Source organism: Poromitra crassiceps, assembly GCF_964638095.1.
Source record: "Poromitra crassiceps genome assembly, chromosome: 9".
NCBI classification, from domain to species: domain Eukaryota; kingdom Metazoa; phylum Chordata; class Actinopteri; order Beryciformes; family Melamphaidae; genus Poromitra; species Poromitra crassiceps.
Window position 1 is genome coordinate 51122021 of NC_139630.1, and position 110497 is coordinate 51232517.

Sequence of the window (110497 nt, forward strand, 5' to 3'; positions counted from 1 at the left end):
AGCATAAGATGGACATGTCTATGAATGTTTGTGTAATCACTTTGTAATGCTTCTAAAGCCCTGCAGAGGGTGTAAAGCCGATCTGGCATCCCACAGATGTGAGGGAACAATGGCTCGTTAAGACGCTAATTCTGCAGTTTGGCTTCCAGGTTTGAACTGTGACCTTGTCTATCAGCATCACCATTAAGTCAACTCCACGCCAGCACTGCCCCTAACCTCCTGCCAGCTGTTTCTAGTCTCTAGATTATAGTGGGATAGGGAACAACTCTTTCTGAAGGGGGTGACAGGCAGCAGAAAGTGTAATTGACTTCCCCCCCCCCCCCCCCCACACACACACACAGAAATTTCCTTTTGAATAATCAAATATCAATTAAAAACACTCAATATGTTCTTTTCTCACAGCCAAATCATCATTATTCCCTCTGCTTCATAGACAGGAGGACAGCTGGTTCGAGGAGCAAATTAAACTCAGCAGGAGAAAAAAAAAAAGAGGAAAAAACTTTCGATATAACTTTTCAGTCTCCCATTTAACCATGTCTTTCAACACTCACATTGGCCTTGCACCCCCCACCCCCCACCCCGCCAAAAAAAGAAAAAGCCTGTGGCTATAATTATCCATCTAATATGCCATGAAAGGGGAGCGGCCTTAGGTTTCTAGATTAATTACCTGTGTATGGACTTCACCGCTGGCGTTATGGCATGAATAAAGCTGTTGGGACAGGGACACACTACACCTGATGGCTGGGAGAGGGGAGGCTCACAAAGAGGAGTCGGACTCGTATCTCTGAAGGTTGGACAAGCCTCATGCGAAGTTAAGGGTGCTAAACGACAAAGAACAGTCGAGTCTGATGATATAAACGTCTTCTTCATAAGCTACAACTTTGCTTCAGAAAAACAGCTAGTTGGTTTGATAATGTGATATGTGTGTGTAAACATGATTGTAAACGATCAATATGAGCTATGCAAAATGTCGATTTTAAAGGACCATAAGGAAAAGACACTGTCAAGCGCATTATTTGTAATCAGCAAATGATTGTTAGCTGTTTCCTGATGGTGGTCAATCTCTAATTCATAAACAAAACAGACTTTAGCAGACTTTATTAGATACATGCTCTAACAGCAACATCACATTGAAAACAATGTCATCCACAATGTCATCCACAAGCTGTCACAGTAAACATTGCATTGCACACTGTTCATTCTGTGACACTAGTCAAGTCAAGTCAAGTCAAGTCAAGTTTATTTGTATAGCACATTTCATACACACAGGCAATTCAAAGTGCTTCACATAAAATGGTTGACAGGAAAATAAAAGAAGAGAATAAAACATTTAAAAGCATCACAACAAAACTTTAAAAAGGAGTATAAAAAGTGCATTAAGCAACAGGCACAGCAGTTGCAAAAAGAGCTAAAAACTTATAGAGGACTCATTGGGTTTGCATAATAGGCATCCCTCCTAACGCATCACCTCACCATCTTGTGAGTATATCCGTATTACGGAACCATCCCCCCGACCTGCAGTTTTGAGCAGTAATTACAATAGAAAGTTGTCGGCAATTAAAAGCGATGGTAAACATAAAAGTCTTTAGTCTATTTTTAAAAGTAAGTAAAGTTGGGGCAGATCTGAGGTCTTCAGGCAATTTGTTCCAGCTAGCAGAAGCATAGTGGGTAAATGCGGCCTTCCCATGATTTGATTTGATCCTAGGGACAGTTAATAAGCTGGACCCTGCTGACTTGAGAGGTCTAGACGGTTCGTAGCGTGGGAGCAATTCAGTGATGTATTTTGGGCCTAGGCCATTAAGTGATTTATAGACTAATAACTATTTTTAAATCTATTCTATGACACACTGGCAACCAGTGTAAGGACTTAAGGACTGGAGTGATATGATCAGCTTTCTTAGTCTTCGTTAGAACTCTAGCAGCAGCATTCTGAATGAGCTGAAGTTGCCTAAGTTCTTTTTTGGAGAGACCAGAGAAAAGGCTATTGCAGTAGTCTAACCTACTATAGATGAAGTAGGTTACTACCTACTACTACTACCTACTAGTACCTACACTACTACTACCACTACTACTACTACTATTACTACTACTACTATTACTACTACTATGCAATTCTCTAATCTTGTTACAAGGGTTATAGAGCTTTTGAAACACATCCCCTATTGATTCAATTTACCATAAGGTCCCCTTATGCCTTTATCCTAGTCTTGTGGTCTGAAAGAAGTACCCCCCCCCCCCCCCCACACACACACACACACACACACACACATGCACACACACATGCACACACACACACACACCAGGCGCTGTCCCAGCCTCTTTTGCTTATCGATTAGGAGGGACTTCATTCCTTCATTAGCTTGTCACCTGTCATCCTAGCATAGGAATGGTGGCCATGCACTGATACTCCTGATTAGGCCAAATATAGATAACAAGCAGGTTGGGGTTAAAAGCCCATCATTGTGTTAACTATGCCATTATCTAGAAAATTACTTCACTATGTTTCTTTCACTCAGGTTTCTTTTTTAGTTAGGCTAATGTGTCATTGTGCGAGTAGTGTGTGCCATCATTTGCATGCTCAGACGCCAACGTGTATCTGTGCATGCGCGTGTGCGTGTCATGACCGTTATCCTGTTGCTGATGTGAGTTCGATGTACCGTGTGAGAATCCCCCAGGCTGCCCCACAGGGGGCCAACCAAGAGGTCACAGCTCGCTTTAATGGCATGACGCATTAGCAGGTAATTACAGAGCCAGCTGCATGTACACCACAGTGGTATGAAACATGCACGCGCGTGTGTGTGTGTGTGTGTGTGTGTGTGTGTGTGTGTGTGTGTACACACACACACACGCACGCACGCACGCACGCACGCACGCACGCACGCACGCACACACACACACACACACACACACACACAAAGTGTCACACACTCACACACTCACACTCACACACACACACACACACACACACACACACACACACACACACACAGAAGCACACAGCAACACACACAAACACACAAAGGCATATCGGTTGCGTAGTACCAGTCATGGATGAGCTGATGAGGTGCATTGTATCTAACAGGAGCAACAGAAAGGAGCACTGTTAGGCTATGTGTCAGACGTGTACACAGACACTGTCTGGAAACAGCCATTTCTCTAGTTTAAATAAAAGACACATACTCCTCACTGGCACATACAGCATGATGTAGGCTATCTGCCATTCAGGTTCCTGCCATGTTTGGCTGTCTGCCAGATCAAAGTGTGGGGTAACTCATCACAACATATGGCTGTGTTTTGTGCACTGTGTTGGTTTTCTTTGCTGTTGTCTTCAACTATTTTTCTACAGCATCGGATGTGAAGTAAACAAACCATTGAAGAATATCAGGGCACAATGGTTCATCTCTCCATTTGCATCGCACAGCTGCCCCAAGAGCAGCAGTCAACCATTCTTTTTGAATTGCACTTGGACGCAAATGATGAGTGAATTGTAATAATTGCACAGTGAGTGGAAAAGGGTTTTGTGCTCACTAGCTCGTGCCGTCAAAGCACGAGAACGAGGAGGGTTAAGTTTGTTCTCCTCACTCACTGTATCCACTAACTGCGCTGTCACTTGTTGTGAGACACATCAACAAAGAGTCGATCCGCAGACAAAAAGTGAGTCAGGGGAGTCATAGGAAGTCATAACCTCAATCTGGACCTAGTCTGGAAACAACAGAATGAGAGGAGTCATTGTATCAGTCCTTTCCTGGGGAGGAAATTACTGTCGGTAGGTTTTCAATGGATTAACCTCGTCTATCACCACCATGCCGCGGGGCAATAACAAAGGGGGATAGGATGATGACTAACAATGGTGTTAAGATCTGCACTGCTTCCGACCTGAACTTCAGCTGCAGTAAGAGGATTCTGAATGTGCTGAGGTGACTGACATTGATTCCTGAGAGCGATGAGTCCATTATACTCTAAGACAGTAAAAGGTTCTCAATGTGGAGTCAGGAGACCCCCCAGGGGCCCTCGAGGGGGTTCCAGGGGGGTCCCCAGCAAAAAAGAGGGAATCATTTATTTTCACTGTAACACAATGACAGAATATATGAATATTTTGGCCATGGGTTTAATACACTTTCAGTAATAAAATATCTAAAAGCAAAAATCTGATCAGATGGGGGACCCTGGGACAAAATCTTAAAACACAGGGGGTCTAAATTGTGTCAGTTTAGGGGTCCTGGACATGAAAAAGTTTGAGAGCCACTGGCCTAAGAGGTGGATTTAAACTGCATGCTCAAATATGACTTTTACACTCATTCAAATATCCCTAGTCGTGAATAATCAATAAGTGAACCAATCCTTAGTCAGTGCCACTGAACAATATATGAACCTTGATGATGAAGTGCTTTTTCTATGTGGTCCAATAATGTGTCACATGGGGGGGGGGGGGGTGCAGCTTTGAGGCAGCAGTGTAAATCCAGCCTGACAGGACTGCTGAGATAGCGCTGCTGCGTCCACACGGCCATGCTCACAGAACTGCCTGCCTCGCCGTCCACACGGCAACAAAGCGCACACAGTGGGCCTCGGCCAATCAGGAGGCTCCAAAGGTGACAGGCCCGGGCCAGGTCTTCCTTTTTTGCTCTCTGTCGCTATGGCTGCTGCGGTTTTTGTTTTTCCTGAGAGAAAAACCTGGAGAGAGAGAGAGAGACATAGAGGGAGAGAGAGAGAGAGAGTGACTGAGAGACGGGGTGGGAGAGAGAGAGAGAGAGAGAGAACATTTCCCCCCATTCAGAAAAGTCCAGTAAAGCTCCCATAGGGTAACGGTTCAATCTAATGCACTCCCAGTGTTTGTGCTGCAGTTGATCGTATATGTCGATGATGTCAACATTTAAAATATACTCCCCAGTTGAGATCTGCTGATTGTGGCGAGAGTTATAGTGGTGTTTCGTGTTGGCTGAGGTGAATGTGAAAGTGGCTGGTGACTGACTTGAGGATGGCTTGTGGATAAACGTGTGATTTCCCGTGGGTGGGACATCTCGATCGAGTTACTTTCGAATTGTGCGGTTTTGCACATGCACACTTGCTCTGCGTGTTTGTTTGCTTGTCTCTGTCTGTTGCTTTATCTCCCTGTCTGTCTGCACTTGTCTAGACAGTAGTGCCACATGTTATATTGTGGATTACTGTGTTGACATATTCATTTCATGGCAGTAGACCTGGGTAAACAGCAACCTGTTAGAGTTTGCACACTGGATACACACTGGACACATGGGCCATCTGAGCCGGGAGAGCTAACACTTTACACAGACGTCACCAGCCTCTCTTTACGCAAGCATTATAACTTAATTTGGAGACAATACGTTTTGGAAACAGTCAAATCTGTAAATGTCAGCATGGCAAAGCTCTCATGCCAGGCTGCTAAGAATACAAAATAGAGGTGTTATGATACACCCTGACTAAAGATTATGTTCATGATGTCAGTATGAGATAATTTCCTTAATATTTAGAATATCATAACTTCTCACGTATTAAGCTCCATCGATAGTATTTGTTGTAGTAGTACTGCAGGTAATCTCACCGATCTGTATGCACTAAAGACATTAAATATTCTTGAGACATTTATTTTTTATAACAATTAGTACGCCACGCTTCGGCCTTTTTTGTAACAAGAGATTTTGAGATGTTGCTAAATGATGCCCTGCATCTGTGTCTGTGTATCTGCACAGAGTAGCTAAGTGTCAAAGCGTCAGTTTCATCTGCATTGCATACCAACACAAAGGCTCCCTCAAGTTCATACTTCACTGAAATGTCCTGTTAGCATAATGAATTCCAGCAGGAGGCACTGCAGTAGAGCTTGCAGTAGAGCTAAATATTGATTGAATCTCACAGTTCTTTGACATGGTGTGGTTTTTCATTGCATAAAGTCGATAAAACACATCAGTGAATTTTTATATTCAAGGTCAAAGTGTGTTTCTTCAAATATTCTCCCATGACGACTCTTCACCTAAAGGTAATCATACCAATGATCCGACGTGCTGAAAAGGTGGTCGGATGCAGCCTGCCATCCCCTCAGGACCTACACGCTGCCAGGACGCTGAAGCGGTGTCGTAAAATCATGGCCGACCCCTCCCAACCAGGTCATAAACTCTTTAAGGCTCTCCACTTTGGCAGAAGACCGATATCTGACAGTATCAGAACCTCTCGTGACAGTGAAAGTTTCTACCCAACTGCCATCCACCTCTTCAACGAGACCCAAAATCCCCCCCAATGGACATTATCCCACGGACATTATCCTGCCCCCAACCCTCTCTTCCCCATCATATGCCACATTGTTTTTCTGTATTGCTTCGTCTTCTTTGATGTGACCGCTGCGCTGCACATTTGCACTGAGTCAAATTCCTTGTTTGTAATCTGATTACTTTCTGTGGCTATTAAAGTGAATCTTGAAGCCAAAGCCCTGCATTTTGATGCCATTTAGCTGACTACTTAAAAGTCTCCAGTTGTGCTGTTTTGACTGAGGGCCTGGTCTGTGTTTAGATTTGAGGCTAATTGTTCACTCTTAAAGTTGTTCCCCCTCAGTGTTGCCGAGGAAGATAAGGTCTCCAAGCAGGGAAATATCTTTGAAAAGAGACAGCCAGTCACAAAGGATTTATTGTGTGTGTATCCTGAGGTGACCTCTATTCTCTCTCCGTCTGTGTATTATTGCTGGAGCCTGTTGGAGTCCATCTGGGTGCTTGGATTTGGTTGCTTCAATCCATGCCAAGAACAATACTCCTTCCTCTTGTGGCCTGGCTATTTTGCTGGCATCACTTCACAACTTCACTCTCATATAGAGACTTGGCACCACAACCTGACCAATTAAGAGACACTGTCAAAAAACTCAGAAGGCACTTCAGAGGGATAACCTTAATTTGGTTCAGATTTTTTTTTTTTTTTTTTGGTTTTTGTTTTTGGTTCTGATTTTCTTTTGGTTTGGTTCAGCCAGATCCACTCACACACACACACACACACACACACACACACACACACACACACACACACACACACACACACACACACACACACACACACACACACACACACACACACACACACACACACACACACACAAAGTGTTATTTAAGCCATTTAGATTGTTAGTTGTGAAGCATGGAATGAAAAACTCAAACTTTCCTGAGTGCTCAAATTGCTCAAATCTTCACTTCCCCCCCTGACCAAATTGATTTGTTGGCTCACCATGATCTGTGAAAGGACCTCTGAGTGGCCTTTGTTGGTTACTGCACAAAATATCCAATATCTATATTGAGCCTGGTCTCCTGGAATTTTATGAAACAAAGCATCACATCTTAAAATGCAATTACATGCTCCATGCACAAAAAGTGAGACAAATATGTTTCCCCACTATGAAAGGATTAGAGGAGACACGACTACAAACAGGTAGTACATTGACATTGGAAAGACGATGTAGAAAGAACACTGTGGTCATACAGTACTGTCGCATATAGATCTGCCTTAACGTCCGCCACCCAGGTTAAATCTTCAACTAATGCCAAGATGTTTTTTTGTGGTGAATTTGATTGATCCCTGAACAGAACGTAACCCTAGGGTTAAGGTTAGGGTTAGGGTTTTTCCAAATTGTTTGACCAAAGTTTTAGTTGTCTAAATCTAACCGAACCAAACCGTAAACCAAAGCTGTTTTGAAAATGGCATCTCCACTTACAGTAGTGCTCTTGTCATGTTATCCATTTGTGGTAGAGAAACATAATCTTCACTATAATTTTGTCATCATCTCCCTCAGAGTTTGCGCTCCTTTCACATGTTGAGACTGTATTAGATTCTCCACCATACATATCCACTTTCACCAGTATTATTGCATTGAAATAATTCATTATCACATGACCATAATACGCTGCATGGCTGTACAAAGCTGGCCACACAGAACCTGATTGAAATTCCCCTTAAAGATAATATGATTTCATGTGACTGATGAACAGTAGACTCTGTGTGCTATCTCACTACACACACCATTTCTTCCAACACTTTCAAGCTGATGAGAAATAATGCACACCATTGTGTCTCTAACGGCTGGTAATCAAGGACTCTCTCTCAAAGTTCTTCTGAAATTGCTCACCCCCCACATGCCGCTGCTAATATGTCAACAACAACCTCTGAAGATTGTGTCCGATGATGACTGGAGTCCGCGGGTCGTGTGTGGCCAGGCTGCTCCTCCTCAGCCCCCTGTTCACGTTCAGACGGCGTGGGTGAAGTGTGAGACGCGGTTTGCCAAACAATTTCTTTCAGCTGTCCTCCCATGAACCACAGAGGAAAAGTTTATCATGAGAAAAGGGGGGTTGCACATTTGGCTATTATAGATTTGGCATTGCGCCATTTTAAACCACTAATATCTTCACTTCTACAAATATAATAGCAATAATAAAAAATATATATAATATAAAAGTATAATGATGGAAAGAAAGCCATGTCCTTGAAAGTTTTCTGAAATGAATTAATTGGTCTCAACAAGCCACTGACAGCTAACTATTATCCAGTATGTTGATATCTTAATGCCTTTTGTTCCTTCTGTTCTTTCCTGGCTTAAAAACGTAACAAACATGTCCTTCATTCAGCCCAGATGTTTGTGCAGCGGCCTATGGGACAGATAATGTGATTCTGACAGCTTTTGGAAACTAACACACTTCTAAAACAGGCGTCCGGGTAGTGTAGCGTTAGATTCCTCGCCTACCAACACGAGGGTCGCAGGTTCGTATCCACGTGCTACCTCCGGCTTGGTCGGGCGTCCATACAGACACGATTGGCTGTGCCTGAGGTGGGAAGCCGGATTGGGGGTATGTGTCCTGGTCGCTGCACTAGCGCCCCCTCTGGTCGGTCGGGGCGCCTGGTCGGGGTGGAAGGGAACTGGTGGGAATAGCGTGATCCTCCCACATGCTACGTCCTACCGGTCAAGCTCCCCACCCGTCAGGCGAAAAGAAGCGGCCGGCAACTGCGCACGTGTCGGAGGAAGCCAGGCACTAGTCTCGGCTCTCGCCAGATCGGCAGAGGGTGGAGCAGCGATCGGGGCAGCCAATGGGGCAGCATTGGGGAGAAAATGGAGAAAAAAAAACAGAAAAAGAACTTCTAACAATATTATTTAAAGGCAATGGATTGCCTGGGTCCAGAGCTTCGAATCTGAAGCTTTGGCTGCTTCAATGGAGTGACAATTCACTCTGATATCAGACTCGGCAATGTAAACCTGACTTGATGTTTTCTCTCTTTTGTTAACTAGTCTCTCTTAAAATAGACTCTGTTGGGTTGGTTAAAAATCTTGCACATCGTTGTCACATAATAAGCTAGAGCACATGTGTCAAGGCGAGTGCTTCACAGCCAAATCCATTGGCCTGTAAATTTAGCTGCTATTCCATAGCTGACAAATCATGTGTTGACTAAGCTGAGGGAGACTCACAAACCATCACAGCAGCACAGTGCAGGAGGATTTTTCCCACGGCTATCTGTCCACGACAGTTGGCCCTGACTGGTCAGCGGGACAGGTGGATGCCTTTCACTATGCAATGCATTCCGGCGTCGATGCTATTTAACCATAACGACCTTGACTCTCCTCAGTGAACTGGGAGGACCTGGCGGTTTGCCTTACAAGCGCTTAACATTAAAACGCCTCATGTTTACATTGCCGAGTTAACGGTGACTCGTGAGCCTTAGTTACACTCGTCTATTTGAACACATCTGAAAGCGTTCACTCACTGTGTCAATGTGTATTTTGTCTATAGCTGATTTTCAGTAATGCTCTGCAGGCTCTGCAGTCGGCTACTAAGATTACAATGCCAGGAGAAAATACTGTACCATCATTCCACAGATGGATTGAGTTAGTGTAGGTGTTTGAGGGATTGGCATTTGTACAACGGAAACAATACAGATTTTGCATAAGTAGTCCTAATTAATTAAGATTAGCTATAAATAGAAAGCTGAAATGAAAGAAACCAGCATCACCCAAACAGAAGATGTTTTACGGGTAGAAATACAACTTTTCACTAAAAGGTGTTCCATAGTGACAAATAGAAAATGTTTCTGCCTTTGTCGGCAGACCTACTGTACAATTCCTGTGTCTAGGTCAGTGGTTCTCAAAGTGACATCCAGGGACCCCTCCTTGAGGGGGTTCCAGAGGGTCCCCAGCAAAAAAAAAAAAGGGGGATTATTTATTTTCACTATAATTCCATCAATAGCACAATGACAGAATGTAGGACTATTTTGCTCGTGGGTTTCATGCACTTTCTGTAATAAAACACTCAACAGCAAAAATCTTATATGAGGGATCTTGGGACAAAATCTTATCAAATGGGGGTCAGTCTAGGGGTCCTTGACATGAAAAAGTTTGAGAACCACTGGTCCAGGCCCTAGACCAGACCTAGACATATTCCTTTTTTTGCAAATGTGCTGGTTTCTTTCATGTTTGAGATGTTGTTTAATCCAGGACACCTTGTCTTCATCTCTATAAGAACATAGTAGAGAGCGCAGAGAACTGTGTGTTCTTTTGTAAATACAAAAAAACATACCACCATGTGCCAAATGGACTAAACACCAGAACCTATTGTCCCACCATACAAATCAGTTCACTCCCCCCACATGCACATGCACAACCCCCCTTCCTCACACACGCACGCACGCACACACACACACACACACACACACACACACACACACACACACACACACACACACACACACACACACACACACACACGCAGCCCCATCCGATCTCAAACCTTCTGGCCAGGCTTGCACATCCAGCTGAAAGTTTTGACCTCGCTGTTCACATAGCTGACCTTTTGACCTCCGCTGAAATTTGCCTTGACCCCTGCGCAAGTGCACCATGCCCCTGGCGTGGGACAGATCGCATGCCGCAAATACCTGGAGCGTGGGTTTACTTATGGGCTAAGGCGTGCCCGCGGTACCGCACATGACCACAACAACAGCTGCTGATGTGTAGAGCTGGCTGTTATGTGTCTGTGATACTTTCACATACCTAACTATCACTGAGTGGATATGAGAAGTGACGTGCTCGAGGGAGAGACAGATATGGGTGTGAATGTGTCTATATGTACGTACTGTGTGTTTGTGTGTGTGTGTGTGTGTGTGTGTGTGTGTGTGTGTGTGTGTGTGTGTGTGTGTTTGCGTGTTTATGATCCATACCCAGCGTAAGCAATGCCCTGTGTGTATACACATTGCACATGCATAGGATGCTTACTGAGATATGCACTGTATGTGCACAAGCGAGGGGCATGTTAGCTGGTGTGTCACTATGTCACTTACTTTTAGCCTCTGAGACATTGCTGACACACCTCAATTACAAGAATTAGCCTGTGCAACCTTACATTGTTGTATACATACCACCATATACCATAATAAAAGACTACACAAATGTGTTGTGTCCTTACAATGAATACACCCTCATCCACATGCCCCCACAGCCTAAGCGAGGCGGTGGAGGTGGTGGTGGTGGTGGTGGGGGGGGTGGTCTATGTAACATTAGCCGAAGATGCTGATGGAGATATGGCCTCTTAATGAGGTGGGAGGGGCAGGAGGGAGAATGACAGCGATACCAGGCGTAGCCCATGTGGGGCCCCTCTCGGGCCGCTCGGGCCGCTCGTCTGAAAGGAAGCCTGGCAGAAAACAATGAGGGATGTTTCCTTCGCCGCACAGAGCATTACAACGTGGGCCGCGATAAGAGCGATAACAACCCTCCCTCGCCATCCACGCTACGCTATTCTGGGAGGAGTGGGCCCTGCAAAAACAGGATATCCCACTTTGTTTTGGTTGTTGGTATCGGTTGTGCACGTATGTGTACGTGCGTGGAAGAGAGAGAGGGAGAGAGAGAGAGAGAGAGAGAGGGGGGGGGGGGAGGGGCATCGCAGGAATAGCCAAATGGAACAAATTTGTCCCAATCTTTTTCACCAACAAATATGTTGTTTTTATTAGCTTACTTCGAGATATAGTGGTAGATTGTGCAAAACTGCGGCGACTGTGCCTATTGTTTTACCTTGCCTTGTGTGCAGGTTCGGGATGTAGCTCGAAAAAGGTCACAGGGGTCAAGCTCGGGGTCACAGCTGGTGCTCCTGATATCGACACAATGGCTGAGACCGAGTGAGGAGGACCTCTTTTTTTCAACACTGAAATGGCTGAAAACATCGATTCATTAACAATCTCAGAATAAGCATGCTAGCACAATCTCATAACAGTCATAATACCTACACATTGTCCCTCGATATGATCAGACGTCACATCGTCTGTTTAATTTCAACCATCTTTTTTCATTCCTTTTAAACCTTTTCGTAAAGTGTTTTTATCTTCCTGGCATATTTCTCTTGTTCCACATTTTCTGCTACTTTTTGCTCCTCTTCCTCTGTCACGGCTCCCTCCTCTCCCCCCTCCCCCGAGTGTGGAGTTATCTATCAAGGAGGGGGGAGGCCTATGCCCCCCCCCCCCCCACCCACCACCACCACCACCGCACACTAATCCATCCCACTCTCTTTAACGCACACAAGCAGCAATGGTTGGGTTTGTTTTTCTGCGCTCCCTGCATCTCACTCCCTCCTCCCCAACTCTCATCTCAGGTTACAGTGTGTCTCTGCGTTTTACTGTCAGCTTTGTATTAAAAATGAACAAATTCCCTACTGAGACCCAAGCCTGGCCAGGGACACACAGCTGGTGCCCCACCCCCCTCCCCCCCTTCCTCCCCAAAAGCGTTCTCCCTGGTGCTCTCAGCTGACACTGAAAATTATAACCTGCCACAGCCTTTAATTGTATCAAAGTTTTGACACGCACAATCATGAACTGCCTACACAAATAATGTAAAGACACTCTGGTGGCCGGCGCTAGCTGCTGCTAAGCTGTTGATTCGTTTTGGAGCAGCTTTGCAAAAATAATCAAGTTAATCTTTGCCGGTTCATTTGACACAGGAACAGTTCCACAGGGTAAAGACATCATGAAACCTTCAGCTACATTTCAGCTTTCACTTGCAACGCATTGTGAAACTTGCAAGCTTGCAAAAGTGTAATCTTACAGCAAGGATGTAAGAGCAACTTCTACATTATGATTCACACAGACATCCCACACTGGCCCTATTATGTCCCATACTTTCTCAGTATATCTGCAGAGGGGATCATAGTACTACAACAACAAAACAACAACAACAGCAGCAGCAACAACAACAACAACAATAACAATAACAATAACAATAACAATAACAATAACAACAACTACATTTCCACTGGCTAATGCATGCTAATGTTTGGTGTAATTTTATATGGAAATCATTTAGGGATTGTTCTAATTGAAACAGAAAAATGGCTTTCACCTAGTAGCTGGCACCAAGTGCAGAAAATGCTGTTGCGTGGTAAACTTTACACCCAAAATACACCCTGAGTTGCCCTATAACAGTTAGTAGCAAATACATTCATTGCAAACTTCCCAATTTAGTTTACTCATTAAATTGGTTGACTCTTTGTAAATGTATACTTATGTGTTTACCATCAGCTCTTTGAATTAAAAAGTTAAGTTGCTGTTTATGCTTTTGGTTATGTTAGTTACTGGTTGTGGGGTTCTCAAAGACTTATTCCTCCTTATTTTGTGAAAATCTCTGAGGTATCCATTTTCATATTCACATTGTGACTATAAGTCAGTATCAAAGAACTTTTATGGAAAGAACTGAAAGCTCCATATTGCCCCATTGCAACATCAGCGCCCAGCAGCCTCCGCCATTTTTTATTTTTGGAAGCGTGACAGCGCCAAAAGAACCTCGCACAGGCTCGCAGTGGTCAGCTGCGGTAGCGCGGGCCCCTATAATCAGCCTCTCTAAACAGTAACTCAACGGGAGAACACTCTAAATTTCGTGGATTCACATCTTTTCTGGGCGTACTGCAAATCTTGACTGAAGTGGTGTAGTGCAGGGATGTAAAACAACAACCATATTGTGGAAACTAAGCAAAATGTTTCGTTTTCTTTGTTTAGTTTTTTCAAGATAAATAGCTAATGCGGCTGTCGTCCACTCCGTCAGAAGTGTGTTGCCGTGGTTTTAACCTCGGGTCCTTTGCATTTACTATTTATCTTGAAAAAACTAAAAGAAAAAAAAGAAAAATTTTGCTTAGTTTCCACAATATGGTTGTTGTTTTACATCCCTGCACTACACCACTTCAATCAAGATTTACAGTACGCCCAGAAAAGATGTGAATCCACGAAATTTAGAGTGTTCTCCCGTTGAGTTACTGTTTAGAGAGGCTGATTATAGGGGCCCGCGCTACCGCAGCTGACCACTGCGAGGCGCATTCTGTTTCCAAAAATGGCCGGAGTTTCGTCTCTTTCCTTCCATGCTCTTTGTCAGTATTAGGCCTTCGCACCCAGGGATTACGAAAAAGTGGTTCCTGATAATTCCGCTCACACTCCATCGCCATCTGTTGGATGGAGTTAGTATTGACAAACAGTTAGTAGCAAATACATTCATTGCAAACTTCCTAATTCAGTTTACTCATTAAATTTGTTGACTCTTTGTAAATGTACTTATGTGTTTGCCATCAGCTCTTTGAATTAAAAAGTTAAGTTGCTGTTTATGCTTTTGGTTATGTTAGTTACTGGTTGTGGGGTTCTCAAAGACTTATTCCTCCTTATTTTGTGAAAATCTCTGAGGTATCCATTTTCATATTCACATTGTGACTATAACTATTATTATTATTATTATTCATTTTTTACTGTCTAGAACACAAAGAGCAAGTACTATCGTATCAAGGGCTGTAATGCTAAGATATCATCTGTCATATAAGCCTCCCTGACTGTGTTAAGACAAGCTACTCCGCGGACGGTGATGTCACCGCTCCAAGTGTGAGATAAGGAGCTTGGTCAATCCGGTCAATCCCCTGCGTGCGTGTGTGTGTGTGTGTGTGTGTGTGTGTACGTGTGTGTGTGTGTGTGTGTGTGTGTGTGTGTGTGTGTGTGTGTGTGTGTGTGTGTGTGTGTGTGTGTGTGTGTGTGTGTGTGTGTGTGTGTGCAAAGTCCATGCGCTCCCGTTTGAGGTCATCTTTTAGTGTAAACAAACTGTGGTACATGCACCAATACACAATAACACACACACACACACACACACACACACACACACACACACCATACTCCCCCATTTGCCCGTATGCCTCAGGGCAACACAAGTAGCCTGAGTACAATTTGCTTATATAACTTTTCAATGCCCTACCCTTTTCTGCCCTACTCTGTTTAAACAGCCCTGGGTCAAAATCTGCATAATGTTTTCACTGCAGAGATGAATGTGATAATAAGTAACCATACACAGGCCAAAACACAGACATTACTGTTCTCCACAGAAACCTCATGCACCACAACATTTAACTTTCGGCCTAGGTTGGTTTGAGGCATTTGCAAAAGATTGCTTTCTGTGGTGTGTGTGTGTGTGTGTGTGTGTGTGTGTGTGTGTGTGTGTGTGTGTGTGTGTGTGTGTGTGTGTGTGTGTGTGTGTGTGTGTGTGTGTGTGTGTGTGTGCGCGTGCGTGCGTGCGTGTGCGCGTGTGTGTGTGTGTGCGTGCGTATCTGCTGGTTTCTTTCGTGTGGATAGGATTGGCAGAAACAACATTAAGTATGACCAGTACAAAAGTAAATAGATAGGTGTGCGCTGTCAAAGTCAAGTCAAGTTTATTTGCATAGCCCTAATTCACAGGCACGTCTCAGATGCTTACAGAGAATGTGTCTAGCTAGGTCTAGCTATTAAAGTACTATCAATAAACAGGATTGAACAATATTATAAATTATTAGAGAGCGAGAGAGAGAGAGAGAGAGAGAGAGGGAGAGAGAGAGAGGAGGGAGAGAGAGAGGGGAAGGGGAGAGAATGGGGGAGAAGGGAGAGAGAGAAGGTTGAGAACATAGGGAGGGAGGGAGAATGTTGTCTACTAAATTCAACGTGTTGAACTCTTATGGGCTACTGAATTGCATTACCTCCCATAGTGTGTGTTTGTGACTGAGTGACTGAGTGTGAGTGTGTGTGTGTGTGTGTGTGTGTGTGTGTGTGTGTGTGTGTGTTAAGTGTGCGTGTGTGTGCGCGTGCGTGCGTACGTGTGTGTGTGTGTGTGCGTGCGTGCGTGTGTGTGTGTTTATGTGCAGTGTGAGTGTGTGCACTTGCAGCTGGACATCATTATTCATGTTTGTGTGCACTCTGCTCAGCTCCCCTTGGCCTTTTGTAAGTGTCTCTGGAGCCAAGGGCTGCTTCGTGGACTGCTGAGCAACCAGAAGTTTAATGTTCTCCACACAAAATTAAGTCTCTGCCAAAATGGGTGAGCTCACATCACTCAGTGTCATGAGGGGAAGAGTTGGTTATCCAAAACCAAGAGTTGCAACTGTCAAATACGGTCACATATTATAGTATGATATAAGTGTGAGTCATTTCTGATACCACAAACTATGACTCTGGGGAAGTCTAAATGTCTTGTGATTATTTCCCTTTTGACTCAGGTGACCCAGGTCCAGGGCCTGATCAACTTTTGTGTTTACATTCACATGCCAGGCACAACAAGAAAGCCAGTCAAAACAGGTGCAGTTACAATGACACTTGACACTTGATAATCTAGGGAGAAAAGCAAGAAAAAATAATATAAACTACCATGTTGTATGAGACCTGATTATTATTATTTCTGGGGGGAATTTCGCCTTTATTTGATTTAGATAGGACAGTAGGCAGACTGGAAAGGTGGGGAGAGAGAGAGGGGATGAGATGCGGCAAAGGACCGCTGGTCGGGTTCGAACCCGGGTCGGCCACGCGAAGGACCGAGCCTTCGTGATACGCGTGCTACCAGGTGAGCCACCAGGACACACAGACCTGATTATTTTTGAATTGCTTTGTGTAACTGTCAAGTTGCATGGAATTGATGTTTCATGCAATTTGCACCCTTCAGCAAGTTGCGTGAAGGTTTTCACCCAGACACACCAAGCCGAAAGTCGGCCCTCGGCCATGTCTGGGCGTCTGTGGCTCGTATTTGCGGCTATCGTCTGCTTTGACTGCGGCTTGTCGGCGGCTTTTCCGGCCGATTCAACATGTCGAATCGGCGTCGTTTTTTTAATCAGACATATTCTCGATTAGAAGTAGCTATTTGCGAAGCCGTTTAAGTGAGCGAAATGGTAGGCAAACGCTATACTTTCTTTTTAATGTTTCATGAATCAGGTCTCCCGCAGGGGCAGAACGTCACGTGGTAGTTGCACATCTGCTGTTGTGTTTGCGGTGTGCAACTAGTTGCCGCCAGTCCTTTCAAGTGTTTTCGGTGTGTCTGTCAGGCCCTGTTGGAGAAAAATATAAGTTCCATGCCATTTCCTAATCAATATTTTCTAATCAATAAGCTATAAGCTATAATTGCATACACATAATTAATCATGTGTGCTCAAATAGAGAAGCTGTGTGCTCAAATAGGTAGCTGTGTGCTCCTAAACCAGGTAGCTGTGTGCTCCTAAACCAGGTAGCTGTGTGCTCCTTTTCTTAGATCTCCCCATAACATACCACTCACTCGGCGGGGTGTAGCCCCATGGCGCGCTGGCTAAGCAGGAGGCTGAGTTGTCTAGGTGGAGTGGGCGAGGCCAGCTCACCTCAGTCGATCCAGTGGAAAGGGGTCTAGCCTGGGACTGCGCCCTGGGAGAGGGAGGTCTAAAGGACTCAAGCGTCATGCTGAGTTTCTGAAGGCCAGAGCAAAGGGGAGAAATCTCCTGCTTGATAAGCTAGTTATGTGTCTCTGCATAGTGCAAATATGCATATTGCAGAGAATGTAAGCTATTAAATATACTTTTATGGTAAATCTTCCTGGACTCATTGGTTTCAATTTGAGATGTTTTTGAAATACCTACAATGTGTAACAAGCATGTAACAAACAAACAAACAAAAATAAGCAGCTGTTTCACTGTAAAACAAAACAATTTCTTAAGAAGCCTATTTTAAAGGAGTTGAACAGGAAGTTTGCAAAAAGTGTATTTTAGCCAATCCCAAAATACATTTTAGTCGCAGAGTTTTTTAGTTCACCTGAGAGGTCAGTTTACCTAATCAGTGCTTTGCCTTCTACTAGAGAGAGAGAGAGAGAGAAAGAGAGACACGCAACAAATAGATAAGACATTAGGCCTGCTCAATTGTCTTTTTCATACTGTAAATAAACAAGCCCCCAATCTTCCTGGACTCATTGGTTTCAATTTATTTGGTATTAGATAAGCTGTGATATACATTTACATATACATTTAAGCGGATGTATAGAATTCTATTCTCTATCAATTTACATTTACATATACATTTAAGCGGATGTATAGAATTCTATTCTCTATCAGGCCCCAACAGCAACAGCCAGCCTAAACAAAAGTGTTACAAGGAGCCACAGTCAAAAATGCCACAAATATAATGCAGACCGTCATGACTTCCTGTAAGAAGCAAGACAAGAAGCAAGAAAGGTGGAATACAGGCGGTGTCTCATCATAGACACGGGGTCAATGGGTCAGCGTGGGGGAAATCCTCCCGTTTTTCCCCCACGGCCACACACACACACACACACACACACACACACACACGTTACAGGAAGTAACGTGACCAACTGTATCTATGGGGACCACAAGATAACATGGTGACACATCTGTCTCCCTAATGATCTCAGTCTAGTTTTATGCAGATTTTCCACTAAGTTGAAATGATACATGCAAAACAAGATATCTCAAACGTATTTAGGTTTTATGTTAACAGTTCCCGCTGTTTTCATCCACTCTCTACCATAATCCTGAACACTTTGGAGCTAAAAAAGCAAAATACATCATCGTCGTCTTCATGTCAGGCAGCCGAATTAACATTATTAGTTTGCTTTTAAGCAACGACCTTCCAGCAGGTCCCTTGTCCTCCCACTGGATTTGATGATGTGGTGATACATTACCAATTAGGCTACATGTGCACAACATTAGCCTGCACCTCCACAACAACAAAGGCCTCAGTGTAGGCAGAGGGCAAGCCTGGGAGTGAAACTAATGCCTGTGTGAGTACATTTGTTATCTGTGTGTGTGTGTGTGTGTGTGTGTGTGTGTGTGTGTGTGTGTGTGTGTGTGTGTGTGTGTGTGTGAGATTGTGCAGCAACGTGTGCCCTAGCATGTGCAGTGCATGCAAGTTCATTTCCACACTTCATATGGTGCATCCTTCTATACTGAAGGCCGACACCACAACACTGACGGCATGTCTAGCACGTGGTCTCTATGTCTGAGCATCGAGCTGTGGGAAAGTGTCTAGTTGGGAACAGCTAGTCTAATACTCACACACCCCCATTAAAAAGTGTGAGACAATCAGTATAGCTATCTATGACAGTGGTTCTCAAACTTTTTCACGACAAGGACCCCTAAACGGACACAAATTAGACAACAGACCCCCCCCCCCCCCCCCCCCCCCCTTCATTTGATACGATTTTGTCCCAGGGTCCCCCATATTTGGTCAGATTTTAGCTTTTGTGATGACCGTCCTACTCTTCTGGCCCAGGATAATTTGAGAATTTATTGACACGATAACCCCTTGAGATGTCACATCTCATTTTCAAGGGGCTCCTATAAAGACAAATACAGAAAACATACATACAAACAGATGCAAAACAGCAACATCACCATACACTACATAACACAGATACAGGCAGAACGCTCAACCTCTCCCTCCCACCCACACCCACAAACCTCAGCTATTGTACAGGAAAGATTTGGGTAACGCTTTAGACTACAGCCCGCAACTTACAGGGTAGTACAGGGTAACAACATCTGAACTTACAGGGTAACTACAGGGCAACAAAATCTGAATGTATGGAATAAGGGGGTAATAAAGGGGGACCTATAAAGAACTTATACTGTACCTATTTTTGTAACTACTTGGTACCTATTCTGTTATTATACCGTATCTATGTTTCTAACTACTGGGTACCCATTCTGTTGTTACAGGGTACATATGACTGTATGAGAAATAATGATTCAAATTTAATAAAAATTTGCTTAGAGAACTTATACTGTAGTTATTCCTTAACTATCGCGTACCTATTATACAGGGTAACTACAGGGGCGTGGGCTGTATTCTAAAGCAACGTTAATTTCCTCCTAGTTACATGTAATTACAGGGTAACTGTCTACAGGGGCGCGGGCTGTATTCTAAAGCAACACTACACGACATCGTAAACTCTGTGCTTTCAGAGAATTTCTACTTGACCAAGTGGTGGATACCATGGACCAGGGGCGGTTCTAGGCCGTTTTTGGGTGGGCTTTAGCCCACCCAAAAATAGTCTCAGCCCACCCAAAAAAATAGAGGCAATTTTTTTTTTTTTTTTTTTTTTTTTTTTTCCTTCCCTCTCCAAATCCATGGTGGTCATTAGTAGCAGTTTCTGACTACACTCAATGCGCTGTGTGCGTGTTTCCCCCCCTCTATGTTCTTAGGGTGGGCTGAGACAAAAATTTAGGGGGGTTCAGCCCACCCGAAAAGTTTCTAGAACCGCGGCTGCGCAGGCGCTCCCTCCTCCATCTATCTGCCTAATCCCACATCACTTCACACAGGTCACACACAGTACAGCAGCGAAGTGGTCCTCCACAGTCCACACAATCGTTCTCCCCACTCATGATCAATGAAACTGTGAGGTGAGCATTGAGCAGTCAGAGTCGTTAGTAGTTACTTAATTCGCGCATATTGATATGCAAATTAGCGCATAACGTTGTTTCGTAGGCTAAACAAAAGAACTTGTCGCTGTGCCTGCCAGACAAACAGGTGGACTGGAGGAAGGTAGGTAGGCTTCCATGGCACCAGCCAGCCATGTCATGCTAGCTCGCAGTAAAGTGGGTGTAAATGGATGCGATGTTTTTTGAGAAACATATGGGCATAAGTGACAAACATATTTTCAAACGGGTCCCTTGTTATCTGAATGAAATTAAGCCCTTCAGAATTGCAAGTGGCTGCTTTACACAGCCTGTCTGATGTGATGATGATGATAGCTTAACATGCGTGCATGGCATGCTATTCCCTTTTCTTTCTTTCTTTCTTTCTTTGCCTATTTTTGCACGCTGTGGTGGTGGTAGCCTACCAACTTCCAACCAGTCAGATCTTGTTTTTTCCCACAATAATTTCATAATACCATTTGTAATGCCACCGTTGTAGTGCTGTTGTTCAAAATTAAAGTACATTTTCTCCGATTTATTGGTGTCTTTCTAGTCACACAATTTAATAGTCAGTGTTTCCCATACACCGATCTATTTGTGGTGGGACACCCTACATAAATTTTGACCCCCACAAATACTGCCACATATTAATTTCAACTAGTTGACTGCAAACTCCTGCTTTAGTGCTTACAGTATATTATTATCTTGTCGGAATATTATTCCAGCCAATAAGTTAGGAAGTTCCCTTTTGATTTATTTATTATTTATTTATGCAAGCATAATTCTACCATATAGAACCTGTATGCAGAATATATATAGTATATATAGGGAAACAATTATTTTTTCATCGCTGTAAAACCACAGAACGGTAAAGAAGATATTGATGTGTGTAGTTCTTCATAGATCTAGTCTCTTCATTTTGATCTCAAAGTGCGCCAGTTTGATCCATTTTTACTTGAAACTGTACAAAATTTTCTTCAGGGGGGGCATGCCCCCGGACCCCCCTAGGGGTTCAGTGGTCCATGACCTTTGGGTGGGCTGAGCCCACCCAAAGCTCTGATGCTAAAACCGCCCCGGCCATGGACTCATGTCGTAAACACCGTAAACACCACCCCATTTGAAGGCAGCATGAAACTAATCTGCACAAGATTCATTGTAGCGAGCAGAACCAAAATAAACACTTCTCCATTTCCCACAGAATATGGGCATGGCAACTTCTCTGCAGCAAAGCATATTCTTAAAAGATCAGATTGCGTCCCACAGAAATTAAATGCAATGAAGTGGTGCCCAGTGATGGAGAAACATCATGGCGCCATTGACTTCTTTAACTATACGTTGAAGAAGGAAAGTTACCATTATTGTGTATCACTTGGTTTTCTGCCCATTCCCTCCCAGCCACCTCTGGGTTGTCTGTCTGCCATTGTTTGCCTGATATGATGGATTTCTGCTCAGCTTGGTTTTAGTGCATTAAACCATAAGGACCAGTCTAAAACAACAAAGCCGTGTGAATAATGAGAGACATGAGTTTCCAATGGTGACCTATTAAACTCTTGAAAGCCACTTAGAAGCTATCCGATTCCTAGAAATTACCCAAGAATTTATTTCAGAGAAATCTTATTTACAGGATGGAGGGCATTTTCTAATGACATAACCATGTAGAAATGATCAGAAAATGCAATAACAATTTGTAAATACAGTAGCCCCTTTCACGTCTGTGTTGTCACTGACGACTGTGTTGTCGTGAAATGGGCTATAAATACAGTAGGCATACACAGTTTTAAAATGAAATATTTAAATAAGCTGACAGTATACACTCAATCACTCAATTTAAATTCAATCTAATTCCAAAATGTACTTAGAAATTTTACATTGCTTTCAAAACATAATGCTGCAATTGTTTTTATACCTAATAAAAAAAAAAAAGTGTAACGCTACACTGCCATCATCCTTGTTGACATCATCGCACTTGACTGAGATTTAGGATTTCAGGGAGACGCAGTCCATCACACTCAGTCCCTTTGCCATTTAGCGAAACCCATTAAGAGCAAAACTCCAGATGTTGTTTCCTCTGGAGGCGGGCCAGACTACTGTGTCTCCTCTGAAACAAACCAGAGCCCATGACATGCTATAGACTGTCAACATCAGGGCCAGTGGTCGGACCATTCACATTTACATAAGGTGGTTCACAGAGGGGGTTTATGACTGTCAACATCAGGGCCAGTGATCAGACTATTCACATTTACATAAGGGGCTTCACAGAGGGGGTTTATGACTGTCAACATCAGGGCCAGTGATCAGACTATTCACATTTACTTAAGGGGCTTCACAGAGGGGGTTTATGACTGTCAACATCAGGGCCAGTGATCAGACTATTCACATTTACATAAGGGGCTACACAGAGGGGGTTTATGACTGTCAACATCAGGGCCAGTGGTCGGACCATTCACATTTACTTAAGGGGCTTCACAGAGGGGGTTTATCACTGTCAACATCAGGGCCAGTGGTCGGACCATTCACATTTACTTAAGGGGGTTCACAGAGGGGGTTTATCACTGTCAACATCAGGGCCAGTGATCAGACTATTCACATTTACATAAGGGGCTACACAGAGGGGGTTTATGACTGTCAACATCAGGGCCAGTGGTCGGACCATTCACATTTACTTAAGGGGGTTCACAGAGGGGGTTTATCACTGTTAACATCAGGGCCAGTGATCAGACTATTCACATTTACATAAGGGGCTACACAGAGGGGGTTTATGACTGTCAACATCAGGGCCAGTGGTCGGACCATTCACATTTACTTAAGGGGGTTCACAGAGGGGGTTTATGCCTGTAAACATCAGGGCCAGTGATCAGACTATTCACATTTACATAAGGGGGTTCACAGAGGGGGTTTATCACTGTTAACATCAGGGCCAGTGATCAGACTATTCACATTTACATAAGGGGGTTCACAGAGGGGGTTTATGACCGTCAACATCAGGGCCAGTGATCAGACTATTCACATTTACATAAGGGGGTTCACAGAGGGGGTTTATCACTGTTAACATCAGGGCCAGTGATCAGACTATTCACATTTACATAAGGGGCTTCACAGAGGGGGTTTATGACTGTCAACATCAGGGCCAGTGATCAGACTATTCACATTTACATAAGGGGCTTCACAGAGGGGGTTTATGACTGTCAACATCAGGGCCAGTGATCAGACTATTCACATTTACATAAGGGGCTTCACAGAGGGGGTTTATGACTGTCAACATCAGGGCCAGTGATCAGACTATTCACATTTACATAAGGGGCTTCACAGAGGGGGTTTATGACTGTCAACATCAGGGCCAGTGATCAGACTATTCACATTTACATAAGGGGGTTCACAGAGGGGGTTTATGACTGTCAACATCAGGGCCAGTGATCAGACTATTCACATTTACATAAGGGGCTTCACAAAGGGGGTTTATGACTGTCAACATCAGGGCCAGTGATCAGACTATTCACATTTACATAAGGGGGTTCACAGAGGGGGTTATAGGTCATTGCCCCGCACTAATCACTGAGCGCGGCTGAGCACCATATTCTGTTTTGGGACTGACTGACCAGTACAGATCATTACAGATGGCATACTGGCATCATAACTATCCATTTTAAATGATTTGTTCTGTCCAAAGTCCAATATTTCCATGACTTTCCACTCGAGAATTGTTGGTGGATGGTTACTGATAACCTCTTCCTGAATACATAATACTGAGCATACTGATACTAGGAGGAAAAAGATGCTGACTAATGAAACATCTGTGAGAATCAGGTGGAAACAGAGGCATGTGCAGAGTGTGATGGTTATCTCCACTGACAGCTACAGGTGTTCAGCCACATAGTGAGCCTGTCTGTACGGCATGCAAAGGCTGTAAAGCACAGCACAGCACAGCAGGTAGGCTACATGTGTCTGACTTCCCTTCAGGCTGTTGACAGCAGGGGGTGGTTGGTCGGTGTCATCATCCTGTAGCTTACAGTAGATGCCTCTGACTTCTGATGATCATAACAAGGACATTTTCGCAACCTGTGGTCTTTGGCAAGCAGAAAAGTGTCACACAGAGGGTGATCTGTTGCTGCGGCCAAAGTGACAAAATTGTTTTAATATATTCACTGGAGGGGGGCACTATGAATAGGCTAAACCTCTAAATCGCTGCCACTGTTATTCACTTGCTTTATCATTGACAACATAAAGCAAGTAGCCTACACTTGAATTGCATGGTGCATGTTGAAGATACTAGAATCATAATTTGTAAAAGTATTAAAGTATTAAAAGTATAGCACTTTAGGGAATAGGATTCTTTTATATATCTTCCTCTATTATACTGCCACTATCAATGTTATACTGCCACTATAACATTACTGGACATTGCTCTGTGGCAGCACAAAATGTATCTGTCTACATTACAGTATGTACTACTTACTAATGTAAATACACAAATATCTCCAATGTTACTGCTCACAGCATGTCATGTCACAGCACCCCCCCCCCCCCCCCCCCCTATTTTATATCTGGAGAGTTTCAACAGTCTGAATTAAGACTTGCCATATCCATCTCTATTTAGACATCTTGCGCTCAGCCTCCTCTATCTAAGGAAGTCTAACCCATGACCGTTCTCTGAGCGTTTCCTTCCTCACCTTCACTCACTGGCAGCCAAGTGGCCTCTTCCTCAGACAGAGAAAGGAGCTCTCAGCTGTAGCTCACGTGCCGCAGCATGATAAAGAGCACAAGGCAGAAAGCAGCAAGAGAGGCAGCGTGAACAATAAGCCCCACGTGACGGCCATGACTCCTGCTGCCTCGCTTCGTTTCTCCATCGTGACACCAGGAACCAGCTGTGGAGCAAGACAGTGTGTTAGGCCTCACCCTTATAGAAAAACCACATGAAGTTCACATGTGCAAAAAAAATCACGTGTGTTCACATGTGATCACATGTGTCCACATATGGACACATGTGCAACTCATGTGGTGTTTCTGTAAGGGGCATGTCTCCCTTTTTAATTGTCTTTTATGCTGCCCAATCAAATTGAACTATAATGAAGTGAACGCTACTTTTCTGGGGTTGTTACACATTGTTACGTTTGTTAACACTGTTGCTCAACAAGATCAGTGTGAAACTGTTTTTTACAGTCTGTGGTGTGAACAGGGATTTACCTGGGCCGAGGTAGGTCAGCCAAAATTTCACAACATCACAAATGCCCTCATTGAGTTCTGGTTTAACTGGTTAGCACTGCTGATGGTTGAGAAACAAACTTAGTATCCTCCTGAACATTGTTTATGTCACACAGTTAGCCTATGTAACAGCTGGCTCAATGATCAGGTGTGAAGTCAGGTGTTCTTATCTGTATGTCCATAAAGACTCCAGATCACCCACACAGATTTTGATTTGTAGGTCATTCTCATTATCAAGAACAGTCTGTTGTGTGTTGTATGAATTACTGAATTTGTAGATTCAGAGTGACTGTTTAGCTCGCAAGAATTAAGGTTTGTTATTCTTCAGTTCAATTAGACAGAAGATAGAGATCTCATATCACCATGGGATTTGGATCTCATTTAGAGATGAAAGTGGAGACAGGAAAGACTGGGGGAGAGAGATGGGGGGTGTCATGCGACAACAGTCCTGGGGCGCAGGTTCGAACCCAGGACGCCGCGGTTAAGCAGCATGCGCCTCAAACCGCTGATCCACCAGGACGCCCGTGCCATTTATGTTTGATTATAGACTGATGGAGTGGTTAACCAAAAAGACATAGAAGCGGACAGACAAAAGAAAGGCGAAACCATACCATGTTTAAAGTAATACAAGGTGCCCATTTCTTTGAGCAAGGGCAGGCAGCCAACACAAAGCCATCCCCATGTTAAAACCATATTAGACGTTATACTGTACGCTTTCAATGGCCCCTCAAGACCTATAGTAGTCCCTGTAGTCGAAGCGTTTGGCACTGGCATTGGAGACATTATAAGCTTACCAGAATGAAGACGGATCGCGTAGCACACTCGTGTCTCTGAGCCTGTCGATTTGAATGGCTGCCATGTCAGAGTGCCAGGTCCAGGTCACAGTGTGTTAGTCTGGTTGGAAAGGGCGAGTAAAAAAAGTGATGTGAGGGCCATTGTCTGGTGGTCTCTGGAGGCGGTTTTGGTTTCCCTCTCACCGATACTGCTGATTGAGATGGAAAATCAGCATCGCCGCTCTTACGGGTGTTGAAGTGTCTGCTTAAGCCATGAGTAGATGTGACAATTGGTGGAGAGGGTGGTAAAAAAAAAGAAAGAAGTAGCGATATCTGTGGCTGCATCGCTTGGATCCATGTTCAGTTTCACTGGATTTTCTGGTTTCATGTAGAACTGAGAGGATTTTACTCGTACGACACTGAAATTCAATTAAATTCAAATGTACTTGCTCGGAAGCTGTGTCACAGATGTGTAGCTTTGCATGTTGTAATAAGCATAGTTGTTGAAAAGACGCTTATTGGTGGCACATTATGTTACACAAATTACAGGGTAATACATAAACTGTGTAACTAATTACATACAAATCTTTAGAAAGACATCCATAATGTGTATGTTTTTAGTTAGTACTTGTAGTAAGTTCTGCAATCATTTATAAATAATTACCATACTTTGGAAACATTTGTTTACAACCTCTGATGTCTTCTTGGTTAGAATATGGAAGTTCCAATTCGTTGGAAGTTGGAAGTTCCACGTTAGCCTGGGTAAACCCAGCCCCCAGTGACCTGCTCTCAGACTGACCCTGCTCACGAGTCACAACAGAGAGAACAGGTCTGAGAGCAGGTCACGTGGGGGCTGGGTTTACCCAGGCTAGTTCCACGTGTCCACATGAGTTCCACATAGCCCAGTAAACCAGCTGGTCACGTGACTTCATGTGACCAGCCAGTTTACCAGGCTAAGTTTCACATGGGATTTTTGCACATGTGAAGTTCATGTGGTTTTTCTGGGGAACTCACCTACATTAATGTAGCACTGTTATAATGCTATAAGGATATTTCCATTATAGAGAGCTGCCGTGCTTACTGGCATTTAACTGAGAAATTACACTTTAGAATTGTAAATAGTTACTCATTTTTTATGTAATTCTGTTATTTCTTTTATTTGTTGAAACCAACAATATTAGACAATCATTTTCCATCGTAGGTGTCTTTTAGATTAGCATAGCTGAAATTTTACCAGGATTTCACTAATCTATCTGGTGATTGGTTGGTTGGTAAATCAGGAAAACACTTTTGTCTGGGTCATCACACTCCTCCTGAGAGCTGGAAACTGACCTCTTGAGCAACATCCAAGAATCACCTCCAACTTGGTCAAACACCAGTCTGGAGTATCCAGTGGGGACTGGCACACTGCATTACACAGAGAGAACTGGTTCAGTCTTCAAAAGCAGGAAGATATATGGAAATCACACATAATAGCAATATAACCTCATACTATTTCAATAAAACAATGCAGACATCTAATCTCAGTTCATCAAGAAGGGGGATTTCATCTCACCTGTGTGGTGAAGCAGTCAGGCCAGGGCAACCCAACACCTAGCTGGCAAAGCTCACTCTGCAAGCTCTGATGAACAAGCCTGGCACTGTTCTCCTCTTGGCTGACGAGGTTGGCGATACAAACGCTGAATAATTCCAGATTTATTGGCTTAATTACTCAAACTGATTGATACTCTGCTTATTGCTTTGCACCAGCAGAGCCCACTGCTAAGACCACTTACTTAGCGAGTCCAAGAGCTGCAGCGGACTGCATGTATAAACTGAAATGATAGATTAAGTGAATGAACCAAATGAGCTATAAATCAGCTCACATAGTTTGTGAAGACATTCATCAGTATGCTTTATGCTTTTAGGTGGATAGCTTTGTCTTTGCCAAAACCTTGTGTCATCCGCAATAGTGGTCAAGTTGTCTTGGACAAACGTTTAAGGCAGGGGTGTTTCTAGGGTGTGGCCAGGGGTGGCACTGGCCACCCCTGAAATCTGATTGGTCACCCCAGGTGCCACCCCAAAATCCTGAGGGTGCTGGCGTCGGTGGCCGACATTTACTGTCTTTCAGAGGCTGCAGCGGGTTCATTTTTAAAGCTAGAGAGTGAAGATACTGGCATCATATTAAAGTAGAAGACGTAAGGCATCCATTGCTACCAACCATGTCATGCTAGCTAGGGGGCTAAGTAACTGCAAATTGAGTGTACATTTTGTCAAAATGGCCTGGACACACTACTGCTTTAAGGTACTTTCCATATAAAATTGATTTACTTGTCAGATTCTCACAAAGTTGGTGAGTCCAGTAAGTTAAGTTAAGTTAAGTTAAGTTATCCTTTATTTATCCCCTTGGGGAAATTCATCCTCTGCATTTGACCCATCCTCTACTAGGAACCTTCCTAGAACTAGGAGCAGTGGGCAGCCACTGTGCAGTGCCCGGGGACCAACTCCAGTTCTTTTGCCAGTACCTTGGTCAGGGGCACTGACAAGAGTATTAACCCTAACATACATGTTTTTCTTGATGGTGGGAGGAAACCGGAGCACCCGGAGAAAACCCACCCTTGTACCTTGGCTTAAACATTATTCTCCCATGTAATTTGTGGACAGAAGTCTTTAAATTGAGGTAGAGACACATCATTATAAATCCAAATGGAACAGGACAATGGTTTCTTGGCAACAAAGAAATGGAAGCAATCAGACTTATCTGTGTCTGAAATCATTAGAAAGCCAATTGCCAAAGCAAGACTGAGAGAAAGAGAGAGATAGAGAGAGAGAGAGAGAGATTTTTCTCTTCTTTTTCAGTTCTCAAAAGTGTATGTTCCCTGACCAAAGCCAGAAATCAGTAGGTGAACTCAATGAACCTGGCCCCCACTTAATTTTAAGAGGCAGGTTCCTCATCATCTATAAATCTAAGCCTCCCATTGAGTGTCTCAAGGTGAGATGCAAGCAGGCACTTATGTTCTTGCCTGCAGGGCTATAAGAACATACACACATTTCAAGTGTCCTCATAAAGCACATTGTTTCCAGCTTATGCGAGTCGGGCAATGCCAAAAGTTCCCTTCGCAGGCCTGTCCTACTGGGCTTGTTTGGGGACATCTGCTGCCATGTCCAAATATTGTTTTTGGCTGAGCCTTCGCTGGCTCCGCTGTAAGAGAATAGAACTGGGGACTATTTTTACCTCGGCGGGATAGACTGTGTTAACATACAAAACAATGCCTCGATCCCTCGCTTTTCCAGCTGGGTAGGGCAGCAACTGCTCTGGACTAAGCGCACACAAAACGTGCAACTAGCTTTGTGTGTTCAGGGGTTATAACAGTATCCATTAACTGTTAGACTCTCCGGTACTCCCTCTGGTTTTGGCCCAATGCTTAATTACTTCAGCAGATGTCGGAGAAACTTCTTTCTGAAACTACATGAAAGACTAACTTGTGACAGTTTAATATACCAGAGCGCTGAAATAACAAAGTAATAGTAAATGAATGATTCAGCCAATGATTCATTGTCAATCAACAAATATGTAATGCCATGAATAAAAAGTGGTGAGATGCATAATTTCCCAAAATCTTAATCAAGTGGGGGGGGGGTCTACTTCCGGCCCCCTTGCTCGGACAGCACCCATCTTCGAACTCGGCCTTCATTTTACTGTGAACTACACACCTGTAAAGTTTTGTGAATGCATCTTGCACGGTTGTGACGCTATAAAAATGTTCATAAACAACTTAAATTTGGGAAAATGGAAAAATCCGCTTTGCCAGTCCCTGCCTATGATAATGCTCAATGCCCTTGTGCAGTTTCAGATTGATTGGCCAACCCGTTGGGGAGATAAATGGATGCAGGCAGACAGACAGACAGACAGACAGACAGACAGACAGACAGACAGACAGACAGACAGACAGACAGACAGACAGACAGACAGGCAGGCAGGCAGGCAGACAGACAGACAGACAGACAGACAGACAGACAGACAGACAGACAGACAGACAGACAGACAGACAGACAGGCAGACAGACAGACAGACAGACAGGCAGACATTAGGATAGTAGGATGTGGGTCAGGGGTGTAAAGTGGCAGGGGCCAATGGGGGCTTGGATCACACCCATTTTTGAACTCAGCCTTCATTTTTAAGTGGACTACACACCTGTAAGGTTTTGTCACTGCATCTTGCACGGTTTTGACGCTATCGCAATCGCAAAATCCAGTAGCCTACTCAAAACACCTTCTGTGCTATTTCCCGGTACAATAATAGTTGTCTCTCCAGGATCACATTTTGCCATGATGAGACACACACAGCCTCACAAGATGAATACCAGCCAACGCTGTTGCTGCTGGTAATTATGGACTCTGAGGAAGAAGTTCTGCCATCCGTATCTCTTCCGGAGGCACAGGGACGCTTATTCCATCTTCTTCCTTATTCTTTGTCATCATCGTTAACATCTTACATATGTGGATGTTTTGCTTTCCAAATTGATTGACTACCTCATTGTTATTTCTTACTGTATAGGTCTTCACCACTGCCATCTGGAACAGAAGCACTGAATTAATACTGTAATATGATGTGATGGACAAACAAAGTGTGCAGCCGTTAAGTCTTGCCTCAGAACACAATCACTTTGCCTTCCAATGTTTTCCTTTCACTTACTCAGCCCAAGTATCATTTCCTCTGAGTGCCATGAAAAACTAAGGTCCCTGCATTAGCTGTGGCCTTAAGAAGTCTGCTCCACACTGAAAACTAAATGAACTGCACGCTCTCCCTGGTTAACCCAATAAACAGATAGGAAATATGACTTCAAGCCGCATGGGAACGTGTAGGACAGAGAGCGAAGGAGTCTGGGAAGAAGACCTCGAGTGCATCTCTGTGTGACTGTGACCCATTTACTATTAAGATCAGTGTTAAGGGAAATCTAATGTAGTAACGTATCGCAAAGTTCAATGAAAGGTTACATGACAGTAACAGCAAAATCGTTTTAGTTAATTTATCAACAAAAACTCGCCCAATTGGGATGAAGGATATCTGGGAGAATAATGTCTCTTACACCTTTCAAACATTTCAAAATTTAAAATCCATTTAAGAAATATGGGACTTTACGGAACTGTTTGCCTGTCATCACTGTCTTTCCGACTGAGAGCACACAAATGGATTATCAGGAGAAACCCTGTCATGTGTAACAGAGGGAACCATTAGATGTGTGTTTATAGTAATACGTCAACTAGTCAGTCGCGTTGTTGCTATCCCATACTCCATCATTTCCATGAGGCTTATGCTTTCCATAAATATCGTGTCTGTCTACACGCACAGCTAAAAAGCATTGGGGTGTTTTCACTACCTAGATATGATTCATCTGAACAGTGAACACACACACACACACACACACACACACACACACACACACACACTTACTGTTGTCTTTCCTTCACAAAGCGCGTTCATCATCTCCACGGCTCAAACAACAACTACAGGATGGATGTTGCTACTGCACTGTTGTTTCATATTAGCTACGCATCAGGACATCTTGTCACAAGCCTGCATGTCACCGAGTCATTATATCATTATGTAAACTGATACTGCCACCGACAGAAGTCTCTGGAAGTATTCACGGCTGTTTGCGGTGTCAACAAACAGGACCTCATCCAGCAGATAGAGTAGAGTCATAAACAAGAACCTGCCAGGAAGGAACACACCGACCATAAACATGGGCTCTTTCGAAACGTCAGAGACCGCAGACGCAAATATCAGACAAATGGAGAACTGTGGGCTATTTGAGAAGTGCAGCAGCATAGTATTGGTGCAGTGATCACAGAAACTCAGTGGTACTTGAACGCTCCGATAGGATGTTTTAGTATCATCGTGTAGTTTGGCCTTACAATGAGATCCTATAGGTCCTTCTGCCCTGCAGGCCGTCAGCCAAGTCTGCAACAGGTGTAATTGAGTTGATTTGGAATGCAGACACATGATCTGATGATTGACCTTGCAGTGCATTGCAAGGTCATCACTTATGCAATGCAATGCATAATAATATCATATAAAATGAGCTATCATTGTAATAGCCTACCTGCTATCATCCCTTCATCTGGGAAACAGGGAGAGAGATTGTGTTTGGTTGGTTGAGTCTCCAGAGGCTGTTTGCTCTATCTGCTGCAGCACTTTCCTCATCTGTCTTGAATTAGACAGCAGCCACCAGCATATAAATACTCACTTATCATCTCAGCGGTTTCTCCTCCCCTTGATACAGGGGCCCGAGATGACGATGAGACAATAGCAGACGTCCCGTGCACACAGTCTCCCCGGGGGCATGTCTCCACTCGGGGGCCGCATTTAACTTTTATTACCCTAGGAGATGGATTGACTGCTCCCCGCCCTCATTTGGGGCGTGCGTGAGGGGCAGCGCGGCCCAGTCAGAGCGGAGCCAGGTAACTGTGGAATGCTGCCACCAATTTGCATGAGGTTGTCTCCGAGGAATGATGACTCATGGCTCATTTTGCCTTTTTTTTTGTTTTTTTGTTTGTCACATAGAGTCCAGATTTGACTTGTCTGGTGGGCAAAAGTTGGAGAATCCATCTCCAGGGCAAAAGAAATGCCCAGTGGTTAGAAGGACCCGTGTTCAAGCCCCAGTTTGCCCTGCCACGAACAAAGTATTTTCCAAAGGGGATAGGTAAAAAAATGTCTAATGTCTATTTATAATAAACCTTTGCTTCAATAATTAGCGGCCATATTGGTGCTATGGGGGCACGGTGGTGCAGTGGGAGCATTCTTGCCTCACGCTCTTGCCTCACAGCAAGAAGGTCCTAAGTTCGATTCCCGCCTGGGGCGCTGTTGGCACCGGGGGTATGTCTCCCCATGCCTGGTGCCCAGGTGAGCTGTCTTGTCGAAAAGGACCTTTCTGTGTGGAGTTTGCATGTTCTCTCTGTGCCCCCCTGGGGTTTCCTCCATATAACATCAATATGGACACCCACTAAAAACATGCAGAAGATCGTCATCTGACGATGACGGTGGTTGGAAGAAGTTGGTCCCCAGGCTGCTTCACTGCAGCTGCCCACCGCTCCTGGCCTGAACCATGGAGGAGGACGAGCCAGGATGGGTCAAACGTGGAGGTCAAATTTCACGGCGCCTCCAATTGCATGTGTGTGTGTGTACTGGCAGAGGATTTTTCCAGGTGCCATGAAGTCGTCCCCGCTACAACACAGGTAGGTGTTTGGACAGGAGTCATCTGTTGTGATACGGTCCACTGGGCAGCGACTGATCTAAGGAAGTCACGCTATCCCCCGGAGCCGCTCCTCGCCTGCAGCTGCTCCACTGTGTTTTGACCCGACGGCCCACGTCAGCGCTACACCTGACACGTGTGCCAATTCAGGCCAGTATGGCAGCTATTCTCTACGGACCGGACGTTCATTTCCTCAGAGGATGGAACCGTCCGCACCCATTGAATTCTATGATGCCATATCATTCTTTTACCCCCTCCAGTTCACCTCTGTTATTCATGCTTTTCTTCGTTGTTTTGAGAAAGATGTCATGAGATCAAATATCTGTCACGCACCAGTCTCAGACAATTGATCTTCCTTTTGGGAAACTATTTATATAAATACTGTGTCCTCTTGCCAGAAAGATTTGTACTCACCATGATAACAGTTTTATTAGTATTTCAGTTGGATGTTCAAAAAACCTTCAGGTGTACTTCCATCAAGTAAGTAGGCCTACAGTGGGGTAGGTGGTGACAGTGACAGAGTTCATCAGGTCTGTCTGTCAACTGTTTCTTAGAGATTTGTTTAAACGCAATGCACTCGGCAATCAGCACTACCAGAAGATGCACCTACCTTGACCCTTTTCCCTGACAGCAACTGAAGCAGAAAGGTGATAATTGAAACGTCGACACTCTCCACTACATCTCCTCCTGACGTCATTCTGTGGATTTATGCAGGGCGATGAGGACATTTAATTCCTGTCCTCCTCACTGTCTTCGTTTCCGGCAGCAGCACAGAGCAAACTGTGAACAGTGAAACAATGGTACAAACTGAGAGGTTGTTTTGATGCCTACACACGGGTTTCGATGATATTCAGTTATCGTGACTCTGCAAACTTGTGGGACACGGTGATACCAATGAGAAGGCCGCATTTCCTCTTTCAGTATTTGATGTGGAAATATAAACCCTCTTATCTGATGGCAATGTTGATGCTATTAATACAGAGCCAACATTAAGAGTCATACCCTGCCTGCATTACAAAAGTAACATCATGTAATAAATTACTTTTAGCAGTAACTCAGTCATATAACTTATTACCAATAAGATTTTAGTAATATTATACATGTACCAGTTACAAGTAACACAAGTTACAAATTGAGTTAAAAAAAAAATCAATCAAAGCACCAGATAAGATACAATCATTTCCTAATCAAATTGTGTGTTTTTGTGCAAATAACCACTATAGATGACAATAGCAAAGGAAAAGGATAACATTTAGAATTTCGGACGGTTTACACTGGCTTCAAATTATTTTTCGGGATGGTTCCGGGGCGGCGATGTCATTCTGCTACTGCAGTTATTTTGGTGAAAGTAATGCAAAAGTAGTGTAATAAGTAACAAGTTACTCTCCACAGACAGTAATATTGCAAAGTAACTTATTACTTTCAAAGGAAAGTAACTACGGTAGTAATATGTAGTATATTACATTTTCAAAGTCCAACCCTGGCCTAGCTGCACCACCATGTCGTTCAACTCTGTAGAACTGCCCGGCAAGGCAAACGGTAAACAACAAGTCAAGGGACTGGAGCTTCTCTGGCCAAGCTGAGGCGTGACCCAGTGATAGGCACCACCGGGCTATCGTGAGGGCGTCGCCCTCACTGACTGGCCTGGGGAACAGGGAGGCCTTTGTCTGGCTTCACTGCAAAAGTGCTGAGCCAAGCAAGCCCTCTCAACCCCTCCCCTTCCTTGTGTGTTCTCCCCAAAGAACTCACAGTCACACACACACACACACACACACACACACACACACACACACACACACACACACACACACACACACACACACACACACACACACACACACACAGACATGCACACGCACACACACACACACACACACATGCACACACACACACACACACACATGCACATACACGCACACATGCATGCACACACACACACACACACACACACACACGCACACATGCACACGCACACACACATGCACGCACACAGACACATGCACACACATGCACACACACACTCATCTGTTTTTACCACAGCTCCCCAGGGACTAGGCTTTCACAGGAGGTCGAGGGGAATCACAGTGGGGGTTTAGCGGTCAAAAAAACCCTGGGTAGCTACTAGCAGCTAGCTAGTAGGGACTCTGTGATGCAGCTCACATTTGTAATCTAGATTGTAGAGTTTCTATGGCAGCCTGGCCTTTATCAACTGACACTCTGGGGTCAGCATGCTTCCACAAACTTCTGTTCTGCATCGCTAAACTATAACGAGGATTAAACGAACAGCAAACTCTGTGTCCATGATGTGCATAGCTGGCCTGCTTGTAATTTCCATTTGGGCCAAGAGTGTGAGTGAGCAGTGTGAAAAGATGTGACAAAATGAGCAGCGGGTAATTTACGGCTCGAGAGAGAGAAGGAAAGGAAAATATAATAAGACATAAATCAGAAGTCAGCCGTTTGTGTCGCATTGTTCTTCATCTTCTTCTATAGGCAAATTTAAGGGCCTGAACAACAGACTTCATAAACCGCCAGCAAAAGACAGAAGCGGGCACACACTGGATAAACAACCCAAAGGTGACAGTTGTAACTCATTTTGAAACAACTACAACATTATGATAATATCTAACTGTGTAGTAAAAACTAGACTATAGCATACATACATTTGAACATGCAAAACCGGAGTGTGGTCGTATCTTTACGAGGCAGACAGGCCGTCTGTGGAAACGTCAGTTCTCTATTCTCCCAAGGCCATGTGTCTCTATGCTCTCTCCTTCCCTGCTAGCCCTGTTTGCACAAAGCGTCTGCCTGAGGGAGATCACCTCAGAAGCCAGGAATCACAGTTTATATAAGGTGGAACCTTCTCCCTGAAGGAAGAGCAGGCGCAAAGCAATGCTGAACCCCCGCCTCACTGCCCCGTGGGCTTATGGAACGCTTCCGTTGTTCGTGCTAAATTACTTTTTAGGGACTTTCAATGGAGCGACAAAACCGGTGTTTGTTCATAAAAGTCGTTTTCCTTCAAGGACTGTGTGTCTGTTGGGATTGTAGCTAGGAGGCGTGTGATGTCATGTTTGAACACCCTGATGCACGAATGACGGGTTGGAACCGTTCCTCTTTTATATTAGGATGTTTACTGGGTGCCTATAGCCTACTGAAAAGTCAACTGAGAAGAGACTATAATTCAATAATGAGAGACTAGTAGAAAGTATAACAAGCTTTAATGAGACAACATATTAATTTTGGCGTATGACTCCATGATATGATGACGCTCTCCTGAGATGATGAGAGGGCGTCGTCAGTGAAGAATAGGATAGGAAATCCCCCATAGGGAATTCTTCTATCAGGAGTCATGACCGATGGTGGTGTCAGGGGAGGAGGTGGGGCAAAACAACTGCTTCAGCGATGATGATCAGCAACTGAGAATGACACATACACAGCACATAGCAAACAGAGTAAACATGGACCCTGATATACTACGCTGATTAGGTGATTGGGATCAGCTGGAGAGGAATACCTTGGGCTGATTGGTTATTGCCACATGTGTGGTAAACTGTGAATGGGTGAGGGGACAGCATCAGAGAAAGGGGGCGAGCCTAACAATGAATAGGTTATACGACCTCAAAGAAAGGGGGCGTGCACTGTGATATGACGAGATTGGGCGTTGCTGTTAAGTAGTCTTCATTATTGAAAATAGTCTAAGACTTCATTAACTATAATCATATACATTTACACTTCCACTGTTAGTCCACTGCTACCTCACTGGGACAAGCAATTTATTGCTCCTCACTTGCTAGTAGGGTTCCATTATGTTTTCCCATACAGTATTTAGTGAGTGTGTGTGTGTGTGTGTGTGTGTGTGTGTGTGTGTGTGTGTGTGTGTGTGTGTGTGTGTGTGTGTGTGTGTGTGTGCGTGTGCGTGTGCGTGTGCGCGCGTGACTGACTGGTCATTCTGGGTGGTGCTGGAGGATGCATTGCATAGGGATTTCACTTGTTTTACTTGATTTTATTGTTTTATAATTGCAACTATTATATCATCATTGTGTTATATAGCCTATTGTTTTATAGTAATTTTTATATATTATATATATATATACTGTATGTACGGTATGTATATATATATATATATATATATATATATATATATATATTTGTGTTGTGTTCAGGGTGTCCTTGAAAAAGAGAGCGCGCTCTCAATAGGTTAAAGGTTAAAATAAAATATTAAACTAGGACAAAATTGTTTGTGTGAGCTTGAATGGTATAAAAGAGGAGCTTCAAGATGATTTGTGCTGCTATTCTAAGACATCTTGATCATTGCTTGTCTGGTGCACATGAACAAAGGTTTTACCTCTTGTGGACAGAAATGAAGAAGCACGAGCCATGATGAATTGTTCATAAAATTTTAATGGAGAAAAAAAACAGTAATGTACCCATTTAACAACAAAAGAAAAAAATTAAGAGAAATCGTAAGATTTTTTGAGAGTCAAGCTCTTATGTACAGCATATTGCACTGGAAAAAAACAAACACCCCTCCCCCCCCTCCCCCCCCCTCCATGTCCTGCGCTGTGTGGAAACGGTGCAGTACACACAGAGCAGTCCCAAAGGTAACACAGACGATGCTTTGACAAAACTGCTACATTTGGACTGGGTCTCACTTCATAGGACACATGAATGTGAAATCCTTGAGACCACTCTGAACGTAACGAAAGCAATGTGTGAGTTGTGAAGACAAGAAGAAGAAACTCCCCGTGCGCTGAGCAGAGGAGTCTGGGAAAAAAAAGCTCTACTGTTCAGTTCATGTATTAAAAAGCGATATTGTGGTTTTCACTCCAAATTACATTCAAACCCTTAAGATACAGATTTTTCTGGAATGTTGGACATGCATTTTTACTCCATATACATATATCGAAAAAGCCCTTGAACTGAGAGTGACACAGCAGACTCGGTAAAAAAAAAAAAAAAAGCCACAACACTGAATGAAAAAGCAATCGTAGAAAAGCAAGAAGCTGTGTTGTTGCTCTCTCTTTTTTTTTTTACAAAAGGTATGGAAAAAATTTCGCTAAAATCTTTTTATAAAGATAGTAATAATAGCTGTGGCAAATCCATGTTTAATGTATAAAAACACCAATCACAGCACTTAGACAGTAAAGATGCACTCTTTCTTGGATATTCAAAAAACCGATCGAAGAAATTTGATATTCAAGACACTGAAGGTTGAACATAATTATAACAAAACGTTTCACTTGAGTCAGGGTTGCAGCAACGGTTGGTACTGTAACTAATAGGCTGAGTGCAACATCGTGCCTATTGAGTGACTGTGCAACCCCAGCTCACATACAAATAATACTGGGCACCACGGTGGCTCGTTCCTCCTTCAAATGTAAACCCACAGCCCTACTAGATTGTAGATAATAAAGCACAGAAACCCAGACGAGCTAGGCCAATCCAGCATATTACAGATCTTAAAGAGATTTAAGAATCTAGAGGGGAAGTTCAGCACAGGAGTAAAAAGAGAGAGGCGCAAAATATACAGGTAGAAAACTTTTTTTACAGTGCACATTGATTGCAAACAGTCGTTTCTGGTATTGAGAAGGTTTCGCGTGGTGACCTCGCCATGTGTGCTAAGAGACGTCAGAGGTGGAGCCTGTGCCTCGTGAGCGGAGATGAGGGACCAAACTGATGGGCTATTTTGTATCTTGTCATAATGGCTATTGTATCTGTCCACCATTGTATCATAGCATCTTGATCTCAGAGAGACCAAGCGAAGTGAGAAAGAGCTGTGACCGCTGTCCTTAGGAAATCATGCCAAGTGTCGATGGATACGCGGCAGGTCTGTGGCTCACAAGGCACATTTTGTACATTTGATTGTCTGTTGTTCATGTGATTTGTAAAGACTCATGTGAGAACGCACGAGGCACATGGCGCTAGTCCAACCTCCCCACCACACACAGGCAGTGAACACACAACTGAATGTACATCAACAACGAGGAGAAACCGACTGTACACATTGAGATCGCGTCTATACAGTAGCACTGAGCAAATATACACAAAATAAATTAGAATAAATTATTTCAAAGAAAACCAGACAAAATGAAAAGCTAACAGGCTTGTTCTTAATAAAGACAGGGAGTAGTTGAACGTGAAGTTGAATGAAGAGAGAACGAGAGTGAGGCGTTGGACTGAAGACCGGGGAGTGTGTCACAGCTATACTTCAATTGGCTCAGCGTTCAGTGTTTGCAGGAAACAAACGTTTGGTTCAACTAATTATGTACAAAAAAAAACTTCCTGACAATCTGTGACACACTTAATTTTTTCCCCTAGTAACTGTTACGTTGAGTGAAAATGCTTTGGAAAATGTAAATTGTCTGATCTCTCTCTGCTTGTACAGTGTCGTCTACTACAATCACACAATCATAAAGACTAACACCATTATATGAAGTCCTGCATCGACTCCTCACTCAGCAGCTCAGAATGAGTGTCAGGTATTTAAAATGGGTAGTAACTACTCCCTGAAGAAAATATAATAAAAGAAAAAAATGATCAAGAAAACCCATCAGTGTCTTCAAACATGTTCATTCATATTATCAGTCTACAATAGACCGAAGTAATACATCTACTGAGGAATTGATAACGTCATATTAAATTTCCGTAAAGACTTTTTTTACTCGTTAAATCTTACATTGAAAAACAGTGGCTGTGTCGTTGCAAAATGCTGCACTATCTTGGCAGTCGTCACAAGGATGTATGAACTTTCTGAAATATCCAGACAGTCTGTTGTGATTTAAAAAAGAAAACGGATAGGGAGCTGGATAAAAGCGGTAATTACTAAGCTCTCAGTCAAGTTGAATGGTGCCGCTGGCAGTTTGGTGAGAGAAAGCACTTTGAAATAAGATCATTTCAGAAGCTTGAATTTTAACTTGAGATAATTTTAACACATCACTTTTCAAATCAGTGCTTTAGAGTCTAAAGCACTGATTACTAACCGTCTAAAGTTTAGACGGTTAGTTTGCCCTGGTGTAAAGGAATTAGAACTGAACACGAAATGCATCTATTTCGCTGTAATCTGTAGCTTGAAGTCAAAATGTTTCTGCAACAAAATTGTTTTGGGATAATAGTAAAGAGATATTTGTATTTCATTGAGAACACACTGTTGCAAGATGGCCAGGTTACAATGTTACAATGTTACCATGTGGCTATATGCTGAGAAATGTCCTGTGGATGTCAATTTGATTGTAAAATGCAAATAATCCCTAAGATTTTAATGCGTCCACTGGCTTGAATATTGCTAACCCCAAAAATGCTAATAACAACTTCTCTCTTTCACAGGTGACCCGTAATGCATATATTTAGATCAAGCCATCAATTGCGATTGTCAATCCAGCCAGAGAAAGAAATCCCGGAAAGCTTAAAGACGATGAAACGGATCAAACGCTTTCCAGCTGCTGTGATTGTTTGCAGTTCCCTGATCGTAATCCCACGAGTGAGACTTGTTCCACTTTGACACGTTTGTGCTCGTTATTTGGTTTAACAATTACGCTAAATTTTCAGATACAGTAAGCACGCAACTACAAACACCAAATTCTAATCACGATAACGATGTCAGGTCTTGAAGTTGCTCGACTGAAAGCAGACCTATCTTAGTCTCTTCAGTACACCTAAGTTCAAGTAGACATGCATTTGTCCGTTAAATCAACAGGATCTGAGGCAATACAATTGGTCATTGAGCCACTTCAAACAACATGAGTGGTTTTGAAAATTGCTGATAGATGACAGCAGTGAATCACACAGGTTGATAAAATGTCCCTACGTCTTGTCGAGGCTGGTGGAACACACACCTTAACTGACCAACAGCAACGCCGGTTTAATAACACCGCAAAAATTGAATGACAACCATTTTCAAACTAACCAGTGTGGAATAGTAACGGTTTGGTACAGGGTTTTCTGTTATTCTGAGAATAAGTATGAGAATAAGTTAGAAATGTGCCTTGTGTCGTCAAGGTTTGGAGTAACTTCAGCACAGAAGCGTCCGTGTCCACAGTTTTGTCGCCAAAAAGTGGCCTCATCCTAAATTCATCCCTTTCTGATGCTTTCCTTGATGCAAAAAAAAAAAAGTATGTACTGTGGCAGGAGAGAATAAGGCATTCCCTGGACTGATGGAGGTCCTTCAAGATTTGAAAACCCAAATAAAAAGAGCAATTTACTGTACAAAATAGTTAATCTTACAAATATTTCGAAAATATCTCTTCAAACACAATGGCTTCTTCTCGGAGAGGCGGGGAAAAAAAAAAAAAAAAAAGTGATTGAGTCTCCGTCCAGCGGTGACCAATGTTGTCTTCATCTCGACTTCATATTCATTTACAAAATAAAAGAAATAAATCCAAACCCGTGTTCCATCTTACAGTGCCATCTCAAATAGTCTGGTCCCTTGTCTTCTCTGCGGGGACAAAACAAGGGCCAAGGCAAGGGCCTGCGAGCGAGTCCTTTCATCTCTGCTCCCCTCTCGGGCGGGGCAGGAGACCCTCTCTGGCCCGCGAGCGAGTCCCTTCATCTCTGCTCCCCTCGCAGGCGGGGCAGCTGACCCTGTCTGGGAAACAGGAAACCAAACAGGGCCATCGTAAGGCGCATCCAGACAGGCAGGTTTTGTCTCTGGTCATGCCTCAGGAACTGCAAGAGAAACAGAGAGAGAACACATGAAGGTGACTCGGAAGTCCTCAGAAGGTATTGGCATCAATGAGTGCTACACTCAGTTCACACCAACGAGGCGGAAATCAATGTTGATTAATCACAACTTTCAACTTCCTTCACAGCTGAGTGGAGTCACATTTGCACTTTAATCACCTACTCTCATCATCAGTATTTCATCAGACACTTATGACATCAATTCACACCCTCATATTTTCATTGTCTGGTTTTGTCATGGGACTTCCTTCTTTTTTTTAGGTAAAGCCTTGTGAACTGTGGTAAACCCTCTCTGCTAAACCATATGACCAGGGAGCTTAGATGTTTCCACAACAGTAGCTTGTGTTTTCTAGCAAACATGGCTGTCACACAACATACAGTAATTGTGCTGAATACTTCAGGTCCATTGGATGACACGGTCTTACTTAGGGACAGAATACAGAGGTAACCCCATCCCTCAGACAATAGGCAATTGTAATACTTGTACATTTACTTGTTATCCTAAATCAAAAATGTTGCCATCAAGCTCAAAGGATCAGATGCTTTGCCTCCAGAGATCAAATGTAAAAGTACAAATTGCACTTAAAGGAACACTGCCGATTTTCAATGCTGACTGAGTTATTTTACACATAATCTCGCACATATCCAAAAACTGTAAACAGTTTTGCAGGCATTCGTTTAGTCTGACAGTTATTAAGAGTTGATTTGAATTAAGTTGTGGACCAGTAATGTCATTTGTGCATGAATGACATCACTGGTCCACAACTTAACTCAAATCAACTCTCAATAACTGTCAAACTAAATGAATGCCTGCAAAACTGTTGACAGTTTTCTGATATACTACTGATTTTATAATGATACACAGTTGGTTGAAAAGAACAAATGAACTGTCGACACTGAAATAGTGTTGCCATTCAGAGTGCAACGAGCACAATTTAGTGCAAGGAGGATAGCGTTATGAAGAATCACGGGGGAAATCAACGATTACACTCGTGTTTTTAATGAATAGCAGAAGTCGGTGTTTGACAAGTGCTTGAAGTGATCATATTTTTGATCTATACAGGCTGCCATTTCCCAGGCCTACATCAATGCATGCACCAGTGACACTGCAGGTGAATAGAGGGAACGGGAGAGAGACATCTACAGTAATGAGGTGGGAGGAGAGAGAGGGGAGGCGAGCATCACTTGATAAGAGTTCAAAGTCAGGTTTGAGATGGTCCCCTCTCATCCAGTCTTAGTGCACATCGACTTATAAACAACAAACCTCAAAGAGAGAGGCTTTCAGAGAAGGCGCCCCCTATTTCATCACGGCTCTCTCCTTAATGGCCAAGTCAGCGGAATAATTATCGAAACAAAAGCAAAGGAAACCGACTCCCTCCTCCTACTGGAGATGCCTTCTTCTTCTTCTTCTTCGTCTTCTTCTTCTCCCAGTTCTGTCACTTGCTGTTGGGGCGTGCAGCCCTCATGGACTAACGGGCAGATGAAGGGGCTCCCTGCTTACAGCCTACAATCTCCTCTCTCGCCTCTCATCTCTCTTCCAGCACAGCTCCCCCGCTGGCTCTCTGAAGAGCGGCGTTCAGATATTGCAGGCCGTTGCATAAGCATTCAGCTTGTTACGATATCTCTCTCTCTCTCTCTCTCTCTCTCTCCGCCAGCTCTCTCCAACGAGCAAAGCGAAGGCCTCTCTACCAGCCTAGCAATCAGAGTCCGCGCCACAGGCTATGTGATGCAGTGCTAGCAGACGGAACTGAACTGAACCGGCACCACTAAACGTAACCCTAATTGTCCCTAATTGCCTTAATTCTACAGTGCCGTGCTTGTTTAAACAGTACCCTGGCTTGTGTTCCACTTGGGACTCATCTTTCTGCACTCCTTTGGGTGGGCAGTGGAGAGTGCTTTGTATTTTGTTTGGCCCTTTTTTTTTTTTTTTACAGTGTAATGCGCCTCATACAGGGAAAACTGACGAGCCCCGAGCTGATAATGTGCACGTTTGCCCCTCGCCTTATGTTTGGATGGATTTACTCTGTTTTCCCCAAGAGGGAACAATTATGATTTTATGGCCACACTTGGCAGCCGAATACAGGAAAGAGCAGTCTAACACGCTTCCCTGAAACCTGACAGATAAGACTCAAACTACAAGAACAGCCTGCTTCTGTCCCTCGCTGTCTTAGTTCTCCTCAGTTGCTTTGTCGTGATCGACAGACGCAAAAGGAAACACACTCACTCACTCACGCTGGCACCTTCTGCGCGGGGAAGCGAGCGAAGAAGACTTAACACTAGCACAAATCCAATAGGGAAACGTCCGGATATCATAAGCGAGAATATTGTCTCCTATTGTATGTTCGCCATTTGAAAACTCCCGCAGCAGTGATATCAGATCATGCAGGATAAAGCGACAAACTCCAGTGCCTCACAGACAAAAAGAAATCGCTCTGTTATCTCTGTGTCACACACTCACACACACACACACACACACACACACACACACACACACACACACACACACAGGCAGTCAGCGGGACAAGTGTGGTATTGTGGGTAGCTGTCATGTTACTGGCTGCGTCTATAAGTGTGTGAGTCAGACTCTATTTTTAGATGGCATATAAACAGCCGGCCAAGTCTACCCAGACACAGATATGCTGCTAACTGCTGTCCATGATGGTCACATTGATCTCACCTGCTCTACCTCCAACTCCAGGGTTATTCATTCGTTCGTTCTTTCTTTCTTTCTTTCTTCCTTCCTTCTCTCTCCTCTCCCTCTAACCACGTCATACAGCTTATCAACCACACCTTGTTGTCACACAGACCCCGTGGCAAAACACAGCCACAGATAAGGCTCTCGATACCCCTCCCTGTCTATCTGTACTCATTAACAAAGTTCATGGCGTGACTATGTCAACTGTTTTTGTCAGTCAGTCAGCCAGCCAGGCCTGGACTTGGTTTTCAAACACTGCTACATGCATGTAACCCCTGCCTGCCCTGTTGTTGAACGCACACTGATAGCAGCAGTTGGAGAATGGAAAAGCCGACTGTGTGCGTGCGTTGTCATGGAGGTGGAACATGCTGTCATCACCTGTAAACACCTTTGTCACGTTCAAGGTGCAACTCGGTTGTGACTGAGCAAACTGTTTCCAGAAACCCGGCACATCACATGTCTAAAATAGTTATACAATCCATGACGTCTTTCCATGTGTGATCCCCCCCTTCCTTAGCATGCACAGCTAGCTACTAATTATGAACTGCACGGGGAGTGTTTGCTTACTTTAACTATGCCCTTAGGGGCTTTGGCAAATAGTCGTGAGTCTCCAAACTCAGTGCCTCCATCACCCCGAGAGCCGTGGCATGTCCCTATTTTAGTGCCGAATGTGGAATATGTTCAGCAACGCCTAAGACGCCTGATATGTAGGTGAAAAAAACACGTCAAGAAAGATACCGTAAGTCTGGCTATATTAACCAAATGGTTAAATTACTGGAAAGAGAGGAGACAATAGGATAAAGGGAATAGGATGGAGATGGGAGAGAGAGAGAGATAGAGAGAGAGAGACATTTAATCTGCTCCTCCCAAAAAGCACCTGGAGCATTCTCCCCAAACAGCTGAGCAGATGGATTTCACTCGTCATTTTGCTCTTTTCTTCTGTCTCTGCAGAGCGTGAAACCTGAGCTGAATATTCCTATGGACTGTGTGATGGAAGGTATCAGTGCTACTGTGACACAGTGCTGGTCTAGTCTGCACCCTTCTGCTCAGATGGAGGTGTATTATTTCAGGGGCTCGTAAAACAAAGCAGACCTTGACAGCAGTGCCAAACTAAGACTCAATATCAAAAAAGTATATGCATTTGTTTCTATGATGGTCTCAACTGTCAAAATGGATTCCAAACAACCAGCCACATTAGTTCTATCTATCTATCTATCTATCTATCTATCTATCTATCTATCTATCTATCTATCTATCTATCTATCTATCTATCTATCTAAATTTGGCACTGTTCTCTGTTTCCATTTTTATCCCACTGATGTCATCAGGGATGTCATAAATTACTGATGATGTCATAAGTAATGTCATCAGTGATGTCACTTGAGCAATTGTGCATTGTGACATCACTAATGATGTCATCAGTGATGTCATAAGTCACTGATGATGTCATCAGTGATGTCAAAAGACACTGATGATATCACCAGTGATGACTGATGGATGTAAACATAAGGGGCACACACACACACACACACACACACACACGCGTGAATGTAAACTTAAGGGCAATAACATTTTGTGAGCAACACACACACACGCCAATAGAGCAGGCGAGGCCACGCAGCAGCCGAGCTGTGGGGTGAGGCCGCGCAGTGGCCGAGCTGCGTATGCGAGCTGCAGGGTGAGCGAGGCCGCGCAGCGGGCGAGCCTAGGAATCGAGCGTGCGTAGTGCGCGAGATGCCTAGTATACAAAATGTGCATCTTATTTTTAGTACCCTGTATTACGTTACACTCAATCGTCCCTTATTAGTGATTTAGGCTTTTTCTCTCAATGCACCCAGATCCAAGAAAGTGGTTGAATCACTGCCGAGGCTATTTTTATCTGGTGTGGGTTGAGGCCGCTCCAGCTGGCAAAATGTATAGTCCCTTTCTTCCCAAGAGTGAACCACAACTTGGCAGTAAGTGGCTTTGAACCTGCTCTCTCTCTCACACACATTTTGTCAAGTAAAAGCTGACAAGAACAAATAGTTCACACATGCACACGCACACTTTTCTTCTGAAGTTTGCACTGAACTAGATTGTACAAAAAACATCTGTGACTTCCTTGTAGCCCCCGAGCAGCCCACCCTCCCCCAGGCTATCTTCTCTACTGTGGCTGTTGGGGTTCAAACAAGCACTTTTTTTTAGGGGATATCCCTTTCCTTCTGTAAGGCAATATGTGTTCATATTGTGCACATTTTGACCAGTAGTGCTTGAGAGTGCCTGTGAGAGGTCATGGTAAAGCAGGATGCTAAAGTATATGTCAGATAGTAGAATGGCTAGATGTTTGGAATATAAGGTCATGTGAGGATGCACCACACACTTACCAGTTCAACGTGATCCTGGTGCAACTTATCTCCGATCTCCCGAAGTCTGCGGCCAATTTGCGCCTCGACGCTCACTCCCGCCTGCCCCTCGGGCCTCTCTGGCACGCGGCCGTCGACCTCCCCTCTGCCCTCCTCCTCCTCCTCCTCCTCCTCCTCCTCGCTCGGCCTCTCTCCCCGGTCCTCCATCGGCTCAAACTGAGCGGGGAAATGTGAGCGGAATCCAGCGTTGCCTAAAGGCAAAGCAATAAATATTGCAGCTTTTTAACACGTTTTATTATTCATGGATCTGTCAAAAACAAAGAGAGTTTATTTTTATTATTACCTCCGCCGTGGGGGTTATACTTTCGCTGCCGTTTGTCTGTCTGTATGTATGTATGTCAGCAGGATTAGGCAAAAACTACTGGCCCAGTTTTCATGAAACTTCGTGGAAGGGTGTGTAGCATGGGCCATGGAATAAGTGCATTTTTTTTACGCACAAGCCTCACAAACAAGCAATTGCCCTTGGCGGAGGTCTGAATGGCCTTCTAGTTGTTAGCGAGAAGATGAAAGCGTAAACAACATCAGTCCTATCATAACGTTAACTAATGAGAAGCAGTGAGAACGATCTTTCGGTTCAAAGAAACTTACACGTTTCAATGTTTTCCTTTTTCTGATCTCGGACTAGTAGACGCACAGTGTTAGCGAAGCTTCAGAAGACATGCCCTCCGGTCTTGTGATCAGCCAAACTTTCTTGATTTGCCAGTAGCATGCGTGACTTCACAGTTCACACACACAGCTGTTCTTTTGTCTGTCTCGGAGGAGAGTGAAACAGATCTACTTTAAGTGCTATCAGAAAGACAAACCGGTTCTATCCGATCGGGTCGTTCATGGGTAAATTATATGGTAGGTATACAGTAAGTAGCACTCTAAAGTCCACAGACAAGCGAGAGCGAGAGTGTCGGCGGGCGGGAAAAAAGTCAAACACCTTATTAAATCAACAGCGGCCTCAGTGAACCGCCGCCCCCTTCTCCGGGGCCCCATGTGTGTCACTGAGTTTAGCCGACGCCCCTCTGGCACGCGCTTCTGCCGTCATGCCATTTGGAGGGAAAAACAATTATTTTGATGTAATCCCAGGAAGAAGAATGAACCCGCTGTTCTACCTCCTCGCCGGGCCCGTTTCAGGACCATAATATCTCCAAGTGTGGTGGACCAGGCTTGGGAAGAAGACAAGAGAGATGGTGAGAGGAGAAGAAGTGGCACCGAGCCGAGTGCATGACATTCGTTACTGGTTAGATGATAACGAACGGGAGGGTAATAATAGTCAATGGTGTTTGTTTATTTATCGATGACTTTTAAACAGGGAACAATGTGCGCCTCTCACTGACCGACACTGAGTCAACAAACAAACAACGTACTACCCAACCAACGGTCCAATTCGATTAGAGTGATGTCACACTGATTTGATTAGATGCGGGCAAGCAATATTGAATTAAAAAAATTGGTGGCCATATTAGTGTGGATATGTGCCTTTGTGTGTGTGTGTGTGTGTGTGTGTGTGTGTGTGTGTGTGTGTTGTGTTGTGTTGTGTTGTGTTGTGTTGTGTTGTGTTGTGTTGTGTTGTGGGTCTGCTTTTATTCTTCACAATGAAAGCAATTTGAATTATGCAAAAGAGAAAGAACTTACATTTAACATTCCAACAATGTAAACATATTAGAATATCTGATAGATAGTATGGTAATGGTGGGTACACAGCCATTATCAATAGATAGATCAGATTTTGAATAGCACAACAGCTATCTTTGCTATCTTTGGTACACGCATTAAGAGGAATGTAAATCTACGTTTTGTTTTGTTTTTGTTTTGTTTTTTAGAATGGCATGTGTGTCACAGGCCCTCACTATGGATGTTGCTGAAAGGGGATCTCCCAGCTACAAGGAAAATGCATTTGCAGGCCTGTCACTTCGGGGAGGAATAATTCAAATTCAATTTTCTCATCGACCAAGAAAAGAGCACACAGTTCTCCAGTCCCGTTCCCATCCAAATTGCTGACCTACATGGAAGTGATCAAATCACAGCGCGAGATGAAATTAGTCACGTCTGTGAGAATTGCCGCAGTTCCGTCAAGAAGGGCCCCGCAAACAGAGGGAATTGTGACTAAAAGTGAGAGGATAAAGTGCCGTCACAACCCTCTCACTTTCAGATGCTGCAGGGCCACCATCAGTCACAGGTGTAGGGCCATATCATTTCCGCAATCCAGAAAGAACGGACGGAATCATGGAATGTGGTAATAAAAATGGAATCAACTGTAAAACATGGAATTTTGCAGAATTTTCCATAATTTGACTGAAATTGATAAAAAGCATCGAAAGTCGGTCTAATTATTCTAGTAACCTAAATGAATGAATAATTGTAAAACAGCTCGAGAGAAATAATTCTGTTTTCGATTGGGGTGTTTTGAGAGGGGGCTCGGTCTTGCGTGGGACCCTTACAACGTCACCTCACAACTTGGTTTTCACTTTGAGAAACATGTCGAAGAGGCTGTCTGGTTGAGCCAAGTCATAAAAAAAAGAAAAAGAAATCCTAAACCCTTAATTAAAATTAAAATTAACACATTTTGGAAAAATATCAAACGGAATTTGGAGCGGATTTCATAATGGCCCTACAGGTGGCTCACCATATCATCATGCTGCCCACTTACTGTGAAAGAGTATGTGAGGCTGCGGGAGCGACGCGCAGGGCAGCGCGTTGTTGTTGTGGCCGTGCGAGGCGGCGGCGGCAGCGGCGAGGGCCTGTCCGGCCGCCGTCTGCGTGCCGCGGTCTGCGTACTTGACGTCCCTGAACGGTGTTCCCCAGAGCTGAGAGATGGGCCGCGACATGTCCTCCTCCTCATCATCCATCCGACGCCTCAGCGGTAATCTCCCTGGAGAGGACAGGGGGACACGGCATGGAAACTTTAGAATGAGACAGAGAGAGAGAGAGAGAGAGAGAGAGTGTGTGTGTGTGTGTGTGTGTGTGTGTGTGTGTGTGTGTGTGTGTGTGTGTGTGTGAGCAGTCATTTATGAGCCACTATACATGTGTTTTGACTCCTACCTGTCTGTGTGTTTATGATCTTTGCCTAAGAGGTAATTGGGTGTGATTTGTTTGAAGACAAACCGCAAACCGCCAAATATCAAATTGTAGCGAAGCGGGCGATACTTTGCCCTCTGGCGAGTGCAATGTATCTCACTCTGTCAACAATAAAGGCAAACGCATCATTAGTCATTATAATGCCTACGATTACAAGGCTTATGTTGTGTGGGGTTCTGCACCGCAAAACAACAAGCAGAGACACACCGTCTCAGGAACGCAGCTGGATCTGTCAATGTATGCCTCAAGAAAGGTAATAATGAACATCTATAATGTCAGACAGGCGGCGCTAGAAGGCTAATTACATCTGTAATATACTGAGAGTCCCATTCAGATTGGTGGCAAGAGGAGCCAAATGTATGGAATCACCCAATGTAGGGGGCACCCAGTGGGTGGCTAAAGATGCTGCTATGCCAGTTCTGCCACCCTCAAAGCTGCTCCTGAGTCCTCCTGCTCATGTGCCAAATTATAATTGAGTGCCAAAAAGAGATCTGCCCGAGAGGCTTTTCCCCTCAGAAACACCGTAATCTGGAACACTGTGCCAGAGCAAAGCAGTCAGGGGATTAGATTCACCCTGCACAGTTATGTTCTCTCTCTCTCACTCTCTCTCCATCTCTCCCTACCTCTCTCTCTCTCTCTCTCTCTCTCTTCTTCTCTCGAGCACACACACATAACCTCTGGATGGCTGCCTCAGTCTCTCTACACACTATCAGCCTACATGCAGCAGCAGCAGCGGCGGGCAGTGCCAGAGTGAAATCTAGTGAAATCACGTGCTGCACAGAGCGGCCAGGTTTTTATGGGGACTGAAGGAGAAAGAAAACAAGTTTCTCTGCGTCTTCAGCTGCCCCCACTCGACGCAAACATGCGCTCTCTTCCTCCTTGGCCTCGTGCCAGGACGTTGTTTTTCTCTCTCTCTCTCTCTCTCTCTCTCTCTCTCTCTCTCTCTCTCTCTCTCTCTCTCTCTCTCTCTCTCTCTCTCTCTCTCTCTCTCTCTCTCTCTCTCTCTCTCTCTCTCTCTCTCTCTCTCTCTCTCCTCTCTCTCTCTCCAAAAGGTGCTTGGTCGTCTTTTCTTTTTTTGTTGTGTAAGTGGAGACAAACCAGCTGGATCGACTGCCAAATGTTGAAACGTGAATCTCGAAAGTTGAAACTGGACACCCTGGTATTGTGTTTACTGCAGTGAGGCGGCACCAGTCATTCCCGAAAAAATAAAAAAAAATAAAAGTTCCTTTATGTGATGTCATCATGTCACATCGAGTCAGAGAGGATTACACTTTGAACAGCTGTGGAAAAACACTGCCAGGCCGCACCGTTCATGTCAAATGTATGTACGGATCGGGACTGTAGAGTTGTTGTTATTGTAAATGATTTTATTGGCCCACAGACCTACTGGCCTCCATCTTTCTCTTCCAGGGCATTTAACGGTCAAGAACCGGGGTCACTCACCAACACTAATCAGTTGTGCATTAGTGAAGTTCAACAAGCCCTGATCTGTCATGTTGGATGAATGCATCTGAACTCCTCCTCCAGGCAAATGAAGCGCTGCGTGGGTTAATGCCATCTTAGCAATAAGGACTGCTTGCAGCCACACCGCAAGTTTGATTGAGATCAAATGTGCATTTTGTGCCGATGTGTCAATCACAGCACAGCGAGCCGGGTCTTTGAATTTCCACTGGCGGCCAAACAGAATACTGGCAAGATAACCACAGTGTCAGACACATAAAAACAAACATAGACAGTGGGACACACACACACACACACACACACACATGCGTGCGCACACACGCACATACACACACTGCCTGGGGCAGCAGGCAGGCCTGGCAGTCACAGTGCTGGTCAGAGGATCAGAGCCAGTGTTGCCAGATTGTACGGTTTTCCTCCCAATTGGGCTGGTTGGAGTTGGATTAATTTGTCCATGGAAAAATTGGCTTGGGTGGGTGAACAGAATTTGGGCTGGTTTTCCATGAGTTGGGTGGGTTTTTAAAAGGGTTGTTCCTTGCGACTAATTTCCCTGACGGTTAAACAAACATTTTAATTTAGACTAGTTGACAGAAAAACACACAAAAAAAATGTCAAAATTGAGCACCATTTAATCTATAAGGTCAGAAAAAAACATTGTGTGTATTTCAGACCCTTGCACTCTTCAATAACCAAATCATGTGTGGCACTTTGCACTGTTTATTATTCTGAACATTTCACAATGCACATTGCTTGTTTTGGGGCATGTTTCCTCTTCTAATATTTTTTGGGCGGTTTTGTGTGCGTTTGGGCGGTTTTTGAACAGTTTTTGGGGGGCTGGAAACCGTCGGCTGTATCTGGCAACACTGCTCAGAGCACTAGCCAGCAGAGAGTGGCTCCCTCTGCTGCACCATCTGTGCACCGGGCGCTGCTCCACGGCTCTGGCTGCGGATGGACACAAGGTGAACTCTGCTGCTGGGTTCACGCACTAGGAACAGGCTGCCAAGCGTGCCAGTGACAGACGCTTTACTTTACCTATGATGGGAAAGCACTGGGACGAGCCCCATGTGGGATGAATGGTTGATTTGTTGTCATTTCTGGAAAGCAAACCTGCTCTAATTGCACTGCTTGGATAAATAACCATGCGAGATGATAATCGAGGTTATTCAAATATAGGAAACGTGGGCTCGGATGGACCCACCGCGAATGTGGTGCATCTCTGATCCGCATCAAGAACACCATGCCCCGGGGCAACTGCGCGTAAACATGCCAAGTCCGACCGGCGATCACCGTGGTCGTAAAATACAGAAAGTAGCAGTAGCTTAGTAATGGCGAAATTGTTCAAAACAAGACTAATCCAAACCGATATCTATCACATTTCAAACAAAGATTGTGTTTTTCCACAGAAAATTGCAGACGACCGATAGCTACATTAAAGCCTTTGGATGAAGAAAGTGGGCTATCGTGAGAATATCACACCCGCCTGGCTCTCCATCAGCATGTAACTCATTTCCACAACACAGCCACCAGGCATTAGCCTACAAGAGAGGTGTAATTTCACTCACTTGAACGGACGCGTGACTACGACATGTCATGTACCTGTCAAAGTTGATTATCAGGCATGAGAATTAACGGCACAACCTTTCATTTCGTTAAAAGAAAAATCTAAATCAGGTCTATTGACAAGAATGAGTCTCTGAAAGAGCAGGCAAAGTGTGAAGAGAGGCGATGCAATAAAATCATCCTTACTTCCACCCGGGAAATACATGATGAAGAGGCTCACTAAATGACCGAATGAACGATGCCTGAGCGATGTTAATAGTCTATTTTCTAATCAAATGTAGGCTATGCTCTGACTGCCCCGTTATCAGTCCGGTAAGCCCGCTCTCTGCCCGGGCATGCCCAACTTCCCCGCACATTTGTTGACAAAACTCTCACACACATCAAGCAAAACACAGGGCACACCACTATTATTTCTCTCTCTCCATACCGTTACTATAGGCTAATAGATTATATTAACTCACCGCCAGCAAACGCGCGTTCCGTTGTGATCGGTGGTATCTTGACAACTTGTTGTTATCTTGTTTCCTATAGACTGTGGTGGTGATGATGATGATGCGAGTTGTATCCTTTGCATTACAGCCACTCAGATGGATGTTTGCTGTCTAGAGTAGTGTTTTTTCCCCCTTCTGAGACAAGTCGGTCCGCCCAGAGAGGCAGAGACCGCCCCTTCATGAAATTCACACAAAAGTTCCCTTAAAGTGACAGAGGGTCGATTATGTGGAGTGTTATGCAAAGACAACCCACTGCCACTGGATAGAGTAAAATGTTGTTGTTTACCAATTAAACACTGTACCTTCAGGCCACATTTGCATTTTATTCAATCGGCTGTATTGACATCGCCTTAATTGCTCGTTTATTTGTTATTTAAGCCTTGTATGCTCTAGTCTTAATTGTGCAGCATATATGATTGGATTTACATCTTAATTCTGCAAGTCATTTGTTCAATAGCATCTGGAGCGTCGATTATGTAGCTAATAAAACAATATTACAGTCTTAAAAATCCCATTCATTGTCTCCATGTAGGATATGAAGGGGTACTGTTATGCTTAGGTGAGAAGTCGTGTGCCTGTCCCTTTAAGAGGGCCGTCCTCCTCACGGTGATAAGCTGGTGACACATAATGAACCAATCGGGTGGTTTGTTTTGGTCCCGCCTTCTGCTTCGTGTATCTGGACACGTGGAGGGGAAAAAAACAAATCCACATCAGACATGTGACTCTTTTTCACTGCTCAGCTCAGCTGATTGGGACCTGCTGCTCGACACAGCGATTGTAGTGTACCGTAACCCCACCCAATTGAAAGGGTTGTATAATGATGAGTAGTGTCTTTATGTTAAGGCAACAAACATGGTCACAAATTTCACTGTCAAACATGCTCTCTAGCTGTAGTGACCCGTCATTAAGCATGAAGTAAAATTATTCTTGCATGCCTAGAATTTTATATGTGCACAATATTTTCTAACAATGTAAAATAATTTTGATCAAAAATCAGACAGCCACATTGAAATAAAAACAAACATAATGAAACAGCTGCCAGATCTACATTGGTTACAGAGTGCATTGTGGAGTAATTCCAGTCTGTCAATATCAATTTTAACCATTTCAAACATGGACATGTTTCAAATTAATATATTGCTTCTTTTCCTCCTTTGTGGTGGTTTAGTATAACATGAACACAGTCAAGGGGAGATACTGTGTTGCATTATATATAACGTTATCCTCAGAATAACCGAATGTCCTTAGATGAATCCTGCTCTGCAGATACAGAAACAGCTTTGTGATAAGAAATAGGGCCATTTTCAGTTGCGCCCCGCGGGCAGCCATAGCTGAACATTGTGCCCTGCTCTGATAGATCCAAAGTGACAGTGGAACAAACAACAGCCATGGCTGGTGACCCTCAGTGAAGTGTGGGGGGTGAGCCAGCATGGCATCACTATATATATAAAAAGAAAATAGGCCAATTCAATGAAATAGCCTAACTGAAATGAAATCAACTCCAATCTGTAAAGCGGGTTATTGAATGCAAAACAACCAGATCAGACTTTCTGATCCATCGTGTGAGTCAGATTTTCCCCCAGGAGGCAATTGTGGATGAAAGCAGATGTTGCTGCTTGCGTGGAAGATCAGTTGGCCCATACAGGATGTTGTGGTATCACACTATCTCACCCCTTTGTTGTACAGCTGGTAATGTGTGTGAAGTGTGATTTTTCTCAACTTTTCGCAGAATTCCGGTGCAGTATTATAATATTGGCAGGTTGTGGAGAGTAGCAAACAACCCCCTGCACACAGCCGCGATGAAGCTGCCGCTCGACAACTTCTCACCTACACCAATCCACTCCAACCCCACCCAAATTTTGGAAGACATGTTTTGCTCTGTGTGTGTGTGTGTGTGTGTGTGTGTGTGTGTGTGTGTGTGTGTGTGTGTGTGTGTGTGTGTGTGTGTGTGTGTGTGTGTGTGCGTGCGCGCGCGCATGTGTGTGTGTGCACGCGTGCATGCATCCATGCTGCAAACCTCAATCAAACCGTCCAGGGCATATAGTCAATCAATGAACATTCAGGCAGATTGCGTGCATAGAAATGGACAAAAAGCAACATGTTTTTGCAGTTTTCCTACAACACTAACCCACTTCCTCATTAGTGGCAACTTGGCTGTCAGCCACCCAAATCTCCACAACAAAACAAGTGTTAAATTTAGGATTTAGCATCTTGTGTTGAAAATATACAAGAATGGGGTTAAAGTATTGATTGTTTGCTAATACATTAGTAATATTGATGTTTTCTTCAACTGCATTCATGGCCTGATGCTAACAGTATTCAGAGCAAGTAGATTTCCAGCTTTTACCTGTGCAGCTAAACTGCTAATAGCTGTAAGCTGATGAGTCGTAGCAGGAGAGGTGACAAGAGTGGCAATAGTAAGGGCTATTTTGCATGTGGATTTTAAATAATTTATTACAAGAACCGCAAGGTTTCAAGGACTCAGCTGTGTTATGAGAATAATTACTATAAACTCATCATTATTATAGCACCTTAGAATAAAAAAAAGGGAAAGCAAAGAACCCTCAGGAATTATAGAGAGAGAAAAATATCAGATGTGTTGCGGTCTGATCTGATGTACTGTTCACAATCAGGCATTTTGAGCGGGGTGGAACCTTTCAAAAAATAATTAGTCCATTGTGTGTTTGAAAAACAAATAAAGAAGTGAAAAATTGAAGCACCCTAAAATCTTTGATTTTTTTTATTCTTCCCCTCAGTGCGCTTATCAATAACTAATTAGTGTTCCCAAACAATAGTTCCAAGAAAATTACATTCACTTATCTCTCTGCCAATGGGCTCGGGGTATAGTTTTCCCCATAAATTAAAATCTGGAAAAAAAGTTTCGCTGTCTTTCCAGCACAGGGAGGTTAACCGCATGTGTATTGCTAATCAGAATATGTGCACACAGAGAACATAACATGAAGCGCTGTCAATGTGAGAGATTTAGAAACACAAACGTCACACAATGTGCCATCTCATACACTGTTTAAAGTCACCGACTGTCTGTTACTTTCAAGTCGACTGCTTCCACTCCTTTGAAGCGGGAGACATCCTTTGTGTTTTGGGCGCTGAACTCAGAACTTGTCATCTCAATTGAAACTTCCAGCACCTCTAATGTGTCAGATGCAGTGGCAGACGTGTCCCAGCCCATTTCTATTCCAGAGCAATGTTCCCCCAGCGAGACATTCTCCACACTGAGTTATTTCTGACTCTGCGCTGCCAGGAGAGGTGACAAGCCTCAGGGTATTGTAATTTTTCAAAGTTCACCGCATAATGATCCAATTTGCTTTTCCCTAATGGTGCCTGACGTCCAGACACTTCAATCTTCAATCTGTTCCACGCCCAAACATCTCGCATCGATGTTTGTGCATGTATCACGCGCGCTTCTGCATCACAATTTTATGTTTTTTTCCGCTGTCCTTGCCATTTAATCACCTACCTAAATCCCTGTTTGGAGAGGGGATTTTTCACATAAATCGATTGTGAAAGTATGTGACAGTGATGCCAAGTTTCCACAGCTTATTGGAAACCTCTGTCCCCCCCCGGCGCCTCCTCCTCCTGCAGATCCTGTCAACACCCCCGGATTTGAACCACAGGTACACCGTGGGCTCAGCCAATGAACGGGGCTCTCCCGGAGTTCATCCAAAGGTAACACATTTGAAGCCCAGAACCACCCGAGGGAAACACGTCCCTGTGATTCGACATATTCCGACGCCACTTTAATGTGAAATAATAAATGTAACCCAAATCTGGCAGCAACAAAAAACTAAACAAAAACAAAGAGGACAGAATGAATGGGTTTTGGATTAAGTCTTGTATAGAAACGCTTTTGCTGGATTTTTTCCCTTTCAGTTCATCTCAATGGGTTTCCAGCTGCTGTGTAAGGCATAGCTGAGGCTTCAATAATGAGCTTACTGAGCAGCAGCAAGTCGAGGATGTAAACAAACCATTTTGTCCGGCTAACTGACAGCCTCTTGACAGCTGTGTGACATGAAGAAACATGATTTAATTCAATTTACAGGTGTCATTGCAATGCTTTACTATGTATGTATGTATGTATGTATGTATGTATGTATGTATGTATGTATGTATGTGTATAGCCTGGGTGAACGCAGCCTTCAACCTGATGTCACAGACTATGCCTGTAACGCCTTGAAAACGTTATCAAACCACAATCCGCCAGACTCTTCGTGACTGATAGTACGTGGAGGTCACGTGGAGGCTGGGTTCAACCCAGGCTAATATGTATGTATGTATGTAATGTATGTACAGTATGTATGTATGTATGGTCACATAGGTGAAATTGTTTATTGTATGTATCTCATCTATTACAGTGACCTATAAGTGTCAGTCATTTCAAAACATATTTGCTCAAATTCAGCCCATTCACCCCGTATGACCCTTCTAACAGGAGGTGAGCCTTGAGGGTGGGCCAGCAGTGCAGAAGCTTGCAGAAGTAACTGAAAGGTTGCTGGTTCTGGTGATGAGCTAGCTAAGGTCAGCTAGTGTACAGTGTGTTACATGTGTGACATCCAGCATCAATGACAAAATTCTAAATTCTTCTTTTATATTTAGCATTATGAAAACAAGTGCATGATTGTATCCATTGGGAATGGGATAGATACTTTCTTTTCTTTTTTCTCCCATATTCACCCCAATTGTACGTGGCCAATTCCCCCTGCAGTCCCGGTCGTTCCTCCACCCCCTCTGCCAATCTGGGGAGAGCTGTAGACTACCACATGCTTCCTCCGATACATGTGCAGTCGCCAGCCAATTCTTTTCACCTGACAGCGAGGAGTTTCAGCGGGAGGACGTAGCGTGTGGGAGTATCACGCTATTCCCCCCAGTTCCCCTCACCCCAAACAGGCGCCTCAACCAACCAGAGGTGCTAGTGCAGCGACCAGGACTCATACCCCACCGGCTTCCCACACGGAGACTCCGCCAATTGTGTCTGTAATAGGAACGTTTGAACAAGCCGGAAGTAGCGATACCGGGAATTTTACCCGGGTCTCTGCGGTGGTAGGTGAGTGTGTTTACCTCTACACTTCCCCAACGCACTGGGATACTTAATTACTGTATTATGCAGTTTGTGTCTTTCAGATAGGGACGCACCGATTGCGAAATTCTGGGCCGATACCGATGTTTAAAATAACAATTTAGCCGATAGCCGATACCGATGTGTTTTTTTATGCATGTTTTGACAGGGAAACAAATACATCTTCATTATAAACAAATATCTGACCTGTTAACGTATTTTTGAGCCCTTCATCACACTAGCTTTGAATGAGCACAAATTCAATCATATGAAACAAACAAACAACAAATTATGTGACCCAACTGATCGGCCACTGCAATCGGTGAACAGCACCTTTTTTTTGCCGATAGCCGATTGCAGTCAACAAGGCCAATATCGATATACGGCCGATATATCGGTGCATCCCTATTTCAGACATGAGTGGTTGCTAAAGTGTGAAGTTGCTTAAGCGTTCCATGTTGCGATGTAAAGTATAGTGTGAAGTTGCTTAAGCGTTCCATGTTGCGATGTAAAGCATAGTGTGAAGTTGCTTAAGCGTTCCATGTTGTGATGTAAAGTATAGTGTGAAGTTGCTTAAGCGTTCCATGTTGCGATGTAAAGCAGAATGAAGTGGATGCACAGCGGGCGCCTGTCCGTCCGCTCGCTGCTCCCCAGTTTAATTCCTAAAACTCCCAGTGTGCACTCAAGTGGCAATAATGGGATTTTGGGAAGTCCATGTTTCCCTCGGGGGGTTCAAAGGCGATGGGGGAATCAAGGGGCGAGGGGTACAATGTGCGTGAGTCTGTCTTTTTAGGATGGGCGTGTCCAAGGTATTTTGCAAAACAAAGACCGAAGTTAATCTTGTTATCTTGTAATCTCTCGGGACGTTTTCGAGCTCTGACGGAGAAGTTCAGGTTCCAGCCGATGAGTTGAGCACTCGCGCGATGATCACTCGACGCACCTCGCTATGCGCTACTGCTCTTCTTCACGTCTGCTTTTATACAGCAGCACCTCTTCGGAGTTGTCATACAATTTCCTAAATACTTCATTGGCTGCTGCTAAAGTGCTTGGTAGTTAGGCGGTGGATTAAAAAAAAGAGAGCGACGATAAATCATTGAAGGAAGCGGAGACGTGGATGGAAATAGAGTTGGAGTTGCTCTTGTTTCTACGGTAACTGTGGATGGGGAGGTACCAGGGATGAAAGTGGAGGGAAAACAAACCTCCCCGCTCCGATGGCAACAGCGCAGCAATTGGTTCTCGTTTCCTGCGAGGACAGGAAGAAAAAAAAAAACATAACAAGGTCCCCTAGTAGCCCAGGAGACACGGTTCGACGTTGCATCAGAAAGCTCCAGCAACTGAGGCAGGGCAAAATGAACACACACACACACACACACACACACGCGCGCGCGCGCACACACAAACACACACATGTACGTACATGCGCACACCTACACACACATATACAGTAGCCTATACACACACACACAATCACATGCTCCACTTCACCCTGCGGCCGCCCCTCCCCTCTCTCTCTCTCTCACTCTCCCGCCAAAACATCCTCATCACGTGAATCCTGCCTAGAAACGCGAGGGGAAACTTCCGCCTTGCTCTGATTGGCTGAGCTGCCTAGCAACCGCGTATGCCCAGCCAGCCAGTCAGGCACGTTGTGAGAGGCACACTGACCCAATGAAACAGATTATTCAGAGGCGCGGGCAGGCAGGCACAGTGACCTGGTAACAGTCAGGAGAAGAAGTCAGAGGGAGGGGGAGAAGAGAAACTCTCTGTGATTGGCTGAGAGATTTTCCCTCCGTCCCGATTGGCTGGATACTCTCCTCTTTTCAGTCATTCATACATTTTCTCTGCCTGCCTCAGCACTACCTCTCTCCTGTTAACTCCACCCCTCAGCCAGTTCGCTTGAGTTACAGCGCGGCCACCCTGCCCTCAAGGAAATCCACTGCCCAAGGTCAAGGCAAAGACTGTGTCGCTAACGTGGGATTGGTTTAGACGTGCAGGAGCAGAACAAGATCCTAGTAACAAGTCTACCTCACCACATCTGGTTAGAGGCTGTGATCAACAACTCACGACACCAAACAACTCAAGTGTTGTTCTTGATGATCTTGTTATTGTCTTACTTGTAACAGACACGGGCCAGTGAAAGGCCTAATTATCTCTCCCTTGATAGTGCTACATTTGACATTCCTCAGGCTAGTGGTAGGATACAAATGAGCAAATAGTTTGTTTAGAAAAACTTGGCTTTTGAAGAGACTTTAGGCGAGATCTGCCGACTCCTTTTAAACATTCCAAACTGCTTGCTCCAGTAGTATAGGGAATTAATGTCAATAGCCCGCAGGATCAGAAGTTCACATTGAATAGTTAATGAGTTGGGGGGGGGGGGGGGTGTGAGCACGACTCAAATAATTTAGAATTTAGCATGCTGCCTAATTTAACATGACTCCAGGCAAGAACTCATTCATGCAGAAATATTATACTGCCACGATTAGTAAAAACAACATTAGGCCCACCATCCGACATCGAAAATTGCTCATAGCCACTTTACAAATTAGTTTACTTGGGTAGGAAGATAATTTGAATCTATATGCCAGAATTTCAATTCAGTTGCCGCATATCACGCCCGCGCGCGCGTGTGTGTGTATGTGTGTGTGTGTGTGTGTGTGTGTGTGTGCGTGTGCGTGTGTGTGTGCGTGTGCGTGTGTGTGCGTGTGCGTGCATTTGAGTTAGTCATACATAACTGACTGCACACTCTGCTCTCTATGAAAGCAGCGGACTTGGTAGCTTGAGGCTTGAGGCAGTGTTGTAGTCGAGTCACTATATCTATAGAGTCTGAGTCGAGTCTCGAGTCCCGAGTGTTATAGTCCAAGTCCGAGTCGCCAAAGAAGAGTCCGAGTCAAGTCCCCATTATGAGTCCGACTCCAGAGTTACCAAACATGAGCATGAATCCACATGTAGATGGAACACATGCCTGCCCTCGCACAAAAATTAATAATGTCACGATCATCAATATCTTATGCCAAATCCAGGGGCGGTTCTAGGCCGTTTTTGGGTGGGCTTTAGCCCACCCAAAAATAGTCTCAGCCCACCCAAAAAAATAGAGGCAAAAAAAAAGTTTTTTTTTTTTTTTTTTTTTTTTTTTTCCCCTCTCCAAATCCATGGTGGTCACTAGTAGCAGTTTCTGACTACACTCAATGCGCTGTGTGCGTGTTTCCCCCCCCACCCTCTATGTTCTTAGGGTGGGCTGAGACAAACATTTAGGGGGGTTCAGCCCACCCGAAAAGTTTCTAGAACCGCGGCTGCGCAGGCGCTCCCTCCTCCATCTATCTGCCTAATCCCACATCACTTCACACAGGTCACACACAGTACAGCAGCGAAGTGGTCCTCCACAGTCCACACAATCGTTCTCCCCACTCATGATCAATGAAACTGTGAGGTGAGCATTGAGCAGTCAGAGTCGTTAGTAGTTACTTAATTAGCGCATATTGATATGCAAAATAGCGCGTAACGTTGTTTCGTAGGCTAAACAAAAGAACTTGTGGCTGTGCCTGCCAGACAAACAGGTGGACTGGAGGAAGGTAGGTAGGCTACCATAGCACCAGCCAGCCATGTCATGCTAGCTTGCAGTAAAGTGGGTGTAAATGGATGCAATGTTTTTTGAGAAACATATGGGCATAAGTGACAAACATATTTTCAAACGGGTCCCTTGTTATCTGAATGAAATTAAGCCCTTCAGAATCGCAAGTGGCTGCTTTACACAGCCTGTCTGATGTGATGATGATGATAGCTTAACATGCGTGCATGGCATGCTATTCCCTTTTCTTTCCTTCTTTCCCTATTTTTGCACGCTGTGGTGGTGGTAGCCTACCAACTTCCAACCAGTCAGATCTTGTTTTTTCCCACAATAATTTCATAATACCATTTGTAATGCCACCGTTGTAGTGCTGTTGTTCAAAATTAAAGTACATTTTCTCAGATTTATTGGTGTCTTTCTAGTCACACAATTTAATAGTCAGTGTTTCCCATACACTGATCTATTTGTGGTGGTACACCCTACATAGATTTTGACCCCCACAAATACTGCCACATATTAATTTCAACTAGTTGACTGCAAACTCCTGCTTTAGTGCTTACAGTATATTATTATCTTGTCGGAATATTATTCCAGCCAATAAGTTAGGAAGTTCCCTTTTGATATAATTTTACTTTTGTTTTGCCTACAAAGCAAAATGTTACTTTACTTGAAACTCCCCTGAAGTGATTTTGGTATTATTTATGCAAGCATAATTCTACCATATAGAACCTGTATGCAGAATATATATAGTATATATAGGGAAACAATTATTTTTTCATCGCTGTAAAACCACAGAACGGTAAAGAAGATATTGATGTGTGTAGTTCTTCATAGATCTAGTCTCTTCATTTTGATCTCAAAGTGCGCCAGTTTGATCCATTTTTACTTGAAACTGTACTAAATTTTCTTCCGGGGGGGCATGCCCCCGGACCCCCCTAGGGGTTCAGTGGTCCATGACCTTTGGGTGGGCTGAGCCCACCCAAAGCTCTGATGCTAAAACCGCCCCTGGCCAAATCACTCTTTTTTGGCTCCATGGTCAGACAAATCTACCATGCCTGGAGTGAGAAGGGGCTGGTTTCCACTACTGCCTCTACTGAGAGGATTAGAGAAGTATGGCAGGGGGAACTTGGTGTTGATTTATCTGACATGGGAAAGGAGTCTGTCTGTATAGTACAACTCTGCTCAGTTAATAGCGGACACCAGCTGATCCAATTTAAAGTCGCTCACCGTCTTCACTACTCCAAGCATAAACTACACGGGATGTTCCCTTCTGTCTCGCCACTGTGTGACAGGTGTCAGGTGTCAGACAGTACACTATCTCATGCCTTCTGGTTCTGCCCTTCATGTACGGGATTTTGGGCCAAAACATTTGATACTTATATTATAAGTATATGCTTATACAATATTTGGTACTCTAAGGCCTACAAAATAACCCTGCAGCCAGAGGCAGAACTCACCATCTTCGGCTGCTCGGAGTCCTCTCTGAATTTCCCTACAGCTGTGCAACAATCTCCGACACTGGGGACAACTGTCGCCAAAAGACTCATTCTGAAGGAATGGAAGTCCTCCTCTTCACATTATTTTCAGGTGTGGCTGATGGTCTACTTTGACGAGATTAAGAATGACAAGTGACTGAGGTTGGGGGTGACTGGTAGCTCACCTGGCTGGTGTCTCGTGGGCCCCTTGTGTGGGATCCCATGCACAAAGTCTCTTGCAAGCACATAGGCACCTTATGCGGCTGATAGCACCATGTTATAATGTTGAATGTCGATGATGTCTGTTTTTCTTTCTCTCTCTTTCTCTTTCTTTCATTATTTTCCTGTGCCTGAGCTTGTTTGTCTTGTTCGCATACTGTTATATAAAAGAATGAAAAAAAAATATTGAAAAAAAAAAAAATCTTATGCCAAAATATTAGGGCCACCAGATTTTTGAATTAGGTAATTAGGGGCGATTAAATGGGCGAAAACGGCTAATTAGTGGCCAAAATGAGTAAACACAAGTTCAGCACCTGACTTTGCATTTCAGCTTAAAGGACCTATGAGCAATGGTCAGATATTTTATGATGAAACAGGCCAAAGTTTGAGATGTCGCACTTTCTGAACAAACGTACAAAGTTAAAATATAACGTGTTTGCATCCTGAGGCATTTTGCAGATATAAGATCAGCACTACAACAGAATATTTTCCAACTGTAACTGTAGGTTGCTAGCTGACCTCATCACCAGGGGCCTCGTTAATGTCAGAGGGGATGACATCAAGACATATCTGACCCTTGAGGGCCTTTCCAAACGGCCTGGAGCATCAGGTGACTCATTTGAATGAACAAAGGGGACATAAATCCCGCCGTTTCAGCGAGTGGCTCCATCTCTCGCCCAAACCTGCTAACCAGGCTCTTCTCAGAAGCCATCATGTGTCATGATGTTCACGATTTGGCCTTACATCATCCCTCCAAGCGAATAGAGATTTCCATATCCCTGAGTTTTTTTTGGGGGGGGATCAGCGGTACGCTGTGCTCATCCGTGAAATGACCTATTCAACTTTTTTGTTGGGCCTGGCGAGGATTGCCTCTGTTGGCTGTGTGTGAAGATAATTGGATACAGCAGAGCACCAAGCCAGGCGTCACAGCCAGGGGAAATCACTTCAGGAAGTAGAACATAAAGGTATTGTCTCCAGGAAAACAGCGTGCATTCAGCATGTCAAGCGTAACGCCACCGCCGGAAAGGAATATCCTGGATGGACTGGCAGACACAGAGAGAGAGGAGCAGGAAAATGAGATGTTGGACAGGTCTCTGAATAGACACCAAAATCCTCTCTGACACACACACATGCACGCACACGCACATGCACGCGCGCACGCACACACACGCACGCACGCACGCACGCACGCACGCACGCATGCACGCACACACACACACACACACACACACACACACACACACACAACACCCTTAGTTTTGATTCCACACGATGTATTATTATGCAAATAATTACTGCAGCAGGAAATGCCAAGGCAGGGATTAACATAATATGCTTTCATATTAAAAGGAGTCCAGAATGTTGGGCTAAAAATCTTCCAAATACTGCTAAGCCCTATTCTTATCATCCTCCCTGACACACTAACTGCGTGCTTGTTAGCACAGAATAATGAATAATATATAGGCCTACGTATAATACTTTTCACGGAAACAGAATTTTAAAATGTCCAAACGCTGTGAACTTTGTAGCTTTAATTGCATTCACTTGGTCATCAGTGAGAGGAAGGAAGTCTCTCTCGTTTTATAATTCAGCTCTGACCTACATAGCAACTTTTCCAAAAAAAACATTGATCAACCAGATCAATTATCCAAGGCTTAGATTAGCAGACATAAAAGACCCACTATCTTCTCCACATGATCACTGTGACATGGGTGAGAGATACAGCAAACCACAATCAATTGGGCAGCTGCTTTGTTTGAAACGCCTTGCTCCCTGGGCCGCCCTAGCCATATCTCAGGGGGCTCTGAAGGATCTCCACTGTGGCTGCTGAAGACCGCCTGGAGGTGTGACAGCCGCCCTCTGATCCACCGCCGCCTCTGAAGATCAGAGGAGGCACCCAGCCCGTATCGCCGCTCGCAAGCACCCCTCACATTAAAGCCACACAGCCCGAGCTCTCATTTCCACCATATTCCGGGAAAATAAAGAGGGAGAGAGAGCGAGAGAGAGAGAGAGAGAGAGAGAGAGAGAGAGGGAGAGAGGGAGAGAGAGACAGAGACAGAGACAGAGAGGGAGACAGCTGAGAGAGAGAGAGAGAGAGAGAGAGAGAGAGAGAATTTGTTGAAGGAGAGAGATACAGAGCCAGACATAACCAAAGTGTGAGTTCAGTCCAAGGCATGGACTGCAATGGACCGCAATGGAAATAAGCTTTATTGCGTTTATATCCTTTTGATAATGCTGTGTCTATGTATGTATTGTATATATGTGTTCATTATCAATAAAGATGTCAATCAATCAATGTCAATCAATCAATCAATCAATCAATCAATCAATGGTTTGAATAATTTTAAGCTTGTCCTAACTAGTGAGCTGTTAACCATGAGCTCTGTCAGTGCAGAGTAGAAAGTCATGCCGGAAATAACGCATTTGGACTAACGCCTCCATCATGCTTCACACCTAAAATGCTATTTGCGCCATAGAAGACTCTAAATGCAATTTTGTACCCCTGAGCAGAGGAATGATATGCTTCTGAAATTCCATTTTCTGCTCAATTTAAACGTCAGGGAATAGGTTGCGTGACTGAGCCGCAAATTAATTGTCCCGTGTTTACCCCGACTTCCCTTCCCTGTCCCAAGGGCCTCCCTCGCTCGCTTCGTGGCTGAATGAACCGTACTCTCTCTCTCTCTCTCTGCCTCTCTCTCTGTCTCTCTCTCTCTGCTCTCAAATTCAGACAGGAATGCCACCGCTGCATGTTTCAGTGGGGCAGCAGATGTAAGCGGTCTGTGTGCCAGGTTGGTGTCGGTACTACTACGATAGCCCTTGTAGTACCACTTCAGACTTGGTTTCAGGCAGAGCCTCAGATGAAGAACACACCTGTGGCTGGGACCACCTGCTTTTCAGGACCAGCACATTCCTATGGCTCAGAGTCACTGGCACTAATGGGGCTGTTTCACCGTGGTGGGTGGGAGGAGTGGGCATGGCCGCACTCCGAATATAGCGTTCGGAAAAAATGTCCCTCTCACCAACCCAGGAACGATTACGCGGCCTCACCTCAGATCAGGCCATTTCTGACGCCAGGAAGGGTACAGGAAGGGCAAAGACCGGTGCAGTCAAGTCAGGAAGAGATGCCACTTGTGTTCAAAGCTCTAGCATAAAATATGATGACTTTAAATGAGCTGCATTCAGGATCTGCTTTACTTCTTTCAAGCAATGGCGTCAAATATTAATGACAATGTTTCCAGGAGCTTTTTTTTTTTTTTTAATTGCGAGGGATTTCTCCTCTGTCTTGTTAATAATGAAATATACCAGGTAGGCACCTAGCTAGCAATAATGGCAGGAGACATTGTCTTTTTGCTCACAGCGTTTTTGCGGGGATCAAACGATCTTCATGCAGACACGACGCACACGTAGCCAGACATCGTTGTGACAGCCATGCCTTAAATCTGAGGGTTCACAAAGGCGAATGTGTCTCTGCCAACTCGAGAGAGAGAGAGAGAGAGGCGGAGGAGATTTTGGCACACTGGATATGAGCTCCAGCCGGCTGGTCCTCCCTCCGTAGCCAGCAGTCACAGACAGGCTCCTCATCTTCCCTCTCGTCGTCACGGTCCCAGGGGAAGCAAAAACTGACATGCCATTAAAGAGGCAGCAAAAGGACTTTGAAGAGAGGCAACTGTCAGCATGCCTGCCTCCGGGAAAGAGGAAGTACAGATATGGGTGTAATAAGGACAGAGTGAACAACTCTCAGAATGTAAAACCCTGCAAAATCATCTCTTGCTGCGTTTGGTGCACCATGACCTTGGGATGACTGGGAGAGCTGTCTCCAGCGCTGGAGCTGTGATGGGAGAATAATTGGTTCCCACAGACAAAAGGAGAGTGGGGCCCATGCAAAACCATGAACATACAAAATAAGGAGATGGTGGTAGTGCATTGAACAGAATAATATTATTGGTTTAATTCATACAGAAACTGACTGGTTGTGTTATCTTATTATGTGATGATGACTTCATGGTTATGTGAGTGTATCATGCTCTCTAAGAGGCCATTTATACCTGGCACTAACATGTGTTTTCTTTGATCAGATTGCAATCGCTGGATAATGCTTGACCACAGTAACCTGTCTGCATTTACACCTGGCATTAGCATGCATTTTGCGTGATCAGATTGCAATCTGATTACAATCTGATCACCCAAAACGGGTGTGCTCTCAATCCGCATACAGTTGCTCTATGTGGATTGAGAGGACCCATTGCATTTGCACTTGTGTTCAATGTGGTCGATGTACGGAGGTGGTTTGGCCGATCAGATCGCAATCTGTCTTCAATGTGTCTTGGGGGGACAATCATATTGCAATCTGAGCACAGAAAACGCATGTTAGTGCCAGTTGTAAATGGCCTCTAAGATGTTAAAGACAGCTAAAATGTCTTCTGATTCTTTGTTTTTATTTGTGCTTAGTGAAGATATACAACGGTGACCTGTGATTCTTCACAGACATTTTACATGTAAATACATAATTAAGCTTGATGATCAGTAAATAAAAGTTAATAAAATAAAAAATAAAACTAGTAGGCCCTATGCATATATGTAAAATGTGTGGTTGGTGTCGCATATTTCAGTTTGTCCACTCCCATAGCTTCAAAGCACACATATACAGCACATTGCATGGGAGCCAAGCATAACCAAAGCCACGATGATGTCATGCGCTCGGCAGCCGGTAAAGTGACTCGGCAGGGGAGGTGACCTCATTTCCTGTGTGGTTGCGCTCACAAATTTTCGGGACTTTCTCTTTTGTCCTCTAGAATGACATGAAACGCAGCAGGATGCACGCTTACTTTTAGATCAGACATGGAGAAATGCGTGAATTGTTGCTTTTTGAGGCTGAATGGATGGAGCAGTAACACTGCCAAGGAGTCCAATTCCCCCTAGGACCCTACCCAGTCTGAAGATGTATGCACTCACACGGTACTGTAAGGCACTTTGGTTAAAAGCATCTGCCAAATGACATTGATGCATATGTCAAATCTGTAGCCTTCGGAAACATAACAACATGATTAGATTATTGGTCATGAATACTCTTCTCCGCGCACGTCATGAAAAATGAACAGCCGAGAGCCATCTTGGCTGGGTTCAAATTCATTACGCACCTCACGCCGGTTTATGCCACACATCATGGTGCTTAAGCAATGAAATAAATTAAAGGAGTTTTGTACTTTCACGTCTTTGAATGCTTTCCTTGACTGCCTGCTGAGAATTTGTGAATAAGCACGTGCCCCTCCCCTCCCCACAAACACCACCACCAACCTTAGAGCAATGGCATCGGATCAAAAGAAGTAGTGTAAAAAGTAAACAGCACGTAAAAGGGTTATTTTACGGATGACACTATCAGTTAATTATAGTGTCTTTTACACAGAGGGGAGTCTTGGTTGATGCCAGCATCATGTGTGATATAGGCTAACAGCCAACGAGACAAGGATCCAGAAAATACTCGCTGTTACTGGGCTACATATTTTCATATAGTGAACCAAGTCGATATAGTTGTTAGAGAACCAAAGAAACAAGCACTGTCTTTGTAGTAAGTAGCTAATGTTGAAGCTGGAGAGAGGGCAAGTAACCCTGGAGAAGGCTCCCTGTGGACTGAAAAACATTGGTAGTTGTAACATGTAGCAATGTCATAATAAAAGATTAATAACTTATTCCCTACTTCAGTTTGCCTCAGACACCATTACAAGGTTGTTTTCTCTCAGTGTTTGTTTGATGATCTGCATAACTATTTGCACGTTCGATCGATCTATCGATCGATCGATCGATCTATCTATCTATCTATCTATCTATCTATCTATCTATCTATCTATCTATCTATCTATCTATCTATCTATCTATCTAGTGTGAGTCAATGAAGGACTTAATTTAGGCCAGTAGTTCTTAAACTTTTTCACGTCAAGATTTTATTTTATTTTATTTTATTTTATTAGACGTCAATCATGGAAAAAACAAGTTACAACAAGTTAATCAGAGCCTCAGGGATACAGACACATGAAAGTCTTTCGACTTATTTCCACTGTGGTCCCTGGACTGGGACAAACAACATAGTAACAAATACACCAATTAACACCAATAAATAAAATAAATAAAGCATCCTAAGCTACACTACCTACAGCATAAACACACCAAGAGTTAATACTAAAAAAAGGTGACCATTCTATTCTGAAACATTATCTAAAAGCCATGCTTTGACCTTAATCTTAAAAATGAGATGGCTGGAGATGCTTTTTATAGCTAGGGGTAGAGAGTTCCAATTAACTGCTCCCCCAAACTTGAAAGAGCGTTTACCCATTTCGGTGGTGAACGTGGGCACGGTCAGGTCTGCAATACTGGCTCTGGTGAGGTGTGTGTGGGCTTCACTACGTTTCTGGAAGAGCTTACAAAGGTACGCAGGGGCTCTGTTGATATAGATGCTGTGCACCTGGTTCAGCTGTAGTTGAACTGACCTGGCTGCCAGAGGGAGCCAACCCAACTGCCGGAAATGCAGCAAGGACCCCTGAACTGACAAAAAAGGGATCACGGACCCCCATTTGCTAATATTTCTGCTTTTAGTTGTTTTATTACAGAAAGTGTATGAAACCCATGACCAAAACAGTCCTATATTCTGCACATTGCTTTTCTTATGGATGGAATTATAGTGAAAATAATTATCCCCCTTTTTGCTGGGGACCTCTTGGAACCCCCTCAAGGACCCCTGGGGGTCCCCGGACCCACTGATTTATGTCTGATCTGCCTTCCTTTAACTCAAATTTGCTTTCCATTTATGTCACAATTATGTATCAAAAGATTGTCCCCAAATAGTGGAAATCTCATTTGGACCACCTACTGTAAAATAAACTGTGGCCGCATGTCGACATTGCATTACAGTGTATCCAGAACTTCATCAGGTAACAAAGCAGAATTCTAGCGCAACAGAAAACTAATACAGCAGCATCGCATGTGAATACATTATTGATCAGCTGTATGACACAGTTTATCCCTGAGATCGATACTTGATCAATACTGTGGAATTATCAGCGGCACTGTTGCACGGCATCAACTTAATTTCACAGCAGCAATATTAAATCTGAGGCCATCTGTGGATGAGTTTAATTTTTGTGGTTCTGTGAAGCAACATCATTGGAATGCACAGAAATCCCACTGGAATTGTATCCTAATGCAATTAATTGTTGTATAATACAACCCATTTCACCTGGGTCAGCTATCAACAGAACTCTAACAGGGACTCTACTCTGCAATACAAGAACTTGACGACCATTTAGTCCCTAAATCCTTAAGCTTAATTCACATGTATGGTTTAAATGCCGCAGGGGGATTGGGAGGTCTGAGGTCACATGCATTAGATGACCTTTGACCTTGTTTGTGCGCCTGTGCGGCCCCTCACGGCATGGGATGAGCTGAGAAAACCCTGGGCCACATCTAATGTTAGCATCGTGTCACAAGTCTGCACAAACAACAGCCACATTAAACAACTTGATGCTTTCCTATGGGCTGTTGACATTTCAGAAGTGGGTGTCATTTCCTGTTCTTTCATAATGGAAAGCAAAAGGTTACACGGCCCTTCTTTTTCTAACCCTCTATTTCTTGTTATCTCACATACTGAAAATAACAAGCTAGTGTCGTTCCGTAATGCATTCACATAACACATGCCCTAACCTTTTGTGCAAAGCCACACTCTCACTATAATAAAGATACACAGAGAGAAAAATGTGCTTGTAGAGGTTCTCGGTCATATGTGCCTTAAACAACGCGTTAACAAGTGCTGGTGGAGGGTCGTCACATTTGCATCTGTCACTTGGTTGATTAGCCCATAAATGTAGCCCCTATATCACCTGCATGAAAGGTACAGTCAGTAGGGTTGGGTATCGTTTGGATTTTAATTCCAATTCCGATTCTTAACGACTCTCAATTTCCGATTCTTTGAGGGGCGGGGTCAAAACACGTCACGTGCTTATTTCACAGAAGAAAATCCTATTCAGTCCTAAAGTCCTATTCAGTCATATTCATATTATAATAACATTGCTCGCCGTTTATTATGAACTTTTGTAAACACCAACAGTTTATAAAAAAACACATATATACAGTATTACAAAAATATTAACATTTTATATAGTGGTCCATGTCCGCTAGCCTGGGTAAACCCAGCCTTCAACGTGACTAGCGTAGAGTAGCGTAAGTCTTTGTGACTGATAGGTCACGTGGAGGCTGGGTTTACCCAGGCTACGTGTCCGCCACTTAATATGTTCAGGTGGGAACTCGGATTTCAAGTATGTTCTGCACACAAAATTGGTTTAGGAATCAATAAGCAGATTGATTGAAGCAGATGCCCCCCCCCGCCCCCCCCCAAAAAAAAAAAAAAAAAAAAAAAAAAAAACAGCCTGTGCCTGCATACTTCCATTCTGTATGAATTCTCATCTCTTGAGATCCTTGTCTCACATCCTTGTCTTATTTTCAGCTTTGGGGTAGACTTTGCCTTATATACCTCTTCAGTTATTCCTAGGTGAGTGGGCGGAGCTCATCTGTCGGGACTAGACCTCTGATGTCTGTCCCTAAACCAGACGTTCTTTCCTGGAAAGCCCTGCAGGTTGTCAGACCAGCAATTTTTAGTTCAAATGTTTTTGAACTCCCGGCCCTGAATTAGAAAAGGAAGTGGATGTTTGCTCAGTACAAAGTCAAGGGAGAGGCATGCGGCTGGACAGAAATAGCTGCAAAAATGTTGGCCTCTCTTATAGGTGGGTGGACGGGACTTTGAGGCAGCTTAGGCAAACAATGACATCAGGGGCACCTCCCACACTCGGACACACGCATATATTATCCAATACCCCCCTCCCCCCGCACACACACACACACACACACACACACACACACACACACACACACACACACATACACACAAGACACACATACACACACACACACACACACACACACACACACACACACACACACGACACACATACACACACACACACACACACACACACACACACACACACACACACACACACACACACACATTTCAACACAGCCTCTGTTCCTGTGGTGAGTGAGGCGTTGACACATCAGGATTAAGTGATGTCATCCCCTGAGCAGCTCTTCTGTGGTTTCCCTTCTGGACTTCTCCACCCCTCAGGAGCCACCTGCACTTCATAAACATCAGCCCTGTGTAGACTATATGGATCTGGCCTGTGTAGGCTATAGATCTGCCCTGTGTAGGCTATGGATCTGTCCTGTGTAGGTTGTGGATTTGGCCTGTGTAGTATGTATGCTATGGATCTGTGTAGACCAGTGGTTCTCAAATGGGGGTCTGGGGACCCCCAGGGGTCCGTGGCACTTTGGCAGGGGGTCCGCGAAAAGTTTCAGGAAAATAAAAACAAATTTAAAACCTTTTTATTTATTTTTTGCAAAAGCTTCATAGTTCAATGAAAATATATTATGCTTTAAATCTAAAATGGTTCATGGATTACATTCTAATCTAACAAACCTATCAATTTAAAAGTCAAGCACGTTACCGTGGAAACAATTAAGCTTAGCTCAAAATCACAAATCTATCTTGTAAGGGGTCCTTGGCTGAAAAACATTTGAGAACCTCTGGTGTAGACTATATGGATCTGGCCTGTGCACGCTATGGATTGTAGGCTATAGATCTGCCCTGTGTAGGCTATGGATCTGGCCTGTGTAGTGTGTAGGCTATGGATCTGTGTAGGCTATGGATCTGTGTAGACTATGGATTTGTGTAGGCTATGGACCTGCGTAGACTATGGATTTGTGTAGACTATGGACCTGCATAGGCTATGGATCTGTGTAGGCTATGGACCTGCGTAGACTATGGATCTGTGTAGACTATGGATCTGGCCTGTGTAGGCTATGGATCTGTGTAGACTATGGATCTGTGTAGCTATGGATCTGTGTAGCTATGGATCTGTGTAGACTATGGATCTGTGTAGACTATGGATCTGTGTAGACTATGGATCTGGCCTGTGTAGACTATGGATCTGTGTAGACTATGGATCTGTGTAGACTATGGATCTGGCCTGTGTAGACTATGGATCTGTGTAGACTATGGATCTGGCCTGTGTAGGCTATGGACCTGCGTAGACTATGGATCTGTGTAGACTATGGATCTGGCCTGTGTAGACTATGGATCTGTGTAGACTATGGATCTGGCCTGTGTAGCTATGGATCTGTGTAGCTATGGATTTGTGTAGACTATGGATCTGTGTAGCTATGGATCTGTGTAGCTATGGATCTGTGTAGCTATGGATCTGTGTAGCTATGGATCTGTGTAGCTATGGATCTGTGTAGTCTATGGATCTGTGTAGCTATGGATCTGTGTAGTCTATGGATCTGTGTAGCTATGGATCTGTGTAGCTATGGATCTGTGTAGACTATGGATCTGTGTAGCTATGGATCTGTGTAGACTATGGATCTGTGTAGCTATGGATCTGTGTAGCTATGGATCTGTGTAGCTATGGATCTGTGTAGGCTATGAATCTGGCCTGTGTAGGCTATGGATCTGTGTAGCTATGAATCTGGCCTGTGTAGGCTATGGATCTGTGTAGCTATGAATCTGGCCTGTGTAGCTATGGATCTGTGTAGCTATGAATCTGGCCTGTGTAGGCTATGGATCTGTGTAGCTATGAATCTGGCCTGTGTAGGCTATGGATCTGTGTAGCTATGAATCTGGCCTGTGTAGCTATGGATCTGTGTAGGCTATGAATCTGGCCTGTGTAGGCTATGGATCTGTGTAGCTATGAATCTGGCCTGTGTAGCTATGGATCTGTGTAGCTATGAATCTGGCCTGTGTAGGCTATGGATCTGTGTAGCTATGAATCTGGCCTGTGTAGTCTATGGATCTGTGTAGCTATGAATCTGGCCTGTGTAGCTATGGATCTGTGTAGGCTATGAATCTGGCCTGTGTAGGCTATGGATCTGTGTAGCTATGAATCTGTGTAGCTATGGACCTGCGTAGATGATCTGTGTAGGCTATGGATCTGGCCTGTGTAGGCTATGGATCTGTGTAGCTATGAATCTGGCCTGTGTAGGCTATGGATCTGTGTAGGCTATGGATCTGTGTAGCTATAGATCTGTGTAGGCTATAGATCTGTGTAGGCTATGGATCTGTGTAGCTATGAATCTGGCCTGTGTAGCTATGGATCTGTGTAGGCTATGGATCTGGGGGGTTCACAGGAAAGGCCACAGCGCAGATGGCCAACAATGAGTGTAAGAGATACAAAGGGCCAAAAGCATCTCAGCATTCCTGTGCCAGGAATGTCATGGTTGAAAGTAACCGGGTCACTAAGCATGTGGCCTCTGAAAACAATTACAACTTGATGATTAAATCATCTTACTTTTACAACTTATTTTGTTTAATCTGATATAATACCAAAAACTAGGCTCAGAATACGAGGGATCAGCTGAGCAGCATTTTGGTGAACAAACTGGTGCCAAACTGGGTGGCAACGGCAATGGAACCCTATGGAGCCTGAGTTTGAGCGTCGGACTCTAGCCGGCTGACCATGTTTACAATTTAAAAACGGCGACAGTTCACACAACTTTACAACAACATGCATATATTATATATCAAACTCTTGAGCTAATTCTGCTCTCACTCAGAATGTCAATATATAAGCGATGTGATGTATACTTTTTGAGATATTAACGTTCGTTTGGCACAACTCCTACTAGTTAACTGCCGCGGGGTTACGCATTTTTGGGTGGCAGCGACGTGACGCTGATTCGTCCTATAGTTTGTGGATTCCTTACCAATCTGAAAATGTTGAATCAAAACAGACATTCAAATTCTTCTCCTTAGAACTGTGCGACAACAACACGTCGCTGTGGGACCAGGTCCAGAAATCATGACAGCATTTAAGGCACCTCTGTCACACCTCATGGTGCTGGAGAAACATCCCTACATCTTAATTAGCGTATTTCCCAACCCGTCGACGTGGGGAGGCTGTGTAAAAAACAGCCCACGGCTGATAGAAACAGGCCCGTTCCTATACAGACCTTGATGCGTGTCTAATGAGTCCATCAGCCTGACAGCGGAGCATCCTGGGGGAGCCGCCGTACATGATTACCACTGTAGCACAGTTGAATGCTTCTGGATTGAGAATGCCATCTGCTATTATTACATATGAGTGTATGTTTACCGAACAGCGATACAAGGTATCATAAATGTGCAAGCGCACCTATTTGTTGTTCTGGCAAATTAAAAGCTACTTCCCATCACAAGTCAAATCTGCCCCATATTCCTCCATATTCTCTACTAGATATGAGCGTACATAAACAAGGCGCAAGGACCATACGGCCTATACTATATGTGTCACAAACCACCAAGTTATGAATGATTTACCATCCATACCTCAAAAGCACATACAGGATATTACGGGTTTCAATAATTGATGCTATATCCTCCACTGTCAGAATTTCCAAACATGTCAAGTTAGACAATCGAACTGAAAATCATGCATCGACCCTTCGCTTTGCATTTCAGGGTGAAATAAGTTCCCAGGGGTGAGACACTGTAAGGTGGGATGGCATGTTCTTCACTGGAGTACTCGCTTGCTTTCTGGAATACTTAAGCAAGGTATCTGTGGCATGCTACACATTGGCTACCTCATAGTATTTCCATGTAAATGGTTTGACAACACAGATTCTATCCGCATTTGGGTTTCTTTTCAGTCTCCGAGTTTAGCAAACATTTTCACTATTATCGGTCCTCTCTGCTATGAATCCTCAACCTAATTCAAATAGAAACTTGACTGCTAGCATATAAACATCGCGTGAGATCTCATCGTGGTGGTTTAATTTGAGCCCACACAACCTCTTTATATTGCAACACTCTCTATGGTGCCTACTCATGTGCAAAAGTGCAAACATTTGGAACCAGGTCAAATGAGGTGCTTGAGGGCATCATTGAGTAATGGTTCACTTTTTAGCTCCTTGACACTTCCCATAACCTCTGACACAATTATGCAACCAAAATGGCTTTGCAAAGAACACTTTGTTCTAATGACACAGAGGCACTGCCAATCTGGTCCTGCAGCCTCGTTATTTAACATATTGGCTAACACCATTTAGCAGCAGCTCAGTGTTATGGATCATATCTTTTACAGCTGCTTTTGCCTCATGCATTTTTAAAGCATAATGTGCATGCTAATGTTCCCACAGATGTTCGAGCTGAAGGTCACATGACTACTATAATAAAAAAAAAAAAATGCTTTGGAATTCAGTGTCTTGGTCAGATATCCTACCAACAGAATCAAGCCATGAGTTATTCTGAAAATAAATGTGTCCATCCCAAAAGCACAGATACAGGAATAATAAATATCTTTAAAGGTACAGTGCACATTTTTTCTAGTCCTTGCTACTTACCAATGATGATGTTGAGCTCTGGAAAGTTGAGGAAAACGCATGCAGGGTCAATGGGGTCACGCTCCCGTATGTACAAGCTCACTGAAATGTACTTTGTGTGCACTGTGTGTGTGTGTGTGTGTGTGTGTGTGTGTGTGTGTGTGTGTGTGTGTGTGTGTGTGTGTGTGTGTGTGTGTGTGTGTGTGTGGGTGCACTGTGTGCATGAGATTTCAGTGAGCCTCAGTCAGCTTGTACATACAGGAGCGTGACCCCATTGACCTCGTATTCGTTTCCCCCCAACTTTCCAGAGCTACTATAGAGACAGTCTGCATGTCTGGGAACGCCCACAAAATGTTAAACGGCTGGCGCGCGAGTGGGGTAAAACCGCCCATATATCTCATGGGCTGACTCACCAAAAGACGGTGCTGCGGCTCTAAACTACAGGTTTGGGGGTTCTAGAGCAGAACACAAGACGTCTGCTCAGATGTGCCTTTACTGCGGTGGTTAAATCCCCGATCGTGTCTGCCTGGGCTGGGCTATCAGCTAAATTCTAACTTTGCTGAATGGATAGAACGGGGGTTTTTACCCCACCCTGACCACGCCCCCAGCCAGGCTGAGCCAGCTAAACCAGCGTCTATGACGAGACCTGGCCTCAACCTATGAGGAACAGCTGTGCTGTGCTGAGAAAGAACTCTACCAATCAACATCATCATTGGCAAGTAGCAAATAGGGCTAGATGTTTAAAAAGTGAACTACCCCTTTAACTTGCAGCTACAGTTTGTGTATGATAAAGTGTGGTATATTATCTGTGTTACAGTTTGACATTGTGCGTAGCGTGCGTATGATAAAGTGTGCTATATTGTGTGTGTTACAGTTTGACATTGTGTGTACGTATGATAAAGTGTGCTATATTGTGTGTGTTACAGTTTGACAGTGTGTGTAGTGTGCATATGATAAAGTGTGCTATATTGTGTGTGTTACAGTTTGACATCGTGTGTAGTGTGCGTATGATAAAGTGTGCTATATTGTGTGTGTTACAGTTTGACATTGTGTGTAGTGTGCATATGATAAAGTGTGCTATATTGTGTGTGTTACAGTTTGACATTGTGTGTAGTGTGCATATGATAAAGTGTGCTATATTGTGTGTGTTACAGTTTGACATTGTGTGTAGTGTGCATATGATAAAGTGTGCTATATTGTGTGTGTTACAGTTTGACATTGTGTGTAGCGTGCATATGATAAAGTGTGCTATATTGTGTGTGTCGTGTGCGTATGATAAAGTGTGCTATATTGTGTGTGTTACAGTTTGACATTGTGTGGCTGCTAGTGTCTTCATGCATCTAATATCTGCTGGTGTTTGTATCTCCACACACGTTTGTGGACAGAGTTGTTCTTTCTGAAATTGTAACATGTGTTCTGGTTTCGGGCTGACTTCCTCTAGGTGTGTGAAGGGAAGCGTTCTGCACCCCGTGATTCAAGTGTGTGACTTTTACAGAATGCAATCATATGATAAGACAGATGCTTATGGTTTCAGAAAGCTCTTTTTGCCCAGATACAGCTTGAGTGTGTGTGCGTGTGTGTGTGTGTGTGTGTGTGTGTGTGTGTGTGTGTGTGTGTGTGTGTGTGTGTGTGTGTGTGTGTGTGCGTGTGTGTGTGTGTGTGCATGTGTGTGTGTGTGTGTGTGTCTGCGCGCGGTGTGGGTGGGGGGTGGGAACTTGTTTACAGCTCACACACGCTGCTTTGAGTCCTCTCAACAGGGGAAGAGAGACGGCGTAGCGCAGCTCGGCGGAGTGAGAGTGCAGCGCTCTGGCGGTGAGTTTTCAGGGATAAAAATACTGCCGGTGAGAGGAAGCCTCAAGCTCAGCGCTGAGTGAGCAGAGGCACAACAACCTCTGCGCTCGGAGGCATCCGTATCTGTGGCAATCAGCCCTGCAGCCTGTTCAAGTAGGTTAAAGTCAATCTCCATAATATGCAATTGCTTGATTAATCTGTGGATTCAACTTTGTGGAAAGCGAAGGTTGTTTTGTTTCACCCTACATGATAACCACGTGTCAATGTTGATGGCATGTCTTGTTTCCTAATAAAGGATAAGTCCACCCAAAAATGAAAATACAGTTATTAGCTACCCCCCCCCCCCCCCCCCCTTCCCCCAATGCCAATGTTTTTTTGTCCACAAAACATATTTTTCCACAAAACATTCAGGGAACGCTGGCCTACCACCGCAGGGCCCCATGTGCAATTCCCAGGGGCGGGACTTCCGGCGCGGTCAGACGTTCCTTCCTACAGACACAATTGGCCGTGTCTGTGGGTGGGAAGCCGGTGGGGTATGAGTCCTGGTCGCTGCAATAGTGCCGCCTCTGGGTGGTCGGGCCGCCCGTTCGGGGTGGGGAGTGGAACTGGGGGGAATATTGTGATCATCCCATGCGCTACGTTCTGCCGCTGAAACCCCCTCGCTGTCAGGTGAAAAGAAGTGGCTGGCGACTGCACATGTGTCGGCGGATGCATGAGCTAGTGTACATCTCAACTGAATAAATAAATAAATAAATAGTAAAAAGAAAAGTACAATGACGCAGATTGGGAGCGGTGAGAAGCACTTGAGCCTGAAATCAGCATTTTGAGGGGAGCAGTGCAGTGGAGAGGAGCAGTAGATAGGGGGCGCTGTGTGAAACCGGGGAAACCTGAAATGAGCAGATCCTGAGGGCGAGGAGGGACTTGGTGCCAAGCAGCCCTGCAGCCTGGCAGCTCTCTGCTTGATTGGTCTCAGTGGGCAACTGGCATGGCGAGCAGAAATCCTATCTACATACACGTGCACAAGAACAGGCCGGGCACGCACATACACACACACACACACACACACACACACACACACACACACACACACACACATACAGTAAGCGCACGCACATACACACACACATGCACACATATTGGCATGTGCCGCACGTATATTCACACACTGTGATCCGCATACATACACAGAAAAGTGAGGGCATTAACAAAATAAAACTGGGCCCATGCACACGATGCCTTAAAACCACCCTGGTTGCCAGAATAAAATGCTGGCATGTACGTTTCTGCAATCCACGGATATACAAATATGAACATTTCTGAACGAAAATACATTGTATACAGTATCACTTTTCTAGATACGTGAATATGAATGTAACGTTATACAAACACGTCATAGAGTCTGCTATTGAAAGAGCGCGGTGGCCAGTCAGGGTGTTGTAACACTTGCCTTTCACAGCGGAGAGCTGTGTTCAATTGCCAGTCATGGTCACAGCGTTTCCAAAGTCTACATTTCAACCGTGAGTCACATTTAACGTTTTGTTTGTTTTGTTTGTTATTTAAGCCGAACACAAACCTTAATCGTTTTACTTGCCTAAACATTGTTTACTTGCCTAAACATTGTTTACTTGCCTAAACATTGTTACCTTGCCTAAAATAGCCAAGGTTGTTAAAGTTTAAAGACCCCCTAAAGTCATGCTTCAAGATGTGTATAAAATACTCTACTTTGAATAATAATTTCTGCCTGTTGGTTTTCCCCACAAAAAAGATTAAATTAGTTTGTTAAAATCCTTAAAATGACTTCCCCTCCTACTTCCTCATTTAAAAATCCAAAGCAACCAATCAGGGTCATCGAGAACATAACTAGCCAATCACAGCATACAACACGGGCTTTCAACACATTCTCGCTCGTGACAAAGTGACGACAAGGGTTCCTGACTGATATGATGTCACGAATCTTGTTTGTTGAAAACGGCCTTTTCAGTGAGCTCTGAGAAACTTTACACTTTCGGCAGACAATTGTGGAAACAGCTTCTAGTGTCAAACTCTGCACAGACATCATCCTGCACAGTGAAGCTCAGACATCCAACTGAAGGAACAAGAAGAAAAAGTGATTTTTGACTTTAGGGGGTCTTTAACGTTGGAAAGGCGGCGAGGTTTTCAAATTAACCGCCGTTTTGTTTCAGATTTACCTTGAGATTGTAGGGTTGCAGAGGCGTAAAATGCCACGTTTTAAAAACGGATTTTGCAGACGTTTTGTTTCAAATGTATGTTGATATTCTACATATCCCTGGTTTGCAAACACGTAAAATGTCAACGGTTTATTCTGGTGATTGGGTTGCTTAAAAAACACTGGTCAAACAACAACAATAACAACAACAACAACAACAACAACAACAACAACAACAAAAGAAAGTGTGACTATATAATATCCAAACACACACACACATCACACCCACATTCAAACACACCATCACACCCGCAACACACTCACACATTATAAAGAGTTTCCCACATGACAGCTACAAGCACAGCAAGGGGGGGGGGGGGGGGGGGGTAGGGGGGTTCACAACGCCTGTATGCTCTCTGCCTATTCAAAAGCTAATTCTCCTGTGCTGAGATTCAAAGAGAACTGGCCAGCCACCTGCACCCACAATGAGGAGGGGGGAGGGAGGGAGGGTGGGGGAGGAGAGGACAGAAGAGGAGATAGGGGAGGAGGACGGGAGGTAGCGGTGGAAGAATGACATCACCTTCCCTGAAATGTCACCATTATCTCAAGCCTCGGCTTAGCTGTCTGGCTCTAACAGAGATGACATCATCCTCTCTTTGCCCCTCCCCCTTCTGTTCTCCTCCAGATTTGATGGTGGTGTGGGTGTGTGTTTGTTTGTGTGTATGTGCATTGGCGCGCCTGCGTGTGTGTGTGTGTGTGTGTGTGTGTTTGTGTGTGTGTGTGTGTGTGTGTGTGTGTGTGTGTGTGTGTGAGTATTCTCCAGAGAGAAACAAGCATGGGTGAGTGTTTGTATGTATGTGCTGCTTCTTCCATGCATATCTAAGTGGTGATCCGAATCCTGACCATTCACATAATATTGACTCACAGGCCTTTGTCATTGAGTCAGACGGACCAAAAGAAAAGAGCTCCTTCAATCACACTTTGACAGGCATGACCTCATTTGTCATAGCGTTTCTATTGAGTTTGTATTACGATGTTAAAGATATTGCATTTCTATTGAGCTTGTATTACGATGTTAAAGATATAGCATTTCTATTGAGTTTGTATTACGATGTTAAAGATATTGCATTTCTATTGAGCTTGTATTACGATGTTAAAGATATAGCATTTCTATTGAGTTTGTATTATGATGTTAAAGATATAGCATTTCTATTGAGTTTGTATTATGATGTTAAAGATATAGCATTTCTATTGAGTTTGTATTACGATGTTAAAGATATAGCATTTCTATTGAGGTTGTATTATGATGTTAAAGATATAGCATTTCTATTGAGCTTGTATTACGATGTTAAAGATTTTCGCCTCTATCTTCCGACAGGCGCTATCCCCCTAATAGCGCTTTGCGCACCTGTTTGCGCTTGCCTTAAGGCAGGGAAGATAGCATTCCACCTTGCGCCGTCCGCCAGGTGTTCTGCCGAGTTTTGCTCCCCCGCCAATCAGCAAAAAAAAGCATCCCCACCTCACGGGGGCATACTTGTAATTATTTATACAGAAATGTAACTGTTTAAAAGTGATATCATTGTCTGGTAGACGTGACCTCCCTGATTTCTAAGTTAAAACAGCCCCGAAATATGTTGGGGATGCAACTCTCGGCCGGGATGCGGAAAGGTTCACGGCAGGTGTCGCAAACACAAATTAGAGCCGTGCCAAAATCATCTGCGCCCCAAAATGCCTGCGCAAACGGGATTTGGGCGGTCTTAACTACCAGAATTATTCACAAGCGTGGCCAGACAAGGCTGGGCATTACGTCAATCAAAACCAGATTCCCGTCTCGCAATGGTTGTTTGCACAAGGCATGCAATAAGCTGTAATTCTCTCCATGCGTAATAGAGTGTACTCACTCGTGCGAGGACAGAGAGAGCTTATTGACAGATCGTCTGTGGTGCCAACGACCCTCCGACTTATGAAAGATAGCCTATGTCCATTGTCCAACAAGTTTTCTCAATTAATTTCCCTCTTTGCGATGTGATAAAAGTTTCTCAGTGAGTTATAGTTGATTGCCTCACTGAATTATCTGCTAATACCCAATTTTAGCAGCATAATTTGATGTCTTGGCGTGGCAAGGCTGTGCGTAATGACATATCCAAACGGAATTCCACTTTCCACTGCGCAAATACCTCTCTGCGCTGGGAGCGCAGCCGTAATCTCCGCGCACCTCACCCAGCGCAGAGAGGTATTTGTGCGTAAGAGGTCCTTTTCAAAGCTCTTAGCGCAAAGTAATTGCGCGCTGCTGACGATAGCATAATCACCACATTTTAGCGCTGAAACGCCTGCTTTGGCTTGTGGCAGCCAATCCCCATTACAATTATCACAGGCATGCGCTTGTGTCCGCCCCCAATTTGCATTGCGCACGGCATTAAACGAGCGCAAACGCTAAATTGGCGCTTTTGGGAAGATAGAGCCCATAGCGTTTCTATTGAGTTTGTATTACGATGTTAAAGATATAGCATTTCTATTGAGCTTGTATTACGATGTTAAAGATATAGCATTTCTATTGAGCTTGTATTACGATGTTAAAGATATAGCATTTCTATTGAGCTTGTATTACGATGTTAAAGATATAGCATTTCTATTGAGCTTGTATTACGATGTTAAAGATATAGCATTTCTATTGAGTATGTATTACGATGTTAAAGATATAGCATTTCTATTGAGCTTGCATTACGATGTTAAAGATTTATAGCGTCTCTATTGAGTTTGTATTACGATGTTAAAGATGGGGCTCAAGGCTAAAGGCCATGTTGCTTTGCATGCTGATTTGCACACACACAGCCTGCTCGGCATTGCTGCTTGTACTATAATCTAGATAATCCATGTAAAGTCACTTTTGACTCGTCTTCCACATGGTGCTTTGTCCATTCACCCTGCCTCGTTTGAATCCTTTCCAGACTAACATTTGCATGAGATAAAGCGGAACAAATAAAGAAATATTTTCCTACTCGAAAAATATTCTCCTATATTCCCCATTAGTTTCACGGGGCTTCACTAATACACAAGAGGTGACTTAAATGAATGTCTCACAAAGTTTATTTCTAATTTATAGGGGCTGTGTGCGCACACACACACACACACACACACACACACACACGCACACACACACACACACACACGCACACACACACACACACACACACACGCACAGACACACCGCCTAATAACTTTAACCCCACCACTGGGCCCCCGCCCCCATCTTCATCATGTGTCTGTCAGGATTGACCTCTGTGGTGTTATTACGCCAGCTGATGCCTCCAGCAGCTGACGCCCGTAAAGTCCAGCCAAGCATGCCCGCCGTGCCCCATCACCACCGCCCTCTGGACGTGTCCCGACACTCCGGGAATTAAACCCCATGAATGCCTGGTTTAGACGGGGCCAGAGGAGCAGGGGGATGACAGGTAGATATGTCATCTGATAATCTCTGAAAATATTATGTTCACAGGCCAGTGTGTGTGTGTGTGTGTGTGTGTGTGTGTGTGCACGTGTGTGTGTGTGTGTGTGTGTGTGTGTGTGTGTGTGTATGTGTGTGTGTGTGTGTGTGTGTGTGTGTGTGTGTGTGTGCAGGAACGGAAGGAGAATATGAGATGACACGACAATTAAGAAGTACTTAAAGCGATATTCAAGTGGTTTACGCTGTGCATAAGGGAAAACAGTTATTCCTGTGCCCCAGAACACTTCAGTGTTTGATGATTGATTGACCGATCAATTGATTGATTGATTGATTGATTGATTGATTTTATTAATATAGAAGACAACAAAATCCAAGGGATGACATGTAAAAGTGTGAACACTTTCACTTATTTCCAACATGGTCCCTGGTTTGTTAACCTTGCACTCTTTTCTGGGGTAGAAATCAGAGAGAAAAGGGCTCCACAGATACTGAATGGGGTGTTGAGATGTGTTGTCACACTAAACACAAGTTAATATTCTCTCTGGCAATTTAAAGGTCGGAGGTGTAACAACTCTCACAAAAATCTTATGAGTCAACAAAGTCAGCCCTGCCCCCATTCATTATGGAACAGTGCCAAATATTTGTTCCCAGTGGTGTCACAAATGCAAGGCTTAATTCTCCGGTCTCTAGCTTTAGGAAGAGCGGAGCACAAGACTGAAGTGTCCCGGGGCAGAGGAACATGTGAATCAAAAAAGGGTGACACTCCCCTTGAGGCAAAAAAAAATAAATAAAAAAAAAATAAAAAAAATAAAGCTATGAACTCAATGATAAACTGATAATCATTAGCCCCTTTCTCTCTCTCTCTCTCTCTCTCTCTCTCTCTCTCACACACACACACACACACACACACACATGCACACGCGCGCACGCACGCACGCGCACACACACACACACACACACACACACACATGCACGCACGCACGCACACACACACACACACACACACACACACACACACACACACACACACACACACACACACACACACACACACACACACACACACGCACACACACACACACACACAATGGTTTATTTTGAAAGGACTCTTCACAGCTATTTTCCACATAAGTAATTGTGTTTCTGTAGTGTGTGTTAACATCCAGCAAGTGACAAACTGTCTGACTGTGTTTGATCTGCCACCCTTTGACCATCAGATAATGCAGGAAAAAAAGAATGGCTAAAACAGCTGGGATCTGATGTAGGTTTTGAGCGTTACTGAAAATGATCGTGTCTGAGGTATCTCATAATTTTGTTGCCTGGTTGGTTTGTATCACTTTACTCAACTGATTGTTTTAGCTTTCTGTGTTTCTCTTTGATTTATTTTTTTAGTCGAAATCCTAAGTCACTTGTTTTGACTTTTCTCTTATTCAACAATAGAATCAGCCTACATTCAGTTCATGATACAATCAAAGCAAAATAATGGTATTATTAAACATTTGAGTGTCAGTGTGAAAATACAAAGAGCCTTTTGTTACGTTATCAACCTTATCTAAGCAGTGTTAAGGACTAGTCTAACCTGTCTTTAATGACCAGCTGTTTTTTGCTAACTACGGGACTCATTTAAGCACTTGTGTGACCTCTACTCTTTCCTCTGTGGGGACCTAACTATATATCATCTCAAACAATAGGACCTATTCAAACGGCCCCTTTAAGGATATGCATGTGAATATTCTGCTGCAGTCTGGTTTGTTTGCTAAGCAGTAATGTGGAGCCCCTGCTGCTCCTCACCTCTATTGTGATGCAGGCAAGGTCTATAATCCACTCCTCTGCTACCCCCCAGCACCCCCCACCCCCCAACCAGGTCTATAATCCACTCCTCTGCTACCCCCCAGCACCCCCCACCCCCCAACCAGGTCTATAATCCACTCCTCTGCTACCCCCCAGCACCCCCCACCCCCCAACCAGGCCACTTCACACCTTGGTGAACACCACCGCCTCCCGCTGTGTTTGGATGGGCTTAAATGACCACCTTCCACAGGAGTGCAACACACACACACGCACGCGCACACACACACACACACACACGCGCGGACACACACACACACGCACGCACACGTGCACACACACGCAGACACACACGCGCGCGCGCGTGGACACACACACACGCACACGCTCACGCACACACACACACACGCGCACGCACACACATTCCCTCGAATGGCCATTTGAGGCTGGCTGCAAGAGTTATGGGACATTCCTTTATAACTGGGAAATGGGAATATGACGGTTCAAAGGTCACGAGCTGGGACGGTAACGTCACCAGAGCTGGTATTTCCCATTCCAAACTCGTAGGAGCCTCAGCAGCCCCGACCTCAAAAATCCAAGATGGCTGCTCCGCGCAACAACAGTAGTAATAATTGTAGTAAATGCTGTTGTTTATTAGCACTTCTGTCTTGTTTGTGTCTCATTAAATCAGCTGCACACACAGCACTGCCTAACTTCTATCTGTGTGGACATGTTGCTGCAGTGTGTGTATGCCCAAAATGCCGCGAAATGCCTTGTTATTGCTAACAATGGCTAGCCTGGCTAGTGGCTAGTGACTGGATCTGACCAAGAGCTGACTCGTTTAAACGGATGTCACGCAATTCAACAGTGAACTTCCCAGCTGCCAGTTTTCTGCAAATGGAACGCTAACAAAACCGATGTGACGTCATTTAGCCTCCACATCCCAGTTATTTCACGATAAAGGAACGGGCGGTTAATCCCCATTTACCCCCATGTTAAAATGCCCGTCTTTACAGCATAAATAAACATGTTTACAGCATGGTTCTGTCTTTATAGCTAATTTCACCTTTCATGACAACTGTACGGGAGGTGAATTTGTATAAAGATGGTTTTAACTCGACAACATAAACATTCTAAATTGAACGCCAGCTGTCACTTCCTGTTGCAGTGTTTGCTAATAACACTCCTGTCAGTCCTGTCCTGTTATAGGACAGGCCTGACAATTCAGTGAAAACCATCTATAACTCACGCGTTTAGAGTAGCTAAAATAGACAAGACAACACAATGTTTTGGGCGTGATTGACAGGTCGCCTGTCCAGTGATCGTGCAGCTCGCTGATCACACAGACCAATAGCAGCCGGCGCAGCGGCTCTGTGGGAAACCCCCGGTCTCGCGTGAGCTGCGCAAAACCCCAAGATGGCATCGGCCAAGAACGTCCAACTAGAGGCTTCAGGACATGAGTCCACAAACCAATGGGCGAGGTCACACACACTAACTACTTGACCGTCTATATGCTCCCTACACACAGCTGCTGTCCAAACCAAACAAATCCCCCGTTTCTGCTCCAGCGCTCCCGCCTCGTATCTCTTTGCCTTGCAGGTGTCCATTCCACGAGTCAAAGGTGAACAAATACAGAAAGATGAACCACACGTAGTCAGCCATTAGTCAGAAAAGTGATGTCATCAGTGGCGCGACCCCAGAAGAAAGAGGTCATCGCTGGGAGAATGCGGCCTTAACGACCACAAGAGAAGGGGAAGATAAATTGTAGACATTATTATTGAGACAGGAGGGCCGAAGAGTTGTATAAAGAGGAGGGAGTAGCAGACCTGTATGCGAGATCAAGGCATTCCATGTTGACCATTTGCACCCCACTAAGGGTGGGGACAGGGGTGGGAGTCATCCAGTGTGTTTGTATAACACTTTAACACTAACACACGTTGCCCATAAAAGAACGGCTATTAAAAATAGTGGCAGCAGGTCAAAAATGATGTCTTTGGCAAGTTCATTGGCAAATATTTGCTCTTGAAGTAAACCATCATCAAATGTTCAAGGCAAAAGAGTCAGGTGGGTGCAATAATCATAAAAAAAGGTGTTTTACATTTCATCAAAGAAATATGTAATGAAGCGTTTTTGAAGCATGTCATCACGTCATTCGTGTTAGAAATCCTCTAGTGGACAGAGACAGAATTGCTATCAAAGGACGTCAACATCAAAGGCACACTGATATCAAAAGGCAAAAACTGCTGCCAAAAGACAAGACCATGGCACCTGCACATAGTGACAGTGTAGGGACAAATATTGATCGTGTGTATCCACTATCCACACACGCATGCATGCATGCATGCACGCACGTGCACACACACACACACACACACACACACACACACACACACACACACACACACACACATGCAGGCATGCACACACGCGCACACACTCAAGAACTACTTGGTAAATTGGTAAGTGCCTGTAGATACACATCCAGACACTGGGGCCTTGCATTGCTGTGACATTACATACGTGTTTTTCATGCTATTGTCACATTATACATCGACGGTGACACAGAATGTAAAGGACAGCAGCGAATCATATTATTAGCTCCTTTGCAGCACGCTGCCAGAGTGTATCTGATCCTTTTCCCTCAACACCTCAGGCAGCTAGTGAGCGTCCCTGGAGAGCAGAGCCAGAGATATGTGCTGCGTGAGAATGCCAGAAGGCCACCTCTGTGACCTCTGAGGCCGAATTCCCCAATATTGGCACGGCCCCAGGCATCCTCACTTTTCTAACAACAAGAGGAGGAGGGGGGGGGGGGGGGTGATTCAGAGGGGATTTGAGGAAGGAGGGGGGGCCCAAAAAGTCCGCATAAATGGGACTTTTTCTTACACACATGCAGCCCAGTGAACAGTGAGACCATTGTAATTATTGGGAAATTCCATCGCTTGCTACTGTCTGATTACATGCAAATCAAGAGTTTCACAGGCACCTGTTGTGGATTCTTGGCCTTGACACTGCTCGGGTTGGTGGGTGTGGTCTGGTCTTGCCCGCTGTGCCCCAGACTTGAACTCCCTCACAGCTGTCGCGGTCCACACAGCTATTCCATACCCACTAATACAAAATAAAAAAACAAGTCAGCCTATTGGATGCCACAAGGAGGAAAAGGGACAAGTGACTGGTTAGAGATTGTCACGGGCCATTCCTGTAGCCGACTGAAACAACATCAACAGAAATATACATTTCACATGTAATTCAGTATCCGATCCTATATAATAAGAATGCAAAGTGTGTGTGAGTGAGCAGAATTGTGTTTGGCCACAGCTATGCCATTTCACGTGCAATCGGGTTGAATCTTTTAGGAAGTGTAAAGAGCACCCCTGCAGGTGACCTATCTAATGCTGGATTTTTTAAATTAGGTAATTGGGGCCAATTAATTGTCCTAATTGCCTATGGCGCCAATTACCTAATGATTGCCCTAATTAGCTAATGATGCAATGTCAATCGTGCAATGATGACATCATTTGCTGACATTATCACGGATTACATCACTCACTGATGTCATCATCATGCATTGAGTGCTCGGGTGACATCAGTGGTGACATCACATAAGTGATATCATCAGTTGAGTGCATTCTGGATTCTTTGGAGACCACTGTGTTCCAGACTAGGGGGGAGCAGGTCATGTTTAGATTAGAGAAACATGTTCAAAGAAGTTAAATAAATATATAAATACTGTGTGTGTGTGTGTGTGTGTGTGTGTGTGTGTGTGTGTGTGTGTGTGTGTGTGTGTGTGTGTGTGTGTGTGTGTAATTAGTATTTATATATTTATTTAACTTCTTTGATACTGAATTAATTAATTAATAAGCCTGCTTCTACTTTAGCTTCTAAATCAGGCTTGCAGCGCCCTCTGCTGTCCAGCCTTTGTAATTACATTATAACGCCAACCGTTTTTCAGCTTACTCAGTGAAACATTATTGATACAATAACGTTATTATAGCCTGCTACTACCTTCATTTTATCATATCAAACTATGGAACTAACGCGTTACATGTTTATTAATAGTTAATCAGCCTGGACTTGACATTTGCCCAGATTGAAACTGTTATTTCTGCATTTGAAGATGAGGAATTCCACAAGTCCAACAGTTTTCTGAGCACGTGTAAAACAGCACAGTCCCCAACTTTGATTGAAAAACAAAACCAAACCAAACCAAACAGAAACAAACAAACCCGTGTCCGGTATCCCCGCCATATTTAGCAATAGCGGTTCATGAAACAAGGAAGTGGGCCCACGTACCTTTCACAATCTTCCAAGGCTTGCAGAGGTGAGGGAGTGGCTTTGTCAATACCTGCCGACTTTTCCTCCAGCAGTGTGAGAGCAACTGTCAGGCTCAACTCTCCGCAGGGACTAGCGACACGTTTTCCTCAAACTTTTATTCTGGGAAGAAAATAGGCGAGAATCAAGGTAAGGTGTCAGTTTAGTGTCACATTCATTTAACGGTATGTCAATATGACGTTTTCCCAACTTGTGCTGGTGAGGTGTGCTCAGGAATAGGCTACTCACCTCAGCTGCTAGGCCTTTGTTTATAGGGATTAATAATGGGACACAGACAGGCCTATATTTAAACTTGATACACTTGGCTACAGTGTAGCAACTTTTCGATGGTTACTTTCGTTTCTGTTTGACTAACATGGTTCCTGTTTTATTCGTTCAGGTCATTTTAAATGTGCACAATGTTCATGTCGTGCTGGTATATTTTGTATATTATATTATGGATTCATGCTAAATAGCCCAGTGTGAAGTAGCCTACCTGCCATTTTGCTCCCAGAGTGAAACGTTTTCTCATTACCAAAGCAAGTCTGTGCAGGTGCAGAAGCAGCCAGCCACATTCCTGTGCCTGGGGTCAGGAGCTGGGGTAGAACCTCTGCAAAACATGCATCTGAAATAACACAAGAGGCTGTAGGCCTACTATGACTGAATCACTACAATGCTATTATACTCTATTACAGTATAGAATGTAAATATATCATTTTATAGTCTATGACATTGAAGAGAAGTAGGACTCTGACACACTGTTCAAGTTAGTGATGGGAAAGAATGCCCAAAGGGAAGCTGATAGACCAGTTATGAGTCAGATTTAACCACAACACCACAGTGGGGGGGCGGGGGGAGGGATGGTAACATTGGGTAAAGTGGTAGCTTTTTCTCCCTTTACATTCGCTGCAGTTTTCCTATAATGTAACTTCTAACAACAGCAACTGAACATGTCAACTATCTGATGACTACTGGATGAAATGGATATTGGTTCAGGTTGGACTGCATGCCATGACAGATTCTCGCATATACACTGCCTGCACCACTGAGGGAAAGAGTGTTGGGGTTGTATATCAAGTGGTTATTTTATTTCACTCTACACTCAAACCCAAACTTAGCAGAGAGATAACCTCACCTAATAATTTCATGTCATGCCTCCATAACCTACAGTAAGAAACGCAATAGGACGAATCAGCGTGACGTCACTGCCCCCCAAAAATGCGCAACCCCGCGGCAGTTAACTAGTATGAGTTGTGCCAATCAAACGTTAATATCTCAAAAAGTATACATCACATCGCTTATATTTTGACATTCTGAGTGAGAGCAGAATTAGCTCAAGAGTTTGATGTACAATATATGCATGTCATGTTAAAGTTGTGTGAACTGTCGCAGTTTTTAAATTGTAAACACGGTCGACCGGCTAGAGTCCGACGCTCAAACTCAGGCTCCATAGGGATCCATTGCCGTTGCCACCCAGTGACGCGGTTTGTTTACCAAAATGCTGCTCGGCTGATCCCTCGTATAAAGGCTGTAGCAGCAAGTATGTGAACACCCACATTTATTTATTGATTCAGTTATTTATTTGTTTGTTTATTTATTTGGTTTATGCACATTAAAGTATTTGGTCATTATTGAAAATATGTGACATACCAAATAATACAAAGCTGCTATGCAACAAAGAAATCAAATCAGACCATGTCATGATAGGCAACACAGCCGCTAAGCAGCTGTTGCTGCCTGTACCTTTTGTTGACATTGGGCTCATCAGGGTTAATTTATTAGGCTCATATTTTTCACCATATTCAGAATATAAGACATTTTACAGTAGTCATGAGGTTATCATTTTTGATACACTCTTACCATATTTTGATTTACCTATGCTTCTTCAGGGATGCAGAGTAGACTAGTCACCTGTTTGATCCCAAAATAGGGCACTTAAGTTTATGATTTCTTTCTGAGATGAGTTTGCATCCCTGCTCTTTATGGGAATAATCTCTATGTGGCCTTGCTGTGAAATACATGTAAACAGTCCACTGTTCCTCTCAGGTATGAAGGGGCTTCAGAGGCCCTGACACAGTTGGTCGCTCCTCCAAACATTTGCCGTGCAATTCCTTCTCATCTGTCTCTGTCACCCAGAATCAGTTGCTGTCATTCACTTTTCAACCCAGACATCTCGCTGTTAGATTAGCCTAAACCTTTCAGCTAAACACAGATGTTCACAGATGGGGAAATGGCCATCACCACCAGTATGTCGGATTTACTCCAAATCTAAAATGGATGCTTTGATGGATAAGGGTTTGATATTCCAAAGCATCGTCCTACTTACACATGGCCTCTAGTTTATGTGTGTGTGTGTGTGTGTGTGTGTGTGTGTGTGTGTGTGTGTGTGTGTGTGTGTGTGTGTGTGTGTGTGTGTGTTGAACGAGTTTCCTTGCTCCACCTATGTCTCTCAGACAGTGTGATAAGATCTCCCTCGGGAACACATGTTACCATAACAACTCAAGTGCCAGCATGAGTGTGTGAGAGGCGTCAACAGTGTGCGCCTGCCCGCCTGGGAAGCATCACTTTAATTTGTTCACTTTAAAAGACTCGAATGTGGTTCAAAACAACCCGAAGAAAGGAGCTCATGGCTGTCAGAAATCTAAATTCACGCCTTTGTGCATGATATGGTTTAGTGCCTGGCTGACACTCGCTTATTGTTGTAATATACTCTGAGTGCTCGGTCTGCTTGACAAGCTCAGAAAGTGCTGGGTAGAATATTGTTTTGACGAAATCATGAGCAATTCTTGACATGCCCCAGCCTTACCCAGTTTTTAGTTGAGTTTCAAGTTTTGGGTTTGAGTGTACAGTGAAATTAAATAACCGCTTGAAATACAACCCCAATACTCACAGCGCTCTCAGAAAGAGGCCACACACACTAGCTTGTTCCTGTTAGGCGAGAGACCCAGTGCTTGCCTATCTGTGCCTCATTGTTCTGGGTTTTAGTGTTTACCTGTTGAAGACTATACAAAGTTAAAACTATACAAAGATCAAGTCTCACACACTTGTTATGTGAACCAGACTAGAGGTCACGGAGATGTCGCTCGTTCAAAAGAACGACAGAACACATGTCAATTCCTAGTTTTATAAATTGGTGTTATATCAGTCAGTCAATAGACTGGGCTATTAATTAAAAAACAAAATCTTGTTGCTTTGACTAGTTCTTAAGTTCACAACCCACCACTACCACACTATCGCAATAAGCCTTTCATTGAAACTCTTATCTTTGTCATCCCTGACATTTTGAAGTCATTTTCTTGTTTCCTCATTACATGTGATATATGCAAAATATTTGAGCACAGGCATGTTTATGTTTTTTCTTTAGATATTTTATCAACCTTTGTCGTAATCTTGATCATACTGTGACATATATTATATTCAATCAATATGTGACTAGGTTCACTCCTATAGTAGGCCTACTGGAGACCTACTGTGATTCTTCTGCTTGTCACATGAACTGAGGCATGTGTTCATATCTCCTATATAGGCATGACATAACCTATGGATAGCTTTAGCACTTTAGCATTACTCATAACAGCCTATGGGTAGCTTTAGCACTTTAGCATTACTCATAACAACCTATGGATAGCTTTAGCACTTTAGCATTACTCATAACCTAGGGGTAGCTTTAGCATTATTCTTAAACATCATGCTGTCCCCACTAGCCTACAACCTCTGTCAGGCCTCCCACACCCAGGTGGTGGTGGGGCAAGGTGCTCTCTCCCTCTCTTCCTTCCGTGCTGTCTCTCCATTCCCCCCCCCCCCCCCCCCCCCCACACACACACACACACACACACGGCACACACACACACACACACACACACACACACACACACACACACACACACACAGGAATTCATGGCCTCAGGCTAACAAAACAGCACCCTGTGGAACAGCGACGGAAGCCCAGAGAGAAAGCAGCAGCACAGTGCAGCTCTGTAACACAGCAGACTTTTAACAGCATGGGCTTTCCTTTATGAGGAAGACGCGTTATGACAGCCGAGTAGCACGTTTCTAACGGACGGGATGGTGAGGTGGGTAACCGGTGGGTCTCTCCACCTCATAGCCAGATGTGCCGACAAGGTCTTTTTTTTTTAGTTATTTTACTGTATTTTAGTATTTACTTTCACTGTGTGTGTGTGTGTGTGTGTGTGTGTGTGTGTGTGTGTGTGTGTGTGTGTGTGTGTGTGTGTGTGTGTGTGTGTGTGTGCTGAGTCAGCGTTGACAGCGTGGCATCGTTCCCTCTCTGATTGGCTCATTTGACGCATCGGTGACTTGCTGCGTGTGTGTTTTTTATGGTCAGGTGTATCCAGATGATAGTTTATTCAAGAAGATGTGTGACTTCCCAGTTTTTCACATAGCCTGCACTTTTGAGGTGAGCGTTTTGCAGGCGCGTAGCTGTGTGGCTGCTGTGTACTTAAGCTTTTTATGATGTGCAGTGACGGTTATGTGTGTTGAAACCTTTACAGTCTTTGGTTGAAGAAGCCTGGTCTGTTGGTGCAGAATGGCCTGTTTCCAGGGCTTGTTGCTCATGAGGTATTAATGCCTGGAGAAGGCCAGAACAAACACGAGAGCTGCCTCCCTCCTTCAGTTTGAGGACTTGTTCGCCTCAGCTCAGAACAGTCATCATCACAAATCATCTGAGATTGCATAACTACCCAGAGCTGCTCCACTCTCTGTCTCTCACTTTCACACTTTGGTTTCGGGCTGGATGGGTCGGACTGTTTTCCTCTCGTTTCCCCTTTCAGCCTGTAGTCGGGTGGTTTTCTCCTGCGATTGGCTTCAACATAGTGTTTGACAGCTAACGTTATGTCATAAATATAGCATCTTCAGGGAGAAGATGAAAAAGTTTCCCCCTGTTGATTTAGGTGAGAGTGTCTTACAAGTCTCTACACTGAGATGCTTTGGCCTTGTGAATCACACAGGCCCTCACTTGAAATCATAAGAGGGAAGGAATGTAATCAGCAGATCTCAGAATTGGCTGATGTGAGTCATGGCCACATGCACGGGATCATAGCATGAATGTGGCACTTAGCATGATTTTAATACTGTGAATTTAGCAGATCATTTGTTATTGTGATGTTATATGGCACAATAATAAATACAAAATAAATAAATAAAAAATACATACATAAATAAATACATAATGCAGAATATATAAAAAAGGAAAGAATCTAGCAGAACATACAGAACAATGTGTCCTTAGCATTATGTTAGAGCACTTGAAACCTGAAGTAGTGCTGTCACCATAGGTCTTCACTGAATAAATAAATAAAATAAATAATAAATAAACTATATATAAATAAATAAACTATATATAAATAAACTAAACAAATATAAATAAATATACTAACGAACTAAATGCATTCAGGCCAGAAAACTAGCACGCCATGTTATATCAAATAGATTGGATTGTTCATTCTGTAGCACAACAAAATATTATTTTCACAGCAAATGTTCCAAGTACTGTATCTAAATACTGGCCAACTGCTCCCTGATTCATTCCGATTTCTGTTTGTCTGTGGAAAGGTTGATGTGGATATGATGGTGCCGGCCCGACCTTGAGGATGTACGAGATGATGTCCGGGGACACCCTGTCCTGGAAGGTGCCCAGTCCAGGCCAAAACGGGCCCGAGTTCAGCCCCGAATCGCACTTCACCGGGGACGGGCCCATCAAGATCCTCAAAGTGTGCTTCTCCACCAACAACAACCTGGGCAAGAACTTCTGGAAGCTGGTCAAGTGTGACAGCTCCTGGCAAATCAGGGTGAGAGCGAGGACAAGGAGTCGAAAGGGCAGGAACATTGTGAAAAATGGGGAGTAGGAGTTTTGCTGCGTTTACGAATGGAAGAAGAGCTGTCAAGGCTGTCGAGGTTGTTTTTCCTGTAGCTGCGCCAAGATGTTTTCTCTCAAGATGTTTTCTTCTGCCCTTTTTGAGAATGTAGCAAAGTTCATTTTGAGATTGGCACAGCAAATGTTGAAAATATTAATGCCTATAGTGCTTCCTCTCAAACTGAAATCTGCTCCGATTGTTAGGCCACTAGTTTGTTAGCGTTTAAGTTGAAGCGACCACTGACTGACTGAGACCCAGTATAATCATTGTAAAGGATTCCTTATGACATGTTTGAATCGGGCCTTTCTTTCTGCTCACGCTGTCCCCTCCAGGCGATCATCCGCTCCATCCTGAACAGCGGTCGGTTGGGGCCCAACATCCAGCACACAGCGTGCTACGGCCTGCTGCTGAAGCACCTGAAGTCAGAGGAGATCCACTGGCTCCATCCAGACCTGACTGTGGGAGAGGTGGAGCAGCGATATGAGAGCAACCACGTGGAAGCCGAATGGAGGTCACACATGGATTATGACTTATGATTATGATTGAATGTCTTCTCAGTGTGTGTGGTGTGTGTGTGTGTGTGTGTGTGTGTGTGTGTGTGTGTGTGTGTGTGTGTGTTTGTGTGTGTGTGTGTGTGTGTGTGTGTGTTTGAGTGTTATCTATGTGATGTGAGATATCTACAGCATGGTAGTTGGTCATCTTAATGGTTAATAACAGCTTTCCCTCTTGACTACAGGTATGACCTCCGTGTCAGGTACGTCCCTGTCAATTTTGTGGAAAAATTCAAAGAAGATAGAACTACACTGACGTATTTTTACCAACAGGTAACAAACTGTATTTATGTGTACATCCGCCCTCCCCCCATATCAATCTGTGATAGATGACACAGATTATGACTTTAAATACAGAATATTGATCACGTGATTGTCTCATCAGTCTGTTGCTCTTGTTTCTCTGTTTCCTCTTTGCGACAGGTGCGCAGCGACTACATGCAGTACCATGCCAGTAAGGTGAGTGATGGGATGGCGCTGCAGCTGGGCTGTTTGGAGATCAGGTGAGTCGGTGCATTCCTCACAGCATTCTTTCCCTCTTGTTGGTCATTGCGTAAACAGACCAGAGTCATTTGATCTAAGAGCTCAGTGATAAGAACGAGCTGGTTGGGATTTATATTCAACAAGTTGTGAATGTGCCCTATGTACAATGATGAGCTACTGCAGCCATAAATATTGTAAAACATATTTGCCTTATGTCATTACATTGTCTAAACAATGGTTTGGATCTTAGAGCGATTAGGTGCTCAACTGATATAGTATATAGATTCATTATTAGGAGAATATAATGATATGTATGTATATTTATTGTTCGCAGTGTTTGTGTTATTATAGGAGGAAAAAGTTGTGAAGAATTTATGCTCATATTCTTTTATGTTTATGTTGCAGGAGGTTCTATAAAGACATGAACGCAAAAGGTCTAGAGAAGAAGTCTAACTTTGAGCTGCTAGAGTAAGTTCTCTACAAAACTCTACAAATTCTCTACAAAATCTCACCATGAAGTCACATTGCTGTTGTCATGTGAAAACCTTGTTACTCTTCAGCCTTTCATAACCTCAGTGGATAATGTCAAAATACATGGTGGTCAAGCTAAAAGCAAGAACGTTTTTATTATCTCCTAAAAAGCTGACATTTTGGAGATACAAGGTTTTCACCAGACAATGATGTTCAGAAATTGATACCAACCTTCTTGATCTTTTCTCCTGAATTTTGTTTCTCAAAGGAAGGAAGTTGGCCTGGACCTTTTCTTTCCCAAGGAGCTGATTGACAGCATGAAGGTAAACTTTCTTCACCAGTGAATAGTATTATTGACTTTGTGAAAATAGAAACCCACACATTTATTTGAGTGCCAATTCCATTATTTAGCAATGATGACCTCATCTGAGCTTGCATGTGCCTCTCAGAAGTATTGTATGTTTTATGTAAATACCATTTTCTAACCTCAGCGCTGATAATAAGATAAAAAACTATTTCATATTGCCGTGTTGCGCTCCAGTCCAGACCACTACGGAAGCTGATCCAGCAGACGTTCCAGCAGTACGCCACTCTGAAGGAGGAGGAGTGCATGATCAAGTTCTTTGAGACCCTCAGAGAGTTTGTCAGCTACGATGAAGAGGCCTACCCATGTGAACTGGTGGTGAGTGGCAGGATTACGCTCAGCATGACACGTAGCCAGCAGCTTTCCGTATAAAAAGACTAAATCCTAAGATTACTAGTTTGTAACAGATTATAACATTGTATCTACAGTTGTTTACAGTCTGATATTGTAGGGTGTGGGTGGATATTTCTAACATTACACCACTGTTATTTGTCAACAGCAAGGCTGGAGTCTGTCGGTGGAGCTGGTCATCGGTGGGAGGGGCATTCGCCAACGCACACAGAAAGATTCAGCGGTAAGCCTGGCGGAGATGGGCGTCCGGGTAGTGTAGCGGTAGAATCCCTGCCTACCAACACGAGGGTCGCAGGTTCGCGCACCCGTGTTACCTCCGGCTTGGTTGGGCGGGTCTGCGGGTGGGAAGGCGGATTGGGTATGTGTCCAGGTCGCTGCACTAGCGCCTCCTCTGGACGGTCGGGGTGCCTGGTCGGGGTGGAAGGGAACTGGTGAAAAGAAGACGCTGTGTCGGAGGAAGCATGGTGCTAGTCTCGGCTCTCGCCAGATCGGCAAAGGGTGGAGCAGCGACCGGGGCAGCAGGTGGGGGAAATTGGCCAAGTACAATTTGGGGGAGCATGGAGGAGATGGGCATATGACAGGAATGTGGGTATTCTCTGGCAGCGATGAATACTTTTCATCGTATATTGGCTTGTTGTCTGGTGAAAGTTTAGTGGTATTAATGTATTCTGTGGTGGGTAATATACAGTAATTATGGGCCAGACATTTACTGTCACATGATCATAGCTAGACATGTTTTGAAAAGGAACTCGATCACATCTCACTGCATCGTTAGCCATCAGAGGATGCTACATCAGTTATTAACCTAACACAATGTGACACATTTAATCGGTGCTATCTTAATTTCACTGCTATTGAATTCCTCACTTGAGTAGTTGCTTCTTTCTGCCTCCCAGCCTGTGTTTCTAGCTGACTTCAAACAGATCAAGAAGATCAAGTGCTTATCTCAGAGCGACGGCAAGGCCCTCATAACCCTGGAGATAGAGGGGGCCAGACAAGTACGTATCACAACACCGCTACCTGCCCATTACAATATCCTATACGCTGTTCACACACAGAACTGCTAAAATCACACACCGTTGTGTAAATGATAAATGTTTTTTATTATTCTTTCTGTCAGTCTCTATCTGTCAACACGGCCACGTTCTCCATGGCAGAGAACATGGTGGATCTTATAGATGGTTACTGCCGCTTGGAGCACAACACAGATGATTCCTTTATCTTCCAACCAGATAAAGGTGAGTGCTGCTCAGGGCCCGCAGCGTTGAGGCACTTCCTCTGCTGTCTTCTCTCCATGAGCTCCATAAACTCATGATGAGGGAGCAAGTGTGGGTAGCAAAAAGTTACAGTACCAACTGTAGAAAGATATCACCAAAAAAGCCTAATATGTTGAAGTAAATTGTCGTTTTTTCTTTTTCGGACAATTAAAGTCTTCATTTAAGTCTCATAACCCTTGGGCGTCCGGGTAGTGCAGCGGTAGAAGCCGGATTAAGGGTTATGTGTCCTGATCGCTGCACTCCGTGCCATCGCTGGTCGGTCGGGGTGCCTGTTCAGGGGGGAGGGGAACTGGGGGGAATAGCAGGATCCTCCTACGCCCTACGTCCTTCCGGTGAAACTCCTCGCTGTCAGGTGAAAAGAACTGGCTGCCGATTGCACATGTATCGGAGGAAGCATGTGCTAGTTTACGGCTCTGCGCAGATCGGCAGAGGTGGTGGAGCAACGACCGGGACTGCAGAGGGAATTGTCCAAGTACAATTGGGGAGGAGGGGATCCGGAAAAAACTAGAAAAAGTTTCATATAAATGTATAACTGTGTTCTTTATCTTTTAGATACCAATGCACGAAATTCCCTACCTGAGATCCCTACAGGGTGAGTGTATGTCGGCTACACTATTGTGCAAATGTAAGACTTGTGTGCTCTTCCAGGTGAGGGGTAGCTGCAGAATCCCTGCTGGACTCATTCCCTTTGGTTGTAATATGAAATGAAAAGTTAGACGGAGAAGATGTATTGACGGGAGAGGCTGTTTCATTGTATCATTCTGTCAGTGCTCTACAAGGAGCTGTAACTGTATTATTTATGGTCGGTGCTTTCACTCTTTCTGTCTGGTCTCTGGAGCAGGAGGGAGACCGGCTCCTTCAGATACAGCATGGGTGAGCTGACAAGTCTCATTGTTTCCCACAACCTGCATTTGGCGATGCATATTAAAGTATCTAATCTAATCGTATCTAATATCATTTCAGTTTCCAAATCAGAAATGGAGGTTAAAATTGGAAATTACAATTCTAACCGCCACACCTCTCCATCATTATTCTACAATAATTATTTAAAAAGCCTATTAATTTCTGGTGTCATTCTGACCGAGAAATAACTATTTTTTAACTTTTTTTCCTGTTTTCAGGGTCCGATATTTATTGTGAGATTGATGAAAGGCCGAAATCAGGTTTGTAGGAAGCTTGTCTTCATTCTTTTGGAAAAATAAAGCAAAACCTGATTGAAGTGGCTTTTGAACTTTGAGAAATTGACACTATGACACTTTTTTATGCTTGCCTCTCTAGTCGTGAAGTACGGGATCGACCGGGACAACATCATTCTTGGTCGAATTCTCGGCGAGGGTTTTTTCGGGGAGGTCTACGACGGAATGTACAAACAACGAGTAAGTGTATCTTTCACAACACAACGACGTTGTGTAGTCATGGTGCACATAATGTGGTAGTGTGTGCATGTGAACCTGGCTGCTCTGCTCACAGCATCACTATGTCGTCTTTGCTTGTTCACTGAGCAGAATGGAGACAGGACCAGCGTGGCAGTGAAGACCTGCAAAGACTGCTCACCCGACGTTATGGAGAAGTTCATGAGTGAAGCAGGTATGTCAACAAATGTGTAGAAAATAATAACATGATCATGTGATAATGTCAATAATAATGCCAATAATATTACTACTACTACTACTTCTACTACTTTGACCACAACTACCGGTACTAACTACCAATTATAATAATAGTAATGTGTGATTTGTATGTATTTTCCAGTGATTATGAAGAACCTCGACCATCCCCACATCGTCAAACTGATTGGAATCATAGAGGAGGATCCTGTGTGGATAGTTATGGAGCTCTATGAGCATGGAGAGGTTGGTGCCCGCCAACTGCGCCATGCATGGTTTTCTTTTAGCCGAGCTCAAAAGTCACTCTGCATTATCAGCAGGAGTGAGATAAGAAAATGAGAACTACAGAGCGTCATCCACTCAACCTAAATCTTGCACAGGTCTGACATATCCAAACTCAATATGAGACCGTTTTTGCATCTCAGCATGGTTGAAAAACAAAAATCAATTTAATAGACGTGTAACTGACAACACTTGTACGTTATTGTCGATATCCTCCAGTTGAAGAGTCCAGTCTAACTAAATTCTTGACTCTCTTGCAGCTCGGGAACTACTTAACAGACAACCAGCACGTGCTGACCAATATAACCCTAGTGCTGTTTAGCCTGCAGATCTGCAAAGCCCTTGTCTACCTGGAAGGGGTCAACATGGTACACAGGTGAAAGACACTTTTTATTTCATGTTTTTATTATACCTCCACCCGGCGATAGCCGTGGCCAGAGGCATTATGTTTTCGGGTTGTCCGTCCGTCCGTACATACAGTAGTATGTACGTCCGATTCCTGTTAACGCGATATTTCAGGAACGCCTTGACAGAATTGCTTCAAATTTGGCTCAAAAGTCCACTTGGGCTCAAGGATGAACTGAATAGATTTTGGCGGTCAAAGGTCAAAGTTCTCTAATGTCCTTTATTTTATGGAAAATTCAATAAATACACTATTTAGAACTTTATGTGGACTGACAACCGACAGAGTGACTTATAGAGCTGCTGATCGCAGCTAAAATTAACAAGAGCCATATGATAATATGTATATAATGTTCCCCTACAAAGGGTAGCCTACTTGTGTGTATTATCAAAATTCTTATCATATTTTCCCTACATTCTCTAGAGTTCTACCGACATAAACTTGATATCTTATCCCTTCTTTCCATCATATTCCTGTTCTTGTGTTGTGACAGAGATATTGCGGTTCGGAACGTGCTAGTCGCCACGCCAGACTGCGTGAAGCTGGGTGACTTCGGTCTCTCTAGATACATAGAGGAAGAAGAATACTACAAAGGTAGAGCAAAAAGAAAAAAATTCAGTCACCACTTACAAAATATGCAATATACTTTGTGTTGAATGTGTTTAGTGAAAAATGCTAACGTCTCTCTTCCACCGCAGCGTCTGTTACTCGACTGCCAATCAAATGGATGGCCCCAGAGTCCATCAACTTCAGACGTTTCACCTCAGCCAGTGATGTCTGGATGTTCGGTAAGCCTCTAAAACCATTCATCCACAGCTGGACAGTGCAAAGACATTTTGGAGGGCTGCGGCGCAAGACAGGACAGGGCACTCATGTCTAAAACCTTTATGGAGATGTGAGGAGTTGCGCCCCTCAGTCCTCACATAGCATTGTAAAGTGCACCAATCGAGAAAAATCCAGTTCGACTCATCTGAGGACGACCTAATCTATGTTTACTTGGAAACAGGAAAAAATACAAAATTAATGCTTTGCCTCGCTGACTTTACCTTTGTTGGCTCAAGTCACCACACAGACCTCTTTGCCACTGTGAATTGTCTGGCCACTCCTGAAAGCGAATCCATTGTCCTTCCTATTGTAGCAACATACAAATATTAGTTCATCGTTGTCACTTCAATATTCCCTTTGTAGTCTCCTCACAGCATTTCACGATGAATAATGAATGTGGCTAAGCTTTATTTGATTTGATTCCGTGTGTGCGTTTCTCCTCAGCCGTGTGTGTGTGGGAGATCATGAGCCGCGGGCAGCAGCCGTTCTTCTGGCTGGAGAACAGAGATGTCATCAACCAGCTGGAGCAGGGCATCAGGCTGCCCAAGCCAGACCAGTGTCCTCCTGCCCTCTACTCCCTCATGACCCGCTGCTGGTCCTACGACCACAGAGAGAGACCCAACTTCACCGAGCTGGTGGTCAAGATCAGGTATCGCACCGTCAGAGAATAAACTCAATCTCATCTACAGAAGAAGAGTTATATTCCAAAATAAAACATCTTCCATTAAAAAAAGTGACTGATAGCACAAAATTGAAGTAGCCTCTTCGGATGACAAAATGATAAACGTTCATCATCCCGGTGGCTCACCTGCTAGAGCGCGGACCACAAAGGCCTACTGTAGTCCTTCGCGTTGCTGACCCGGGTTTGAATCCGACCTGTGGTCCATTGTCACATCTCCCCCCTCTCTCTCCCCACATTTCCTGTCTGTCTACTGTCCTATCCAATATAGGCAAAAATGCCCCCCTCCCCCTTAAAAAAAAAAAGTTATAACAATATATAAAAAAAAATAGTTATAACATAGTTATCTGCATGCCATCCATTTAGTGCAGGAGCTAGTGTTGTGCAGTAAGAGCACGTGAACTGTGATTTTGTCGTCCAGTAACACTAGATGAATTATTGTCTGAAATCATCACAGTGACGTCCACAATATGGAGAAGGAGCAGGACATGGAGAGGCGGAGGGACAGAGCGCGCTCCACCAAGTACTTTGACACCAAGTTCACCTTCAATGAGCCTCCTCCCAAGGTATGAAGCCAGGTCACGTCAGACTCACTTTTGCAAAAATAGGTTGCATGATACAGATCATGATTCAAATAGGATGAATGCACACGCTTCTATACATTCTGCTGGAGTGCTCTCTTATCACCTTTACTGCAGCCTTCAAGAATGAAAGCAGGGAACCGCTTTGGGAACACGCTCAGTATCGGTCTGCACATTCAGGTAAAATAGTGTATCCATGTAGTCCCTAAAGACACTGCTACAAACAAGTTGGCAGGCAATGTATGTCAATTCTGTGTGTGTGTGTGTGTGTGTGTGTGTGTGTGTGTGTGTGTGTGTGTGTATGTGTGTGCAGCTGAACGAGGCATTGTGTGCCAGCTCACCCGACCTGGCGAGCCCGACCTGTGATTATCAGTCCCCTGTTGACTCCAGGAACACCCTTTCACCACCCAAGATGTCCCCACGGCGACGCAGCATGGGGGTAAGAAACCCCAACATCTCTATCTCGAGCAGTGCTTCCCAAAATGGGGGGCCGCGCCCCCTAGGGGGGGAACAGAGGAATGATAGCTACATACCTGCCAACACCCCAGATTTTGAACCCTTTCTCCCGCTGTGCTCCTGATTGGTAACTTAATTCTCCAATTACTGTCTTTCAGAGGCTGTAGTGGGCTATGTGTCATGTCATGCTAGCTTGTAAAGGGGCTAAATAACGCTCCAAAGTTAGGCAACATTTTGGCGGTGTAAAAACCATTTTCAAAGGGTCCCTTGACCTCTCACCTCAAGGTATTTGAATGTCACCTCAAGGTATTTGAATGAAAAGATGCATTACCATATTTGAATTGTCCAGATGCGTTACAGCTGCGTTGTGGATCCGGTAGAACTGCCGGATCAGACTCTCGCCCATGTTAATAGATGGGCAATACATGCAGTACGGAAAAATGACGCACCTGCTATATTTTTGTCGGATCCAGCAGTTATTTTTACTTAATGTGAAAATTCAAGAATGTTTATTAGAATATTATGTCAGAAAGCTACTTTATCCTATCAAAACTCAAATCAAAAAAATGAATTCACATCTATAAGATGATAGGCTCCTATATCATAAAAGGGGGGCCTGACAGAAAAGGTTTGGGAACCACTGATCTAGATTGCATGTCTGTGTGTGTATTCATATGTGTGTAAGTGAATTTCCTGCTGCTTTTCACTTGATATCAGTCTATGTACGCGTATGCATGTTCCCAACCAGCCATTCATGTTTCCCTGGTGCTCCACTAGGAGAATGAGTTCCCCCGGGTGGAAGCAAACAGCAAGGAAGACGCCCAGCGCCTGTGGCAGATGGATAGGCAGCGCATGCAGGACACTCTCCGCAGGCAGAAGGAGCAGATGATGGAGGATGAGAAGTGGCTGGAGAAGGAAGAGAGACTCCTGGTGGGAAAAAGAGCATCATTAAGTTTTGTCAACCCGCTCTCTCTGTCTCTGTGTCGCCACACTCTGGCGGCCAAGCGGAACAGCGCCACCTTAAAAACTGTCGTTCACTCTGGACGCCCCGCTAGTCTCGAATTGAATGTGCCGCTGACAGCAGCAGATCTAAGGAGAGGGTCCATGTCCATATTCTATAAAGTGAACCTGCCTGTTCTTTTGCAGGACCCCATGGGACCAGAGGACCCTGCCGGCCCAGTGGTAGGTGTCCTGTTCACGCCCGTTCAATTTGGTTGGGAATTTGGGGATGATTTCCACGAGAAAGATTACACTCATAATACATCTAGGTATTTCAGTCAGATGGATTCTAAATTATATCTACGAATAGGTTTTTGTTTGACATATGATTTGTTTTTGTTTTTTTCCAGTTGAGTATTTTGTGCTAACCATTGACTTCAGTTCATTACTTCAGTTTAGATAGGTTGTCAAGTATTTTTGACAGATCTACTATATACATTGTGGTTTTTGCTATGTTCTAGTCCTGATGATATTTATCTTTGTTTTTTCCCTTTTTCAGTCCCCGGAACCTGAAACTGAGCATGGTGAGTTTTATACAAAAGTAGTAACTGAAAAATCCATCCAGTTTCTGAATGCCTGACTATTGTCTCTCTCTCCTGTCGCTCTCTCTCTCTCTCTCTCTGGACCCTATTATAACTTCCATCCTTCGACACTGCAGCAGCACCTGAGAAGCCCCCACGTCACACAGCACAGGTCATTGAAAAAAAATAATTATGGATTATATCTTTTTACCCCACTGAAAAAAATGCATTGTAATAGATAGGCCTTTTGTGCAAAGCAATGAATGTGACGACAGTATTTAATTATTGCAATATTATTCCCTCTTTCTCAGCCCGCCCCCACAGCGGAGCTCGACCGCTCTGATGACAAAGTGTACCAGTCCGTCATGAACCTGGTCAAGGTTGTCGTCCAACTCAAGAATGACATCACCACACTACATCCTGACCAATACATCAGCAATATCAAGGTACAGTCAGGCAAATCTCGCAAACGCAGCACGTAATTAGTTTTTCACTTTGACATTTTGCAGTTTTATAACCAACGTTTTTTTCAGGTAAAAAAAGAGTTTATAGTTAGAGTTATAGTCTATACAGTCAATGAATCCCCATCTTTATCTCTGTCTGCAGACTGTAGGGTTGACCTTACGGGATCTGATCCACAATGTGGATGAAATACTGCCCACCTTACATGAATCCATCAGGACAGAGGTACAGTACAATCTCTGCTTTTCTCATCTCTGTCCTTTATTCATTGATTTCTCCACCGTTGGAAACAAGACAGGCATCCTCATGCTCTGCCTGACAGAACGTCACTACGAACACAAAGATGCAGACAGACGGTCAATGACCATTTCATGTTTCATTTCCTCTTCGGGCTGAGGACAAACAAAAGCCATAGCTTTCACATTAGATCGCTGTTTCTGCAAATCCACAAAGCCAAAAGACTTCACTTATCAAGATGCAAAAACAACTTGTTTATGGGATGCATTGGCAGCTTCAAAAACAATCATTTTGCTTACTGAACTCTGTATCCTCATCACCCTTTGCATGCATGGTTTGTATTGTAACAGCTGTTTTTCAAAGATCCAACATTGGTAAGAGAGAGAAAAAATCTGTTGTGTTTGTTGTGTTCCCCACAGATCGAGGGCACCCAGAAGCTGCTGAACAACGACATGGCGGAGCTGATCAGTAAGATGCGTCTGGCCCAGCAGAATGCCATCACCACTCTGAAGGAGGAGTGCAAAAAGCAGATGCTGGGTGCAGCACACACCCTGGCCATGGACGGCAAGAACATGTTAGACGCCGTGGACCAGGCGAGGGTCAGGGCCAACTTGGCCAAGCCGAAGCCGAGGGACTCCGAGTCCTAGCGGGCTGTGAACTCTCTTCGTTTCAGTTGGAATCATGTTTTTTTCACCTCTGTGACACAGAGATAACCTTTGCACACAGGTGAAAATTTTGGAATGGTCAGATAGCTTAAATTAAGCCTGGGGCACCCACAACTTCACTGGAAGGTCAGCCTGAATGTGGAGATCACATGTGAGGTGTTAAAGATAATTATACCATGGTCTGGATGAAGGCTCGTTTCTGATTGGCTGGCAGGTGTGCGTTAAAACAGTTCAACGCGCATGTAGTCCGGCTCAAATTTAATCACGTTCTAAATTCATCCGCTACCCAACCTGTACAGCTGTTTAATCAAACAGCACAGCTAACGTTATTCAACTCACTACCTCCGCTTGTATGAGCTGAGCGGACTAGCTTCCCTGCACCATGCCGGCTCGTATCCAAGGTTCATCCTATTTACTGGAACAGCGCACGTTTCCATTGCATGAGACGCTGACGGAATGGTAATGTTTGTTCCAGGAATTAGTCGGTTTCCCAAGTGCTGCTAGGTAAACAGTTATGGCTTGTGAAAAACTTATATTTTGATTGCTAAACTTGCACACAAATTTGCGAATGCTTTTATTTTATATTGTTGGCAATAGCAAATGACCATGGTATAAGCGGGATAATCAACTCCTAGGTGTGCGTTAAAACGATTTTAATGCACTTGGCGGAGGCAACCGCTTAAAACCGTTAAACGCTCACCTGGGAGTTGCCTATCCCTTACATATGATGCTACTGCTGAACGCACCAACCTGGAAATAAGCGGATGTATGTGTGTGCAAAAGTAGCATGTAGACTCAAATGAATATGATTGATATGAAAGGCACCATATTCAAAATGCTGTTTATTTCTAATATTGGACAACTTTCAATGAATGCAAACTGTTCCCTTGGTGATTGGTGAGTTATCAACTCAGAGCCTGATGAAAGCTGTTAAGAAAATGCATTATCCTTGTAAATATAAAATGTGTCTTTTCTTACTTGTGATAAGCACAATAGGTTGTACTGCGGGGGGAGGGGGGGGGGGGGGGGTTAATGCATTGCAAATCAAAGACTTGTCAATAACCAAGGTGAAATGTAAAGATCTCAGATGCTGAGAAACCAAGAGGTTGCTCGGCCATAATGATTTCCTCAAAGCTGTTGTATTATATCAAGTTTGACTATGACTTGTTAAAATTGACATAGGAGATACAAACCATAACAGTATGGATTTCAGATTCTCAGATATATTTCAATTATGCTGTTCAACTTGAAAATATGTCAATACATTTTGTTATTCTACGTCTGTATCATCCTCATCATAATTAATATGAAATACTAACACTGTGATGACTTAATTCAAGTGCATAAGAAATAAATATTATGGTGGTATATGCTACCCAAGTGTCCATTCACTCAAACATATCTCGTGTGGATTATGAAATTGAAGATTTGTATTGGGTTTTCTCATCTCACTGTGAAATGTGTGGTCATGTTGAAATGCTAGCAAAAAAAATCAGAACTGCTGATGTTACAAAACAATATAATCATATCTTCTCTGGGGAATTCCAGGCTAATTTCCTCAAACAAATCCAAACAAAATGTAATCAATCCTTTCCGGGAGCCTGATAAGTTACATTTCAAAAGCAGGAGGGAGGGGAAATAATTAATTATGCAGGTGGACAACAGATAAAAGGGCTACAGAAAGTAGCGCAGAAGGTTGTTATTATAATTAATTTGACAATGATATTGGTGGAAACACTGAGTAGTAGTTGTGATTAATGTTGACAAACCACTACGCTCACAGCAATGAAAAATGATTAGCATCGTGTGTGACAAATTCTGCAAAAATATTTTCTGAACATATGTACATGGTAGAAATAGGTATATTATGTCAGTGCAGCAAACGTCAGCTGACTTCAGAAGACTTGGTCGTTCTCTACTCTGCTTCGCTGTCACCCATCAAAGGCCACTTCTGCATAATGTCAACAACTAATG

The 110497-nt window shown here is 44.0% G+C and overlaps 2 protein-coding genes across 2 annotated transcripts; one reads left to right on the top strand and one right to left on the bottom strand.

The window, feature by feature from the left end:
• Positions 1-42405: 42405 nt before the first annotated feature.
• LOC310782084 (bcl-2-modifying factor-like) lies at positions 42406-90210 on the bottom strand (the record flags this gene model as incomplete). The annotated part of the gene is made up of 4 exons (XM_083642755.1): positions 90115-90210; positions 50276-50497; positions 47599-47828; positions 42406-42525 (listed from the first exon to the last, which is right to left on the bottom strand). Exons 2-4 carry the CDS (start codon positions 50472-50474, stop codon positions 42406-42408), a joined length of 549 nt encoding a protein of 182 aa, XP_083498881.1. The 5' UTR covers positions 50475-50497; positions 90115-90210.
• Positions 90211-91457: 1247 nt separating this feature from the next.
• ptk2bb (protein tyrosine kinase 2 beta, b) lies at positions 91458-109885 on the top strand. Its single transcript, XM_083643379.1, has 31 exons — positions 91458-91589; positions 97008-97243; positions 97642-97820; positions 98046-98133; positions 98284-98363; positions 98749-98811; positions 99083-99137; positions 99356-99496; positions 99678-99752; positions 100426-100527; positions 100650-100767; positions 101359-101398; positions 101648-101679; positions 101928-101969; positions 102085-102182; positions 102312-102393; positions 102559-102659; positions 102956-103071; positions 103592-103692; positions 103797-103886; positions 104368-104572; positions 105060-105168; positions 105301-105363; positions 105497-105622; positions 106417-106569; positions 106786-106821; positions 107138-107162; positions 107297-107331; positions 107471-107605; positions 107766-107846; positions 108278-109885. The coding sequence occupies exons 2-31, from the start codon at positions 97046-97048 to the stop codon at positions 108503-108505; spliced, it is 2997 nt and encodes a 998-aa protein (XP_083499505.1). The 5' UTR covers positions 91458-91589; positions 97008-97045; the 3' UTR covers positions 108506-109885.
• The last annotated feature ends 612 nt before the right edge of the window (positions 109886-110497 follow it).

What these genes read in the sequence shown, in the direction of transcription:
- ptk2bb (XM_083643379.1), top strand. Translation starts at nt 97,046, where the DNA reads ATGTACGAGATGATGTCCGGGGACACCCTGTCCTGGAAGGTGCCCAGT. An exon ending in CACGTGGAAGCCGAATGGAG is followed by an intron (nt 97,821 to 98,045) that starts GTCACACATGGA and finishes TCTTGACTACAG; the next exon opens with GTATGACCTCCGTGTCAGGT. An exon ending in TCAATGAGCCTCCTCCCAAG is followed by an intron (nt 105,169 to 105,300) that starts GTATGAAGCCAG and finishes CCTTTACTGCAG; the next exon opens with CCTTCAAGAATGAAAGCAGG.